At 46.9% G+C, this 143,120-nt stretch overlaps 2 protein-coding genes, 2 long non-coding RNA genes and 1 other non-coding gene across 13 annotated transcripts; 4 read left to right on the forward strand and 1 right to left on the reverse strand.

Moving 5' to 3' along the window:
* The first annotated feature begins 5,519 nt into the window (after positions 1-5,519).
* SNX31 (sorting nexin 31) lies at positions 5,520-46,225 on the forward strand. Of its 8 annotated transcripts, none has more exons than XM_059672085.1 (14): positions 5,523-5,919; positions 6,012-6,086; positions 10,168-10,282; positions 11,973-12,037; positions 16,967-17,077; positions 21,273-21,363; positions 22,309-22,396; positions 25,635-25,704; positions 26,436-26,528; positions 27,453-27,656; positions 33,152-33,265; positions 35,177-35,254; positions 42,138-42,191; positions 45,209-46,225. In XM_059672085.1, the coding sequence occupies exons 1-14, from the start codon at positions 5,854-5,856 to the stop codon at positions 45,299-45,301; spliced, it is 1,317 nt and encodes a 438-aa protein (XP_059528068.1). In that variant the 5' UTR covers positions 5,523-5,853; the 3' UTR covers positions 45,302-46,225. The 8 variants fall into 8 exon arrangements, with proteins under 8 accessions (XP_059528072.1, XP_059528068.1, XP_059528070.1 ...); XM_059672087.1 differs by having other exon boundaries at positions 5,524-5,919; positions 42,135-42,195; positions 45,206-46,225; XM_059672084.1 differs by having other exon boundaries at positions 5,524-5,919; positions 45,206-46,225.
* Positions 46,226-55,040: 8,815 nt separating this feature from the next.
* Positions 55,041-73,004, forward strand: ANKRD46 (ankyrin repeat domain 46). 2 transcript variants are annotated; one of them, XM_059672092.1, is made up of 5 exons: positions 55,077-55,193; positions 61,424-61,486; positions 64,334-64,664; positions 66,084-66,242; positions 71,001-73,004. In XM_059672092.1, the coding sequence occupies exons 3-5, from the start codon at positions 64,354-64,356 to the stop codon at positions 71,215-71,217; spliced, it is 687 nt and encodes a 228-aa protein (XP_059528075.1). In that variant the 5' UTR covers positions 55,077-55,193; positions 61,424-61,486; positions 64,334-64,353; the 3' UTR covers positions 71,218-73,004. The 2 variants fall into 2 exon arrangements, with proteins under 2 accessions (XP_059528074.1, XP_059528075.1); XM_059672091.1 differs by lacking the exon at positions 61,424-61,486 and having other exon boundaries at positions 55,041-55,193.
* A 1,938-nt stretch (positions 73,005-74,942) lies between these two features.
* On the forward strand, positions 74,943-80,536 carry LOC132219666 (uncharacterized). The gene is made up of 3 exons (XR_009449560.1): positions 74,943-78,380; positions 79,323-79,564; positions 80,141-80,536. It is a non-coding gene; the product is annotated as an uncharacterized LOC132219666 (long non-coding RNA).
* A 528-nt stretch (positions 80,537-81,064) lies between these two features.
* Positions 81,065-89,297, reverse strand: LOC132219667 (uncharacterized). The gene is made up of 3 exons (XR_009449561.1): positions 89,178-89,297; positions 81,775-81,904; positions 81,065-81,550 (listed from the first exon to the last, which is right to left on the reverse strand). It is a non-coding gene; the product is annotated as an uncharacterized LOC132219667 (long non-coding RNA).
* A 45,458-nt stretch (positions 89,298-134,755) lies between these two features.
* Positions 134,756-134,962, forward strand: LOC132220215 (small nucleolar RNA U3). The gene has a single exon (XR_009449721.1). It is a non-coding gene; the product is annotated as a small nucleolar RNA U3 (small nucleolar RNA).
* Positions 134,963-143,120: the final 8,158 nt, after the last annotated feature.

Below are 143,120 nucleotides of genomic sequence, written 5' to 3' on the forward strand. Positions count from 1 at the left end.
CCTGTTGACACCCTTCAGCCTGCCCCCACCCCTGGCCTTCACCACCCTATTGTCTGTGTCCATGGGTTATGCATATATGGGTACAAAGTCTTTGGTTGATTACCTCCCACCCACCCTCTCCTGCCTTCCCTCTGAGATTCCACACTCTGTTCCATGCTTCCATGGATCCACTCCGTTCATCAGTTTATTTTGTTAATTATATTTGTGGTAGGACAGTTTAGATGTCAAATGATGACAGTTAAGAGCTTGGGTACAGCAACCCGATGTGGGTCAGTGGTTAGAGCATCAGCCCTCGCACCAAAGGGTCGCAGGTTCAATTCTTGGTCAAGGGCATGTACCTGGGTTGCAAGTCCCTTCCCAGCACAGTTGGGGCATGTTGTGGAAGGCAATCAATCAATGTGTCTCTCATCAATGTTTCTCTCCTTCTCTTCACTCTTCTCCTCTCTCCTTCCCTTCCACTCTATCTAAAAATAACAAAAACAAAAAAGCAATGGAAAAATATCCTCAGGTGAGGATTGAAAGAAAAAAAAAAAGAGCTTGGGTACTGCAAACACATGGTACAACTGTCATCTTCCCAGCCCCGCCCATGATAGGCATTGCTAAACAGCAGTTTAGCAGGACAGGTGAGAATGGGGACTCTGAAATCACACGCCTGGGTTTGAATCCTGGCTCTGCCATTTAACAGCTGCACGGCCTTGGGTAGTTTACTCAGCCGTGCAGTGCTTCAGTTAGCTCATTAATAAAGAAGCAGAAGAGTAACTAAATGATTTCATATATAAAGCACTTAGCGGTGTGTTGGCCCAAAGTAAGTACAAGAAATAGTAAACTCTTAAGCCAAAAACTAGATACAAACCAAGTGCCCATCAATAAGAAAATAGATAAGTTGTGGTATATCCATACAATGGAATACTACTCAGCAATGAAAAGGAAAAAAAACCTGTTAACATACACAACAACCTCAAAATAAATAAGTGGAGTGGGAAAAAAAAAGCTAGACCAAAAGAGTACATAGGGCATGATTCCATTTCCATACAACTCTGGAAAGTGCAAACTAACTCATAGTGACAGAAGGCACATCATGATTGGGAGGCAGGGAGCGGCCGGAGGGAAGGGTTATGAAGGGGCAGGAGGAAACTTTTGTGGGTGATGATATGTTTACTATCTTGGTTGTGGTGATGGTTTTATGAGTGTGCACATATGTCAAACTTATCAAACTGTACACTTTAAATATGGGTGAATTATATGTATGTCAATTATGTCTCAATAAAACTGTTGAGGATAAAAAGCAATATTAGCCATTACTATTACCCCATCCATGTTAACACACTGCCCCAGGCGATCAGAGTCAACACAATTCTAGGCCTATTGGTGTTCCTGGTTGATTCTCTCCCACGTATGAAAACTTATGATCCTATAACTGACTAGTCTTCTGACCTTAGGCAAGTCACTGAAACTCTCTGAGCCTCAATGTTTTTCATCAGTAACATAGAAATTATAGTATCAACCTGCATTTCTAGAGTGTTGTGAAGGTGGAATGCGAGACTGTTCATCCAAGCGCTTTAAAACGCTGTCTGGTGTTGGGCTAATAACTGAAGGGGATGATACATGATGTAGGAGTTCAAATATTCCATGTGTGTTCCAGGACTTAGTCTGCCAGCTGAACTTGATACTAAGTACCTCTTAACGCAGCACCTTTATAAATCTGATTCGGATTTATGATTTTTGTATGAACACCATTGTTAGCTCATTTTTGCGATTTATCATCCAGGCCTGCGGAGGGAAGGGATTTAGGGTTATGTAGTCTGAGGGATGCAGACCAGGGCACTTGGGGAGGCCAGCCAGGGTGAGCAGGGGATGCTGTGTAAAGGCACTTCCCAGGCAGAAAGCCTGCCACCTGTGGATGCCTCTTCCTTCTGACCATGAGTGAAAGCCCGGTGCTGGGTGGCTGGCTGGGACTGGCTTAACCTCTTGAGTGACAATGATGTAGTCTCATTGGAGAGAGCCTGCAAGGGCGGTTGTAGGAAACAACGTAATAGACCTTATTTGGGGGGGTTGGAGGGAGTTCATAAACCCAGAGTGAAAAAGACTAGAAAGATACAAACTAAAATTGTTTCAAATGTACAAGGGTACAAACCAAATCACTAGCCATGGTTATTTTTAGACCTGGAGTTGGGGAAGCTTTTCACTTTCTTCTCTTGGCTTGTCTGTATTTTCTACTATTTCTACAGTGAGTGGCTATCGTTTTTTTGCAATAAGAAAACAAAACAACAACAACTAAAAACCAAAACCAAAGTGTTTCTGGTTTGGAATTGCTACCTTTGTTCCAAAAAGTAAGAAACATTCATGCTACCTCTAACCAAGAATGATAATCATCAGCTGCAAACAAACAGAGAAATGAAATGCCTCAAGCCCCCGCGTGACCTGCCAGCGCAGACATCTGTCTGGGAGAGCTGTGCCGTGCACTGGGTGGCTTCAGGATGGCCCTGCTGTGCCCCTTGACACACAATGAGAGGGCAGCGAGGTCCCCAGGCCTCTTTATGCCCTTTACCGCCAGATCTTGCTCTGTAATCCGTACATGAATATAAATTGTTAAATCGACATGTTTCTGCCTGAACCGCTTGGCTCGGAAGCAATTGTGTTGTATCCTGCACCCCCCAAACCTACCAGCCAGTGGGGCCAGAGCAGCCCCACCAAGGGTGATGATGCCCCCAGAGGCTCCCACGTGTGCTCACACAAAGTCCACTCGGCCGTGCCCCACTGTCCTGCTTCATGGCTTCTGCCGTGTCCTCTGCAGAACCCAGAGAGTCAAATGGCAAATCCCGGCAGCGGGGTGTAGCCTGTGTAACCTCGGGCGAGATACTTTGTGCCCCAAGAAATAAAAATAAAATACAGAGCCACCATATGATCTGGCAATTCCACCTCTGGATGTTTACTCAAAGGAGATAGCACTAACTCTAAAAGACACATGCAGCCCCGTGTTCATTGCAGCGCTGTTTACAGTAGCCAGGACAGGGACGCACTTGGCTGAACAGTCTCCCATTGAACCTTCACAACGCTCTAGAAATGCAGGTGGATATGTACTGGCTACTGTACAATTTTAGTTTGTATCTTTCTAGTCTTTTTCACTCTGGGTTTATGAACTCCCTCCAACTCCCAAAATAAGGCCTATTATGTTGTTTCCTACCACCGCCCTTGCAGGCTCTCTCCAATGAGTCCACACATACATGCAATGGGATATTATTCAGCCGCAAAGAGAAGAAAATCTTGCCATTTTCAACAACATGGATGGATTTTGAGGGCATTATGCTAAGTGAAATAAGTCAGACTGAGAAAGATGAATACTCTATGATCTCACTTATATGTGGAATCTTAAAAAAAAACACCCTCAAAGAAACAGAGTAGGAGGTGGCTCTTTCTGCCTCTCCCTTCCTCTCTTTCTAAAAGAGAGAGAGAGAGAGAGAGAGAGAGAGAGAGAGAGAGAGAGAGAGAGAGAGAGAATCAATTAAAAAAATGAGAGACTGTTGAAAGAACTGGGGATGCTTAGTCCAGAGAACAAAGGGTTTTTGTGACCCCAGCTAACTGGCTGCTGACAACTATTTAAAACCAGGGCTTCTTGGGGATCAAGAGAGGCCCAAGCCTCTTCCATTAAATGAGGTTTCTGGTGTATTAATGAAAAAAGGAACATTTACGCAATGGAATACTACGTGCTATAGAAAAAGAAGGGGCTCTTACTCTTTGCGACAGCATGGAGGGGGGACCTGAGAGTATTATGTGAAGCGAAATAAGCTAGTCAAAGCAAGACAAACACCATATGATCTCACTACTATGTGGAATCTAAAGAACAAAACAAACTGACGAAAAAAATGGAACCAGAAGAATGGACACATGGAACAGACTGGAGGGAGCCAGAGGGGAGGGAAGTGGGATGCCTGGTAAATGAAGGGATTAGCTAAAGAACATATGTGCAGACCCCATGGACATGGAAAATGGTGTGACAAAGGCCAAAGGAGGGAGAGGTGGGGGGAGGAGGAGGTGGGCAAAGGCAGGGGGGGGGGGATGAGGATGAGGGCAGTCTACAATAATGTCAACATTAAAGTTTTCAAATAATAATAATAATAATAATTCAAACAGAAAACACTGGTTATGTAACCAAGCAAGGCCTGGCCTGTGAGGAAAGAGATAAGAAATAAAATGGAGTCACTATAGTCAAGCTGTTAAATTAGCAAAAATATAGTAGCTTAAGGCACCAGGAAACCATCCTGACTTTAACAAGCCTGGGAACTTAAACTTTTGAACTTTCCGGTCCTGCAGCAACGCCTGGCTATACATCAAACCTCCAGATAACCCACCCGTTCCCCCTAAAGACCTAAGGAAAGAGTGTGCATGTCTCCAGACCACCTGACATTTAAGTGTTGCCATCGCAGACCAGCCCAGAGGCTACGCATGCTGGACCCGTTCTTCTCAAACACGTACGTTATAAGAACTCTCAGCGTTTCTTTTTTCTTAGGAACACCCTGGGGATTGCCTAGTTGGGCTTTCACTTTGCAAACCCTAAGACCCTTGGAAAAAAAAATCTTCATCATTAATTTCTAAAAAAGAGGTTTTGGTGTTTTTTTTTTCAAAGAAAAATATTTAGTAGTTAAAAAAATACTAGAGCAAGGTAATAACAAATACAGTTGACTCTTGACCAGCGAGCTTGGGGTGAGGGGTGCCAACCTACCCTACCTCACAGTTGAAAATCCAGGTATAAAGTGTCAGCCCTTTGAATACTTGGATTTCCAACCTCACATCCAAAATGCAGGCGACCCTTGAACAAGGCGGGTTTGAACTGCTTTGGCTCACTTATACACGGATTTTTAAAAAATCCTTGAGTTATACTTAACAAATGTTAGCATAAAAAACTGAACCTAATATAATTATGGCAGTCACAGAGTAATGGACTCGAATTATGCATTTTTTTGAGAAAACCGTAATTCAGAGTGCCCTGCAGGCAGGGTTGGCGGGCGATGGGAGAAAACTGTTTTCAAGGCCCGAACATCTGTAGTCTGAGGTTGGGTCTGACCGTCGTGACCTCTGTCTCTATCTTTCATGATGGACCCATGGTAAGGGGGGCTGGGCATTCTGCAAGTCCGAGTGAGAGTGGGCCCTGAAGGGTACACTTGGAGAAGGCGGCTTCTCTCCGGCTGTGCGCCCCAGAACCCCTAACCTCCAGCAAGAAGCCAACTCTGAGATTTGGAGGCGATGGGAAGTAGTTGGTGTTCAGGACATCTGTGCAGCTGGAGCAACGATGTCTAACTTCTCCCCCTTCTGAAAATAGGATAAAACCCTGGCCTGCTCCCCAGAGGAATTCTACCTCGCCACCCACTCATCCACGCAAATCCCCTTCCTCCCCCCCCCCCCCGCCCCCCCTCCCCCGAGCCTCCAGACTCCAGGGGGAACCGGCTCTGGCACCCTCTCACATGTCTGTCTCTCCACCCTGAATTCCGTGCCAGGCCCTGCCCGGCACCTGGGAGCCCTGCCTCCCGCGCTGGCTGCCCGCGGCAGTGGGGGGCACGGGGGCGGGGTGGTTGCGGGGCTCCGCTCAGGCCCACAGACTTGCTCCACCCTCCACAGGTCCAGGGACCTGAGCAGCGCAGCCAGGGCTGGGCGGGGACCAGGAGGAGGCGCCGCGGCCCCGGCCCCACCTGCGGACGTCGGGGACCTGGGGGCGCGGGAGCAGGGCTCCGCCCCGACGGCGTGGCCACCCGGCTGCGCCCACCGCTCGGGGCTCAGAGCCTAGGACCGCAGGCCGGGCTTCCCCGCAGCAACCCGACCCGGACCCCGGACCCCGGACCGCGGACCGCGCCGCGAGCCATGAAAATGCACTTCTGCATCCCGGTGTCCCAGCAGCGGCCCGACGCGCTGGGCGGCCGCTACACGGTGCGCAGGAGCCGGGGTCCCCTGGGCAGGGGGAGGCGGTGCCGGGCGGGGCGCGCCTGCTCCGGGCTCACCGGCCTCGTCTCTGCTTGCAGCTGTACTCCGTGTACCTGGACGGGCTCCTGTTCTGCAGGGTGCGCTACAGCCAGCTGCATCGCTGGAACGAACAGGTGAGCGCGCCCCGGGCGGCCCAGCCCGGCCCCGGACGCAGGTGAGGAACGTGCGCCCCGCGGGCTCCGGGCCCTGAAAGCAGTTCAGGCTCCGGATCCGCGGACCACGTGGTGGGAAGGATCGGCTGTGGATTCTCTGGCTCAGAACTCAGTGCGTCCACCCGCTGCTGCCCCTCACACCTTGCACTTACAGTTCCCCTTTCTTTGGAAACAACTCCATTTTAAAGAAACTACAGGCAGCCCTCGAGTGAGGTTGGACTCCATATATGTCCTTTCGTGGTTACGTCGCCATCCCCCATTTATTTATAACAAAAAATGTTCTGTCATGTCGACGTATGTACATATGTGCTTTATGTTTTTTATTATTTATTTGCCACAAGGTCAGGAATTGTTATCTTTTTTTAAATTTTTTTTTTTTACTGTTTCACTTCATTGCTGCTGAGTATATCCTCCATGTGAGTGACAGGTGGGTTCCGACTTACGGTGAAAATCGAGTTATGTCGCGTCGTAGGAAGGGATCTCCGATGTAACCCAAGGCCCTACTGTATTTAGATCTTAGGTGGCTATTGGTATTTATTATTAGTTTTTTTTAAAAAATATGTTTTTATTGATTTCAGAGAGGAAGGGAGAGGGAGAGAGATAGAAACACCAATGATGGGTGAGAATCATTGATTGGCTGCCTCCTGCATGTCCCCCACTGGGGATGGAGCCTGCAACCCTAGCCATGTGCCTTTAACCAGAATTGAACCCGGGACCTGGGACCCTTCAGTCCACAGGCCAACGCTCTCTCCACTGAGCCAAACCGGCTAGAGCTGGTATTTATTATTGATTTAAAACAATAACTAACAGGCAGTTACTGAGGCCCGCAAGCTTTGCATGGAATGGCGTGCTTATAACTTTTACAACAGTCCTATGAGCTAGGACACAGCTAGCCCCGCTTACCAGATGAGAACACGGGGAAACAACGTGCCCAAACTCATACTGCTGGTCAATGTCAGAGGCAGAATTTTATCTTTATAATTGTTCGGACCCATTCGATTTTTTTTTTTAAACCAAAGTTGACAAAATAAATTGTATCAGTAAAATGGTTGAGTCAAATGCTTGAGTTCTAAACCGCCATGCTTCTCTCTATTCTGGAATAACTCAGTGAGAACTGGAGTGTGCAGGGGGATGGATTTCGGTAAAGGTATACAATTTCCACACCATAATTAAGACAGAGAGCAGGCCCCACATTCTAAAAGTTCTTTGTCTCCTTCACCCTCCATCCCTTCCCTCCACCTCTGGCCCCAGGCAACCAGGCTCTGCTTTCTGTCACAGGGGTCCAGGCCAGGATTTCACTCCAGCTGCTCAGCAAGCCCTTGTAAGGCTGGTTTTGCATCCTCCTCATCACCCCTGTCATCACCCCCCTCCCCCCCTCTTATAGATAGTAAGGCTGACAGGCATTGCAAATACAAACACAGGACGCCCAGTCCATGTCCGATACACAGCACACGCTTTTTTAGAATAAGTATGTCCCAAGCAATGTTTGGGACATGCTTCACTGGCATTTTATCTGGCAACCCTAAGCCTGACACTGAAAAAAAAGGTGATCTCTCGTAGCCACTTCTCACCTAGATTCTATTCTTCCTATTCTCTAGAAGATGTAAAATACCTCAGGGTTTTTAATCTGATTCAATACAAAGCACCATAAAGAAGGAAACAATATAAAAGCCCCATCCGCGTGCACATGCGTGTGTGCGTGTGTGTGCGTGTGTGTGTGTGTGTGTGTGTGTGTGTGGTGAGTATAAGTGTATTTTCAGTTGGCTTCCCGGGAAGTTCTGCATCCCCATAGAATAGAAACATTGTCTTAAGAATTAACTGACTTATGCATGCACTTAAGGACTGTTTACTGAGTTCTGTGGGCTGAAGGGTCTGGGGTTCGATTCCGGCCAAGGGCACATGCCCAGGTTGTGGGCTCAATCCCCAGTAGGAGGCGTGCAGGAGGCAGCCAATCAATGATTCTCTCTCATCATTGATGTTTCTATCTCTCTTCCCTCTCCCTTCCTCTCTGAAATCAGTAAAAATATATATTTTAAAGTACATATTATCTGAACATTGTCTTTTAAAAATGTCCCAAATACGCCATAATACAAGAACAGAAGACGTGTGTTTTCCTTTTGTCCTCTTGAAATAATTTTTTGAGAGAGCGGGCTAAACCCGTGGTCGGCAAACTGCGGCTCGCGAGCCACATGCGGCTCTTTGGCCCCTTGAGTGTGGCTCTTCCTAAGCCTTAGGAGTACCCTAATTAAGTTAATAACAATGTACCTGCCTATATAGTTTAAGTTTAAAAAATTTGGCTCTCAAAAGAAATGTCAATCGTTGTACTGTTGATATTTGGCTCTGTTGACTAATGAGTTTGCCGACCACTGGGCTAAACTATCATACCAGGTAATTCTTCCTCAGGGTGCTGCTGGGTTTTATACCTAAACTGTGTGCTGTCTGATGCCAGTGGGAAAGGCTCTATTTTGATAGAGTTGAAGAGCTTGTGAGTTGATCGTGACTTTTGGCAGACTTACCTACAGCTTGTTGTATGTTTATCTTCCCCCTTCCAGCAGTACTAGAGAAGGGAGGGGAAGGATTCTTTGAGAAGACAGCTCAGGCTGTGAAACCTGCTGGGAGAGTTTTTGCTCTGTGATGGGTATTGGGACCTGAATTCTTGTTGACTTTCTCCCCAGATCTTGGCCTGAAGGTGGAGGCTCTGCAGGATGCTCTCTTGGAGATGCTTAACCCAGGCAGCCTGCTGTGATCCCAACCAATTTGGGAGCAGCTGCGACATTTATGAACATGTGTCAAGGAAGACAACGGCCTTTTAAAGATCATTTAGTCAGTTAATAAAAAATAATAATTGCATGCAAAGAAGACAGGGTTCTGCTTCTATTTAATGGAATTTGCAGAGATGGGGTGCGGGGCGGGGTGTATAAATCCCAGGAAGTTTGTGTTGCCTTGTGGGGCAGGTGCCTTTGGACAGTCTCTGGCATGGCAGGAAAATGTCCTGGAATGGAAAAGAAACAGAATTTTCTGCTGCCAGATTTAGAAGAAAGTTTGCAAACTTAAATAGCTACAGGAGTCGGACTGGTAATTTAAACGAGAGGCACAGATCAGGTGAGAGGCCAGGGGGCGTGAGAACTGCCTAGTCTCTGAAGGGGGTGGTTGCTTGAGAGAATGGGAGCTCAGTGATTCCAGACCTTCTGACTTTTCAAGAGAAGCCAGAATTCAGTTTGTTCAAAATAAACTTTAATTTTGTAGACCAGTTGTGGGTTTACAGAAGAGTTGCAAGGAAAGTACAGAATTTCTAGATACCCTGCACCCGGTTTTCCCTCTTGTTTTCCGTTAGCATGGTGCGTTTTTACAGTCAATGAACCAGCGTTGCTATAATATTATTAACTGGAGTCTATCATTTATTCAGACTTCAGGGTTAACCTGGTGTCCTGTTTCTGTTCCACGACCCCATCCAGGACCGCACGTTACATTTAGTTGTCATGTCTCCTCAGGCTTCTCTTACCTGTGACAGTTTCTTAGGTTTCGTGGTTATGAATGACCTGGACTGCTCTGAGGCGTGCGGGGCAGGTATTTTGTGGACGGTCGCTCCATTGGAATCTGATGTTTTCACACGCCTAGACTGCGGTGATGTGTTTTTGGGAGGGAGACCACACAGGTCGAGGGCCCTTGTCATCACACCCTAGAAAGGGCAGCCACTATCAACGTGACCCACCCTGTTGGCGTTAACTTTGATCTCCTGGCTGAGGTAGTGATTGGCAGGTTTGGCCCCTATGAAGTGACCCTTTCATCTCCCCTCCCACAGTGTATTTTTGGAAGGAAGTCGCTGTGTGTGGCCCACACTTGGCGTTGGGAGTTATACTCCTTCTCCTTGTGGGATGGGTGTCTACATAAATCATATGAGATTCTTCTGCACAGGAGATTTGTCTGTTCTCTCCTATTTATTCATTCATTCATTCATTTATTCACTCATTGATATTTGGTATCTCACCAACTTTGAATTGGAGGCTCTTTGCCATAAATATGTGTTTTCTGGATCTTTCAGCTGAGACGGGTCTTTGGAAATTGCCTGCCTCCCTTCCCACCAAAGTACTATCTTGCGATGACCACATCTATGGCTAATGAGAGGAGGGACCAGTTGGAACATTATTTGCAAAATGGTAGGTATTTGGATTTTTTAAAAATAAATTTAATGAAATATAGGTTGCACAATACGAAATCCACTCATTTAAAGTGTACAATTCTGTGGTTATATTTACAGGATTGTGCAGCTGTCACCATGGTCAAATTTGAGAACATTTTTATCACTCCAAAAAGGAACGTATGCCTATTATAAGTCACCCCCTAGTCCTCTCCCCTACTAGCCCCTGTCACCCACTACACTCATGTCTGTCTTTATAGCTTTGCTTCTTCTGGACATTTCAGATAAATGGAATCATTAATAGGTGACCTTTGTATTTGATTTTAAAAATACTTTTCTTTTCTCTAGCTTCCTTTATAGTAAGAATATAGTACATAATACACATAACATACAAAATACATGTTAATCAACTGTTTATCTTACCAGTAAGGCTTCTGGTCAACAGTAGGGCATTAGTAGTTAAGTTCTGGGGGGGAGACAAAGTTCTACTGTGACATTCGATTGCATGGGGGTCGGCACCCCTAACCCCTGCATTGTTCAAGGGTCAACAGTATACAATGAAAGGTACATTCCCTCCCACCCCAGGCCCCCAAACTTCTAGAAGTACACACTATTACAAGTGGATTCCTCAGAAACCACCTGCGTGTATACTATCGTGTGTGTACACCCTGTTTGTCCATCACTAACTGAAACTTACTCTATACATTTGTCTATATCTGATTTTTAAAAGCTTTTTATTCTGAAAGATTCTCTGACTTACAGAAAAGTTGCAAAAAGTAATGCAAAAATGTCTGTGAACGCTTCACCTAGACTTCCCAAATGTTAACATTTTCACATGCCTTATCATTCTCTCTCGCTTTCCCCGCACGTATGTCTACATATTCATATATATTGTCTATAACTTACTGAGATACTTGTGTTGTACACACAAGCCATGTTGCCTTTACATAGTTCTGTGTGTATTTCCTAAGATCAAGGACATGCCCTTCTATAACCTCAGTATAGTTGGTTATCAAAATCAGGAACTTAACAGTGATACAATAATGTTATTTAGAGGCCTTATTCAACCCTCACCGACTATCCCACTATGTCCTTCCTAGCAAAAGAAAAAAGGTTTTTTATTCTGCATGCTGTTTCCTTATTTCTCATGGCTGCACTTTTTTTTTTTTAAAGCATAGCCAATGAAAATTCTAGAAGTCATCTATTTCCCATCTGTCTTTTGTAATGGAGAATATACCCCGCTCAGACCTGCTAAATAAGCCCTTTCAAGCTCACAATGTAATAATTTTTGAATTTTCATTCTCTCTTGGTTTGCTTCCTCACATCTTAGAGACAGACTCCTTTCACCGCTGGCCTTTTCACAGATGATCTCAGTGCTTACGGGGTCAGTCTCCAGGCCTGGCCTTTATCCGTAGCATCAGCATGACTCGCGCATCCATCCTCTTTGGCAGGTGGCTAGTGAGCAACTGGGGTTTGCATGAGCAAAGTGAGATTCCTGGACACGGTCACCTGGGATTGCTGTGATGGGTTCGTGTTGTCAGGGCTGCCTGGAGGCAGCAGGCTTTGCAGATTTTCATGTATTTGAGAGGTCAAAGCGCTACTGCCTTCGAGGAGGCAGCAAGGCCTGGAGGGTTCCCGAAGGTCGGAGCAGTTTAATAGGGAAGTTAGCCCAGCCCCATGCTAACCGGCTCCATGTCCATGTTTTTCAGTAACCGTGGACCCCAACATGTTGAGAAGTGATGTCTTCGTTGAATTTTTAAAGCGGGTGCAGCTGGTAAGCTTGCTCTTCTTTGCTGGGGTCATAGTTTTGCTGCAGAACAGGTCTCTGCGTGAACCACGCGCGTGTTTCCGGCCCCACAGAGCCTGGACTCAGGGAACACACATCACGTGGAGCACGTGGGAGGATGGTTCCTATTTTGCTCTTTTGGAGGCTTAGATTCCGGGTGGAAAACTAAGTGTGTCACTTGACTTTTCGCTCATTTAATAAAGCAGTTACCTTATTAAGTATTTGTACATCTCAAAACTGGTCCGAGAATCTTATATCATGAAGGGCCCCATGACAATGCAGCAATGCCACTTCTTTGTTTTTAATTTTTTAAATTTTTGTTCATTTCAGAAAGGAAGAGAGAGAGTGAGAGAGAGAGAAAAACATCAATGATGAGAGAGAATCATTGATCGACTGCCTCCCAGACGCCCCCTCCTGGGGATCGAGCCTGCAACCGAACATGTGCCCTGATTGGAATCAAACTGTGACCTCCTGGGTCATAGGTCAATGCTCAACCACTGAGCCTTACCAGCCGGGCGGGATGCCACTCCTGTAGCTGAAATGCCCAAATGTGCTATGGTGGAGCCAGCAGGGCAGCAGTAATGGCCATGCCACCATTACTTGGACGTTCTCTGCTCCTAATTGTGTTGTAAGTGGATCACAGAGAAAATCCATCTGAACAGAGTGACATACTAGTACAGCAGCTCACTTTCCTTTGTTGGGCTCAGCCACTGCCCAGGTGACCACATTCTATGTCAGTGCACAGAGAGAGGCTGAAACTTTCCCAAGTACGCTGTTGAGCACACCCCTCCTTCTGGTTGTACAGATGGGGACATCTTTCTGCCTGAAGGTCTGTTCTTGACTGAATGGAAAAATTTCGAAAGGCTTAGTTGTACAATGTGATGGCATTGACCTGGGTCTCTAGCTCGGGGAAGCATGATACCTTGATCCGATTTGTAAAACGTGGGAGCAAATTTTATTTATTCATTTAACTCATTTAACTGTGTTGGTATACGTACTGGTCCACTCAATGTAAGAAATGACCGTAGAGCTTCTATTGTGTAGTCACTGGAATTTACACATATACTTGATGGTTTAAGAAATACACACACAGCCCTGGCCAGGTGACTCAGTTGTTTGAATCACCGTTCCATACACCAAAAAATTGTGGGTTTGATCTCCAATTCAGGCATGTGTGGGAAACAACCGATTGATGTTTCTCTTTCCCATACTTCTCAATCTCTCTCAAGTCAATAAAAGTATCCTTGGGTGAGGATAAAAAAAATACACACACACACACACACACACACACACACTTTGAAAAGTCAGTTGTTGAGGTGATGATAGTGGTAACATTCAAACAGCACACAAGGGTCCAGGATAAAAGTAACCACCCAGACCTCAGAGACAACTGTGGTTCACAGTTTAACGTGTGCTCTTCACATTTCTGCACACACACAAACACTCGCATGTATATATGTCGTTTTTGTGTTACAAATAGTCACACACACCTACTCACTGTTTGAATCTTATATTTTAGAACTTACATCTTGCAAATCTTTCTATGTCAGTACACAGAGGGATGTTTGGTCTTGACTCTATCATCTTTTTGTGTGTGCAATATGGTTTTTAAAAATTATTTCATATCGATAATTTGAAGCTTTGTTTTGAGTGCCTCTTTTTCCAGGTAATTTGAAAGATTTCTACCTGCTCTGGCTCTCAGTATTTTACCTTTATAACTTCATGCCAAAGCCTTGTGCTCCAGCTGCGTTCAGCAGCATCTCTTCTTGCTTCTTCTGATAAGATTTTCACGATGGTTTTATTTTCCCCTTTCCTTTCTTCTGTGAACTTTGCCAGCTTGCTTTATATCCTTTCACTATCTTGCCTCTTTTCTGAGGCTTTTATCTGTTCTTTGAGATCGGAGTTCAGAGAAGCCATATTCTTATTAATACATCCATCATTTTCATCTCTTTGGTGGCATCATTTTTTGGATGCATATGTTTTACCCTTAGTTGGTCATGTTTCTTTCCTCCTTTATTTCAGGGTTTTGCTAGGTTCCCGGGCAGTCCCTCAATTTTGAAGGTTCTGTGCTTGGTGAGCCAGCTGTTCCCTGACATGTAGTGCTGGGGGGGGAGCCGAACTTCAGTCATCTGACTCTGTCTCATTTCTGCCCTCAGGGCCTAACAGTGTGTAGCAGTGAAACCATTAACTACAGTTCCTCATATCATCATCTAGCTTTTTATTTATTTTTAAAATGTTTTCACTGCTTTTTAAAAAAATATATTTTTATTTATTTCAGAGAGGAAGGGAAAGGGAGAGAGAGATAGAAACATCAACGATGAGAGAGAATCATTGCTACCTCCTGCACACCCCCTACTGGGAATGGAGCCTGCAACCCGGGCATGTGCCCTTGACCAGAATCGAACTTGGGACCTTTCAGTCCACAAGCCGATGCTCTATCCACTGAGCCAAACCAACTAGGGCATATTGCTTTTTTTGTAAGAGTGAGAGGAAGGGAGAGGGGGAGAGAAACATCGATGAGAGAGAAACATAATCGATCGGCCACCTCCTGCACGCCCCCTTCTGGGAATCAAGCCCACAAGTTTATTTTAGAGCCAAGGAGAGGGACACAGGGAAGCAACCTGCCCAGCTTTACACAGGTCGCATGCAGCGTGTGCGGGAGGTAGGCTGGCAACCCAAGCAGTCTGCTGTGCGGATGGCGCTTCTGAACCATGTGGTCTGGCCCGGGCCCTCAGTGCTGACACACGGAATACTGCAGCCCACCTCTCTGGTCTCCCCCATCCTCCAGGCTCTCTTCCAGTCCAGGCCATTCTCACCACTGCCAGCCAAACCTTTCTATAACTGCCCTTCCACCCTTCCCTTTCCCTATCCAGAACCACCAGGGCACCTTTTAAATAAAACCCTCAGTCGCCTGATTTCAGGACTACCCACAATCTGACTTGCTCTACCAATCCAAACGCTTCCTCGCTTTTCTTTTGCAGAAGAGTTGAATAAAGACGTGCATTTATATCATTTTAACTGTTCCTATAGTTTAGATGTCTTCATGGTCTGCCATCTGGCTTGCCTTGGGAGTTACCTTGAGGTAACCTAAATGAACACTAGCTTTTCTTTAGAATCTTATCAAAAAGCAGTGACATTTCCCCCATTCATTTTGTGAGTGGTTTTCCCCCGAGATAAGAGATGTTTGTGGTTATAGGCCAAGAACCTTAAGAACCCAGGTATACCTAGAAAGGGACTGTCTGCCCTGGGGAACTCCTACCCCTTTGGTTTCTCTCTCTCTCTCTCTCTCTCTCTCTCTCTCTCTCTCCCCCCATCCCCTTCCCTATCTCCTTACTCCCTTCCACTCTCTCTAAAAATCAATGGGAAAAATATCCTCGGGTGAGGATAACAAAACAAACAAAAAGATACGTTGTTTTTGCGGGGGGACCAATCCTTTGAATTTGGAAAACAGTAGATTCTCTCTTCTAAAGTACTTAGGCTCAGACTTACAGACACTTAGTAACTGCAAGTATTGGGGTGAAGGGGGAGAATTAAAATGTAAAGTCCAAGCTTGCCTTTTGATAACAAAATTAGAAACAATAAGCCTGTCACCAGTGGGATTGGACTTTGGAGGTAACTGGGCGATGTGGTGGGGTTTTGGATCCCTCCTCCATTCCCTACAAAGCCGGATGTCTCATCTGTTGTGTCTGTGAATGGGGTGGGATGGGGCCGGGTGCAGGAAAGGGGAGTTTGCCTGTTAAGGGGGAAGGGTTTCACCTGGACAGCCTGGCCCCAACTCTGTGATCTCCAAACCATCTTCAGATGGTCCTTTGGACTCCTCTCCTGTTGCCAAGAAGGAAGGTGACCTGGGCTGGGTGCACACACGTTAGTCACTGAAATGAGGTTACCCCCCGCACCCCCCCTCCGCCCCGGGGTCACTCTTACTGTGTTACTAATACTCTGGCTCAGAGAGTAGGCTCAGAACACAGAAAGAGGTTCGAGGGGCTTCCAGTTCTCCCAAGGATGCGCCATGACCACTGCCATTCTAAGGGCTTAAGAGAGCGCGGACCCACTGCATACAGTGGGTGTTAGGGATCAGGGCTTCAGCCCGTCATGGAACCGGGATGCGAGTCTGGGACCTGGTCAGCCTCCCCAGAGACGAGGCCGCTCTGTGACTGACAGGACCCCATCTGGGAGGTGCTAGAAACAGCGCCCCACCAGGTACAGCCACCCTGTGGGGCCCATCAGGGCAGCCCCTGGCCATGCCTCCTCCCTGGGTACCTCCCTCTATAGAAACTGAGCACCAATCAATCTCAGCTTTGAACTTCCCTAAACCCCGAGGGCCTCGGTGTCCCTCGTGTGTCCTGACACTTTGGAGCCTCCGTCCAGGAGCCGCACAGGCCCGGGGTGCACTCCGCCCGAGTATCCGCACCCCCTCGGGCATCGTGAACACGGCCAGAGCGGCGCTGAGCTGGGGCGCTGCCCTCAGCGGGTTCCCGTGCACAGATAGCAAGATGCTTCCACATGCAGGCCTCAGTTTACACGCACAGGTTTTTGCTGTAGCAGAATCCTACATTATTGCATTCTATGGACTTTTAGGGATGCTTGGAAATAGTAAAAACGAGAGTTAAAATCTGAGACCACCAAAGGTCTGTGGATGATTTTTCCCCCTAAAATGGATGCCTTGTTGTTTATTTGGAAATTACTCAAGTTCCATGTCATTGCATTGCCTTGGCACCTCTCCAGACCTCTCCCAACCCACGCTCTGCTCCCACCCCCCCCTCCGCCCGCCCCAAACTCCAGGCCCCAAATTTCTGCCCTGGGATTTCATGTGCCTGTGGGTACCGTGACCCTCCGGGCCAGGGAGAGGACGCTGCTGACTGTCCCCTGTGAGGGCCCCACTGGGACCCGCTTACCATGCCTTCCTTGTGCTCACAGGACACGTTCAGCATCACCGCCAAGAAAGCCGCCCTGGACATCCTGCTGCCCGACGGAAGGAGCATGGAAGTCGAAATCCTCACATCGGACACGGCTGAAAGGGTCCTGGAGGTAAGAGTCGCCTACACTGCAGCCCCAGACGGAAGGCGGGGAGCCTTGTTTGAAGGCAGGGACTAGGACACGGTCACCTTCTGGAAGCTCCCCGCCTACCCTTCCACGCTGGGTGATCTACCGGTGGAGATGCTGGGGTTTTCGGGGAGACTGGCCGAGAAGCCGAGCTCCACCCTGTCCCCCAGGCCTCTGCTTTCCCTCTCCCCGTGGGCACCGACTTTCCAGCGTCTCCTAGGGCCTTCCCACGCCAGCGGCCAGTCCCCTGGCACTTGGCTGGGGATGTGCCCTGGAAATACGCCCAGCGCTTTGTTACGGGGTGCTCCGTGGTTGGGGACAGAAGGACAATGGGGCCCAGATGAGGCTGAAACAGGCCGCACCCAGGTGGGCTGCTGCTGTTGCTGCGACAGGTTCTGGGAGAGAGTGACGCGGGTTTCTCAAAGGCAAAACCAGTCGTCCCTCCTCCCTCACAGCGAGAACCCTGAAGCCAGCAGCCCAGCGGGTCTGATCCTGAGCCAGACCTGAGTGTGAGTTCGTTGAGGACTTCAGGGTGAGGCCCAGGGAGCACTGGTCCCTCCTCCAGACATGGCCGTGCTCAGCTCTGCCCTGGGCCTGCCCTCCCTCCGAACTGGGCTGGAGAGGGGACACCATTGCCCCACACCCACGCAGGCCCAGGCCCCTTCTCTTCGGAGGGTTTCCGTTCTAACCCCGCAGGGAGACAGGCACACAGAATGTGAAGTTATACGCAGGGGGACGTGGAAGTTTCTAGGGCCAACCAGCCAAAGGCAGGGTAGGATATGCTTGTGCTGGGGTCACGGCATCTGATGCCTCCTGAGCTGAAATGGGCAGAAGTGCTCCCTGCTGGCCTCCCAGCTCTCAGGTGGCCTTTACCTAAGACCTGGGGCACGTGTGTGCGTGTGAGTGCGTGTGCGTGCGTGCATGTGTGTGCGCATGTGTGTGTGCATGCATGTGTGCGTGTGCGTGTGCGTGTGCGTGTGTGTGTGTGTGTGTGTGTGTGTGTGTGAAGTTCTCCACATCGTGACTCTTTCTAGCCCAGAGATTCAAGCCTGCTCGTGTCCTCCTGGCCTCAGAAGCTCTTGGCTCTGCCTGGGCACCATCATTTCGGACATTTCTTCCTGCTAAAGTCACTGCACACACCCCACCCCAGCTTTTTCATGGCACCCACCCAGTGGCTGAGGCCATCCATTGAGAAGTGACCCTCGGCTCCTCCTCCTTCGGCCCTGAACCCTCCTGCACTGTATCCCACATCTCTCTCCTAGTCAGCCCCCTCTCCTGTCTTCTCCTCTCTATCCCCACAGCCCTAGCTCAAGTCCTCATCATTCTCATCATTCTACAGCACCTCCCCCCCCCCCAAATAGTCTCCCTGCTCATCTTCTGCACAGATTTCCAGAATGATCTTCCTTAAAAGCATCAAAGAATTTGATACTTAATGCTGGAGAGAATTTATACCAACCCCAAAACACAGTTCCCTCCAGTGCTCTCCCAGGACCTACAAAATGGGAGACAGATAGATCCATAAATGAAGGAGGGTAATGGTGAGGGCGGGGACCGTAAACGCAGATACCTCTGGGGCTGGGCAGGTAACTCAGGCCCAGCCTCAGGTGTAAGATAATTTGGAAATGGTTGGGCCTTTGGAGGACAGGGAGCACCTGCCCTGCCTGCTAGCATCATTATGGACATGTTTTCACACACTGGGCTCACGGGCCACGCTAGACACACCTGCCACTGAAGCTGGCTGCCAGGTCTCCTAGGTGCTGGGTGAGGACACGTCCTAGATTCAAATGGCCGTGGTGCACGTCAGAGCTGTGTGAGTTTGGGGAAGTCACTGAACCTTTCACGACTATGTCTGAGTAATTCTAGAAATAGCTCATGTTCCATCAGCAGTGGTGGTTTTGGCTATGGATCATTGGTGTTGTTATTGGTATTAGAGGTAGTGTGAGTAAGCATTGAATTGGGCAGTAAGACTAGGATTCCACAGTATCCTCTGTTTCGTCCGGTTCCCCTGGTAGCTAATAGCTTACGTGTAACCAGATACATTTGTGATCTCAGAAAAACGTGCTTTCTCTCCGATCACATGGGCTAGTGAGGAAGTCCAGCCCATGGCACTGACATCATCAGCCTCAGGTACGTCCCCCAGGAGGTCCCACCCTCACGATGGCGGAGCTCCCACCACAGGTGAAGCGAGCGCTCGGCCAGGCAGAAACGTGTCTTCTCCTCCCGGGGCTGGGCACTCTGGCTGGAATGAGAGTAATTCAAATGTTATAATTAACACTCAGTCTGTGTCTTCTTGAGAGCACTTGCCGCCACTCTCGCTCTGCGGTTCCTGACCACCTTGCCCCCGTCCTGCTGGCCCTTTAAGGACCAGCAATAAGCTACGCATCTTTTTGTTGTTGTTTATGCACCTGTGCTGATGTCACTTTATAGCTGGTGTTTGTGTTCTGGAGCATCGTTACCATTTGCCGAGGTGGAAATATTACTGTCTTTTTTTTTCCCTAGATGCTTGCTCCGCTCAAAAAGATGCTTGTACTTAGGTCTTCGTAAGTTGTAAGCTGCCCCTTTCTCCCTCTGCACTCCTCTGCGTTGACATGTAAGCTTGTGTTGTCACCGAATGAATGAGTCGGAGAAGAGAGAAATCAAATTCAAGTGGACATGGGTCGTCTTTACTTCAGGACGAGATATAATCCGTTACCAGCACACTCTCCCCTTCCCTCCCCCCCAGTAGAGGAGTCCTGTGGTTTGGTTTTGGTTTTCTGCAAGGGCGTGGGAAAGAGTGAGGGAGAAAGGAGAATGGGAGAATGGGGGTCAGTGTTGGGGAGAAGTTGTGAAAAGGGCCCAGGCTCTTTATTCGCAAGGCAACACGGAGAACACCCACTCCTGCCACATGAGGGATTTTTGGTGAGGAAAGTGCTGCTTTGAGCCTGGTGTCTACCACTTCCACCGTGAGCACCTGGAGCCGTGGTTGCAGTGTCGGCTCACGCACGGGGCTGTAAAGGCGTGTTAGAGGTGACCTAGGGAATTCAGGTGGGGTGTGCAAAGAAGTCACTCAGGAGCCCAGTCCTATAGAGCAGTGGTTCTCAACCTCCCTAACGCCGCGGACCTTTAACACACTTCCTCATGTGGTGGTGACCCCCAAGCATAAAATTATTTTCGTGCTACTTCATCACTGTAATGTTGCTACTGTTCTGAACCGTCATGTAAATATCTGATATGCAGGATGTCTTTTCATTGTTACAAATTGAACATAATGAAAGCACAGGGATTAATCACAAAAACAATATGTAATTATATATGTGTTTTCCGATGGTCTTAGGCGACCCCTGTGAAAGGTTGAGAACCGCTGCTATAGAGGCAGCGGAGGGCTGGTGGGTGGGGATGGACGTTCCTGCTAAGCGAACATTGCGGCCTTGTGACCCATTGGTAAAAACGCACCCATTGGTGTCGACATGAAAGCCCTTTGATGTGAAGGTCAAAAAGGAATGTGAAATGAGGGCAGCTCTTGTCTGGGCTCCAAGATTTCACTGTGCAAAACCCATGCAACTTAGACTTGAACTTCACTGGAGGCATCAGAGAGAAGCAGGCCTGGGGTGCCAAAGACTCGTAGCTCATAGACCTTTATATGGCAGCCAAGAAGTGGGGACTATCCCTTTCCCCGATATCTGGTAATTCAGCCCACAGGAAGGTAAATGTCCCAGGACAGATCTTCGTGGAGAGTGAGTGCTGCCCTCCAGTGGACAATAAAGTCCAAAAAATGACCCGGGAGGCACGCCCACACCTGACATGGGACACCAGCCTCAGCTCTGTCCATTGTGGTGGGAGGTGGGACAGATTTATTTTTTCTTCTTCACTCTATGTATTTTTTTTTAATTTCTAGATTTTCTAAAACAAGTACATACCATTTTAGATACTTATGATTTAGATTCTTTAGATGCTGGTATTTTATGAAAATAAAATGTTGTTTTTTGAATTAACTTTAGAAAGCTAAAAATCACATACAAATGCAAGAGAATATTATTATTATGATCCTTTACTCTTTCCAATAGGAAACATTTCTTTTAAGGTCTGCTAGCCCATTAAAGAGCTTTTTATTGTGTTTGCAGGCAATTTCAAATTCTGCGCATCACAGGAAACGTGGTGGACACTTCTAACTTTTACCCCTTTTTCTTGTCTTTGGTTAAAGGTGGTGTCACACAAAATTGGACTGTGTCGGGAGCTCCTGGGCTACTTCGGCCTCTTTCTCATTCGGTTTTGCAAGGAGGGCAAGCTCTCTGGTAAGGGCAGAGGGAATACCACGCAGGCAGGTGCTCAGCCCAGAGATGCAGGAGCACAGCTGAGGGGCGGGCACCCCTCAGGGGACGTCCCAGTGTGTGGGCCTACCGCTGTTCTCCACTCCTGGATGGGAGGTTTGGGGGTGAGAGGTTGTGTCTGTGCTCAGGGTGAGCTGGAGTCAGGTAGCCCTGAGAGGTGGCATGGACAGGAGCAGGAAGTCGGGTCTTTCCAGTGACTGTACTTCCTCTTGTGCCTGCCCCAGTCCCAAGCCCATGTCTGTCTCACCTTTACCCACGCGCCCTGTGCTGACCTCAAGACACCCCAGAACCCCCTTCTGAATGGAGCGCAGGGCTCCAGGCATTGGGACGTCTCATCCCACCATCATTTCTCCTTGTCAAGGAATATTTGCTAACAAGTCCAGCTGACACAACTAAGTTCTTAGATTTAAAAAAAAGATATAACAAGAGTAAAAGACGACAGTCCCATTCACATAGCCTTTGCTTTCTCTACAGTGCATTTCTAGGTACTGCAAGTTTTTTAGTTGTGAAATGCTATAGATTCTCTCAGAGTGTTTTACATTTGTCCTCGAGAGGCCGCGGGGAGGTGGCTCGCAGGTGAAGTTAAGGGCTTTGTGAGCGGGCTTGGCCGCTAGGATTGTGGTGTGCCGGCAAGGGCACCAGGCCTCTCTGGACCGCAGTCTCTCCATCTGCATCCCAGGGTAACATAGAGCTCACGCAAGATGCTGGTATTTTATGAAAATAAAATGTTGTTTTTTTGAATCAACTTTAGAAAGCTAAAAATTACATACAAATGCAAGAGAATATTATTATTATGATACTTTACTCTTTCCAATAGTAATGCTTTATGTTCTCATGTTAAAGCCCTGGATGTAAAATAAACTACCTGTGCTCTCTTAACCAGTTAGATGCCCCTTCCCCTCTCTCTAGTCATGAAAAAATTAGCGGACTTTGAACTCCCTTATGTGAGTCTCCGAAGTTCTGAACTGGAAAACTGCAAGGTCGGACTCCGGAAGTGGTGAGTAGGCGTTGCGACGGTGGGCATTCGAGGCTGTTCTGCCGCGGCTGATGAGAACTGGCCATCCTCACCTGTCGGCTCACAGCCCCGCCGCTGGCCAGAGACCAGGGGAGCTTGGGGAAGGCAAGGAGGAAAGCAGTGAAGAAGACAGAGAGGGGGATGACGAGAGGGTTTGTCCTCAAGGAAGGGTGTGGAGGATGATTTTCACTGGTTTCAAGTAAATACTGGAGGGGTATTATCATGCAGATGGTGGCCATGAAGGTCAAGCTTGAACAAGAAGGGCCGCTGGGGTTGGGATTGAAGCAGGTAATGGTGAGAAATTACTGACTGTATTGACTGAAGGAACTGGTTGAGGATTGCAAGCAGATCACTTCATCTGTTGAACTGTGGTATTCCCTGAAGGCCAAGGGTGGACTCAGCCAACTTGCAGTGCATCTGAACTCTAAGTGGTTGGCTTACATTCCTAAAGGATTTCAACAATAAACGCTTATATACCAGGATCAGCTGTGTTCCTAGATCAATAGGGCACCTGACAGAAAATACTACCATTTCCCCCAGAAACAGAGGGCCCAATAGAGAGTGAACAAACAGAAAAAAAAAAAAAAAAAAAAAGAAGAAGCAGGACACTCCCCTAACCCACCCCCACACATAACCTATAACCTGTAGTCACTACCAAGGCCGTATTGGATTGCATCTTTGATTCACTCTCTCCCAGCTCAGTTATTCTGTAATCTGAGCACAGAAGCTTGAAAGAAAGGCATTTTGAAATCTAGGAATAGTCGTTATCTTGACCTGGTGTTGCCCTGTGAGAACTCTGGTCTGCGGTTTTGAATTTTGGAAACATATTCCCAGCAAGGCTAGAAGTTCATGTACGGTTATTCAGAAGTATTCTGAGAAACGGTCAAAATCTGGAATGCTGAGAAGGGAGAAGGAAAAACCCTTAGCAGTTCCATCTAAGGGTTTATCGAGTAGCTGTTCTGCTGGAAGCTGCGTAGTATAACGAGTGGCTGAGCACAGTTACTCCTGGGGTCACAGGATGGGAATCTAAGTCTCAACCCGGCTCAGGATTTAGCCAAATAACCTTAGCCAAATCATTTAAGCTCTCTAAGACTCCGTTTCTCTATCTGTAAAATGGGAATAATAGTAATAGAGTCTACCTCATAGTATTATTGTGAGGGTTAAATAAAATGATCCCATATGCTCAATACATTTTGGCCTTGCTTATTATTGTTATCTTGAGGATAATAATAATGACAGCAACAACAATGCCTGGGGCTTAGTCTTGTTGCTCATGAGCTCTTCAGAGAGCCTGAGATCAAAGGAGAGATGAGGATTCTGTTCCTCACCTTGAAGCTTGAATAGAACATTGGGCTTTGCCTACGTCTTCATTCAACAGGCAAATTCTAGATCCTAAGCGCAAGATAAAATGTCTGCCTACAAGCCAGCATCTCATATCCGGGCAGATTGCCTTTGCTCTTGGGAACTGGGAGGAAAGGAGGTCTCACTTCAGTTGTTAGAGGCGAGAATCAGGTCACCAGACGGGGAGAGCCTGGTGCAGGATCCTGCAGGTGCCTGTTCCTCTTCCGGGGTGAAGTCTTGCAGGATGGGGGCAGGGAGCTGTGGGATTCCCAGCAGGCGAGCCTGGCGGTGAGGCCTCATCGGAGTCTTAGGGATTCTCCTCTGCCCATGAATTCCCTGGTGCACCTCTCCAAGGAGGATATGGTCACTTCCAGACCAGAGGATGCCCGCCCTGGCCTCTCTGAGCCCCAGTGTGGGATGGGTCGGGGGCTCTCTAACTCTCTGATGTAACAGTTGCCCCCGGAATGCATGAGCGAAATAGTAGCTTATGAGTGGGAATGCTTCAGCTGCTTGGCCCATGCCCCAGAATGTAGTTGACCTTCAACGAGGATTGCCATCCTTTTCCTAGTCTAAGCCAATCCCATCGCCTGTTCACCCTGCACATCTGAGTGCTGTGGCTCCGCTCACCTCTGCAGTCACCCTCTTCTGACTTTCTGTTGATTCTTAGCCTGCGACTGTGCTTAGACAGTGACTGTCATTTCCGTTCATCCTGCTGACTCTGGATCCGTTAGTCGGACATGGAGCCCTGCTATTTGCAAGTCACTTTGCCCAGGCCCAGAGGGGCAACTCTGAAGAGGACCCAGGTCCTGGGCTCAAGGGTCCTCACACTTGGTATCAAGATCAGCTTGAGCCCTAACTGGTTTGGCTCAGCGGATAGAGCATCGGCCTGCAGACTCAAAGGTCCCAGGTTTGATTCTGGTCAGGGGCATGTACCTTGGTTGCGGGCACATCGCCAGTGGGGAGCGTGCAGGAGGCAGCTGATCGATGTTTCTCATCGATGTTTCTATCTATCCCTCTCCCTTCCTCTCTTCAAAAAAAAATCAATAAAACATATTAAAAAAAAGGATCAGCTTGATCAGAGCAGTGATCAGGATGAACTCGCGGTGCGGAGAAAGCACAGAGGGGACGTGAGGGCGATCGGGGTGCGGAGAAAGCACAGAGGAGGGGACGTGAGGGTGAGGCTCGCCCGGAGGAGCAGACAGGTCAGGGGTGGAGGTTGGTGAGGCCAGTGGTCTTCCAGGCAGAGGGAGAGGAGAGAAAAGGTGGTTGGGCTGGAGAGGGTCGGGGAGGGGAGGGGGTAAGAGCTGGAGCTGGAAATGAAAGCTGGGGTCCTATGGAGGGCCTCGGAGGGGAGGAGGACAGATGACCTGACTTCTGGCTAGGAGGGTCTCAAAGGTTACCCAGGAGAGACCACTCCTGTTAGAATGTGGAGCGTGAAATGAGGGAACACGGCTGAGGCAGAAGGTCTGGGGAGGAGGTTACCAGAGCAGCTCAGGCAAGAGAGGAGGGTGGGTGGCCTGGGCACCGGGGGGTCATACGGGTGTGGGTCCGGGCAAGTGAGAGCGCCGGGTATTGAGGGGTGGGGACCACTCAGGCAGGACTTGGCGACCCGCAGTGGGGCTGCGTGTGAACAGGGACGTGGGCCATTCCCCTGAAGTTTTATATTTTTGTACCTTCGCTCTCAGTGCCCACCAGGCAAGAGCTTACAGGATAAAGAAAATAGGGAACAGAAGAGGTGGAGGGACAAACGAAAGGCTAGGCAAGTCAGGAAAGGGGTCTTGGTTCAGAAGGAAGAGGGCATCGCTCTGGAGAGCACGCAGGCACCCAGGGGAGCCTGTGAACCAAGTCCTGTGAATTAACTTAATGCTGAATCGTGCAGGTACTTGGACCCATCCCTCGACTCCATGCTGATGGACTGCAGAGCAGCTGTGAATCTGATCTACATGCAGGTGAGGATAACCAGGAACCATCAGAACACCACGTATTATAGGCCACTTGGGTTTAAACCATTAGAAAAAAAAATTGTAGATAAGAATTCTACCTCCATCAGACCTACACTGCCATCTCCTCCCTAGAGGAAAAAAAAATTATATATATATATCTTTGTCATTTGTAATTCCTTTCTGTCAATTGCTATATCTTCTGTCCATTTCCCTACTAAGGAGGTTTACATTGTTCTATAGCTTTCTATAAATAATACTAACTCTTTGCCTCATATAGTTCACTCACTTTCCCTGGGTTGACATTTACTTGTTGGTTTTGTTTTAGGTGGTTTTTATAGGCAGAAGTTTTATATTTTTACATATGATATATTCCTTCATTATGACATTTTGTCTTTGTATCTTAAAAAGCTACCCCTACCTCAAGATCAGATAGAAAATATTCACCTTTATTTTTTTTTCTGGTTCTTTTGTGGTTTTTACACTTAGATCTTTAATGTATCTGGATTTATTTGAATGGGGGGTGTGGGGCAAGAGCTAACTTTACTTTCTTTTCCAAGTGTTGCCAGTTGTCCCCAAACCACTGAACAATCTCTTTCTACTAATTTAAAAAATAACCTTTTAAAACATACTGGGTATAGTTGGGTCTGTTTTTCTAGCCTTTCATACATGAGTATGTTTTTGCCAGATGAATTCATTTCTTCTAAGTTTGCTAATTTTGCAATTTGTGTTGTTTTAAGGCCATCCAGGACATTCAGGGAGGATGGGCCGAACCCACACGGGCACAGAGGCAGAAACTAGAGGCTCTCCAGGAAGAAGGCAACCAAACAAAGGTGAACCAAATGTCGCACCAAAAGAAATCCCCTTGGAGGGACTTAAAGAAACCTAGCGGACTGGGGCTGTTTCTAGAATTTATAAACCCACCAAGCACTGAAGACAGCCTTACAAAATAAGAACACTTTATTGATTTTTCTGATTATAAAATTAGGAAAGGCTTTTTGTTTAAAGATTTTGAAAAATACAGACAATATACTGTGAGTCCTTTATCAAGTTAACTTATACAGACCCTCAACATTAAAAAAAATATTTTTTTTATTGATTTTAGTGAGAGGGATGGAGAGGGCCAGAGAGAAACATTGATGAGAGAGAAACATCGATCAGCTGCCTCCTGCACGCCCCCTACTGGGGATTGAACCGGAAACCCAGGCATGTGGCCTGACTGGGAATCAAACCAGTGACCTCCTGGTTCCTGGATTGATGCTCAACCGCTGAGCCACACCAGTGGGGCTAAGTCTTTATTGTTGAAAGTATTACATGTATCCCTTTCTCTGCCCGCCCCCCCTTGACCCCTTCTAGCCCTCCCTCAAAAAGACATTTTAAATGTAAACTTTTTGCTTATCTTGCTGAGATAGAATTATGTCTTCTCAGCCGAGTCGCTCTTCCTCATTCACCATTCAGGCATCGAATATTTTCATTCCCACCATTCCTGAGCACTGTAACGGGAACAGGGACATATGGTGGATGAGGCAGAAGTGGTCCCTGGCCTGGCAGGACGTACCATGACCTTCCCTGGCCTGGCTGCCAGCGATCACACGAGGCATTGTCCTCCTTCCCATCGTCCAAAAGAAAAAGGCACCCTCACACCCCTCACTTGCATGTGTCCTGCTAGGATGGCCATTGCTTCTCACATGAGGTTTGCCTCTGTTTCAAGTGGCCTTTTGCTTCCTCCTCCCTCCCCACACCTCCCTTTGGAGCAGTTTCTGGAGCTGTCCCGGGAGGTGCGGCACTATGGCTGCGTGCAGCTGGACCCTTGTACCTGTGACTACCCGGAGCCGGGCTGCGGGGCTGTGCTTTCCGTCGGCAATAACGAGATCAGCTGCTGCGTCACCCTGCCTGGCAACCAGACCCAGCATGTCGTCTTCCCGATGAGCAGAGTGAAGTGCTGGCAGGTCACCTTCCTGGTGAGTATCTGGCACTGCCTCACCCAGGGCTTCACGTTTCCACTCATGACTGAAGACCCTATTGTTTCTGATATTTTGTTGTTGTCGTTAATCCTCACCAGAGGACATTTTTCCATTGATTTTTAGAGAGAGAGAGTGGAAGGGAGGGGGAGAACAGAGAGAGAGAAGCATTGATGTGAGAGAGACACATTGATTGGTTGCCTCCCGCACTGGGAGACACATTGATTAGTTGCCTCCATCCCTGGCTGGAGGTATGTGCCCTTGACCGGAATTGAACCCAGGACCCCTCAGTCCCCAGGCCCGCACTCTATCCACTGAGCCAAACCAGCTAGGGCAAATCCTATTGTTGCTGGATGACACAGTTGACACGGAGACAGGTCTGCCATTTGAATCAGTACCTCAAGTGACGGAGCATCTGAGCCACAGTAGGCATCCCCCGGTGGTCAGTCGTATTTATCGCCGGGTACAAGTTCCCCACCCAGAGCAGCAGACACCGGCCTCCCACCTTCCAACACCAGGCTTCCCGCTGCTTGCAGGGTGGCTGCAGTGATAACAGCAATAGAAGTAACAGCTCTCATGCATAGAGCACTGAACATGTACTTAGCCCTGACAAGACCTCTCCCGTGGAAAGTGGATGCTGAGCAGTGAGTGGTACTTAAGGATCCCTGGCATCCATCAGACCTACACTGCCATCTCCTCCCCTGAGAAACCCCTGTGATCGGATTCGGTGGGTGCCTACTTTGTACCAGGAGCTATGCGGGGCATTGCCACGTCTATTAATTAAATTCTTAGAAAAACTCAGTGAATTAAATGGAAACTGAGATTAATTAGTAGAGGACAAACTCTAGTAGAGCAGCCATGGCACCCAGTTATTAAATCCACAGAATCCAAGGGAATTTCTGACCCGGCATAATATTTGACATCTCCCTCCTCTTCCCCCCACCCCCTATTTTTGTGGGCACTTCCCCCTTTGATAATTTTTAATATATATATATATATATATATATATATATATATATATATATATATATATTATTAATTTCAGAGAGGAAGGGAGAGGGAGAGAAACATCAATGATGAGAGAGAATCATTGATTGGCTGCCTCCTGTACGTCCCCCAGTGGGGATTGAGCCTGCAACCCGGACATGTGCCCTGACCTCCTGGTTAGCCATTCACCCAATGAAAGTATTGGTTGTTTCCAGTTTTTAGCTGCAATGATAAAGCTCCTATAAATATTCCTATATAGGTTATTGTCTCATCACAAGTCATTATTTCTCTGGTATAAATGCCCAGGAGTGCAATTGCTGCGTCATATGGAAGTTGCATGTTTAGTTTCTTTAAGAAAGTGCCAAATTGTTTTCAAGAGTGGCTGCTTATACCAATTTACATCCCTACCAGCAATGTGTAAGTAATGTAGTTTATCTGCATCCTCATCAACATTTGGCACTGTCACTATTTTTTATTTTAATTATTCTGATAAGTGTGTAATGGTGTTTCACTGTGGTTTCAATTTGCATTTCTCTCAAGGCTAGTGATGTTGAGCATCTCTTCATGTGGTTATTTGCCATCTGTGTATCTTGTTTTCATATCTTTTTCCCATTTTCTAATTGGACTAGAGCCTCAGTGCATAAATTCGTGCACCAGTGTGGTCCCTTGGCCTGGCCTGCAGTATCGGGCCAAAACCAGCTCTCCGACATCCCTTGAAGGGTCCCAGATTGAAAGAGGGTGCAGGCCAGACCAAGGGACCCCACCGGTGCATGATCGGGGCCAGGGAGGGACACGGGAGGGTGGCCAGCTGGGGAGGGACCTTGGGAGGCCTCCAGGGCATGTCCAACCCATCTTGCTCAGTCCTGATCAGCCGGACCCCAGCAGCAAGCTAACCTACCGGTTGGAGCGTCTGCCCCCTGGTGGTCAGTGCACATCATAGCAAGCGGTTGAGCGGCCTTAGCATATCATTAGCATATTATGCTTTGATTGGTTGAACGACCGACTGGATGACCTGACACTTAGCATGTTAGGCTTTTATTATATAGGATTGTTTTACTGTTGAATTTTGAGAGCACTTAATAAATTCTAACTATTATTCCTTTGTTGGATATATGTGGTTTACAAATACTTTCTCTGTAGTTCTTTTCTGTCCTCTTAATAACAGGTCTTTGGCGGAACAAAAGTTTTTAATTTTGATGGAGTCTAATTCATCAGTTTTTCCTTTTATAGATTGTGTTTTTGGTGTCAAGTCTAAGAACTCTTCGCCAAACTCTAGATCCTGAAGGTTTCTTTTTCCCTAGACTTTATTCCTGAAAGTTTTGTAATTATAGGTTATACATTTTAGTCTGTGATCCATTTTGAATTAATTTTTGTACAGGGTGTTGATCATAGAACAAGGTTCCTTTTCTTGCCGCTGGGAGTCCAGTTGCTCCAGGACCATTTGTTGGAAAGGCTATCTTTCCTCAATTGAATTACTTTTATATCTTTGTCAAAAAACAGTTGGGCAGCCCTAACTGGTTTGGCTCAGTGGATAGAGCGTCAGCCTGCGGACTGAAAGGTCCCAGGTTTGATTCCGGTCAAGGGCATGTACCTTGGTTGCAGCCACATCCCCAGTAGGAGGTGTGTAGGAGGCAGCTGATCGATGATTCTCTCTCATTGATGTTTCTAACTCTCTATTCCTCTCCCTTCTTCTCTGTAAAAAACCCAATAAAATATATTTTTTAAAAAACAAACAGTTGGGCATATTTGTGTGGGTCTATTTCTGGGTTCTCTATTCTGTTCCCCTGACCTATGTCTCTGTCCCTTCATCAATACCCCACAGTCATTCTCTCCCTTTGTAATAACTTTATTGAGATGTAAGTCACATACTATAGAGTTCACATAAAATGTACAATTTAATGGCATTTCTTATATTCACAGACTTGTACCACCATCACCACAATCGATTTTAGACACTTCATCCCCTCAAGAAGAAACCCCACACCCTTTGCCTGTTACCTCTCTATCCCGCCCATCCCCACCATCCCTGAGAGACCGTTAATGTACTTTCTGCATCTATAGATTTGCTTGTTCTGAACATTCCACGTTAATGGAATCATATGTGGTCTTTTGTGTCTGGATCCTTTCACTTAACATGTTTCCAAGGTTCATCCTTGTTGTAGTGTGCATCAGCACTCTATTCCTTTTAATGGTCAAATAGTATTTCATTGTATAAATATAACAAATGTGGTTTATCCACTCATCCATTGAGGAACATCTGGGCTGTTTCTACCTTGTGGTTGTTATGAATTATGCTCCTATGAGCATGTGTGCACAACTCTTAATGTGGACATATGTTTCCATCTCTCTTGGGCTTATGCCTAGGAGTGGAATTTCTGGTATCTTTGCCCTAGTGGTAACTCTATGGTTAGGTTTTGAGGAAATTCCAAAACATTTGCTCCATTTTATATCCCCACCAGCAGTGAGGGTTCTGGTTTCTCCACACCCTTGACAATACTTGTTATTGTCTGATTTTTAAAATCATAATCAGCCTAATGTATGTAAAGTAGTATCCCATTGTGGTTTTAGTTCAATCTTTGTTCTTCCTGTGCTTCATTTTCAGTAGTTTCTGTTGCTATGGCTTTAAGGTTATTGATCTTTTATTTCTATTATTGTATTTTTCATCTCCAAAAGTTCCATATAGGTCATTTTCACATCTCCATTTTTTCCTTGTCATTCTATGTTTTTCTCTAAATTCTTGAGTGTGTGGAATATATTTAAAGTAATTGTTTTAATATTGTTGTCTACTAATTCCATTATTTCTGTAATTTCTGAGTCTGTTTCTACTGATTGATTTTTCTCCTGTTTGCACAGCATACTTTTCTCCTATTTTGTAAGCCAGGTAATTTTTTATGGTGTGCTGAACATTGTGAATTTGCATTGTTGAATGCTGGATTTTATGGTATTCCTTTAAAGAGTAATTAGACTTTGTTCTGGCATGCAATTAAGTTCCTTGGGATTGGTTTTTAAATTAATTCATTATAAGCTTGCTTTTAAGCTCTCTTAAGGTAGTTCAAGAACAGTCGTGAGGGCTAATTTAATCTTTTACTCATTAGCTGTCATTCATTAGCTGTCATTCTTCAGACTCTCCCAATATTTTGTTTATTATGATCTCTCTACTCTGGTTGATAGAAACACAAACCCATTTCCAGCCCAATTTGTGAGCTCCTAGATTTGTTCAACCTACAGCTTTTCAGTGGCTCTTTCCGCAGCCTGTCATGCACAGATGTGCATGAACATCTGTACACCCCATACATGCACATTATCATTATTCAGCCAAAGGTTTGAAATGAGCTCTCTGGAGCTTTTTCTCTGTATAAAGCCCTTGTCTTTGGTCGTCTGCACCACAAGTGCTAACCTGGACTTCTTCAATTGTCTCTCTCTTCTCCTCAACTCAGCATGACCTCTGGACTCTGTTTGAGTTCCCCCTCCTTACGCCCATCCTGGAAAGTCCTCCAGGTCATAGGCTGGGTAATTGTAGAGCTCACCTCACTGGTTATTATTCTCCCTCACTTAGCAGTTCTGTGTCATCTGTCATTCAACGTCAGAAAACAGCTGTTTCCCAGTTCAGTTTTTACATCGATGCTGTCAGACCAATATTTCTAAAATATAGAGATAATTGTGTTATTAAGTAGCTTTTAAAATCTTTTAATAAATGCCTGTTGCCCTGATGATCAAGTCCAGACTCCTTAAGTTAGCTTATAAAACCTGTAACATTAGGGTTGTTGGGTGGCAAGCAATAGAAAACAACACTGTGGCTCTAGTGAAAAAGGGAGTTATTGGAGGGATACGGGGAACCCACTGATTTAAAGGAAAGGATGAAACGGATGATTAGGAAAGTCAGGAGCCACAGGAGCTTAGGGTTTCTAGGGATTCTTTTTTTAAAAAATAAATATTTTATTGATTTTTTACAGAGGAAAAGGGAGAGGGATAGAGAAGTTAGAAACATTGATGAGAGAGAAGCATCGATCAGCTGCCTCCTGCACACCCCCTACTGGGGATGTGCCGGCAACCAAGGTACATGCCCTTGACCGGAATCGAACCCGGGACCCTTGAGTCCGCAGGCCGACGCTCTATCCACTGAGCCAAACTGGTCAGGGCTCTAGGGATTCTTTATCAGGACCTCCTCCTTGGTCTCTCTGCTGTGGAACTAAATGAGGGGCACAGACAGTATTTGTTCAAGTGGTCTGAGTTTGGGTCATGTGACACCCTACAGGGAAGCAGCGTTCCCTGATAGTCCCATCTGCATAGCCACCGTGGGTGAGAGATGGCTTTCCCAAGGGAATATGAGACTCCATCACTAGGAGAAAGAAGGATGGGTGCTGTAGAGCAAAAATCAGGGAGAATAATAACAAATGAGGATCTGCCCCTGCCTACTCTCTAAGCCTCTTCTCTCACCCCCCGCATGCCTTGCAGCCTGTGCCACTTAAACTTCTATCAAATATCAAATCATGTCGTTTCCTCCGTAGGGGACTCTGCTGGACATGGACGGGCCCCAGCGAACCCTCAACCAGAACCTGGAGCTCCGATTCCAGTACAGCGAGGAGAGTCACTGGCAGTGGTTCGTCCTTTACACCAAACAGGTGAGTTCTCGGGGAGGAGCATGAAACCTGTGCTGAGATGCCCTCTTGCTCACGGGGGTGGACACAGCACATCACCCTAACCCTTGCTAATTACCAGAGTATGCTACGCACTCTCTTTTAGTGCTGTAACACTCTTTTTTAAATTTTGTTTTCTTTTGCTAGTCACCACAGCCTTCACGTCTATACTAATAAAAGGATAATATGTTAATTAGACTGGGTCAACCAGACATCTTCCTGACGTCCGACTTCCTTCCAGACAAAGCCACAGTGGCAGGGCCAAGGCATAAGTGGTTAGGGGCAATCAGGCTGGCAGGGGAGCAAGCAGTTAGGGGCGAGATCAGGCTGGCGTGGGGGAGCAAGCAGTTAGGGGGCGATCAGGCTGGCAGGGGAGAGCAGTTAGGGTGCAATCAGGCTGGCACAGGAGGGCAGTTAGAGTGCAATCAGGCCAGTAGGGGAGGGCAGTTGGGGGCGATCAGGCCGGCAGGCAGAGGTGGTTAGGGGCGATCAGGCTGTCAGGCAGAGGCAGTTAGGGATAATAAGGCCGGCAGGCAGGTGAGCGGTTAGGAACCAGGGGTCCTAGATTGTGAGAGGAATGTCCAACTGCCGGTTTAGGCCCGATCCTGCAGGATCCGGCAGTCGGACATCCCCTGAGGGGTCCCAGATTGGAGAGGGTGCAGGCCAGGCTGAAGGACACCCTCGCCCCCCACCCCAAGCATGAATTTCGTGCCCCCGGCCTCTAGTCAATTATAAACGAATTTAGTTACCATTCAGGGGTGGGGAACCTTTTTTCCTGCCAAGGGCCATTTGGATATTTAGAACGTTATTCATGGGCCATACAAAATTATCAACTTAAAAATTATCCTGCTCTATTTGGTTAAACATCTCATTAACTCACCTCTGATGCCTTGGCAGGGCCAGACGGCCTGCAGACCAGACCTGCCTGACCCCTGACTCACAGTGGCTTAAAGCAGGGGTCAGTGAGCTTTTCTCAAAGGGCCAGATGGTAAATATTTTAGGTTTTGAGGTTCATTTGGTCTCTGTTGCAACTACTAAATAGTATGAGACATTCTTAGGGGAAAGATAGGATGTTTGCTGAGGCAAGATTTGCAGTCACTTGGAGAGACAGAGAGTGATTTTGGTAGGGAAACCACGCTTCCTCCCCTAGAATGCTAAGTGCAATAGTTAAATATTTTTATGGTCTTTTAATCTAGGCTGTAGCAAATGAGCTTAAACCGCTATAGAGAGGGGTAATAAACATTTAAGGGACTCCTAGCGAGGTCTTATTTCCTTCGGAGTGTGGGTTTATTGATGTGCACTCAGGGACTGCTCTTGCAAAAGGCAGAAATGTGGCTCGTGTGCCTTACCTGTAACTAACTACAAATGAGGGTTTCGGTTCAAATCTCCTTGAAGTCCTTAAACAAAAGCTCAGTCTCTTTATATGCAATAAACCTTACCTGGTGTACAGCAGAGTCCTAACCTACACATCGATGTACATTGTATAGTAGTATAGAATCAGTCCGGACCTGGGGGACTCCATTAAGCATCCTTCCTGGCTGCATCGGCTCAGGGGGTGTTGCTGAGCCACTCCACGCCCTGATTTTGTGTAGGTTACACATGTGCACAGATAAACAGGGTTAGTCCTTATCAAACCCAGGGAAAATGATTAGTAATGAGATCCTGGCCATTTTTTCGTCGGCCTTTTAAAAAATGTACTCTAAATAGATCCACATACTGAGAAAATGTTTTGTTACATGTTAATTACATCTTATGCAAATTCATGGAAGTTAAGAAAGAAACAAACTCGCACTATTGAAGGGCAGAGCTCAAAAATCTGCCGGGTGGTGTGAGGAGGGAAGCAAGAGGAGAAAGATCTCTTACACTGAGAGACTCCTTTCTTTCTGGGTTTCTTAGGCTTTTTTGCTGAGCAGCTGCCTGAAAAAAATGATCTCAGAAAAGATGGCAAAGCGAGCTGCGGAGAACCCCGAAATGGTAAGTGCTCTTCTCTGTGTGCATTTTTCCCTTTAAGTTCCAACCATCTGCTGACACTAAACAAGGCTGATCCCTGGGCCTGGAGAGAGGACTTGAGCAGTGAGCTCCTCTGCCTTCTGATCGGCTCATTCTTTAGCATTCAAGCCGTTTTTCCAACAAGAATCATCCTTGGGTTGCTGAGAGCTCTCTAACCCTCTACACCAGGGGTGGGGAACCTTTTTTTTTCAGCCAAAGGCCATTTGGATATTTATAACATCATTCACAGGCCATACAAAATTATCCACTTAAAAAATGAGCCTGCTATATTTGGTCAAACATTTAATGAACTCACCCCGAATGCCTTGGCAGGGCCAGACCAAATGATTTGATGGCCCCTTATTATTGCAGGCCGGACATTCCCCATCCCTGTTCTACGCTGAATCCTGTTTTCCTGCCTTTTCCATAAAAGCTACATGATAAAGTCAGGGTCTTGAGCGGCCGGCCTATAACTCAGCAGCAATGACCCTATAGGAGCTCTGCAGTTTTGTCCCTAGAAAGAACCGCAGCCTCCTGACACTTCCCCTGCACCAAGTTAAAATGCCTGTAGCAGTTGGGAGAAGACATCAAGTAGGCAAGCTCTCGAGCCTATAATATTTCTCAATGTGAAATTAAATTTTGTTTTGCAAGTTTACTAAAGGCCTCACATCTCATCGAAAGGGCTGGCTGTAAAAAGGCTTCCTGAGATAGAGTTACTTTTCTACTTGCTTTGTCACGGCATGAGATAAGGATGCCCTAATAAGACAGGATAGTTTGATTTTTTTTAAGTGTTCACAAATACCAGTGCCTGGTTGACATTTATAAACAAAAGGCAATTCTTTTGCAGGATATCACCCCGACCTTTAAAAAGACAACAGAGAGCATTCGGAAATGTTTTCTAATGTTTTCATTTCAATGTAGTCTTTCATAAGAGGATGGGTGACACCTTCAGTTTAATCTTGCTCTTTCTTGACTGAAGATTTTTTTCTAAGAAAATAGTTTCATTTTACCTTTATTTCTCTTTCGAAGCTGAAAATGTTTTCCCAGGGAAAATAAAATGTACTTGCCTATTGGTGTTGAAACAATTCAAAATGTACTGGAGCAGCAAAGCAAAGCAATAAAAGAATCAAGGATGCTCTTTTGAGAAGAGTAAGAAAATCGAACCCTTTAGGCTCCAGTTATTATGTATGTAAAAAGGAGAAGAAGAAAAAGAAAATTAACTGAAGTAGTCCTATGAAAAGGGACAAGTACCCTCAAGTGTAGTTGAATAAAACGTAAGCTACTGGATGCCAAGGAAATAGTTGTACAATGACCAGCTAAAGAGTTTGCTCAATAATAGGAGAAGGTAGTCATCTATTTAAAGTTTTCAAAAAAAAGCAACCACACTAACTACATTCCTTAGAGCTGCACACAAATGGAAATGTACAGTTTATATGGCTGATCACAAAATCAGCATTTTAGCCAGTATTTATATTGCTTTATCCAAATACTCAAGTTTTATTGCCATAGACTTTTTTATTTTATTTTTTTTATGTTTGTTCTTAAAAAGACAGGTTAAGACCCTTCCTCTTGAAAATTGGGTTTTGTTTTTTTTTAAAATATATTTTATTGATTTTTTTACAGAGAGGAAGGGAGAGAGATAGAGAGTTAGAAACATCCATGAGAGAGAAACATCGATCAGCTGCCTCCTGCACATCTCCTACTGGGGATGTGCCCACAACCCAGGTACATGCCCTTGACCGGAATCGAACCTGGGACCCTTCAGTCAGCAAGCCAACGCTCTATCCACTGAGCCAAACCAGTTTTGGCAGAAAATTGGGTTTTCAAGAGGATGTTGTAGGGATAGTCCACATTTCAATCTGGAATGTCAGCTACAAATCCCTGGGAAGAGTGGGACCCTGGTGGGGAAAAATCAGATTAGCTGTTTGAACTTCAGCTGACTCTGGGCCTCTTCTCAAAGTACCATTGGTGAGAACAAGTCATGTTGTGGCTTAAAGGAGCCATATAAATGTATGACTGCTGGGGTGGCCTGTGGACATGATAGAGGGGGGCAAACTAAGGGGGGGGAGTGAGGGACATCTATAATATTGTCAGCAGTGAAAAATAAATAAAAAACGATAAATGTATGACTGTGAAATTCACTGCCACATAAAGTTTAAACTGATGCATATTGCCTAAAGAAGGATACAGAGGTCTCTATTTTGCAAGGCAGAATAGAGTCCAAGATTTTTTAAAAATCCTCACCCCAGGATATGTTTTTATTGATTGGAGAGAGAGAGAGGGAGGGGAGGGGAAGAAAGATAGAGAGACATTGATGTGAGAAAGAAACATCGGTCGGTTGCTACCCATACATGCCCCAACGGGGGATCAAACCAGAAACCTAAGTATGTGCCCTGCAGGGGAATGGAACCAAAACCTTTCTGGGGCAAATAAACGAGGCATGCGGTCGGCTGGCCGGGCAAGTTTGACATGCTTGGGACGCTCCAACCAACTGAGCCGCCTGCTCGGGTGATTCCAAGATTTTGATAATCATGAAGAATCTGGGGAGGGAGAGATAAACTGAGGAAACTGTAACCAAATGAGCCCATGAATAAAGCAGATGGTCCCTGGATGCATATTAAACAACACTGCTGTGTCCCAGTAAGAAGAAAGGAGAAAAGAGAAAATGTAGTGCCAATGTAAAGTTAATTGGCTTAGTTAGCTTTAGGCAGTGCTTTCAAAGGTAGATTTGAAACATTTATGAAGAGACCATTAAAATTTTAAGTCAAACAAATGTGCTAAAGAAAAATGTAAACAGTCAATAATATAAAAGTCATGTTAAACTCTTAAAGGCAGTATTAACTGCAAACAGAAGGAATTAAAAAATGCAATTACACTAATGCCTAAAGAAATTTTGTTAATATTTGCTACTTTTAGCTAGGACAGAATTATAAGGATTATTTTATTTGAAAATAGAGTATATTAGGAATAGGTTTGGCTACGTATCACAAAAAAAACCCAAACAAGTATCATTAGCAAAAGAAAAGTTTGTTTCTCTCTCATCCAAATGAGACTCAGAAGTAGGCAGTCGAGACTGATACGGTGGCTCCATGATTTCACCAGAGACCTTTCTGCTCTGCCGTCTTCAGTGGCTTTCACCTCATGCTCAAGACGGCTGCTTGAGCGCCGGTCATCACCTCCACATTCTAGGCAACAAGTCTGAGGAACGTGTGAAAAAGGACCCATCTCTTCTCTTTAAGACTTCATCTTAGAAGTCCCCCACAGAATTCTGCTTACAGCTCATTGGCCAAGAGTTAGTCACACCTCAGGCCCACACCTAGGTGCAAGGGAGCTGGGTTATTTAGTCGTTTTGTAGGGTATGTTTCTCAAAATAAATTCAGCTGTTATTGCTGTCAACACAAGGTCCCTGCCACCAAATCAAATGCTAACAGGACTCTCCAATCTGGGGTGCAGAAAGAGGAGAAACTTTATTTAGATGAACAGTTTGCAAACTAAGGAAATGCAGGTTCCAGTGGAAACTGAAAGTGCTCTCCACCAAAGCAAAGGGGAGGCCAGTCCTGGTCCCTGTTGGTTCATTTTTATGCAAATGAGGGATCTAAATGTGCACAGTTTGATTGGTCCAAATAGCACTGTTCTGATTGGCCAGAACTGTACATACAGATTGGTTATTATGGAGCCTCTCTGATCGGTTGTTAAAGATGCAAATGAGGATATAGCTGCACAGCTCCAATTGGACAGGGCAGGTCAAAATATGATTCCAGGAATTCCTTCGTAAGTGTAGGCTCAGACTGCAGAAAATGCAGCGCAGGAGACTTGGTGGCTCAGTCTGGGGCTTTTCCCTAATGTGCAGTATGTGTATTAGCTTCTGTAAACAATGACTCCTAGACTCTGATTATGACTGTGAGCCAAATTAATCGAAAGGAGTCCTTCTCAGCAGATATATTCCTTCTCACATCCCGCATTACTAAGAAAGAAGGACAGAATGGATAATGGAGTAAGCTACCAGCAAATATAAAATGTATGAAAGACACCAAGAAAAGGAAACATGTGTTTTATGCAGTAGAGGTATTCCTAAGGAGTTTCTCAATTTTGTGTATTGAACCATAATCTGAATACATGAGCGGTATCAGGAATACGCTGACGAATAATTTTCTGAATTAAAAAACAGGCCCGGCTGGCATTGCTCAGTGGTTGGTTGAGCATCAACCTAAGAACCAGGAGGTCCCAGTTCAATTCCCGACCAGGGCACATGCTCGGGTGTGGGCTCGATCCCTAGTGTGGGATGTGCAGGAGGCAGCCAATCAATGATTCTCTCTCATCATTGATGTTTCTATCTCTTTCCCTCTCACTTCCTCTCTGAAATCAATAAAAATATATTTAAAAAAAAAAGAAATAAAAAACATTGCCCTGGCCAATGTGGCCCCGTTGTTTGGAGCGTCATCCTATATACCCACGAAAGGTAGCTGGTTTGATTCCTGGTCAGACACATACCTGGGTTACGGGTTAAATCCCCAGTCATGGAACGGGTGGGCAGGCAGCTGATAGATGTTTCTCTCACATGGATGTTTCTCTCTATCTCTCCCTTTCTCTCTCTAAAATCAACTCTTTAAAGTATCCTGAAGAACAGTTCATATTTGTAATAATCCATACTTAGATGGTCTTATTAGTTTGTTCGCTTTAAAGTGCGTCCGACTCCCTAAATTGGTTTTCTGAGAAATGGCAGAGAATAAGATGGCCTTCTGCTTCCTGCTTGCCTCATACTTCTCACCCCTCCCAAGCTCCCATCACATAGACACTATTTTTCTCTCCACTTCGCTTTCATCCTGGGTAAGATCAGACCATGTAAAAGGCTGCCGGGCTCCCAGATGGGTGCTTTGAAGTGTGTTCCTGGCAGGCAGTGAGGAGGGAATGCACTAGGGGCAGCGCTATCTGATGTCGCAGCAATGCCAGCCTTTGAATTGCTCATCCAGTTCAGAAGACAGAAGTACAGATGTGTTGCAGTGGCAATGAGAAGGGCCTGAACATACAGGGGACAAAGTTTTAGAGAGCCAGGGGGAAGAATGATGCGGGAGTAAGTGGTTAGAATAGATTGTTAATAGAAATTACTCTGTTGATGAAGGAGAAAGTGCAGGAATACTGCCTTATGAAAAAGAATTAGCTTCCCCCCCAACTTTATTCCTTCTAGGATGTTAAATATTTAAAGCCTTATTGAAACAAGGAAATAGATTATGTCAGAAATCGCTTCACATCTGTAGTGGGTTCTCTTTTAGTTATTGTTACCTAGGGAGGGGGAGGGGAATGAGACTAGAGAGAGAGCAATTCTGAGCTCCCCCCAACTCTGTAGTTCTTTGCCCAAGATTATTTACAAGCTATGGTGTAATGTTGCAAAAGAATAATAATCATAATAGTAAGACACATAAAACATCAGAGCATTAATTTCTCATTTCTGAAACTTGATAACTGATTTTTTTTTAAATTGCTGAAATAGGCCTCAAATATATGAACTTTCTATTAACAATACTAACCTAAGTCCTATGCATATTTCAAAGCAATATATTTTACAACAAAATTAAGCTAACCATAGTTAACAAATAATGTTCTTTTGTGGTGTCCATGTTATTTATCCCACTTAATTGGAAATGTCTTGCTCTATACTCTCATGAATAACAAACAATAACAAACAACTTAATTAAATCACCCCTCATTCTATCCTTTCTGAATGCCCGTGTTTGCCATGCAGTGGTTAGAAACTGAGGACTTAGCATCAAGGAGTTTATTTGTTGGAGGAGAAAGGCAATTAGTAAAGAGACAATTACAGTTACAGAGTGATGAGCTGAGACATGCACATCATTGTTTCATAGTAATCCTCCTCTTTTCCTATGAGCCTAAGAACTCTTTCTCTCAAACCCTGGCTAGGTCGAGTGTACTGGCTATGCCACACAGTCCCTTTACCCTCCCAGGTTCATTCTTTGCTCTCTTCCAACCTCTCCGTGCCCTGGAAACTGACCTTTGTGTACTGTGACCTTGCCCTCTGATCTCTGACCTTGGATCATGCTCACCATTGGGGAAACCCAGGGAGAGTGGAGGGTAGGAGAAAAGTGAGATTGGGGATTTATTTCTCCACTCTGTCCCTCCTGAATCTCCGCCATTGGCACAGCCCTGTACAAGGGTCACGCTTCTGTGGGGGGCCTCTCCTCCCTGCTACGCCCCTTCCAGTACCACCTGCTCTCATTGTCCCTTCAGGGCTAGAGGGGGGAAGAATCACCCCCACACCCTAGTCCCTGGGGACTCCAGCATCCCTCCATTGATTCACTTTAATCCTGCCCACACCTCCATTAAATAGTTCCTCTTGAAAACTGTCCTCAGTCACCCCAAGAGGGTGCCATCTGTATTCTGCTCGGACCCTGACTGCTACATTGAGTTTACCTTATGAACTTGAGGTAGATTCAAGTGTCTTGAACTTCAGTCTGATTCTTCCCTTGACTAATGGTGCCTTTTGATTAATCAGAGCCCCCTTTGGCTTTGATTCAACATATGGATTGGAGCTCCGTGAATTATTTCAGGATTAGAAGTTCATTTTATTTTGGGTGAAGACCCTTTAGAATCTGTGTTAAATCACAATATCCATAGGCAACTACCAATGTTAAACATCAAGCTTCACTTAACTTTTGGCAACTCAATTACTGTATCACGTAGACACTTGCAAATAAAGAGGGGATTTGCAGATAACAAGTAGGTGTGCCTGCCAGCCTTCGGGGCCTTTAAGAGGATTATGGTGGAAGGGGAATGTGCTGGTTAAATAGGTTATGTGAGTGCTTGCTTCTCCAGGCTGCACTGACCACGGACATTTTCCTAATCTCTTTAGCAGATTGAAGTTCTGGATCAAGGCAAACGTAAAAAATACCACATTCAACAAAGCCAGGTCTGTGAGTAAAATTATGTAATGATACATTATAATTTTGATAAAGCTGCCATTTTCTCCCTTTAAATAACCAAAGTCATTCTACTTTTAATAATAAGCCAGAATTCTCCTTTTCAGAAGTTCTTCCATGTAGGTTAGGCCAAGAAGTATAGCCTGTTTATTGTTGGCGTCCGCTGCTCCAAAGGTTTCCTTAAACCAGCGGTCGCCAACCTTTCGGACCTCATGGACCACCAGTGGTCCATGGACCACCGGTTGGTGACCGCTGGATGAACACATTCATCCTCACCACCATCTTGTAAATCAGAGAGATTAAATGACTTGCCCCAGATTGCACAGTAATCAGTGGTGGAAAGAAGAAGGCATCTGACTCCAGAGCTGTGCCTGTAACTACTTTTGCTAACTCTTTCTTTCTAAGTTCAAATCCTAGAGTAGATGAATGAAATAAAGGTGACCTCTTAGTAGCATTTGAATGGAATTTATTATTGGTCCAACTCCTGTCGCAGGGTCTGCTATGTATATAAAAAATATTTAGTATAGCTTGGCCAGCTTGGCTCAGTGGTTGAGTGTCAACCTATGGACCAGGAGGTCACAGTTGGATTCCCATGCCTGATTGAGGGCTCGATCTCCAGTGGGGGGCATGTAGGAGGCAGCCAATCAATTACTCTTTCTCATCATTGATGTTTCTATCTCTCCCTCTCCCTTCCTCACTGAAATCAATAAAAACATACTTTAAAAAATACTTTGTATATAGGGATGGTATTCATAAGTATATAAGGTCCTTTCTTGAGTGAATAAGCCCAGAAAATTTAAAACAGATCCAATGTAAACTTCCTCTCTTTTATAATAACTAGAGGCTTGGTGCACGAATTCGTGCACAGGTGGGGTCCCTTGGCCTGGCCAGTGATTGGGGCTGATCAGTGCTTCTCACCCAGTCCCAATCAGGGCTGGCTGGTGGGGGGTCGGAGGCATGTAGGAGTCACAGATGTTGGCCAGCTGCCAGGGGTGGGGGAGTGGGGCCATGGGAGGTTGGCTGTGGGAGCACATTGACCACCAGGGGGCAGCTCCTGTGTTGACTGTCTGCCCTGTGGTGGTCAGTGCACGTCATAGCGACCGGTCTTTCAGGTCGTTCCATTCGTTTGGTCATAACGGTCGCTTAGGCTTATATATATAGATTTCTGGCTGCTTAGACCAGAGACATGAGATGAGAACTCCACCACTTACTGTGTGTCTCCATGCCAAAAAAAAAAAAAAAAAAAAAGTGTACAGGGGCTCCAGAGGCACTTACTAAAGTGAAGACTCCTGGGCCTCACCCCAAAAGATTGATGCAATAGACCTGGGGTAGGGGCCCTGCATCAGAGTGAATAACAAGCACTTCAGTGGGAAACGCTGCACCAAGCTTCAGTTCCTTTAACTGTAGAATGTACGGGGTAATCCATTTCAGCACCATAGTAACAGTGTAGAGCCGTGGTTCTCAGCCTTGGCTGCACATCAGCATCACCAGGGGATATGTGAAAACCAGTGATGGCTGGCTGGGGCCTGGCAACAGAATTTTAAAAAGTTCGCAGATGGTCTAATGTACAGCCAGGACGGAACCATCGCTCTAGGATAGTGGTTCTCAAAGTGTGGTCCCTGGACCAGGGGCATCAGCATCCCTTGGGTATTTACTAGAAATTCCAATTCTCAGGCCCCACACCTGCTGGATCTGAAACCCTGGGCCTGGGGACCAGCAACCTGAGTTTAGCAAACCCTGCAATTCGGTCTGATGCATGTTCAGATCTGAGAGCCACTGTCCTAGAACAACAGGCAACACCACACACAGCACGACTGCGATCAACATTGATGCTAATTCAGTTATCCTCTCAGATGAACAGCAGTGCCAGCAGGCAAACCAAACCTCCTTCAGGCTCTGGGCAGGGCCAGCATGGGGAAGGGGGCCTGGTGTCCCACCATACTGAATTCCAACCTATTTCAGCAAACCTTCCTCTTTTCTTCTTCATTGTTATTGTTTAGTTATTTATAAATTTTTATTAAAGTATAGCTGGAATACAATAGTATTCTACTCTCAGGACTATAGCATAATGATTAGACATTTATATGCCTTATAGCAAACCTTTCTATAGAGCTGATTCTGACCCAGGAACTGTTATAATTACTTTCCATATATAATCTATTTAGTCATCATAACAGTCCAGGTACTCTTATTATTATCCTTAGTTTTTTAAAATTGATTGATTGATTTTAGAGAGAGGGGGAGGAGAGAGAAAGAAAGATTTGTTGTTCCACTTTTTTATGCATTCATTGGTTGATTCTTGTATGTGCTCTGACCAGGGATCAAACCTGCAACTTTGGCATATCAGACGATGCTCTAACCAACTGAGCACCTGGCCAGGGCTTATTATCCTTGGTTTATAGCTGAGGGAACTGAAAACACACAGAAAGGTTAAGTAACTGGCCCAAGGTCACACAGTTGGTAAATGATGGAGCCCGTGCTCAAACCCAATGTCCAAACCCAAGTTTATTCCTTTAACCACTTGGCCTCATAGAAAACATATGTCAGCTGATCTGCCATTGAGGTGCCAGTATTTATTTCACCAGGGCCAAAGCATATTCTCCATGGCCCCTGTCTTTGAGATTTCATAAATATTGAAGGCTGATTTCTCACTCACTAAAGGTTTATAGCAATCAGAACCTCTTAAAATTACATTTTAAGTAAAGATTTGGGGTGAAGTTAAAAGTTGAAAGTCACATGGCTCTAAGGGAGGGGGAAAAGACAAGAGAGGCAGATTCAAGTGTGTCCTGGAGACATCCCAGTGCTAGGGTTGATCTGAAAAGGGCTACCTTGACATACCAGCAGGGGGCGCTCTCAGCCCTAAGTGTAGCTTCTAAAACCATTGCTTAAACTGATGTAACTTTCTGTTGCCTTTTAAATATGAAAATCCTTGACTTTGTTATTGTTGTTATGGAAATTATTTCCTCCCATATATATATTTCTGACCTCTCTGTTTACTTCACAGCAGAAAGACTATTCTAGTTTTCTACCAAGAACAAGCAAGATTAAGACAGCTGAAGGTGACTGTGTTTCGGGGACCCCAGAGGAAGAAGGTCTTTGAAGAGAAAGTCTCACTTTCTAAAATGTCCTCTAAGGCTGTGCTGACCGTGCTTAAGCGTTGAAAGTGAGCTTCCTGCCATCAGTAACAGAAATTTGACCCCTTCCTATTTTTGTGACATTAAGATGGATCCTCTTCGTCAAGACTACTTCAGAACTTTGTTAAACTCAAGATGAAAAAGAAATGCTACCCAAAGCTATCCTGTTTGTTTTAATGCCTCATAAATGACAAATGGCAAATCCAAATCAATTAGTAAGAAGCTTGTTCTTTCCTCCATTCCCCTAAAAGAGACGTTTACCTGGCTCCGTGTCGTCTTTTATATGTTCCGACACGACACGAATGAAAGGCTCAGCATAAAGCACTATAAATGCATTTGGAATGAAGTTCTGAAGATGACTCATCAGCTGAGGAAAAGGTGGCTCTAAGAAATGGAATCATTGGAAAAAAAATTAGGACTTTACTGGTGTGTCCACAGCACCAGAGCAAGGAGGAGAGGAAATATTGATTTGTTTCCTTACATAATTCTGAGCCTACTACTGTGGGTGTTACTCAAAGTAATACAGAGTTCTCTATTCCTCCACTCTTGTCATTGTATTCTGCCCTTAGAATACTAAATTCGGTTCAGTGGTCATCATGCTATTTTGATTATTTTTATTTTGGAAAGCAATGGGTATCAGTATCAGATACCTTATAAGTCTCTTAGCTTTACAAATACGTATACTTAGTCACTAGATTTTTGCTTATCCAGTTTCAGTTTATGATGATAATTAATGTAAAATATATAGAATTATGACCGCAATAAGGGAGAAGGACAGAAGAATCGATGAAATGTAATTAGATGAAGTGTAATATTCTGATGTTCTTTTCTAACTAGGTTGTGTAACTAATGATGCAATAAATATGAAATATATTCCAGTGAATATAGAATTTACTGATGGAAATTATCCGAATAATAATTTTGAAATATAGATCTATTAAAGCCCATAGTATTTACAAAGCAATGCCTCTAGCCATAACTTCTAGTACCATAAAGTTTTATATTTCTGTTTTAGACTGTAGTAGGAAATTTTGGCAGGGGACATCATAAATACCCCACATCATCCGTGGTAAGTGTATTAAGGGGTTAGAATGCATTTTTAGATGAAAACGGAAACTTATCTACTATTTGGCTAATTTAAGAATAGTCGAAGCCTGTTTCTTCTTTTTTCTAAAAAAATGTATTTATTGATTTCAGAGAGGAAGAGAGAAGGAGAGAGAGATAGAAACATCAATGATAAGAGAGAATCATTGATCGGTTGCCTCCTGCACACCCCCTACTGGGGATTGAGCCTGCAACCCAGGCATGTGCCCTTGGCCGGAATCAAACCTGGGACCCTTCAGTCCGCAGGCTGACGCTCTATCCACTGAGCCAAGCTGGCTAGGGAGAAGCCTGTTTCTTTTTAATAGCAAACACCTACTCTGTGTAAGGGACTATTGTAGACACTAGGACTGTAAAGAAAAATTGTATGGGGGAGGGGGTGAGACAATGTATATATTAGGTTGAACTATATGCACTTGCTGTTGTGGAGGCCAAAAATAGTTGACTGTTGTCAATTTGTTATGTTTCAACTTGACACACAAGAGTGAGGAATCCCAGGCAGCGTGAAGTAGGGGTCCAATGTGGAGTATGGGCCTGTGTGTGAAGGGAATTTGGGGACGGTCAAGAAAGCCCAAGGGGAACAGGGACTTTGAAGAAAGAGTGGAGCCAAGCGGAGGCCGAGTTGGGGCACACACAGAAAGGGAAGAGGTGGACACCAGCGGGAGAATGCGCCGCTCCGTGCTAGCAGTTTTAGGTTCAGGGAGCAGTCCGGGGAGAATGCTCAGAGGAAGAGGGATCAGTGTGCGTGCAAAGGCAGCACCCTCATCACAGAAGTCAAGCAGTTTATCCCTTATCTGAGGGTGGCAGACACAGAAGCATGGTATTTGTTAATTCTTTTTAACACGTAGAGATGATCATCAATAATATCAGAATGTGAGAAGAAAATACAAGTAATGAAGGGTATTCACAGTATATTCTATGAAGAACAAAGGAACTGGGATAGTAGAAAACAATTCAAAATTTACTTTGCAAAATGGCATGTTCTGTTCTTAACAGTTTTGTTAGCCTCTTTTGGGATTACTGGGCCTGTTTTCACCTAGGGGGAGTTGGTGGGTTGGAATCACTACTGGGTCAACACCTATCATTATTGGGTAAAAAGTCTGAACTCCAATTGCCAGAGTGGCTTTCCCCGCTGCAGGCCCTGGGAGAAGACGCCCATCAACCCTCCCGGTGGGGACCTCAGTCTTCAGGTGGCATTGCTGGGGTGTGACCTTCCCAACAGCACAGAAGACATCAGGCAGCGCATGACCTTTATAAAGGTAGGCAACTCTGGCCCTAGCCGATTTGGCTCAGTGGGTAGAGCATCAGCCTGCAGACCAAAGAGTCCCAGGTTCGATTCTGGTCAAGGGCACATACCCTGGTTGCAGGCTCCTCCCCGGCCCGGGCCCTGGTCCGGGCGTGTGCAGGAGGCAACCCATCGATGTGTTTCTCTCACATCGATGTTTCTCTCTGTCTTTCCCTCTCTTTCCCACTCTCCCTAAAAACCAATGGAAAAATATCCTCAGTGAAAAAATAATTTAACAACTAAAAATTAAAATAACAATAATAAAAAGGTAGGCAACTCTTGAAATCCTTCAAGTCACTTCTAAGGGGTGTGGCACGGCTTGGGAAATTACCAGTATAGTCTTCAGTCTATAGATTCGCTCCTCATTACCCCTGCAAAACGGTCCCCAGTCAGCCAGATTTTCTCCGGATACATTTGCATGCACCAGTATCACTTCTCCCACATCTTCCAGACATGCATCTTTGTTTCTACTGCTGCTCATGCTCCTAAAATAAACTGGCATAAGCTCTCGGCCCATAGACAAACACACTTGAGTTTGAAAATCTCACCAGAATCACAACGAGAATGAAGGGCAGAGCTGAGTAAACGGTGGTGAGGCCCAAGGCCTGAACTCTCCGGGTCCTGTGGCAGGAAGCACATGCAGGCTTTGTGTGAGGACCTGACATGCTCGCCAAAGCCAGGTCTCGGTCTAGGCCAGTATGCGCTAAGCTTATGGCTTGCACACGTCCCCCCACGGAGGATGGGGAAGCAAATTTTATGTTCAATATCTAAGTTAGAAATCACCTTGATTTCACCCTCAAAGTAAATTTGAGAAGAGCTAAGGGATCTTAATTTGTGGAAAACCAAACAGGTGCCAAGCCTTGGTGAGAAAATCGTGGCCAAATTGATCCTACAATACAAAGCAAAACAAGACTCAGCAAAGGAGACCACTCTACTTTTCTGGATGCTTCTCGGTCATCCCTCCTCCTGCAGTGTGTGGTCAGTGGTCCCCCGGGCTGCTGAGGACTTGGGATGGTGGGAAATGGAAGGAAAAGAACTTCTCTCCTTTATTACACTGGTCTCAATCCTATCATCAGTGATCCCAGGGGAAAAAATGTTAAGAAATTTGGTGTAATTTTTAAAATATGTTTTTATTGATTTCAGAGAGAGGGAAAGAGATAGAAACATCAATGATGAGAGAGAATCATTAATTGGCTACCTCCTGAATGCCCCCTACTGGAGATCGAGCCAACAACCTGGGCATGTGCCCTGGCTGGGAATCGAACCAGTAACCTCCTGGTTCATAGGTTTGACACTTAACCACTGAGCCACACCAGTGGGGCAGAAGTTAGGTGTATTTTGATGGCTCTCATCACCCCAAAATCAGATGTGCTGAGTTAACTTACAAAAAGTATGGGATGGGTAACTGATAATCCCTTATAAAATGGCTTTTAATCCTTATGTTTGTAGTCCCCTCCCCACCCCACACACTTTATTTTTTTTCTGTGTTAATCTTTTATTTATTTATTTATTTATTTATTTATTATTTTTTAAAATATTTATTGTTAAAGTATTGCATATCACACACATTACTGAGGTATAATTGCACTCGGCATATAAATTACTTTCTAATAGCTATTTGTTGTATTCTTTGTTATTGTTGTTGTATTCTTAAGAAGTAAGTCATTTGTATAATGATTTTCCAGGCAAGAAAAATTAGAGCTTTAGGAAAAGTACATGGTGAACTTGGGTCTTTGGTGTAGACCTCCCTAGCCCAGGTCCTTTCTGTAGGGCAAAGTCTGTAGCTCACCATAGGAGCTTTGCTTGTGTAACATCTTGGAAAAGGCTAGGCATTCAGTTGATTTAAAGGCACTGACACTAGGGCTTTTGCACTGTTTTGCGCTGAATGTGGTTTCTCTCCTGGAAAATGGGAACACAGAGTTGGCTGTGTTTCCTAACAGGATTTCCATCTGTCCCCATGAGCACATACTGCGATGCAGCAGTTGTCTGGGGTGGAGACGCCGGAGCAGCAGGCTGAAAATGGTACGTGTGAGTTGGCTTGGCTGTGCACATACGCGCTCTGATTCTCACTGGGAACTGGGCCCTGCAGAATCTCTGGGGCACCCCAAGCCTTTGGAACAGGGTCCCGTGTGCAGAGGAAGAGGTGATGCAAATCTGCTGTTTCTGGATCCCCGTCAAGGGAAGTGCAGAAATTGATTTGCAGCAGAACAAGAATGACGAGTAAAGCGAGTGAAATGGCAGTTATGCAACATGCACGTTGCAAAAGGCAACCACTTGGAGACGAGTTCTAATCAAAACTCAGTTAACTGTAGAGCTGATTTTCAGACTTTGCTCCGCAATAGCTGGTGGAGCATCACGCTTTCAGGAGGCACGAGGCCAGCAAGTCCACCTCCTGTGCAGAAGGAAAGCAGATCCACGGCCCAGCCCCTGGAGAGCACCAGGTTAAGGGAGAAAATAAGAAGATTGTATTTCAGAGTTTATTTTCTCGTCTCAACTGAATACCGCAGGATAGCGGTTACACCTAAGATTCTTGCAGGTAACTGGATTTCCATCAATTATGTCTGTAAGCATTGCTAGTCTTTTGCAATGAACTGTGGGTTGCTTCCCCTTTTTCTTGCCCCATCTCCTCTTTTCCCTTCATCAAAATTAAAGCTGGTGACATGTAGTCTGGGGATCACAATGAAGATAGGCTGAGACCTTAGACAGAGAATTATCTGTAGAAAAGTCCTAAAACCTTACAGCCCTATTGCAAACTCCCTTACCTTGGACTTGAAAAATAAAATCCTCCTCAATTATTGACAAAACAGACAAAAAAAACTAAAAGCAACTAACTCCATTTTTTTAAATGTGCCTTGTAAGCTTGAAAGATAGACTGTAAAATACATTCTCAGGTTTTTCAAAAAACATGATCATTTGTAAGTCTGTTCTCATTCTGTTTGCCTTAAAACAAATGCATAGACTAAGAGCTATTTGCATTACTTACTCACTCCCCCACCCCCATAAAAATGTAAAAAAAAGTCTGTACTTGTTGGTCGGGAGTGTTAGGTTCAAAAGTTGGATTAGTCCAGTGTATTTGCAGACAATAGTCTCAGAGTGGCATAGCCGTGGCCTTTATCTTGACTTAGGCATCACAGTTTTGCAAAGGCTTCCCTGCCTGAATCCAGCCTCTCACTGGTCACCTTTAAAGGCTTTGCAAAAGGTAACCCCTTACTAATGATCAGTTACTTAACTTTTAGAATGGAAGGTTAATCAGGGCTAGTCCCTATATGCAATATTTTGTCTAATATACATGTGAAAATCTGTATGGGTTCTGGCATCCTATCTAATAAAGACAGAATATGCAAATTGACTGTCACACCTTCACAAAGATGGTGACGCCCAGTCCCCTCAGCCCCGCTGGAGTCCCACAGTCCTTTCAGCCCAGCTGGGGGAGGGGGGTGGGGGGGAGGCGGTAGGCGCGCGGTGCGGCCAGACCCGCCCTCAGCTCCCCAGCCACCCAGGGCCGCCCGAGGCTCAGGTAACCAGGGCCGGCCGAGGCTTGCGCTGTGGGCAGTGGCAGCAGCAGAGGTGTGATGGGGGTTTCGCCTTCCCCTGATGGCCAGGTCGCCTCCAGCCCCTGAGGACTCCCAGACTGTGAGAGGTGGCAGGCACGGCTGAGGGACCCCCTTCCCGTGCATGAATTTTCATGCACCGGGCCTGTAGTAAGTGGATAAGTGCGAAGAAAAACAACAAATGGGTGTTGCAGTGAGGATCCAAGCTCTTCTTTCCAGGGATCCAGCTGTGATCTTGGTAACTCTGGAAACACAAGGCGATCTAAGATGCTTATTTTGCAATTAACAAAGGGAGAGGGGTTTTGCTTGAATACTTAATTCCTAGTTGTGCTGGTTGCTGAAGGAAAGTATGATTCTCTAAGTCTAAGTCTTCAAAGTTTCCCCTTAGTTTTGCAAATACAATGCTGGCACACATACACACTTCATCTTCCCCCGCAACCCTTACCTCCTGCCCTCAGTGGTTTAATCATTTAAACGGTTGGAGAACTGAAATGAATCTAACTCTGGTGCAGATAAATATATGCCACTTGTCTCATACCCTAAGACTTACTCATTTAATGGTTCCGCCTTGAGATCCCACCGCGTTAAGAAACAGCTGATTCACACTAGTTCTGTGTGAGATGGGGCACCTGTGCAAAAACACTTTTCAGAGCATGTCTCCCTCTGATGGTCATTCATTAGTACTACCAAAAAGCCAAATGCCTTCTGGGATAAAACCAGAGCTTAACAACAACCACAACAAGTGCCCCTTCCTTTGCATGTACGTTATGCTTTTTTAAAAAACACCTCCCCATTCCAACACAGGCCTTTTATACAGCGACAACTGGTTACACTGAGATGATTGCTAGATCATTTTGAGTCTCTTCTGATGAGCATTTAATTATGTTTTTGAAAGTCTTTTCTGCATTTTTGGAATATATAATCCAATATAGCCAAAATCCTTCTTTTCCTTACCCACAAGAAAACCTCCTAAAAGAAAATCCTACCCCAAGCAAATGCTTTCTGTCATCCATCCATCCATCCATCCATCCATCCATCCATCCATCCATCCGCTCATTTAGTTGTATCTAATAGGGTGATCCTGAACCCTGGCTGTGCACCAGAATTCCCTGAGAAGCTTTGAAAAATACACATACTGGGCTATATTGTACTTTCAAACAATTCTGACTTGGTCTTGACTAGGGCCTGGGTGTTGGTATTTTTAAGTCCTGTGTTGCCTGGAATGTGCTGCCAGCGTTGAGAACTACTGATCACCTACTATGTGCCGTTCATGGTGGTAAGTGCTAAGGATTTAATGGCAGGGATCCAGCTTGGCTGCACTGACCTCCTGACATGGCCATTTCCCAGGCCACACAGATTGCCCCCTCGGTCTGGAACATCACCCTTGTCCATGGCATAATTCACTCCTCATCCTTTGCCATCTCAGATGTACTGGTATTCCTCACTCAAAGACATTGCTGCCCTTCCATTTAGACGAAGTCCCCTATTTTGGAATATTCTTTTCCTTCATAGCATCTCTTCTCTTTTCCTCCGTAGCACTCGTCTCAGTTGTAATCACAGGTATTCCCTCCCACTGGAACCCTCACAATCAGAACTCAGCACCAACTCGATTTCGGTAAGGAGGAGGAAGGGGCAGATTTACTGCAGGGAACGGAGTTTAAGCTTCAGGGTCCTTGTGGTGGGCTGAGTAACGTCCCCTCCAAGATGTCCATGCCCTGATCCCCCAGAGCCAGTGACTGTGTGATCTTGCACAATAAAAAGGACCTTGCAGATGTGATGAAGTTAAAGACCTTGAGATGGAGATAATAGTCTGGATTATCCAGGTGTGTCCGATATAATCCAAGGGTACTTATAAGGAAGCAGGAGGGTCCAAAGGAGAGAAGATGCGAGGACAGAAGCAGAGGTCAGAAAGTGCTATGCTGCTGGTTTTGAAGACGGAGGAAGGCGTCTTGTGCCAAGGGGTGTGGGCAGCCTCTGTGGTTCTCAACCTTCTGGCCCTTTAAATACAGTTCCTCATGTGGTGACCCAACCATAAAATTATTTTCGTGGCTACTTCATAACTGTCATGTTGCTACTGTGATGAATCGTCATGTAAATATCTGATCTGCAGGATGGTCTCAGGCGACCCCTGTGAAAGGGTCCTTCGACCGCCAAAGGGGTCGCGACCCACAGGTTGAGAACCGCTGCAGCTGGAGGAGGCAAGGCAATGGATTCCCCTTAGAGCTTCCAGGTTCCACCCCCGTGAGACTCCGTTGGACTTCTGACCTCCTGAACCGTAAGAGAATTAATTGGTGGTGTTTCAGTCTTTAAGGTTGTGGTCGTTTGTTACAGTGACAGGAGGGAACTGAGACAGCCTTCCTTAGGCAAGTCCCTTCCAAGAGCCTGGAAGGGACTCTGGGAGTTTGTTCACAGGGTCCAATGAAATTGCAAAATTAAAATGTTTTTACTGCAATTGGTGAAGGTGGCTGTCTCTTCTCTCAGGCATCTCAAAGACTCTCTCTCCTTTGGTTGAGCAGCGTGGAGGACCTGCGGACATTCTGGGGCTCTGGCTAAGCATACGTGCAGCTGGGGATACTTTGGTTTGCGGTTAGTGGGATAAGATTCTGTGGTTCACGGTCACTTCCACGAGGTGCTAACTTATTGCTGGGGTGTGGGAGTGGCTTCCGTAAATACTCCTCACGCCCATCGCGCTCACGTCCCCAGGTGTGGTGATATGAGGGAGTCACAAAATATGTGTAGCGTGCAATTCATTCCCTTCATCTCATCAAAGAAAAGAGCTGCCTGCATAGTCCCTACATTTTTCAGATCAAACAAAAACAGTACTTCATGAAGGACAGGAGAGATACATTTAAACAGAAGCAGTGAATAGACTCTCAGATTGTTTAATAGACCAATTAATGAAGAAGAGTGAATTGTTTGAACGCTTTGGGAAAAGGTTGAAATTCTTAGCTGATCTGACATAATGAACAGGCATCAATGAAAATATAAACTTAACACACCACCGCAAGGATGTCCATGACAAGTTGATTTAAACATGTCATCAACTAAAAGAAGAATATTTGTGATTAGTCGCTCACTCCACAAGAAGATGTGGAATGCCCTGAAATCTTATAATTCTTACATGAAAGAAATTTGATAGAGGTTTTCTCAAATTTGACAATAATCCTAAAGAGTTACATGACATTTTCAAGAACACACTGTGAGACTGAATAACAGCCCTTGAATGGGTGGGCATGAGGGTGGCATGGGTGGGCAAGTATGCCAGAATTCAGGGGAGGGATGGCCACTGTGCATTTATTTTCAGTAAATGAACTCCCACCCCCCAGGACCCCCACTTTTAGTTTTGGCCGTACACCTGTATGTTGCACTGAGTCTGGAAATCCTAAAAAAAATGGGATGTAAATATTTAAACCGTTTTTGAAAAAAATAAAAACTCAAGGTCCTATTTTAGAGTTAGAGCACTCCGCCATTCGTTGCTATTACTAATATACCTATTTGGGTTATAGGGAAGGCTTACCTAGCGGCCAGCGATTGTTAATTGACGCCTATAGATCTTCATACAACTGTCCTTGCCTGGGAAGCCTTCATTCAGCTGAGCCGGTGGGATGTATATTTAGAAAAGCGCGTGAAAGTTGCAAAATGCTCCCGGGCTCAGATCGGAGCAAACATTTTGTAGGTTGCCTTCCCCTTCTCCCAGGCCGCAGTTGAGGTACTTTGCTTAATATTCAGAGGAGACTGAGTTTCCGATTGAGGGCCGCCGTGCGCGCCGTCCGCCGCCAGGGGGCGCGCGGCCGCCGCCGCGTGAGGCCGCTCTGCCCCGACGGGCTCCGCTGGTCTCGGTGGCCGCCTCTCACCTCCGCCCGCCGTCACCCTCGCCGCCGGGAGGTGCCGCCGCTGTCACCTCTGCTCGCCGATCCCAAGGTACCGGGGAGGGGGCCCTGGGTCGCCCAGGGCGGAGGCCACTGACACCTGCCCTGCCGGCCCCGAAGCACCGGAGAGAGGCGGCGCTGGGCCTGGCCGCGGGGCCCGAGGGGCGAGGCCGCCCGGGCTTCGCGCACCTACGCGGCGGCCGCAGGGAATCGGACCGGTCCTCGCGGGCGGGCGGGCGGAGGGGGGCTGGGGGGACCGAGCGGCTGTCAGGGCCGGGGAGGCCGCGGGGACCGTGCGTCCTGGTTGCGTTTGCGGGGAGGCTGTGGCGGTCCGGAGGGAGCCGGCCTGCGTTCGCGGCCGCGGAGGCGCGGGGTCCGGGAGGGAGCCGGCCTGGGCCTGGGCCCCGGCCCCGCGAGCGCGTTAGCCGCGTCAGCGCCGGCGGGACCCGGGCGGCCGGTCGCGAGGAGCCCGAAGTCAGAAGCCGCTGGGATGGGGGTGGATGCCCGGCATGGCCCCCGCCCCGGTGCCGGGTTAGAAAAAACAAAACAAAACAGCGTGTGCCCCGTAATTGACATCGATGCCGAGAAAGAGGTTGCTTACCCCCCAGATTCTCCAACACAGTGCTCTGCCTCCGACAAGTTATATCTATTCTCTCTCTCTCTCTCTCTCTCTCTCTCTCTCTCTCTCTCTCCATACACACACACACACACATATATATATACTGTATGCGCTGAGTGGCCAGATTATTATGACCACCCGACCTTTGTAGGCAAATTAGCTATAATTTCGCGCTGAAGTTGCCAGAGGGCCAGATCATTACAAACGTCTGAATTGCACGACATACCTAAGTATCGTTGCTGATCAGGTTCATCCTGTCATGCTGATGGCGTATCCCAATGGAGATGGCTTCTTCCGACAAGACAATGCGGTGCTCGTATTGTGCAGGAGTGGCTTCAAGAACATGAGGGAGGCCAGGGGATTGTCAAGGGCGGGGAAAAAAAAGGAGACATATGTAATACTCTTTGTAATACTTTAAGCAATTAAAAAAAAAGAAGAAGAACATGAGGGAGACTTTACCTTGCTTAGGTGGCCCCCACAATCACCGGATCTCAGTCCAATTGAGCATTTGTGGGAGGAAGTTAAAAGAGCCATCAGGCAGCGGGTTCCACAACCATCAAATCTCACAGAACTGGACAGTGCTGTTCATCAGGCATGGTGTCAGAGTCCTCACATCACCTTTCAACATCTCGTGGAGTCAGTGCCAAGAAGAGTCGCTGCAGTATTGATGGCAAAAGGTGGCCCACGAAGTACTGATGGGGTGGTCATAATAATTTGGCCACTCGGTGTGCGTATATATATATATATATACACACATACACACATGCACACTGGTACATATATACATATACATACACATACACATACACATACACATATACATATACATATACATATACATATACAATGTGTATATTGATTTCAGAGAGGAAGGGAGAAGGAGAGAGATAGAAACATCAATGATGAGAGTGAATCATTGATTGCCTGCCTCCTGCATGCCCCGCACTGGGGCTCGAGCCCACAACCCGGGCACGTGCCCTGACGGAATGGAACTGTGACCTCCTGGTTCATAGGTCGACACTCAGCCATGGAGCCACAGCAGCCAGGGCCAGGGGCGATTACTTTTGGAGTATACAGGTGTTAAATTAAGAATGTTGTACACCTGGAACCTATATAATATTTTAAGTCCTGAGCGTGACATTGTTAGAACACGTCATCTAGGCATTTTAACTTTGGTGGCATTTTTAGTCCTAATCTCAGCCAGCCTTTCCTATCGCCAAATGGTACTGCCTCTTTCATGGAAATGTCTCTCTGCACCCTGGCTGGTGTGGCTCAGTGATTGGAGCACTGGCCATGTGCTGAAGGGTCTCAGTCAGGTTTCATTCCCCCTCAGGGGCACATACATGGGTTGCAGGTTCAATCCCCAGCCAGGTTGGTGTCGTTTGCCCGAGGCAACCAACCAATGTGTCTCTCACATCATGTTTCTCCCTACCCTCCTACCCCCCCTGCCCCCTTCCTCTCTCTCTAAAGATCAATAAACATATTCTCCAGCGAGGATAAAAAAAAAAAAATTACAGCCTTTCTGGTTCTTGGTATTCTTATCTGCAAAATAAGGAGATTGGTTTAGAAGATCCTAAATGACCATTCCCCTCTGAATTTTCATGGAAATATTTAAGTTTCTCCTAAGAGCACAATCCTGTGTGCCTTCAAATTATTTTAGGTGAAGCATGGTTTAAATTTTGTGGACTGTTTAGAAAATAAGGAATTATTTGCAAAAGTTGTAATTCCTATATTTTTAAATAACACCAAATAAACAAATCAAGAATGCCATTTTTGTAGTCAGTGAGGTTTAGGTTTCGGAATAGGCCTGGAATCATATTTATGGCATTAATTTGTTTGGTAAACTTTTTTAAAGGAAGATTTAACTTCATCCCAACTCTAAATTTTCACAAATTCAGAATTAGTGAGGATTATAATGATAAGTAACTAAAATTAAAGAGAAACTTTAGTGGCATTCTTCTTGCTTTATACCTATACTAGATGCTCAAGCTGCACTTGAAGTCCAGGTAGACCACAAGGTGGCACCATTAGGCCATGTAAATAAAGTGTTGCTGTAGGGAAAAAAATGTATTTTCTTAAAAAAAAATCAAGTAAGTTTTTACAGAAGCACTATATGTGCATAAAAGGCTGCAGATTGACCTCCCATTGCTTAATTTAATGTCTTTATTATATAACTAGAGGCCCAGTGCACTAAAATTTGTGCACTCCGGGGGGGGTCCCTCAACCCAGCCTGCGCTCTCTCACAGTCCAGGACCTCTTGGGGGATGTCCACCTACTGGCTTAGGCCCGATCTCCTGGGGATCGGGCCTAAGCTGGCAGTCAGACATCCCTCTGGCAGCCAGGGGGCCCTCAGGGGATGTCTGCCTAAGCCACAGTCGGACATCCCACCACCGCCACTGCACTCACAGCCATCAGCCTGGCTTGTGGCTGAGTGGAGCTCCCGCTGTGGGAGCACACTGACCACCAGGGGGCAGCTCCTGCATTGATCGTCTGCCCCCTGATGGTCAGTGCACATAATAGCAATCTGTCGTTCCCGGTCATTCTGCTGTTAGGGTCAATTTGCATATTACCCTTTTATTATATAGGATTACAAGTTATAAACCGGAAACTTTCAATGGGAGAAGTCTCTTCCTAAGAATTTTAAACATGGTAAAATTACACAGTAAGGATTTTGGAAAATACTGAAAGGTATTAGAGTGAAATAAAATATCCAAGATGACCAATATCCCCTTTGTGAAAATTTAATTTTGATTTATTTTAAGCCAATATCTTTCTAAAATTTGGATTGTAACTAAATTTTAATAATGCAAACAAATAAAGTAATACAAATATTGCAGGAAATGCATATCAGAAATCCTTTTTTGATTTTTTTAAATTTCCTGATGGAGAAAGAAAATTTTAGGTGTTTTCACACTACTTCATTGAACAAGAAAGACTTGAAAATAATGAGTCCAGGAATTTAGTCACTTCTTGTAAAGTAGGAAACATTTCCAAATATTTTATTGTTGTTTTTTCATACTTTTAAATTTTATTTATGTGAGATGATTGCAAGGAGTTGATTCAGAATATATGAGCTGAACTGATGTTTCCTGTAAAATAAGAAACATTTCCCGATATTGTTTTCCACAGTTTAAAAAGAAGTTTATTTTCAATAAAATAATTGTAAGGAGTTAATTCAGAATTTGTGGACTAGAACTAATGTTTCCCTTTATGTAATCTTTGATAGAAAGGTTTGTTAAAATGATTTATTATATTAAAAAATCTTATAAAAAACAAACTTAGTGACTTAATTTTTTTACTCATAAAATGAGGATAATGATAGTACTTACAGAATTTTTATGAGGATTATACCAGTGATTACAAGAAAAAACACTTAAATAGTGCCTGGAGTATAGTAATTTAATAAATGTTAAATATTATGTATCTCAGATGTTGCTAAATAGTTGTTTGCATAGTAATAGCAGATATACAAACAATCCTTTTTTCCCTTTTTATTAAGCTTCGATTTCTAAGAACCTCTACTAAGTAATATGTGATTAGCCTACTTCTAATTATTATATGAACTTAAAAATAATGAACTGGCCTTCCTTAAAGTAGCATTCTGTAATTCACACATTTCACATTAACCTCACCTTTACTGCATAAAGTTAAGAATTCTAGACCCAGTTAAGTTAGATTAAACTATTGGAACTAAGACAAAATGTGAATTCTCCACAAATGTAGAAATAAGGTAAACATGTATCTGTCATGGTGGATCCAGCTCTATCTAAAAATTACTCCTATTGAACAGCTAGTAATTCTTTTTGAGCCTTGGAAGTAAAATTTAGAAGATTCTACTTATACACTTCCTTCTTCAAATGTTCTTCATAGTACTGGCATATCCTGAAAGGACAGATTCTCAATTCCTTTTTAAATTTACTTAGAACCATGCTTTCAGAAAGAAGCCTACCTTTTTCTTTTTTTTTACATTAAGAATTTAAAATAAATACTCACATATTGTGTCTTTATTTTGGTTAGATAACTCAAAGGTTAAAAATTGGAATTCTAGCCATATGATCTATGATAATTTAGTATTTCCTTGGCCCTTCTAAGACAATCTTCCTGATTTTATCCACTTCCATAACTTCTTGAGGAACCTCTGAATAGATTTCTAGTGGTTAAGATCTAATTGGGGTCATAGACATTTTCTTGGCAGGTTTCTAGGAATTAGATCTAATGTATTTGTATAATATTGTTTGACATACATAAATCTGTAATTTGCTCAAGTTTATTTTCTTATGGGGCCGTGTCAGATCAAAAGAAAATGGCAGTAAAGTAATGTCTTCCTGTGGATTTAAGGGAACATTGAGATCATGGGCAGGGATGACTTTATAATCTATAATTCTATCTCCAGACAAGAAGCAAAACTTGTTCTTTTCATAATGTGACACCCTGCTATCTTCAGTGTAACCCACCCTGCACCATTTTAACATGGAAAATTACAGCCAGATTATGTGTTAGCGAGAGGCTTCAGTCATAGAGACTTCGCTCCCGGGCTCAGGACAAGGAAGGAAAATACCAGGCTTTGTGAATCAGAGTATTTGTTTAAGGAAATCGATGAAGTGGCTCTGTGATAGGAAGCTTGTCTAAGCTGTACTATAGAATCGCAGAGAACTAGGAAACAGTTGAGGAGGGCAGATGTTGTGTGTCTTCTCAGTCGTCATGTTATTTGTTGACACTATTGTGGGACTGGTCCTCACCTATAGTTTGTCAGCCCTGGTCTTCACTTCCAACCTAGCACTCATGGCCCTTAAGATACAACCTGACTTACATATTGTACATGGAGCTTCATAAAGTACCACTAATTATTTCTCTGTACACGTTTATTTAAAAGGATTTGATAACCGCCAACATGAATGACCAGTGAAAGGTTAACCTGGATTTCAGCCAGAGCTGTGCATTTGGGATTTGGACTTCAAACCCCACCACTCAGCATGGCACTGGCACATTTCAGGCACACAGTAAATGTTTGCTTAACAAATTTATGTTGATTTTTTTTTTATGGGCCACACTGCCTGTCCATAGCCCCCTCAGCCACAGTCCCTCAAGAATAAGAGCACAGTGGGACAGACGGTTCTCTCGAAGTATCTCTCAGTGTGACTGGTGCCAGCGAAAGCGTGAAGGTGGAGCAGCACCGCACGCAGTTCAGGAGCCGGGTCAGCCGCGTGGGAAAGGCCGCAGATAGACTTGAGCCAGGTTTTCTTTCGCACTGAAAAGAAGAGGGAAGACAATCGGAGGAGATCTAGCCATCATTAATAAAGTGGCTCTGTTGCCCACAAATAAGAAAAAAATGTCAGAAAGATAAAACAAAAAGAATCAAATTATGTGTCATCCGCAGAGAAAAAACTGCGCTCCCAGAATTTACTCTAAGTCACCAGAATTCAGAACGCCTGACATTTTTTCTTATTTGTGGGCAACGAAGCCCTTTATTCAGCCCGTTTGTTCTTCCTTTTCACTACTTTATTACTCGTCAGTTACTTTACTAGCCTCCTAAGTTGATGCCTCACCCATAGATTTTCTGGGGCCACACCTACAGGCCGCACTAGCTGGTCTGTGTTTAAGAGAACAGCAAGGTCTTTTTCACACTATACCTTTGTTATAACTGGATTTTCTATTTACTGTAGATCCTCGCCAGTACACTTCTGGATATCCTGTTGAACCTTCTTAGGAATTCAGAGAACTGCCAGGTGGCCACTGAAGAAGATCTCATCGTAAGGCTTACATGAGTATTTTCTGTGGTGGCCTCGCTTTAAGACAGAGTCAGTTCTGTGATCAAAATGAGAAATGTTATCTATCGCTGAGCTTATTAAACTTGGGGTAAGGCTAGCAGTTTCTCAAGGGCACAAAGGAACTCACAAGATACATCGCTCTTATTCTTTCTTAAAAAAATAAACCAGAAAGGCTTTTCTTTCTTTTATTAACTGAGCCAACACTCAAAAGAATCCCAGTCTGCAAACCACAAGAATTCTAACAAAAAACACTGAGTGAATTGTTTTTCAGCATCTATTCATACATAATTTAACCAAAACACATTACATCTTGAAAAGCACTTAGGTTGTATTTTATTTTTTTAAAAGTTTGTGATGGATTTGTCTTTTTTAATGATCCAATCCAATGAATGCTACAGGGGAAATAGGGAGATTATCCTCAAAAGAAGATTCTTGACAATTTTATTGAGTAATTTCTTCTCATTGGGTTAGTTCTTTTAAAAGCATTATATAATGTCATAATATGAAGTTTACTTTATCTTGATCTCTATAATTCTTAATCATAAGCAGGTTTCCCCCTTATTTAGAATTATCTTTAACAACTTCTCACTTTTTATATCCAATGGGTCATTAAATTGTGCTAATTTTATCTTACATATTCCTCTCCAGTATTCCCCCTTCTCTCGGCCACTCCTTTAGATCAGGTTCTCATCATTTCTCGCCTGGATTTCTGCAACGATCTATTGATTGATTTCCCTGTCTCCAATTTGACCCACTCCAATCTAAGCTTTCCATATTGCCAACTAAGTAATCTTTCTGAAAGACTAATATAATGACCATGCCATTTTCTTGGCTTAACATCCTTCAATGAGTCTTTACTAAAATTTAGGTACAATAAACCTTCATGGAGCTGTTGGAACATTAAATAAAATTCAGTAAGAAGCTCTAGGGCAGTGCCTGGCTCAGCACAGGCCGTGAGTATCTGTTAATGTTTTCCCTTTGCAGCAGCAGAGCTCCCGTGTAAGGAAGCCCAGGACTAGAGGGACAGTGCTCTGCTGGGAGCCCCGGCTAAAAGGTGTAGGAGCCAAGAATCTCATCACACCACAGCCATGCTCTCCTGAGGCCTGCAGGTTGGAGGTTAGGCACAAGAATAGATTGGTCTTGCATCCAGCTCCATCCGTGTTCCAGAAGGAAAGACTTTGGCTGATAAGTCACAAGCCAAGCTCATCTCTGACTAAGCGTCAGTCATCTGAGAGTGGGAGGCATCTCTTTGGTTTTCCTGTTTTGGTTTGTTTTCTTGTTTTGGTTTGTTTTCTCTTCAGTTTCTTAGTAAAGATTAGTCAGGCTTTAACTTATTCTTACATGAACCAAGAGGGGGCTAAGAGAGACACTGAAAAAGAGAGAGAGAGAGAGAGAGAGAGAGAGAGAGAGAGAGAGAGAGAGAGAGAGAGAGAGAGAGAGACCACTGAGGGAGGGAAGTATTAATGAAAGAGATGTGGACAAACTGACTGGTGAAGCTGCACTACTCAGGTGGATGAAATATTAGAGAGGACACAGGTGGGATTGCTGCCTTTTCCCACCTCTCTATTCCTGGACAGACCTGGTTTTCCTCATCTCTCAGTCTTCAGACAATGGGAGTTTGGTAAAGTCAAATATTAATTAATTAATTAATTAATTAAATCTTTTCTTAAATTTTTATTTTTTATATATATATATATTTATTGATTTTAGAGAGGGAGAGAGATAGAAACATCAGTGTTGAGAGAGAATCACTGATTGGCTGCCTCCTGCATGCCCCCTGTTGGGGATGGAGCCTGCAATCCAGAGATATATCCTTGACTGGAATTGAACCCAGGACCCTTCAGTCACTGGCTGATGCTCTATCCACTGAGCCATACCAGCTAGGGTTTTTAAAAAAAATTTAGAGAGAAAGGGGGAGAGAAAGAAACATCGATGTGAGAGCAAAACATTGACCAGCTGCTTACTGCACACCCCTTACTGGGGATTGAGCCCCAAACCTGGGCAAATTCCCTGACCAGGAATGGAGCCAGCAACCTTTCAGTGCATAGGACAGCGCCCAACCAACTGAACCACACCGGCCAGGGATAAAATCAGATATTTAGATAACCATAGAACAGAGGAGAAAAGGTTGAAAACTGTAAAAAAGATGGACAATCTGAAATAATTTATGATATTTCCAATTTTTAAGTTGAGTTTGTTGCTTTCTTTAGCTTTTCTCTTTCTATTAAAATTTGAAGTTTGTACTATAAACAACAATTAGCAGGAACTTATTGGGTATTGATTTTGCTGTTTGTTTGTTTTTTAATGCTGATTAACTTTTGAGCAGGTAGTTCTGTTTACCATATAGAATATCTCAAATACAATAAGAAGCAAATATATGGAATTACTTTGTTTTAAGTAAGAATATGAGGAGCGAGTACATGCATATGTGTGTGTGTGAAGTCTAAGGATGTGTATCTTTATTTTCTAAATGCATCTTCCTACATGTATCTTTGTTTTTTAAACTTAAATCTAAGCAGTTATATCTTGCTTAACTTTAAAAATAGCTTAATCTTTTTTACATGGTGAAAAGCAAAATAAAGCATTATAGTAATTTAATTGCAAATTTGACCCAACAGATATGAAGGAAATAAGACATTTTAATGGAAAATAAAAGGTAATTGATAACTTGGTTGCAGTTTCTGTTTGGAGAGGTAATTCATTGAAGGCAGGAGGCTAAGAAGGATAACAAAACGCGCTTTTCTAAATGACTTCATTGTCTTGATTTAGTTTGGCTTCACTGAGTCTTACCATATTTCATTACAGGCATCCACCACATCAGAACGATGTCCTACGTTTTTGTAAATGATTCTTCTCAGACTAACGTGCCCTTGCTGCAAGCCTGCATCGACGGGGACTTTAACTATTCCAAGCGGCTTCTGGAAAGTGGCTTTGACCCCAACATCCGTGACAGCAGGGGCAGAACAGGCCTTCACCTTGCTGCAGCCCGCGGGAACGTAGACATCTGCCAGTTGTTGCATAAATTTGGTGCTGATCTTCTGGCCACAGATTATCAAGGGAACACAGCTCTTCATCTCTGTGGTCATGTGGATACTATTCAATTCTTAGTTTCCAATGGACTCAAAATTGATATTTGGTAAGTTCTCTGTGGTTTTTGAAGTCAAGTCATTTCTTCCCATTAATCTCCTCCCAGTGGGCTAATCTCGGAGTCTGTTGATTTTGTTTCCTCATTGATCAACTGTAGGGATACATTCAGAAGGGCATTGAGAACAATGGAGTCTTGTTAGGGGAATGAGAGAACAAGGGGTTGGCTTTTATATTTATGCTGAAGCAGTATGCGTTCTTCTAGGAAAATAGTGGCTAGGTTCTGCTATTAATTGTCTATTGTAAGATGAGAAGAAGAAGAACTAAAATTTGTTGAAAATCTTATGGGCTGGGCACTCTGTTTACTTATATTAGCTCAAAATGAATAGCTCTTGTAGTAGGTATTATCTTCATTTGACAGATAAAATAGTTGTGACAAGAAAGGTTAAATGACTTGACAAAGGTCACATAGCTAGAATTTGAACCTAGTTCCACCTGATTCCAAAACTTGTTTGCCTTCTATCCTATAATATTCTATGCCAGCTTCATAATCTCTGTGAGGCTCAGAGTCCTTTTTATACGGAACCATTTGAAGAAGTGGTTCTCTTTATTTGTTTTAGAGATATTTTCTTTCATGGGAAAGATGTCAGGCCACCTTTAAAGCTGAGCTTGGCCTTTAAACCACAGTTACATGTTGCCCTAATTTATTGGTGCTTTAATGTCCCTAAATATGAATAAGACAGTAAGTGGTTCTGCTTCTATGAAGACAGTATGTGGTGGGAATTGACTACAGGATTCAGTTATTCAGGCTCTTCCTGTTGTTAGTGTTAAATAGCTTGGTAAACCAAAGAAGTTTATTTTGGTTGCTTTTGGGATTTTTTTTTTAATTCTTAGACTTAAATATCTATATCTATATCTATATATCTATCTATCTATCTATCTATCTATCTATCTATCTATCTATCTATCTATATATATATATATATATATTGATTTCAGAGAGGAAGAGAGAGGGGGAGAGAGATAAAAACATCAATGATGACAGAGAATCATTGATCCTGCATGCCCCACAGTGGGGATTGAGCCCTCGACCTGGGCATAGGTCGACGCTCAACCACTGAGCCATGCCTGCCAGGCTAATTTTTAGACTTTAAAAAATATAAACATCCTTCCCATAAAATGTAAATGTCAAATGAAAATGAACCTAGAATTAGATTTTCCAATCAATTTCTGGGAGGATGCCCTCTTTTTCTTTTATTTATTCTCATTTATTCATTCTTTTGCCTATACTTCCTTTTTCCTTTTTCCCTAACTCAAAATTCAGGTTTCAGCTTGATCATTGGTTCTGCTCTGGGTTTTAATTTTGACTTAATTGGGCTTGTTCTTTCTTCACTACCTACACAAATAGGTACTAGCAATGTGATACAATTACTGTAATGACCTCTTTATTTTTTTTTCCACCTTTTTTTAGCAATCATCAAGGTGCTACACCCTTAGTTCTGGCAAAGCGCAGGGGAGTGAATAAAGATGTTATCCGATTGCTGGAATCTTTGGAAGAACAGGAGGTAAAAGGATTTAACAGAGGAACCCACTCAAAACTGGAGACCATGCAGACAGCTGAGAGTGAAAGGTACTTAAGACACAATTTTTTAATGGACAAGTCATTTTAAGTCCCTGGGTCTTTTATGATAACTTTGGAGCTTTCTGTTTATTTGCTTTCAAGTACAGGCTTTGATACTTCCTTTGAATTCTATGTGGGTCCTTGTGGCTCCCGATTCAGTTGAGAAGCTGTTAACAGGAAGCGCCATGTGCCCATGCTCACACTGTTCAGTGCAGGGGAACCGCTGCGGCAGCAGTGCCAGGGAGCAGAGGTGGTTAGAGCCGAAGGTGAGGGAAGCCACTGGAGTTTCAGGGTTTTAGCACAGTCACAAAAGGAGTGGAATGTCAGAAAGGGAGAGAAGGGTAAGTAAGGCTAAGAACTTGGACAATTAGAAAAGACCAAAGGTAGTTCAAGGGTAGGGAAGTGGAGTGTTGAGGAAAAGTAAAACAAGAGGAGAGAAAGGAGACAAAATTTAACATGTACACAATTCAGTAATGTGATTGTGAAAGTGAAAGTGACTTTTCCATGAGTTGGAACAAATAAAATTTGGGCTCCTGTGAGTAATGGAAGCTAAGACAGTGACTGACTGGGTCGTAAGTCTCTCTTAATTTCTCATCTATAAGCAGTTCAGAGCACAGTTCAGGGGGTGCTGAAAGGTGACAAACCATTTTCTCTCCTGGCCTCACTGGCTCAACAGATAATCAGTGAGCCAGACGTTGTGCTAGCATGTAGTTTCATTGGCCACCGTGGACTGTAAGCCTTCTAGATTTTACCAGGTAAGAAGGACCACGGGCTTATAATAGTCTCCCCCCACAATGCTCAGTGGAATATATTTCAAGGGCTCTCATCAGGTGTTGACCCAGTAGCTGAGTGATCAGATGTGGATTTAGGATTATATATACCACCCTAGACCATCAGGGCCATTGTTTCTTTGAGTTCTACATGAAATCCTCTCTATTTTTCATAGTTCACCCTGCAATTCCTTTGTCCACATGATAGCTTTCCTCCCTCTTCGGGTGAGGCTGGTATTATATTCATTTGGACCATTAATTCCACTCTGAAGCTTAGGACTGTGTTGTTCACATACTTTCAAATATTTATTACTGTCAAAAGGATGAAAGAGTTTTACTTCTAGAATAGTGCATGTTTCTCATGAGTTATCATTGGAAGCTGACAAGTAGATAAAATAAGCAGGAAGTCAGAGGTGCATTTACAAGGCCTTTTTCTCTCACCTGTGTACTTTGGATCTGTCAGAATGCCATAAGCAATTTAATAACATTGTTATCTATTACTTGTGACAGATTATGTTCTTCCAGAATAACTTGGAAGTTATTTTCATCTTTCTATAAAATAGTAGTAAATTACTTCAAGCTTTCTTCCCATGAGAAATTTCCAAGAATGTGCTTTTGTTTTTGCTAGGTATATTTTTGAGATCTTGCTTGGTGTATTTCGTTAATAGCTAGTTTCTTGGTATCTCTTTATCAGAAATTGATTTTTAACTCATTTTGCCTCAGTTGTGATTACTTAAGAAGTAATTAGTCTTTTGAGCAGCTCAGTATTCCCGCTTCTTTCACATATCCATTTCACTTCAGTACGAGAATTTATATTATTTGCATCATGTGTAAAGCCAGTTCTTCAGAAATTGAATTTTAATATTTGTTCTACCTGGTTGTCCTGTCTTACTTCTGCCCCTCAACATCATGATAAAAATGCAGTGGTTTAAGCTTCAATTAAAAAGCTTAAAGGCAACATCATTAGTCATTAGGGAAATGCAAATCAAACCACCGTGAAATACCACTTCATACCCAGCAGGATGGCTCTACTCTAAAAGATGGGCAATAACAAGTGTTGGTGAGGATGTGGAGAAATTGGAACCCTCAGACATTGCTGGGAGGAAGGTAAAACAGTTTAGCAGTTCATTAAAAAGTTACACAGTGTTACCACATGAACCAGCAATTTCACTTCTAGGTGTATACTGAAGAAAATTGAAGACATGTTCACACAAAAACTTGTATACTAATGTTCATAGCAGCATTATTCAAATAGCTAAAAGATGGAAATCACCCAAAAGTTCCATCAACTGATAGATAAAGTGTCTTCTTATCCATCCAGTGGAATATTATTCCACCATAAAAAGTAATGAAATACTGATATAAACTACGACATGGGAAAACTTTGAAAACATGCTACATGAAAAAAAGTCAGTCACAAAATGCCATGTATTTTATGATTCCATTTATATGAAATGTCCGGAATTGATGAAAAGAAAGTAGATTAGTGGTTGCCAGGAGCTGCAGGAAGGGGGTAGTAATGACTGCAAATGGGTATGGAGTTTCTTGCAGAAATGATAAAAATGTTTTGGAATTAGATGGAGATTGTTGTACAACTTTGTGAATATACTAAAAACCACTGAATTGTGCACATTAAAAAGATAAATTTTGTGGTATCAGAATTGTATATTAATTAAAAAGTGAGAAAAAGCTTAAAGGAATTGGCTTGCACATGGCATTATAGCAGAGCTGTGTAACAATTTACCTTTTCTAGAGCAGAAAATAAACCAAGAGTTTGAATGCATTTACGATAGTATTTTCCATTTCCCTCAGGCTTTGAGACATAGAGTAATTTCTTTCTTTAAAAAGACATATTTTTATTGAGTTTAGAGAGGAAGGGAGAGGGAGAGAGAGATAGAAATATCAGTGATGAGAGAGAATCATTAATTAGCTACCTCCTGAATGGAGCCCACAACCCGGGCATGTGCCCTGACTGGGAATCGAACGGGGACCTCCTGGTTCATAGGTCAGTGCTCAGCCACTGAGCCACACTGGCCAGGAAGCATAATTTCTTAAGGGCCTATATAAATCGAGTTGGTGAGAAATATTTCCCTATTCCCCCTATATCCTAAGTTTAATTTAGTTTCTTTTTTTGTTGGTACAGGATGACTAAGACAGTGTAGATGACAAATGTACCCCAAAATTCACATGCACACACACCGTCATGCTAGAAGTGGGTATTCCAAAGACAGTAGAAACATTTCGTTGAATAGAGTCACTGTAGAAAATTCTGATGGGCAGAGCATGAGAGCTCCTGGAGAAGGCTCAGTGAATTCCCATTTGACATCTAACACCTTTGAGGATGAGAGCATGTCAGCTCAGGTATAGTCAGTAAATTTTATGTCAGAATTAACTTCTGACCTTCTTTATCTGTTTATGGTTTTACATGTTTAAACCTTAACGTTCTAATCTTATTTTTAACTTGCTTCAGTTTTCCTAAATTTTTGTATTGTAAATTCCCACTGAAAATGTCTTCTTGTATTCAGAGAATAAACATCTTTTAATATGAGAAATTGTGGATTTCTCAGTAGGAAGTCAGCTTCCCGTGATGAGAGAAGGCCTCTCATAGGAAAGGCTGAAGGACTGGTTGACAGTGTCAAGAAGTAAAATGAAGCTGTACATTTTAAAAAAACTGCTAATTTTACATAGTGAACCAGACTCTAAGACATCGTTTTATGCTGTTTGCATTGTTTTGTACTCAGGTGGTTGGAAGAATATGAAAGGGTTTAGGGAGGGTAGTAATGATTTTTTCTAAGCAATAGATAGTTGAAACATATGATTATGGTCATTGTGGCTTTAATCTAAATGATAGCCTGCTGCTGGGCCTTCGTGTTGTGATGTAATTGCGGGTGCTAATCCCTTCGAGCTTTGAACTCATCATAGTGCGGGCTTTCAGATACGGAAGTCAGATATACTGTTTTCTGTTTATAGCAGTCATATTTCTCCTTGATAGAGTTCTGAAAGCCAGAGTCAATGCTTTTATGGTGTTTGTTTTACCTTATTTCAGCTAGGTTCAGCCATTATGCAGAAGAGAAATAATCTTATTCTGTACTAGAGGCCCGGTGCATGAAATTCGACCGATGGCCGTCAGTCGGACATCCTTAGCGCTGCCACAGAGGTGGGAGAGGGTCCTGCCACCGCCGCTGCACTCTCCCAGCCGTGAGCCCGGCTCAGGGCTTCTGGCTGAGTGGCGTTCCCCCTGTGAGAGCGCACTGACCACCAGGGGGCAGCTCCTGCATTGAGTGTTTGCCCCCTGGTGGTCAGTGTGTGTTATAGCGACTGGTCATTCTGCCGTTTGGTCGATTTGCATATTAGCCTTTTATTATATAGGATTATTGTACAAACTAAAACGAAAACCAGTGGGAGGAAACTATTGAAAAGAATTCCTAATGAGTAGACTTGTTCAAATGTACAACAGATTGAGAAGTAAGCTTCCATTATTAGAGAATTACAGATAAAAGAAGAAATTCCTTCATTGATCAGCTTATTAAACTAAATAATCCTCTTTTAACTTTAAGTTTTACATACTTTATTAAGTGATTTTTTAGATTTGCCCATCTTTGCTTATTTTCATTAACACAAATTCTCAAATTATGAATCTTTGTTTTGAATTCTTCTAAATTTAAAATAAATGTGATTTAGTATATGATGGAAACAACTCATTTGATCTACTTCAAGACTCCTGCTTGGGACTTTTTGTTAGAAAAGGACTTTTAACTTTGACTCTGCTAGATACAAATCCAGGAAGCATAATATTGTAGTTCAAGGTAGCTTGTCCAGATACATAAATCAGAACATGAGTGTGTGAGATATAAATGTATATACGTCAGTTTTCTTCTTGTAGAATTGTGTTGTAAAGTTGCTCTTTTCTAAATAATGGTTTCTGTTGTTTATGTTTTTGAAATGGGTGAAATGTGTTGTTTCATGCCTATTTCTTTTCTCTTTGCGTCTTTCACAGCGCCATGGAAAGCCATTCCCTCCTCAACCCCAACCTACAGCAAGGTGAAGGCGTCCTGTCCAGCTTCCACACCACATGGCAGGAGTTTGTAGAGGATCTGGGCTTCTGGAGGGTTTTGCTCTTGATCTTTGTCATTGCTCTGCTGTCTCTTGGTATTGCCTACTATGTGAGTGGGGTGCTGCCCTTCGTGGAAAACCAGCCAGAACTGGTGCATTAAAGGAGCTCATGGAAGATGGGGCACACGCCTGTTTCCCAGCGTCAGTGTTTCTCAGTTTCTCAAAGTTGTTCTCTTAGTGCAAGGCAGTGAGAGGTCTGTACATTATTTTCTTTTTGCATTTTTACATATTGTAATCCTTTTAGAATGACATGTTCATTTGAACTATCTACATACTGTAGTCAGTATACTGCATCCTAAAGCTACCTGTGACTCAACCTGACTTCTTAGGAACACACAGCCTTGTGTGATAAAAACATGGAAATGACTAAAGAAAGAAAGATAAGGGAAGTCCTTGCTATAGAAACCTAACTCTAATATAGGACCAACTGAAATGACGTGTTCAAAAAGAAAAAAGGTTTCCTTGCATGGTTAGTTTTGGTTGGTGGTTTTATTTTGTTTTTTTGTTTATTTTTTCTCTCTTATAGTCTTGGAATAGAGGAGAGAATGAAATATTCAGCTTAAAACTTGAAGTGCTTTTTTCAAATCCCACATAGTAAATCAGTATTGTTGAACCTGTTTGGTTTATTTTAGTACTTTCAAGTTGAGTCACACACCAAATAGAACTTTTGAAAGTGAGCTATATTTTCTTCAAAAATTATTGATTTGATCTTATATTTATTTGTTTTTAGGATAATTTTGTGTTTTTATATGTTTGTTTGTTTGTTTTTGTAAACTGCTTTGCTTGTTGTAATATGTGTGACAAGTGAACTTGTTTACTTTTCAATTTCCCCTAGATTTTATTTCAAGGACAGTGTTCATCAAAAATATAGTAAGAAAACTTTTTCTGTTCAGTAGTTAGCAGGGGAAAGTAACTGATATTTAATGGTCACTGTAATTTTGTAGTGCTATTATGATAGTGGAAAATTCAGTTCCATAAGCTTGCCATGTTGTCACAATTGTATTGTAGTTCATATTTATTTCATTTTATGGGCAGCCCTTATAGAGGCCCTGTAGGATTGTCATAACAATTTTCAGCCATGTCAGTAATTCTCCGAAGGCAAGAACGGATGGAGTATGTCTGAGTTAACAGCTCAACGCGATTGTACTGGGTGTCATAAATGTTTTATGAATGGTAATATTATGTAAATTGAAATTTGGCTCCTAAACTATATTGAAGCATTCTGCAGTATGATTGAAGGCCTCTTTTGTTAATGATTCTGTTATGTATAAAAAATGTTCTTGGGCTATTAAAAAAGAATATGAAGACTTGATAATTGTTCATTGGGTATAGTCAGAAAACTATAATGAAAGAACTAATGGTTCTACTTTTTAGAACAAAGACTTCTAAGCTACTGCTAATTGAATTGTTGCTAGAATTCGAACTTTTAGTTTAGAATAGAATTAGCATTTCTGTGATTCTTGTTGCTTGTTGTTATTAGCTTTTTTGTATTTACATATCTAAGATTGAGGAGGCTTTATCCTCCCTTTCTTGTGTCTCTTTCCTCTCTTTAAGAGCTGTTTTAAAATTCCTGATTTATCTGGCTGCTTCAGAGTCTTGCTTTTAAGTTAGGTAACAAAATAAACCTTACTTGATGTAAATACAATAAAAACGATTTTAGAACAGAGAACACTAGACATCAAAGTATACTCATAATGAAAGCTGTGAAACTAGCTTTACATTTGTTTGTAAATCTAAACAGATATGCAAATTGGCTAAATATATATGTACATATGTTGCACTTTTATGTTTCCTTTTAAGTACTGATTTCTTTGTATTTTATTCTCTGCATTCAGAATTTAGTGACACTACCAATAAATGTAAATATAATCTCTTAATCACAATCCAATTTTTAGTGTATCATAGCTTTTCTTTTAATTTAAGGTGTGCTTTTTTGTTTGTTCTGTTTTAAGGTTTTTTAAAAAATGGGTTGTAATTTGTTTAGAAAACAAAGAGGTTTTTTTCAGATGTGGTTTAATAGTTATATCAAGTTTATATGTTTGCCTTATAATGGCTCTGAAACTAATTTGGGTGAATTGCTTGTGGACTTAAAGTGATAATAACTTTGGTGCTTAACTCCCTCCCAGTTATACAAGTCACATTACATGTCTCATTTCATTTCATCCTTATGTTCCCCCAGCCCCACTGCATCTCCCCTTTTTATACGATGAGGGGACTGACACAGGGAGGAATAAGCAGCTTGTCCAAGGTCAAAGCTAGGGTGTATAGAGAAACAGGTTTTCCAGATTGAGGCTCTATCCCCAACGGTAAGTTTTCTTTTTCTGTCACGAATCTGGCGATGGAGCCATCCAGAACCTCGCCTGCTGCCATCTCAGCAGCATGTTACTAAAATTTCCACTCCTGTTCCTAAATACTTACCTTTTCCTCTTTCTATAATGTACCATTTCCCCACATCCTCCTAATATTACTAATCTTTAAAATTCAAGCTCGAACCCCTGGCATGATCAGAAAAGCTCCCGTAGTTAACCCTATCTGACCGCCCACTCCTGCCCCATTTCCTTATTGTCTACCATAATCATAAGCAGGTATCCTGTTTTTCATTTGTCTCTTTAATTGTAAGTTCACGAGAGCAGGATCTTGGTCAAGTTTTACTAACTTATCTGCCCACAGTGCCTCCTATAGAACTCTTTGTACACAAGTACTAATAGCATTACGTTGTCACCTGTAGCTACATATGTTCTTTTCAGATTAAACAGCTTGTATCGTTCCCATGTTTCCTTCGACATGCTGCAGGTGGGAACTGTGCTGGTCCTCCTCCCCCAGTATGCCCGCCACTTGTCCTGTGGAGCCCCTTTACCTGAGAGCCTGAGGCTGTGGGCCCGCATACTGCTTTCTCCACCACTTCGCATGGACACGTCCCGGAGCAGGGCCCCCTGGTGGTGGTGTTTTAGCCAGGCCTCGGTCTTTGCCTTGTGAAACTCTGTTGGGCGTCAGGATCTGGCCCTGGGATCTTCTACGCACCCTATTGTCAATGCCTCTGGGTTTCTGCCAGTTCCGCGTAATTTTGACATATTGGTCTGACTGATGAGGATGAACTTCTTGGTCCTCTTTTCGACAATCTTGGGTTTCATGAGGGGTCTGAGGGCATCCATGGTGCCAAGTAGGTGATGGCTGCCACCTCCGTAGGCAGCGCCGAGGAAGAGGACATAGTGCAAATTTAGCTCAGTTCCCCTGTGCTTTTGGCTCTTCCCTCCTGTTTGTTGGCTTCATCCGTCGGCTGGTTTTGAGATGAGGCCAGGATTTTCAGGCCTCACTGCCATTTGTAACCATGGAGAGAAGAAGAAGAGACCGTCTTTTCTGTGGTTCTCGCCCAGGAAACTTCCCTTCGAAGCCCCCACATTTCTCGCGTTCAGGAGCCGCCAGGGGCTGTTGTATGGGCAGGACAGCCCGGACATAGGACATTTTCATTTCTGCAGAAGGTGCTTTTGGACAGCAGCGTTCTCAAATCTACCTTGGGCTTTGGGCTCAGGTCAGGTCAGTATGGAGCTAGATACTGAACTGTATTACAGCAGTGCCTGTCCCAATTACTTCTACTGAGTTCTTTATTAATAGGCAGTAAACCTGTGCTGGCAGGTGTCGCTCAGTGGTTATATCATTGACCTGCACACCAGAGGGTTGTGGGTTCAATTCCTGGTCAAGAGCATGTTCCTGGGTTGCAGGTTCAATCCCCGACCCAAGTCTGGGTGCGTGCAGGAGGCAACCAATCAATGTGTCTCTCTCACATGGATGTTTCTCTCCCTCCCTCCCTCCCTCCCTCCCTCCCCACTCCCTTCCATTCTCTCTAGAAATCAATCGAAAAATATCCTCACTCCTCGTGTGAGGATAAAAATAAAACAAGTGGCAACACTGTACAGTGCTTATTAACTCATTCGATCTTTGCAAATTGCATTGTTATCCACGCCTCACAGGGAAACTAAGGCACCGGAGGTGGTTGGAATGACATGCCCAAGGTCACATAGCTGTAAGTGGCAGAGCTGGGACTTGAACTCAGGCAGTACAAGAACGGAAGGCTCTTCCTCTCCCCATCATGCTATGATGCCTGCCTCTGCTTAGTTGTGATGCAGTTGGCTTGAAGTAAGGACTAGCACTCTGTGCCTAACCACTGCGTCTATTGGAAGGAAAGTTCCTGGGGCTGCTGCTGACACAGTTATCCTTTATGAAGACCCCTGAGGAGGAACTTTTGCTCCTTGCAACCACAAACTGCATTTCTGCTGAGCTTTGCTTTCATCTTACGTGCTGTCTGAATTATGTCAGTGACCGGGTAGGGTTCCTCTTTCACATTCGGTGGTGAAAAGCTTCATGCCAAATTTGGGTTCTACCAGAAGCAGCTGTAGCGTAGGTCATCATGGTGATTTATGAGAACCTCATTCCTCGTTTATTTTATATCGTCATCTTTCGTTTTGTTTTCTTATTCTAAATGTTCACTTTCATTTATGCTGTTCTGTATTTCTTCAGCCCCCTTAGATTAGACAGTTATTAGTACGAATTGCTGGGATGACCACAACGATACCTATCAAGGTCTGGGCGCTGGCAGCAGGAGATACATTGACCTTTTGCAATTGGAAATGGTACCTTATTGCCTTCCATTCAAAATGCAATTATGGTTTCTGGCATACCTGCCATTGTCAGTTTACCTTATTTATGTCTCTCTTTGTTCCAGACAGGATTAAGTTCAGCTGAATCAGCAGGTATTACTCTAAACTCTGGAAATCAAATGTCTTGGGTTTTTCTGACATTCTGATGAGTCACTTGAGTGAAGCCTGATCTATGAACATAAACAAGTTCCTATAATAGAATTGTGGAGATGGAGGGGCATTAGAACTTACCGAGGGAGGGGGAAAGGCGGCCTCACTATTAAGAAAAGGGCAGAACAGCTATGTGAACCCAGACATGGTCTGTCACCTCACCTCTGCTGCACTGCCCACTACTCACAGGTCTCCCCGCCCACCCAGGGGTTATGCTAAATGTCATTTTAAAGTACAAATGGCTTGTGTTAGAGACATGAAAATATACTTTCTTGCCATTGTGTTCTGTGGACTTTAATGGTTAACCAAAGCACTGACCTGTTCCTTAAGCTGATACTGTCCTAAACCACAATGCCTCTTTCTAAGTCTAATCTCCATTTGTTTGTGAACAGGAAGATCACTACAAACCTATCATCTTCCCTTGATAAACATTAAAAAACATTTTTTTGTTTTTAATCCTCACCCGAGGATATTTCCCCCCATTGATTTTTAGAGAGAGGGGAAGGGACGGGGAGAGACAGAGAAACATCGATGTGAGAGAGACATATCGATTGGTTTCTCCTGCACCTGCCCCACTGGGGCCAGGGATCGAGCCTGCAACCAGGTAAGTGCCCTTGAGCAGAATCAAACCTGTGACCCTTCAGTCCAAGAGCCGACACCCTAACTACTGACCCAAACCGGCGAGGGTGACAAACATTTTAAGTGAGAAATCTTTTCACTTCTCAAAAAAAAAAAAAAAATCCACATTGAATAACACACTTCCCCGAGAAAGCACCCGACACTGGGAATGCTGAGAGGGAGCTAAGCAGAAGGTGCGCGAGTTCCCCTAGCAGGTGAGGTGTGACCACCTCTTCACCGCTCAGGCACTACCTTTCTGATTAGAACGAGGATTTCTTCAATCCCAGTGTCTGCTGCAGACCTCTAATTCACGTTAGGACCCTAGGTCCCGTCTATAGGGCCCTTGGTGAACGTAAGCCCTGGGTTAGGACATGCCTGGTGCTCGGGTGTGTCAGAGGTGTCTGTGGTGTTCATTGAGTTTCTCAGTATTCCCTGGGGGTCCTTTTTCACATCTTGGGAAGCGTTTGTGAAAGGAAATGAGAAATGTGGAGTATCGGAGAATGACCCACACTCAGGGCGACGCTGTCACTGTATCCGCTTAGGAATCTCTCACTGAGGAGCATTCAATAGGTTGTTCTCCCCTAGTACCCCCTCAATTTTGATTTGTTTATTATTTTTTCATGTCCAAATTAGTCTAAGGATCAATTTAATAATAAACTCTGACCCAGAGTACTTTCAACTGGAAATACGCAACTGTAAATCTCCTGAGATTTATTTTTAAATGGGTAATTTTATTTGCTGGAACCATTTCAAATAAATGTGTGTATATATTATCTTATGATTATATTTCAGAAAATTCAAATTATTTTACAGTGTCCATTTATGTTCTTTTAAAATTGTATGATATGCCTTCTGCACACATACCGAGTGCTTATGTGTTTTTGTATGTGTCATTAAACGAAATGCCTTCTGGAGGTTCAAGAAGAGTCACTAACCTAATTCTCTTGAATCCTCATGCTGTAAGTTGCAAGTACGTAGAAGGGAGGCATTGTAGAGTTAGTTATTTCTTCCTATAATGGGCTATGAGGTTATTTTCTGTCGCAATAAAATTAATATTCCCTCTCTTTGGGGATTAATTTCCAAATTCGAAGACTCTGGGTCAGAGTTAGCTGGACTGTTTCACTGAAATTTCAGCCCCTAAGAAACAAAAATAGGGTTTGAAGTAGTTTCTAGGTCACTGGCACAGAAATCTGGCAAAATGCTGTCGCTGCCTTTGGATAGTCCTAGTCAGTACAATTCCATCAGCACAGGCTGTTCTTTTGGCCTGTGATTCAAACGTAGGAGAAAATATAATATGGGGGTCCCCAAATTTGCTCTATAGTTTTCAGGTGTGGGTGATTCTTATTTTAGTAAATCCCCTGACTTCAGGGAGGGAAGACACATGTAATCAGATATAAGTTCTATATTTCACCTCCCTGAGCTGTTGACAGTTTTTGTTATTTTCATTTAAATTTCATTTTTGGGTCAGAATACTGAAAAGTGTGCAGACTTGGAGTGAATAGATCCGTGCTCTACTTAACGTGGACCGACCGTGGTAAAGTAATTTAAGCTTTCAGAACCTCTGTTTTGAAATAAGTACCCACCTCCTAGACTTATAAGGAATAAAACTAACTTACCTGAGTGCTGTGTGCATCGTGTGCCTGGCCCTGTACGGGCTGATGCTGTCATTATCCCCATAAAGAAAACAAGGCTTGAACAGTAAGTCCGCTTCCCGAGGGTGGGGAGTAGACCAGACCAAGAGCCAGCCCGGCTGTGGCGATGCTGTGGGCAGCCCGAGACACCCTGCCTCCCCCGCTGAGTCACCGCCTCTGAAAGTGCCTGGTACCTTACAGTGGCTCCGTGTAAGTTCTCCCTCTTGTTTCTTGGCAGAATACATGATGTGATTTATTGACATACTCTAGCTTTTTATGTGCGAATGGTTTAAACAGTATCACACAATTTCTGATTTGCTGAGGAAGCTTTAATAACTGCTTTATGAATTAGAACCCCTGTCCATGCGTCTTCCTTTTTTTTAAAAAAATATATTTTATTGATTTTTTTACAGAGCGGAGGGGAGAGGGATAGAGAGTTAGAAACATCAATGAGAGAGAAACATCAATCAGCTGCCTCTTGCACGCCCCCTACTGGGGATGTGCCCGCAACCAAGGTACATGCCCTTGACTGGAATTGAACCTGGGACCCTTGAGTCCGCAGGCCGACGCTCTATCTGCTGAGCCAAACCGGTCAGGGCTCCGTGCGTCTTCTTAGCAGTGGCCAGAGAGGGGCCCATAGGACCTCCCAGGCATCATCTCATCAGCTCTGAGGGCCCCTCCTCAGTAAAAGAACCCCTCAAGCCCAGAGCCCCCACAGTGCCAGGGAGAAGGAAAATGCTCAGGTCCATGACTGTGAGCTGCCCAACCTCACGCCACACTGAGAAGGGGAGGGTGCCTTTCTTAACCAGTGAAGCTTTAAAATGTCAAACACACACCCTGTACGACTCAAGAGGATGATTTCCATCGAGATCCCAGAGGAAAGACCCAGGTGTTGGTGGCCACAGTTACTAAGTTCTGTCAAAGGGGATTCCTCGAATGGAACTCCTCTGGAAGATAACAGAGCAAATGAGAATCATGGAAGCTTATATTTTCTTTCTAGTCAGGCTTTTCTGTTTAGGAAGCATGACACTTCTCTCTGGTGAGTTTTGCATCTGTGATTATGGTGGTGCTGTTAGATCCCCAGAGATAGAGTGACATCATCTTGCTTAATTACAGAATTTTTAAAAAATATATATTTTCTATTGATTTCAGAGAGGAAGGGAGAGGCAGAGAGAGATAGAAACATCAATGATGAGAATCACTGATTGGCTGCCTTCTGCACACCCTACACTGGGGATCAAGCCTGCAACCCGGGTATGTGGCCCGACTGGGAATCGAACCATGACCTCCTGGTTCATAGGTCGATGTTCAACCACTGAGCCATGCTGGCTGGGCCAGAAGTGTTTTCATGCCTGCGCTTAGAAATCCACTGTGCTTCCCATGATCTTTAACAGGTATGTGTTCATCATGTGGAATGGGAATACACCGGATCCTCCGTGACCAAACCTCCAGCCAGTCTGCAGTCCTCATTCTGGAAAGTGGCAGCCCCCGTCCCCAGCACCAAGGAGCTCTGCACTGTCTTCCGTTCCCTTTGACAAGCCCGCCCCTCCCAAGGCCTGCCCTGCCCTAGGCTTGAGCTGCAGTTGGAAGAGAGAGAGGCTTGGAAAGCAGGCAGTGACCTTGTTCTCTAGCCCTGCCTCTGAGAATCTATAAATAAAAGGGACCCGGAGCTCCCCCCCCCAAAATTATGATTCTTTTTGTACAACTTCTATTAAAAAGAAAGTCTTATTAGAGAGAAATCATTCCAGTTCCAGAGTTATATGGCCAAGCCCCCTTCTGCTGATCGGAATTCGGCATGTGGTTAATGGAGTCCTAATTACTCAGACTGTGGCGGGACTTGGGTTCCCTGGCTTTCCACTGCTCAAATAGCACTCCTCGCTGTAGAATAAATATAGCTGGTCAGTTTATTTCCCATGTCAGCCTTTTAAAATAGTTACGGGTATCTGTTGTTTCTGGATCATTTGATTTAGGAAAAAAACAAGTTGTAACAGAATCGACACCGTGCTTCCGAGGGATGCGATTAGATGACCCACCTCCAGCCCCTGAGGGGAAGTACTTGGCCTTCCTACCTCACCACGTACCAGGTTCACAAGAAAACAAAATGAACAAGGCACACCGCTCACAGACCCCTCTGTTTGTGAGTGGGAGCAGAATGGCTCGGTGGCTAAACACACGGGCCTGGGCATCAGACAGACCTGGCTTTGGAACTCAAGCCTACAATCATCGTGAAGCGGCCTGGGTACCCACCACCGGCCCTGGCCTCAGCGCAGGGCCTGGTAACTCTCAATTATTAGCATAATGATATGATTACTTCCCCTGTGGGCCAACCACCGTCTTGAATGGTGACAGCCTTCCCACCCCCCCACTCCCCCACCCCTGCTCCCCCAAAGACAGGACAGCTCCGGTTCTCCTGTAATCAGTCAGGCCTCGGGCACTGGCTGATTGGGTTCCCGGATGACTGGATGGCTTCCGCTCTTGTTGGAGCTTTCATTAAATAATACCTTAATTATTAGCTAAGAGGACATTGACCACAGTCCCTGCCAATCCCCCCCCCCGTCCCCCCTCCCAGCAGGAACCCGAGAACACTGGAGGCTACAGGACCCTTTAAGGCAGCGGTTCTCAACCTGTGGGTCGCGACCCCTTTGGGGGTCGAACGACCCTTTCACAGGGGTCACCTAAGACCATCGGAAAACACATACATAATTACATATTGTTTTTGTGATGAATCACTATGCTTTAATTATGTTCAGTTTGTAACAATGAAATTGGGGGTCACACACCATGAGGAACTGTATTAAAGGGTCGCGGCGTGAGGAAGGTTGAGAACCACCGCTTTAAGGACAGGCATTCCTTTCCCGGCCCGCACACTCTGGTTTGCCCCAGGGCATCGCTACAGGGTCACAGAGCTGGGAGTTTGTTCGCCCTCCCCACGTTTACAGAGGAGGAAACAGGCTCCGGAGCTTTGCACGCCCGACAGGCTGAATCCAGGCCATCTGCCCTGCGGGGCAGTGCTCTCCGCCGTCTCTGAGCATCAGAGGCCCAAAGGGAAGGGACACAGAAGGCAGTGTCCCTGACAGGTGGGCTGTCCCGGTCACAGCTGTGTCACGGAGCCGCACCGCCGGCTCCGCAGTTGGAGAGGAAGCACAGCGACCTCCTACCACGGCCTGCTGTCCAGTCCCCCTGCCGCCACCCAGCAGGCCGGCCCTCCCCAGCCCCTCCTCTGCGGGCAGGACGACCTCCACAGGCGAGTCACAGCCCTTAGCTCTAGAACAAAAGGCCGCGAAGGTGTCTGAAATGACTACTCCCTGCGGGTGACGTCATGCTGTTTTGTGAGTCTCCATGGACTGTGCGGATCCAGTTTCCGTTGTGAAGAACATGGGCTGGGGAGAAAGTTACTTCATTCGGAAAATTCCGAGAAGCCATAAATACAGTCTGCAGCTGATGCAGGCAGACAATGGCTTGGGGTGGGGTGGGGGGGAGAAGCCCCCCCAAGAGGAGGGAGGCCACCCCTTCACCCACCCACGCCGGGCAGCCCGCTCTCCCAGGCAGACGCGTGCTCCCAGGCAGCCACCCCCAGAGGCCACTCCGCGCAGAGACTCCATACCCCAGCGGCCAGTTGGCTGGGGACGTGTTTTCCCTGGTTCTCATCCTAAATTGCCTCCTGCACAGCCGGTCCCTGGTGCACCCGGCACCTGCCCCTCCTCAGTGGTTTGTTGACTGGTGTTTCTGAGTTGCTGTTAAAGAAAATTAAAAATAACATTTTGTTTTGTTTTCATTTCTCACTCACTTTCTAGCTTGCAATCTCTTGTAAATCCTTTCTGTTTTGTGTTCTTTTCGTTTTTCCCTACAGTCTGCACAGTGAGGAATGAGGGTGAAATTTCATTTTGCTTTTCATGAGAAGCTTAAGAGTGTAATTCCCAGTCCAGATCTTCAGCGAGTCAGGAAGGCGTAACCGCTGCCAGGAAAGAGGAGCACAGAGCTTAGATGTGGGGGCAAATTTTCAAGAGATGTTGCATCTCTCTGTCCACCTCTCTCTCTCTCTCTCTCTCTCTCTCTCTCTCTCTCTCTCTCTCTCTCTCTTATAATAAGAAAACAATATGGCAAGATTACGGACTTTTGGAAGACAGGAGAGAGTCTCCCTAACCCAGCCCCTCATTCCATTCTTATATCTTCCTAGAACCAGGTCCCTCAGACACAGCCCTCATTCTGTCTTCCCTGTACTCCCTGGCCTCCAGCTTTGCTGGGGAACTGCCGCCCCCCCATGTCCCTCCACAAGTCTGACCTCACAGCTCCACTGTGTCCCCAGGCTCTGTGAGCGGGCCCCTAGGAAGTCAACTGTCTCCTGCCAGCCCGGGTGGGGTCCCCGGGTGGTGCCCCCGGGCCCACTGACTGCCATGGGGCAGGAGAGAGCAAGTCTGAGCATCCCCAGGCAGGGAGGCGAGATATGAGAGACAGAGGTCCAGGTTAGAAACTCAGTGGGAAGAGACAGCCCAGGAGAGAGGCCCAGGACAGGCTCTGGAAGGGACTTAGGCCACTGCCACCCCCACTTCTGCCCGCTCCTCACCCCCCAATCCCTACACACAGAAACCTGTCGTCTGGCCTCCGGCCGGGGAACTCCAGGCCCACACTCCTGGGCCCGCAGGGCGTGGGGGTGGTGGAGAGAGCGGCTGTGACAAAGGTGACATATCCTGGGTGGCAGAAATGATCTCCAGGCATGTGTTTTGCAGAGGCCAGCAGCACGGTGTCTGCACGGATGTATGTATCTGCAGATGAATCAATCACACCCTGCCGTGCCCCCAGAAGCACTGTCACCATTGAAAGGAAGGTGGTAAGTTCCCTCTCATTCAGAGAATACCTCCCTCTTCTCAACAAGCTGCCCACGGGTTTCTCACCAAGACAGTCATTCATTGCACCGGGAAGGGAACTTGCCCTGTGGAAATTCCCACTTCCTCCTGAGAAGAGCCAGCGCTGTGTTGCCCTTGGTGAGTGAGAATTCCCCCTGGTCTCCCCGCCTCCAAGGGCAGCTTTTCCCTCTGGAAGCCTGCGTGGGTCTTATCCAGACGCTCTGTGCAAGTCTGCAAAATGCCCAGGGCAGACCTAGGGGCGAGGGGCGCACGCACAGTGACGGATGGATTGGAGCAGGTAGCACTGCGTCTCCCAGCCCAGCATCGCCTTCTGGTGGCACCATCTTGGTTTTCCTTTGGGCAGCAGCTCTTTCCCCCCTCTCTGTTCCTGTGCTTGCCCAGGGGCAGGGGCAGGGGCCCAGGCCTGGCTGAGCACAGCACACCTCTCTGGCCGCAGGGACGGACACACACAGCCCAAGCCGGGCCAGTCAGAGTCAAGTTTGGCGGGCACTGCCAGACTCGAGCCTAGGGCACAGCCTACCTGGGAATGGAGCTGATGCCGAGAAGAGGAGAGCTAAGAGATGGACAGAGTCCTGAAAGCGTCCTTGTTGCTTCTGGCCCCAGCTGCTCTTTTCAGTTACAGAACCAAGCTAACTTCCCAACTTCCTTCCTTCCTGTGGCTCTTCGGAAGCCTGTATTTTACTTGGGGGGCAAGTTTCCAAGGGAGGTATGACCTACAGCTTCGTGCCCAAAGCCCGTGGAACCCCCAATTTCACATAACCCAGAAAGGGGAAACATTACTGGGAGGTTTCTTTCACTATTCTTACAACCCTCATTCATTTGGTTAGAGGCTAAGGGGCAGGCTTGGGTGGAATCGGAGCCTTTAGTTAGACTTCTTGGTCATTGAGTGTTGAGGACTATGTCAGAGGATGATGCTACGATGAGTAAACCCTGGTTCCTGCCCTCCAGTCTGACACCCAATAAAAAGATGAGCACAGGATAAATAAATGCAACACAACCTGGGAAAGAGTGAGGGTAGAGGAAGCCGGGAGAAGGGGTACTTGGGGCGTGGAGAAGGGACGGTTGGCTGGCCCTAAAGATCGGGGAGGCTGAGCGGAGTAGGAGTCAGCGGTCGGCTGGGTGAAAGAAGGTGGAAGGGCACCCGTGGCCCACAGAACAGCAAAGGTGGAGGCAGAGAGCTGTGAACCGTCCTGGGGCTGTTAGGGGTCCGGTGGTGAGAAACGGAGCTGGAGGGCGAGGTGGGCAGGTGCAGGGACAGTTTGGAAACTCTCATCTCTGGCCCCTGAGCCCAACGTGGAGCCAGTGTGGGACCCTCTGAGGATTTTCAAGCAGGCCGCTAGGTGAAACGACACGCTTCCTCCGCCTGCTCACCATTTCACCTCAAAGGCAATAGTTCCCCAAACCTGGTCTGGGCCTGCACACTCCAGGCCACCACACGGCCCCAGCAGCAGCTCCTGCAGCTGAGACCAGCGGTCTGTCTGAGGACAATGGATGGCATTGGGCGCTAGTAATAGAAGCCCAGATAGCAGGGATTAAATGAAAAGCATGTGTATTCCCTCTGGACAGCAGCCCAGGGTTCACCTGGGGCCCCGGGGTCAAACGCCTGCACTCCTGGCATCTGAATCACACCCTAGACTGCAGGGCCCGCGGCACTGGCACCCCTGGGAACTTGTTAGAAACACAGGGTGGGGCCCACTCCAGACCTGCACCACAGTCCACATGATCACAGACCCCCAGGGGACTTACGTGAATACCTGTAGCTGAACGTGTTGCCTTATCATTCATCGCAGCAAAGGCCACTGAGCACCCTGAGGAACTGCGGGCCATCTCAGAAGAAGCTGTCTGAGCGGACCTGTAGGACTTGGGCTTTGGTTGGGTGCATTTGGGAAGAGTCCAGGAGAGGAGTTTGCTCTGGGTTGGGTCTGTCAGGAGAAGGGACAGTTCTATTGAGGCGGGACAGTAAGAGGCCGGGGAAATTCCCTGGCAGGTAGAACAGGGAAACGGAGACACAGCTCAACAAACTGGCCGAGCAACTTACAGCAGATGCAGAAGGTCAGCTCCCAGAGACAACATGAGGCCTCAGTCGTAGTCCAGCTCCAGGTTCAGAAACGCAGCAAAACCAGGTGGTGACGCCAGGACCAGCTGCAATGACTCACGACCCCCTGCCCTGGCGCTAACCAATCAGTGGAGACCAGGACCCTGAAAGGGCGCACCTGGAAAACCGAGGGATATTCTGCTGAAACTGTCCCCCGAGACCCCTCCCCTCACACTCTCTGCCTGCAAGAGAGAGAGAAAACCCTGCAGATGAATGACCCAGCACATGGTCTCCCTATGCGGGGACAGCCCCATTCCCTCCCTCCTCTTCTTCCTCCACAGGTACCCATCTCCTAAACTCCAAGGCCGTGGTTCTCAACCTTCTGGCCCTTTAAATACAGTTCCTCATGTTGTGACCCAACCATAAAATCATTTTCGTTGCTACTTCATAACTGTACTGTTGCTACTGTGATGAATCGTCATGTAAATATCTGATATGCAGGATGGTCTTAGGCGACCCCTGAGAAAGGGTCGTTCGACCGCCAAAGGGGTCGCGACCCACAGGTTGAGAACCGCTGCTCTAAGGGTTCCCACAAGACTTGCAACCAGGGGAGCAATGGGCAGTGGCAGCTCATCCTGGGCTAACCCTCGAACCTGTCTCCACGGCCTCCTTTAATCTGACTTCCCCGTGAGCCACAGCAGCCCAGACTGGGCTCTCCTGTGGTTTCCTCTATGCCCTTCCTTGCGTCACTGTCCCCAGCTCTAATAACCGTGCCTTCATGGTCACCGGCACTCGTGTGTGAAATCTTTCCTGCACGAAGTCAAGGACCCACACGCTACAGGCTGGCCCTTGGCAGACCCGCTCAGGGCCCGGTCCCCTGACAGGTGACACTGTGCCTGGATATCTTAGTAAATGTTATCCGTAGGGAGGGCAGCCCAGAGGGAGGCAAATGCTGCCATTGGTAGAGAAGCAGCTGTCACTCATACGAACCAGGAGAGGGAGGTGTTTTAGTGTTTTGGTTGTTTTGTCTTCCCTTGGACAACATGATGAAGTGGCCTGTTCCGACTCACTTCATCGCGTTGCAGAGTGGCCTTGTGGGATGTTAGTTGTTCTTCGAGATTGTTTATGTCCAAGGAGAGACCGTCCAGGCCAGCTTCTAGCAGGACCAAGGCCTCGCCGAGTGGCAGGCCAGGTGCCAGATGTCAGGGCTGCTTTTCCTCTCTCTCCATTAAAGACTGAGCGTTTTCATTGCGGTCCGTTCTTTAAGGTCGCCTCATGGTCCCATCCGTGTTCCGGGGCAGGACGGGGAGCAGGATGGAGAGCACGGGCCCCAGCTCTCTCTAAGTTTTTAGGAAGCCCCACCCAACTCCTTGCGTTTCTACCTCATCGGCTGTCCCTCGTTTCCAGAGAATTGGGAAATCTAGTCGTGGCTGGGCATGCTGCTGCCCTTCCCAAACTCAGGCACCTCCGGAAGGCAGGAGGAAAAACAGCCTGTCTCCAGAATGCCTGGGCTCTGGCTGGGGAAATTCCAGGCCCCGAAGGGTGTGGCAATCCTACCTTCTCCTCCTTATCAGCGTTTCATATTCCTGAGCCAGCGCTGGCCAGAACCTTTACAGTAAAGATTATGGGAGCCCGTCCTCAGGGTTGTTCTTGGGAGGTAGGAGTTGCTTCTCGTGTTTCCCATTCCTCTGGCTCAGGGAGCTGAGTGGTATAAACATACCAGGCAGCACTGCCCAGGCCACGGGCAGGAAAGGTGCTGGAGCAGGAAAGGAGGTGTCTCCGGGAAGAGTGGGTCTGTCTGTGAGAAGGTGCAGCCCCTCCTCAGGGAGGAGAAGCAGTAGGAAGGGGGACTGCTTAAAACCAGGCATCAGAGCTCCTAGGAAGCAAGCACGCCTTCCCTTTTATTCCTGGAACCAGCACCACAGGTGGGAACCCCAGAGGTCAGCAGCCTGTGCACACAGTAGGTCACGCTCATGCCCAATTCACAGGGACTCCCCTCCACCCTCACCTCCCACGAAACTACCATCTCAAGTAGAACTTCTCTCCCTTCGGAGTGTCACCCCCAAAGGGACCCCTGACCAGGGAAAGCGTGCGACCCTGCGAGGTTGGGCCTGGAGACTGGGAGGCGGCCATGCTTGAGGAGCCGGGCAAGGCTGGGTCCCGTCAGAGGCGGGGGATGGGGCCATCCCTATCTCGGGGCCAGTCTTTGCCCAGCCTGTCTAACCCTCTCCTCTCTGAGGTCCCGGCCTCAACCTAGTCCGCAGGGGTGGGAGGGAGCAGAAGGGGCAGTGCCTGCACTATCCCTGCCTCTCCGCAGCGTCCCCTACCTGGCTCAACCGATGAAAAAGCCATTGCCGTGTCCCTGGGGTGAGGTGCACATGGCTAACGAGCACGGCAAGGGCACTGCCAGCTTGGACTGTCAGCCCCCTCCCCGCAACCAGCTGGGAGGAGCAGGGAGACCCTGCTGAGGCACCAACGCCTCCCCAGGCCTGGACCCCATCATGGGACAGACACCCCAGTTCCAGGGGGACCAAAAGAGGCCCCCGTGGAGCCCCAGGTGCTGCAAAGCCGAGTCCAGTCATTGACTTTCTCCACTTTCTTTCCTGCCCCTGCCTTCTGTTCCCCAGATAAGCCCTGATCCACCCCGACTTGTCCTCCCCACCCCACCTCCTCCATGAAGTCACCCTGGACTTCTCCTCCTTGGTCTGTGGTTCTCCTCTGGGCTCTTGGGCACCTGTCTCTTCATCTCAGCACCGGGGCGGTGGTGGCAAGCAGACTTCGCAGGAGACAAAAGCATTGAGGGCCCACCTGCCCCTGTGTGACTTGGACAAGGAGCGTAACTTCTCTGTGCCGCATCCATAAGTGAGAACACTGGTGTCTGCCTGAGTGGCTCTTGGGAGGATGAACTGAAACCCTGTTTGCACTGAGCCCTGTCCAATGCTCGACAACACATCAGGCATACAGTAGGAGCTCAGTAAGTGCGCAGCGGTGAAAGGGGCTGGATCTCGTTCTTCGGTTGCCTCCCGTGGGTTATGCATCAGGGCATTTGTTCCCATTATTCTATGGATTTGTCTCACCGGCAGGACTGGAGAAGCACGAAGCTGGTCTCTCATTTCCTCCGAGCCTGAGCCGCCAAAGAGACAGCAGGCCAAGTTCACAGAACTCTTCTCACAAAAATGTTCACTTCTCATCCCCCTTCCCCTCACAGGCATCCCTAAAGCAAGAGCAGGCTGAGGCAACCCTCTGCCCCACGGACAGATTCCAGAAACACTCTCTGAAGATCTTCGAGGTCCCATGTGAACCATGGCAGTGACTGGGGCGCTATCAGAGTGGTGAGCGTCTGTAGCATGGGGTCATCGAGACCCTTCCCCATTGACCTCCAGGGCCTGGACCCGCCATTTTATGCACAAATGTCTTCCGTCATCCCCACCATGACCCCAGTCTACAGGTGAGCAAACCAAGGCTTGGCAAGGTTAAGTACCTTGTTCAAGGTCACACAGCTGGTAAATAGCCGACCCAAGAGGTCCCAGCCCAGCCCACACAAGCACTGGCCTAGCATCTGAGAACCCAGCTAGGAGCTAGGTGGGCTCTCCCCTGGGCCCTCAGCTTCTTCACTTTCTAAACGAGGAGGGGGTGGGGGAAAGGCCACCCTCCCACTGCCCCGGCAAGGGTTCTGGGTGGGGACAGGAAGGGACTAAAGAATGAAAAAAATTGTAATTGATAGCTAACCAGGGTCTCTCTTGCAGCAACATATATTTCCATTTCCCCTAAGTCGGGCAACTCCGGACATGAGAAAAGCACCCAGCTGGTTGAAGAGCGCTCTTTAACCCGTGACAAGTCTTTTGAATTTCTGAGAATTTTCTGGAAGTCACATGTCATTTTCACTTTCACCTATTAAAATCGAAGCTTGCATTCAGCAGTTAGAAAAGCTTTGGGCGCGGAGGCGGCCAGCAGCCCACACACAGGCTGGGTCTCGGGCCTGTGCCGGAGGTCATCGCTCTCGGGAAGCTGCAGGCTCAGGTTCAAACCGTGAAAGAAAGAAAGGCCGGGGGAAGGTCACACTGGACCAACCGAAAGTGCTCAACGCCTGTCACAATCTCCACTCACTGTGGGCCTGGGGGTGGGACGCAGCACATCCTGGAGGGAGATCCTGGGCTGGGTGGAGCCTGAGGCCTGGATGAGACCCCTCCACACACCTGCTTCCTCCTCCGGCGTCCCTCCCTGCCAGCTCTGCCAGGCGGAGGCCAAACCAGCCCTGGCCATGAGTCAGAGCAAGGACTCACCCGGGAGGGGCATCTGCTAAGCTCTCGGAACTCAATGCAAAAGCTGCTATTTTAATAGTCATATGTCCTTACAGGTCCCCCCAGTACCCTGGCTACCATGTCTGTGGCATCAATGTTAAGTTCACTGAATACAGAGGAGACCCTGTGCACAGGCCAGGCAGAGGGTCTGTGCTGTGTGTGTGTGTGTGTGTGTGTGCACATACATTTTTCAGGAGCGAGGATATTTGCATAAGATATCTTTGCAGATACCAGACAAACAGGAAGTTTCAGAACCTATGCTATTTCCTTTCACTGTGAATCAACAGCCTCCTTTTCTCATAGAGAAATGATGAAAATCACAAGCTAGGGCACCGGGAGGTGACGTTCAGAGAGGAGCGCCAAGGCCTCCAAAGTCACCTCCTCGGTGGGAGGCTTCCCTAGACCCACCTCTACCTGCACTCCACTCGCCACCCCGGCTTCCTGGAGCGCCTCAGGAGATGTTTGGATGCCAGCCCTAAACTCATTACCAACACGGCCTCCAGCCTCACAACAGGTTACAGTGTAACCTACACCAATGCTGAGCGAGGTCCGGCCAGGAGGCCGGGGGAGCCCGCGCCGCCAGTTCCCACGCCAGGGCTGTATCCCAGAGAGGCTGCGGAGTAGCAAGCACCCCAGACTGGGCACCAGAGGTCCTGGGGTCAGACTCCAGTGCCCGCTACAGGCACACCTGCCAACTGTCAGCGCTGCCCATGTCCACGGCAGAGGCGGCTCTGGCTCCTGGCACGTGGTGAGCACCCACCGTCACCAGGCTGAGGTTTAGCTCCTGTCACACAGTTCCTCGCACAGCCTCCAGAGGAGGGACGTGCAGAGAAGCGGTGGCTCAGGACAGACCCCGTCTCGGCCTCTCCCAGGGTGACTCGGGCCCTCTGGCCTCTCTGCTCAGCGGAAAGTCACAAAAGTGCTGGGGAAGGGATAGGACCTTGGTGTTATCTGCTTAACTCAAATCATAGTGCCTCCCACTGCTACTGCCGGGGTAGGAGCTATCTTCCCATGAACGTTCTGCACATGTTTATCACAGCAACACATTCCTGGTGGCCCTGTCCCTGAGTACATATTTACAGTACAAGCCGAGCCCGCGTGGCTAACGTGTCACACACTGGGGCCCCTGTGCTGTCTGGAAGGAACAATCCAGAGAAGTTTATTGGGCACTTACCACTGACGGGTCTGTGTCGCGGGCCAGAGGCACTGCCCCTCCTGGTACTCCTTGGACCAGTTTGTGATTTTTTAAAAAATATCTTTTTATTGATTTCAGAGAGGAAGGGAGAAGGAGATAAAAAGATCAATGATGAGAGAGAATTCTTGACCAGCTGCCTCTTGCACAACCCCACTAGGGATCGAGCCTGCCACCCGGGCACGTGGAATCAAATCGTGACCTCCTGGTTCATAGGTCGACACTCAACCACTGAGCCACACCGGCCCAGCATGCACCAGTTTTTAAAAAGGGTTCCCAAGGTGTCCGGAGCGGGAAGCAGCTCTCCACATAAGGACGCCGCCCCAGCTGCCCAGAGACCCAGGTCACCTCTGCCCCCAGGGAGGCCGGCTGGAGCCCATATCTGCTAAGAGCCAGCAGGGCCGGTCGCCCTGGAGGCCTGAGGCCTCCTGCCTGGGCGCTGACTGCCTGATGGGCCCCCAGGGGTGAGGACGCACAGCAGCCGGCTCTCCCGCAGTGGTGCTGTCCATCTGTGCACAGGCCGCGTGTGTATGAGGTCCTCGCCTGTCACCTCATAAAAGATGCTCCCGCTGGAGGAGCGTGGAAGCCGTCCAGGGAGGGCGATGGCTGCGCCCCAGATCCGGCTCTGGGAGTGTAACCTGGGCGACAGCTGCCCATCAGAGCCAAAGGACCAGTGCAGACCCAAATGCGATTTTCCGGTAACTGTTTTATCCCAGGACGTCAGTGCTGTGATCTTCCTGAGTAGAACCCAGCAGGAATTCAACCGAGGTTTTTTTTGAGTATCTGCATCTGTCCCTTGCTATGTCATGACAATTAACAATATAACATAACATTGTAGCCATAAAGCTGCCATTTCTTGTCTGTAAACTCTACTCCTGTCTCTAGTAGGTACTTATATATTCTCTCGGTTGATGTATAATTGGTCAAAACCCCCTGAGAAAGGAATTATAATAGCAATAATTACCATAATTATACTTTTAGTAATAATGGGTAATTATTAAAAATAATAAAATAACTTCTATTTTAATAAATATAACATTGATTAAATGTTTTCAACATGCCAGGCATGGTGCTCATTGTCTTATAACTAGCATCTCATTTGCTCCTTCCAAGAGTCCTGTAAAATAAATATTATTACCCCATTTTACAGATGAGTAAGGGGAGGCCTGGGACTCCAGCTCAGACCTGCTGCTCCAGAGCCTAGGAGCTCTCCCACTGCACCATCCGGCCTCCCTTCCCAGCCCTGCTTCTTCACACTGGTCTCCTGCCAGGGGCAGCAAGGGCCAGGGGGCTGAGGAACCATGGCCAGTAGGGGTGTGGGCAGCTGAATGGCCAAGGTCCAGAATGCAACGCCCCCTGGCATGCCCAACAGGCCAGAATTCTGGGGCTGGCTGGCTTCCCGCTCCTCCCTGCCAATCAGTGCAGACATGTGGTAATTTCCTCGTTGGCACAGAGAAGTACTCAGGATGACTTCTGAAGCTGCACTGACAGCTCTGGATTAGCCACTCAAACAATTAGATTTACTTTGGGGGTTGAAGTAGAGGACGTAAGACTGAAAAAGATTAGCAGAAAGTACAGAGTTCCCATATACTTCCTACCTTCCCTCCCCACTTTGCCCTTTCAGTAACACCTTAATTTGACTTTGGATGTTTTGTGTCTTCATGCCAGTGCTTAAGCTGTTCTGCGGATTTGCAGCTCTTCCAATAAGAGTGAGAGGCCTCCCAGGACACAGCTCTACCAGTCCAGCCTCCCCTCCGTCCCGCCCCTCCGCCCCTCCCTTCCCCGCGCTCCCCCAAGTGCACCTGCTCAGACCCCCCATGATGAGGTTCACACCTTCTCGGGGTAGAGAAGCGATTCCATGGCTTTTAGAACCAGTTAAACTTCAGGTCTTGCTGAGTGTACACAACGATCTTATTTATGTCAAGCTAGATAGTTTAGAACGTCAATAAAATTTGAAAGTAAAATTTTGGAATAATTCTGGAGTATAATTGAACTCATTGCCGCACACTATTAGATGCTTGAGTTTTAAAATATTTGCTTTCCCTCTCTTCCTGAATGTTGTTTTTCTTGTTGAATTGCTCCTTCCTCTTCTTGACATACATACCTCTATGTGGGAAAATCACACTATTTGATTGGTTCCACAGGGCAGGATGCAGCCTTATTTGTCTTGGTAACGCCTGAGTAAATATTTATTAAATGGATATTTTGGCGAAACTTGTCTTTTTTCCCCTCTCCAGTTTGAACATGTCTTTCCACTGAGTCAACCTTTACAGATATACCCATACCCATGCACGGCATTGGAATGTCATTAACACATGATTTAATGCATATTTAAATGTACTATTTACTTCTCTGGGTCACAGAGCCTTGGAGGAGATAATCAAGGGCATGAGTTCAAGCTCAAGGGCGTAATCCTGGGATTCCAAGCCCCCAGGTCTCCGGCCTTTCCGACGAAGTCTGCAGCCTGTTGCTGCTGCTGGGAGGGCCCTTAACACACCGCCCCTTGGGGCCTCACATAGGCCAGCCGCTTCTGATCCCACTGACAGGCTCTGCCTTCACCGTGGTGCCTTTTGGGAACCAATTCATAGAGAAGCCCCTGGGGCCTGGGGCCACTGGTGCTGCATCCCCCTGTAAGCTGACAGCTGCTCCGTGGGTTTTCATTATTATTTTTTTTTATTGATGTAACATTAGTTAATAACATATACATTTCAGGCATGCAACATTAGAATTTGGTGTCCGTATACTCTATTGCGCGCTTACCACCCAAAGTCTAAGTTTCCATCTGTTACCATCTATTTGACTCCCTTTACCCACTCTGGCCTCCCTTACCTCCCTGCTCACCTGTAGCCACCATCCGGTTGCCCATCTGTATCTACAAGTTTGTTTTTGTTTTGTTATGTTTGTTCCTTTTTCGTCTTTTATACCGCACATGAGGGAAAGCATACTGTTTCTGTCCTTTTCCGTCTGACTTGTTTCACTTACCATAGCACTCTCACGATTCACTCATATTCAGAGTGTCGCCAGTGGTAGCAGTTCATCCTGTTCATGGCTGCGTAGTATTCCGTCGCATGTATATGCCACATCTGGGTTTTCATTCTTGCCAAGCTCTCAGAGGAAGCTGTCGTGTTTGATTTGTTTCGCTGGTTTGTTTGATTAACCTCTGGTTCCTTCCACTGAAAGGTCCTAATTTCCAGAGAACATTTTGAATGACTGTCACACTCAAAGTCTCTCCTTCTGCTGTCCCAGGTGTGGCCCAAGAAGATCCCGGCTCAATGAGGGGGACAGCTCACCCCGCCCTACTTTGTTCAGGGGGCCAACATCTGGTGTCCCAGGTGGTAGCCAGCAGCTCCAGTGTCCTCTACACCTTTCTCCAGAAGCTCCAGGAGTGAGCTCTCATGAAAAAAAGCAAAGTTTCTGTGGCCCTCCCTCCGATTCCAGAATTCCCGCGAAGGGCATGCTGAATTAGCCCTGCTTTCATGAGTGTAGGCTGAACCTCCGCTAACAACTAGACCCCAAAATGCGTTGACTCAGATACAATGGAAGGGTATTTCTAGATTATATAACATTCCAGGGTGGAAGTCCCAGGTGTCTCTATGCTTCATGGTGATTCAGTGACCCAGGCTCCTTCCAGCTTTGGCTCCATCATCCCCACAGGCCTTGAGCCGGTGAAAGGGGAGCAACAACATAGAGGGAGCGGGCTGCTACCTCATAAGCTCCCCCCATGTCACTGGCTGGGAGTCAGTCTTATGGCTGCTCCTACTTGCCAGAGGGGCTTGGAAATACTGCCTGGCTCCCACCCAGCAAGAGGGGGAGATGGGTTTTGGTGGAAAGCCCACAGCTCCTACCACAGGCGCAAGTTCACCCTCCCTTACCTTCCTGCTCTCATCGCATTTGTCACCTCTGCCATGTGACAGATTGAAAATTTTATAACCCAGGAATGAATGCAATCAAGAGATAGCCACCTACTGCTTCTGAGGAGCAGATAATAGAATCTGCTCGCCGAGGACTAATCCTGGCTGTCACGGGGACACGCACCAGGTCTCGGCGCTGGTCTGCAGCAGTGTTCTCTGCGTTGCTATTTTGTTTGTTTTAAAATTGATTGTCCATGCTGTTACTCATTATCCCCAGGCCTCACCGACACAGACCAGCCCCAGAGGAAATGAGAACCGAACATTAGCAGACATCTTCCCTGAGCACAAATACATCTCAGAGCTTCCAGCTCAGTATCAGTCTTGTGATATTAATCTTTGGATAAGTTCCATTCAGACACAGTTGCCTTAGTGATATTGCTAATGGAAACCAAGACCAGACTTGGGAATATAGTTCTTGATACCAGGGTCCTGTAGCCTTTACCCCCCCACTCCAGCTGAGGCTGGCTCCGCCCATCTGTGAAGGAACCATAGACACTAAATTGACTTAGAGGAGCATTGGGTATTTATTGGTTATTTATTGGATACTAGAAGCCTGGTGCACGAATTCATGCATGGGTGGTGATCTGGCTGATTGGTGGAGCGGGGGGGACGACCAGAGGGAGGGACCGTGGAAGGTTGGCTGTGGGAGTGCACTGACCACCAGGGGGCAGCTCCTTCATTGAGCGTCTGTCCCCTGGTGGTCAGTGCGCATCATAGCAACTGGTCGACCGGTCATTCGGTCATTTGGTCGCTTAGGCTTTTATAGAGAGAGATTTATTGGAGTAATGTGAACTTTGAGCTTGGAGATGGGGGAGGGGCCTAGAAAAAAAGGGGGGATCAAATGTGGCACCTCCAAAAACTGTGCAGTGGTCCATGGGAAATTGTCCAACTGGAGGCAGGCATCTGTCTGATGGTGAGAGACTCCCTAATTTTTTGTTACCTTCTGGTTCCATTTCCTCTTCCTAATTGTTCTGACTGAGCACATCTCAGCCAGGGTCTGCCCTGTGCTGTTAATCCACCGACTTATCTCCACTCGTCCTGACACCCTCCCCTCACTGTCTTAGGGCTTAAGATCTCCCTGATATTCTTTGGTCTATGACTTTGGTAAGCCCCCCATTTCGAGGTTCAACCCTCTCCACCATGAAAGTCCCCTGCCTGTATCTCTGCCCAAAAGCCCCCGTGAGAACCTCCTGCTGTGGGCCCTCCCCTGGCTGGCCTTCCAGGGAACCAGTGTCTGGACTGCCTCCTGCTTGCTGAGACCCCAGGATCTGGACACCCCGAGGCATGGTCCTCCTTCTCCTTGGTGCCTCCCTCCATCTGCAGTCTGCAGTGGGGTTAATTCTTCTGTTTCAAGACCCTATATACTGTCTCACCGGAGGATATCTTCCCATTGATTTTTAGAGAGAGTGGAAGGGAGGGGGAGAGACACAGAGAGAGAAATATCGATGTTGAGAGAGACACATCAATTGGTTGCCTCCCGCATGCGCCCTGACAAGGGCCAGGGATTGGGCCTGCAACCAAAGTAGGTGCCCTTGACTGGAATCAAACCCAGGACCCTTCAGTCCAAGAGCCGACGCTCTATCCATTGAGCCAAACCAGCTAGGGCCACCTGGTCATTTTTTTTAACCTCATTTCTCTCTGTTCATCAGATTGGATAATTCTTGTCGATATATCATTAAGTTCACCGATGCATTCTTCTGTCATCTCCAATCTTATGTTGCACCTATCAAATACATCTTTATTTAACATTATATTTTTCAGTTTCAGAATTTCAAGTTTATTTTTTAATAGTTTCCATTTATCTATTATGGTTTTCTATCTTTGCATTCTTTGTGAACTTATTTTCTTTTCACCCTTTATCATAATTATAATAGATGCTTTAAAGACCTAGCCTGCTTATTCCAGTATCTGGGTCATCTCCATGTGTCTCCACTGATTGCCTTTTCTCTTCAATATGGGTTGCATTTTCTGTACTTGAAATATCTAATGATTTTGAATTTGACCATTGTGAGTAATACATTGGACAGACTCTAGATTCTATTACGTCCTTTGGTAAAGTGTTGGGTTTTTTTTTATTGTTGTTGTTGTTGTTGTTTTAGCAGGCAGCCAACTTGGTTGAACTCAAACTTCAAACTCTATCTCCCTTCCAGTGGGCCGCAGCTGCATTCTCTGGTCCTTTTAGCCTTAGGTTAACTGCTTGGATTTTGACCCAGACAAGTACAGCTCAGAAGTCAGCTACAGATTTGGGCAGAGTCTACGTGCAGCACTTGGGACTCCCTCTTTTGGTGTCTCTGCCTTCCAGGGTTTCTCCCTTGCTGTGTAGCTGCTGTGGCAGCCCCAAATTCAGTGCACTGATTCCTCAAGCCAATAAGATTTCCAGTTTGTTTCCAAGTTATAGGTATTCTGCACACTTGACTGGGGGTGTCTACCATTAGGTAAAAACCAATAAAAATAAAAAAAAGTTTGAAAGGGAAGCTCAGATAGGGCCATTTTCTTCTTCCATGTGTCAACTCCCCTCCAGTTTCTGCTTGATTATGGTCATGATTTAATGGCTTCACATAGTTGCTTTTTATTCTTTGTCCAGAGTTTATCATTGTCATCTGTGTGACATCTGTGTGAGCGTTAGACCAATATGAACTATTATACCATTTCTGAAAAGTAGAACTCTGTCTCAAATACTTTTACTCCTTTTAGAGACCATCGCTGGGCAAGTTTTTGGATTTTTTTTCTAGCAAGCCTACAAAATGCAGCAGTAGTTAAGAGCCTGGACTCTGTAGCTAAACTTCTTGGGTTCTTATCTGACGTGGTGTGACTTTGTGCAAAATACTTGCCTTGACTGTGCCTCATTTTCTTCACCTTTAAAAACAGGAATAAATCCAGAGTAGCTCCTGGATTTGCTGCGGCGTTTAAATAAATTAACATGTAAAGAGCTTGGAGGAATGCCTGTTCACACGATAGGTAAGCCAGCTTTGCTGGATTTATTGGCATTATTTCACTTCTCATCTCAGTAAACCTTTTGGTGCACAGGGCTTGGGGCAAAGTTAGCACCACCAAAGATATGCGGCCTGAAGATGCCAAACTATAAACAGAAGGCAAAGGTTGTGGCTCCAGGCTGCTTGTTCTTTCTAATTTAATCAGTTGTCATCTTCCCCTCACCACCCATTTCCCTTACTCTTTCAATAAGATGAACTGGCCTACAAAGTTGACCACAAGTTTCGTTCCTTGGGCTGGGAGGACCCCCATGCCTCTTGCTAATAAGACATCCTGTTCTGAAGCTTTTCTGTCCTTCGTGTTTGAAGGGCTACAGCATTTGCAGTGTCTAAATGAGAAAGCCCGTTCTCACAGATGCTTTTCTCCTTGGTCACATAACCCAGCCTTGAGTTCACATTCTGAACCAACGACTTCTTCTACCTGGTTTAGTTTATTATTAACAGTTCCCTTTAAACTTTAAACCTTAGCTGGTGCAGCTGGACGTGGCTGGTGTTGTCGATCGCTCAGCCCTGTGCTTCAGGAAGATTCTGGCACTTGCTCCACTCATATTTTCTCTCTCCGGCTCCCCCATCCCACAAATCAACGTTTTAAAAAGCCACAGTGGTTGGTTTCCCTTTTTAAAATGTTATCGCCTGATGAGGCTGTGAGAGAAGGCTGATTTCGAAAAGGGTTTAGTTCCATCAGGAGTACAAAGTTGGCCTGAAGTCCGCAGGAGGTGTATTTTTTTAAACATTTGAATTCAAATACTTGTAAGCAGGACAGATACCACCAATCTCTATTATGTTTTTTTAAAAAATATTTTTATTGATTTTAGAGAGGAAGGGAGAGGGAGAGAGAGAAACATCAGTGATGAGAGAGAATCATTGATTGGCTGCCTCCTGTCCGCCCCCACTGGGGATCGAGTCCGGAACCCATGCCTTGACAGGGAATCAAAACATGACCTCCTGGTTCATAAGTCAACACTCAACTATTGAGTCACACTGGCCGGGTTCTATTATGTTTTGACTGGCTCCTGCAGCATTTGGGTTTGTAACTCTTGTGGCACGTTCTATCTCGGGGCATCTAGAAAAGTACAAGAAACCCAGGGCTTTGGCTCAGTCATTGGCATCTGAGTCAAGGGTGCAGAGACCAGAAAGCATCAGTAGCAGCAGATTCCTATCTGAATATAATCACCAGAGATATAGAAACACACTTCGTATGCCCCAAGTCCCAGCCCCTCAGTTCTAGGTCCAGCTGCTATCACATGTTATGTAGGTTTCTCTTTATGGATGCACAAGATATAGTTGAAAGTCCACATGCACAGCCCCATTTTATATCTCAAATACAGTGTCGTTTGTAGGCAATCATCATACAGAACAAACGTGAATGCTCCTATATAAGTCAGGAATGATTCAGTGTTTAACTGAATGAAACGAGGTTGACCCAGGTCCTTGAAACTTCAGAGGAGAGCTTGGAAGTCCAATGGGAGCCGCTGGGGCCCCAAACCCAGGCTGAATGTTGCCCACAGTCACCCCTACTGCCTCCCAGCCTCAGGTCTCACTCCACTCCCTTCTCCTCAACCGGGACTCTAATCACTAGCCAAAGGGATCTTCCTCAGTCACCACTTAATCTTCCTTTCCTGCTCAGAATGCTTTCAATAACTCCCAGGGCCCTCAAAGGAAATCCCAATTCAGTAGTCGACTTACAGGATCAGCATCTTGACCTGAAGTACCTCCTCAGCCTGGACTCTCACCACACCGCTCTCTCCACTCCCTGACTTCAACCCAATGCTCCAGACACGGTCATAGATGAGCGATGTCCAGTCTTTGCCATGCTGTTTCCTCTGCCTGGGCCACGACTTGTCCTTAAACCCCGCACCCGCTCTTTTAGCTTCCTATTGCTGCTGAAACCAATTGCCACAAACCCGGCGGCTTCAAATAAAACAAGTTTAAACTCTTAAGACTCCTGGAAGTCAAAAGTCTGAAATCAGTTTAACTGGGCTGAAGTCCAGGTCTTGGCTGGGCAGGTCCTTGCGGGGGCTCTGAGGAGAGACCATCCGCTGGCCTTTCTCAGCGTCTAGGGGCAGCTGGCATTCCATGGCTTTGCCCCTCCTCCATCTTCACAGCACATCACTCCAAGCTCTGCCTGTGGTCAACTTGCTTTCTCCTCTGCTGAAGTCAAGTCTCCCTCTGTCTCTCTTATGAGGACACTTGTGCTTACCTTTAGGGCCACCCAGATGAGCCAGGAGAACCTCCCAGGTCCAGATCCTTAATTTGATCACGTTTGCACAGTCCCCTTTGCCGCATAAGGTAACATCCACAGGTTCTGGTGATGGAGATGGGACATCTTTGAGGACTCAACAACCGGGCAAACCCCCACCTGCCCTCTGGGTTCTGCTCAGACTTTATTTTTCTCCTCCGAGAGGCCTCCCTGGTCCCCAAGGCTGGGTTCAGGGGCTACTCCTTGGAGTAGCATGCTGCACACCAGATTTTAAGTGCCTTTTTGTCTCCCTTCTCTCAACTATTAGCTGCTTGAAGGCCCACCTTCTTTCTCTCAGTATCCCCCCAGGTCTGGTACATAATTATCTGCTCAGTCAATATATGTTTACATGGCCCAGCTGGTGTGGCTCAGGGGTTGAGCGTCAACTCAGGAACCAAGAGGTCACGGGTTCTATTCCCTGTTAGCGCACAAGCCCGGTTTGATCCCCAGTAGGGGACGCGCAGGAGGCAGCTGATTGATGATGTTACTCTCTCATCGATGTTTCTATCTCTCTATTCCTTTCCCTTACTCTCTAAAATGTGTGTGTGTGTGTGTGTGTGTATTTTTTTTTTTTTACAGGGATGAAGTGCCCTTCTGGCTGACAACTTCAAGATGAAAAGCCAGTGAAGTCAGCACAGAGGTCCCTGGTCAAGGTGATGGAGGAGCCTGAAGAAAGCAAGGCCATCGGTAGGCGTGCTGGCTGGCCTGGTCACATGAAGTCCCAGAGGTGTGTCCCTGTGTTTGGACTCTAGAGCTGTGCATTAGGCGCACCACCGCCCACCAGCAACAGAGCCCGGGCTCCTCAGCTCACGTGCACTGCGCGCTGCACCTGTCCTGTGGCTCTGACCCCAGAGACGTGCCCTTGGGAACAAGCACTCAGAGTCCAACTGCGCCGCTCCGCCACGTTTAGACACTGATTAACGTTTCAGAGAAACACAATCATTAGGCAAATTCCACCCACCCATCAGGGGAGATAGCAACACAAGCAAACATTAACCTAGATACACAGGCTTATACCCCACAGCAGCCCTAGGACACAGGCGGTGCCAGCTTGCCCCTGGGTCCAGGTAATTGCATGGCATGGTTGAAGGGAGTGAAGCTGACAGCAATGTGCTTTCAGTTTATGTCAACAGACATTGGCACATGCCCCCTGAATGTGGACTTATACCTCCCCAAAGTTCACGTACAGACAAGAAACATAAACACCAGGACCTTCCAAAGCTATATTGTATTACGTCGCAGCGGCACATGGCTATTTTTGACAAGGCTAGTCTAGTTTTAATTATTTATGCCAAAACACATAAGCCACTAAAAATGTCCTGCAGAATGGGGATACAATGGGAAAGAGGCCTTGGTAACCTGAGAGCTGGCTGCAGCAGGCCTCCTGCCCTTGACTCCTGCAGACAGCAAAGCTGGGCTGGTCACTGCTGCATTCTTTTGCTGTGTGTTGGAGGGAGGGCCAGTAGGAGAGGCTGTGTGTGTGTGTGTGTGTGTGTGTGTGTGTGTTTTTGTTGTTGTTGTTGTTTAATATATTTTTATTGATTTCAGAGAGGAGGGGAGAGGAAGAGAGAGCTAGAAACATCAATGATGAGAGAGAATCATGGATTGGCTGCCTTCTGCACGTCCCCTACTGGGGATTGAGCCTGCAACCCGGGCATGTGCCCTTCACCGGAATAGAACCTGGGACCCTTCAGTCCGCAGGCCGACGCTCCATCCACCGAGCCAAGCCGGCTAGGGTGGAGAGGCTTCTTTTGGATGATTAAGGGTGGAAACCAGGCTGGGGAGTCAAAAGAGCTCACCTCTTTGAGACGGAAAATGCCAGGCTAGTGTAGGACTGACCAGCCCTGTCCAAGGCATCCACCTGGTCTCTTCTGCCATCCCCGCCCCTTTGGTGCCTGGAGCTGGTGCTGGGCCTCCTGGAACTCACAGTCAGAACGCTGGTCCTGTCGGAAGCGTAACATCCCTCGGCTGACAGGCCCTATGTGCAGCGGCGTTGACCCTTTCCAGACAGTTCCGAGGACACACTCTCTCCTTATTTCGCCAAGAAACTCCTTCCCAGCCTCCACTCTCCTCCTTCTCTTCTGTTAATGCCTGCATCTGTAAACGCCTCCTTCACCCTGAGATCTCCTCCATTGGAGTCCTGTGAGCCAGCGTCCTGGGCACGGGAGGAAGAGGGCCACAGAGAGGGACCTCGGAATAAATCAGAAATGTGAGTTTGATTCTGACATGTCACATAACTAGTGTTAATTATAAAACTGGAATTTCTTTTCTCTATCACCAACCCTGACTTGACATCCAGTTTAGGGTCATGGTTCAGAGCATGAGTTTTGGTCAGACAGACCTGGCTTAGCGGTGGTTCTGTCATTTATGAGCTGTACGCCCTTGAGCAAACTAGTCTACCGATTGCTCCTTAGTTTCCCCCATCTGTAAAATACAGTATCAGTGGTACCTACCTCACAGGGGTGTTATAAGAACCTAATAAAATTGTACATGTAAAAGCCTTAACAGATCCTTATATATATAGCAACTGAGCAACATTAGCTATTGACAGTGATGGGATTGTGGGTAAATATAAGAGCAACAGACAGAAACTGTCTAGACGAGAATGTTGGTGAATCCGCCACACTGTCATCCCTAGCTCATGCTCAGGGTAGATGAAGATACGTATGGCAGGTGGAGACCTTTCCCAAGAGCACATGGCAGGCCAGGTCAGGTAGGATGGAATTCTGGAAGCCCACCCACATACCTCCTGGATCTCTCAGTGAGGCGGAGAGTCTTATCTTGATTCTGCGTTGGTTTGGTTTTCTGGTTTATTTTTTTTAGAATTGGCCCAAAGAAGAGTATTTCAACAGTAACTGTCACAAGTGGGTTACATGCCAAAGGGAGAATGCTGAGCCACCGCTTGTGATGGGCTGGGCCTTTCGGCTTCATATTATAGGTCTGAGGCAGAAAAGGAAATGATTCAGGGATAGCTTTAACTCACAGAGCCAGCAGCCCCCTGGGGTCAAAAGCTATTTCCCATGGGTACCAGGTCAGAACCTTTAAAGAAGGAGCTACCGGGGCTGAAGTAATCACAGACAGACCCAACTGGTTTTTGTGGCCGATAATGTTGTGGGTTTTTTTTTTTTATTATTTATTTGTTTGTTTTTTAACATAATCCAGATCTCTAGATTGTAAGACTCATATGTTGGCCTCAGAAAGTGTTTATAAAATTCTTAGTTGAACTCCATCCTGGAGATAAATCAAACTGAAACTAAATTGCAGGCACCACCCTTGTATAGAAAGGCTGGAATTGGTCCCAGGTTTCCAAAAAGTGGACCGAAAAAACAAAAGAAGGGAATCATATGATCAAGAAGGCCTTGCCCCACACTCTCAGCTGTTTTCCAATTCCAGGAAAAATGCTGCCGTGGACATGGCAAAGGAACCGGGGGCTTTGTTAAGATCTGGTGTCCTGGGTGAGCCAGGACGGTGGGAAAGCCCCCTCTGCCTCCTTCCCATTGCTGGGGATTTAAAGAGAGACTCTGCTTAGCAACCCCCTGGGAGTGTGGGAAGTGAATGTTTCACCAAAAAAATCTGGCCCAGCTGTACTGGGTTACTCTTTCTTGGCCTTCCTACCAAACTGAAGCATTCGTATTCTCTATTTGGCCATGACTTCCTGTCCTGGTAAAGTAGAAATGATTTTAATGTGTTGTTTTGTTTGTTTTACCCCAGTGTTGGCTATACACTCAGGTGTGTATCTTTAAGTTTGACTTGGTAGCAGGATAGACCGACACCATCAAGACCAGGCCAAGAACTCCATCCAGGAGAGAATTGGCTTCACTTCCAGGGGATGTCCTCAGCGCACTGTCCTCTGAGGGAAAGGCGCAGAAGGTCATTTCCGTGGAAAAAGAAGGAGATCTAGATAAGAGGCTTTCAGATCGTGGGCCTCCATCAGCTAACGTAGTTTCAACCAAGTCCAGTTTACATATGGGCCTCAGAACATGGACAGAAAGTTTCTCCACAAACTTACTAACCTGTCTGAAGCTTCTGAAAAATCATTTCTTCACGGCTTATGAGAGCTCTATGACTGCGAGGCTGTTATCTTTTTAAAAGTCCATACATTTCATTCTTCCTTTGATGGGTATGAGGTGAAGGGGTTGGAAAATAGAGCAAGCCACCTCTCTCCACACCACTCCTCTTTGGGCAGGGGCTGCCTAAACAAAAATATTTCAAGTGTCAACAAATTTTCCTTAGTGGGTGATACCAAAAATATCAGAGAGAAGTAATCTATTCTTCTCCACTGTGGCCTCTGGGCTTCTAGGATAGACGGGTAGAAATATTTCTGTGTGTGTGTGAAACTCAGAACATACCAAATTTCATAAGTCACATTGTTTATTCCTACCACAGTGCATTTAGAGCATTATCTGACAGGAAGTTTACTGTGTAAAGAAACTCATTCATGCCTGGCCAGCATGGCTCAGTGGGTGAGCATCGACCTATGGACCAGGAGGTCACAGTTCCATTCCCAGTCAGGGCATATGCCCTGGTTGTGGGCTTGATCCCCAGTGTGGGGCTTGCAGTGTGATTCTCTCTCATCATTGATGTTTCAATCTCTCTCTCTCCCTTCCTCTATGAAATTAATACACACACACACACACACACACACACACACACACATATATGAAAAAGAAATTCATTCATTTATTCGTGATTATCGAGCACCCTACTATGAATAGTTTCTAAGCACTGGGGTTACTCCATTGATGAACACACACATCCCTGACCTCATGGAGTTTATGTTCTGTAAATACTTCTAATTGGAGACAAGCAGAAATTACCTAACTGATTGGGCATTTCTTTGGATTCTATCATGGGCTACTGATGAAATAGTTAAGCAAGGAGACCTCAAAGGCTCTACAAATGAAATGGTGGACAGGCATTTGGGACTGAATGGAAATCTCTAAAGTGGCTTCCTTGAGGGCAGCCACCATGGACGAGCACCCAACCTTTCTCATGATGGGTGGGGCCTTTGAAATCAGGCTGAGGGTGACTCGCATGGTCACATGGGCGTGGCCACATGGGCGTGGCCACATGGGGGTTCACAGACCACTTCTTCACTGATCCATTTCCTGAGCAGTGGCTGTTAGCTTGGCAATGTGAGAGGAGAGGAGCAAGAGGAAAGTATGGGAGACCTGGGTCTGATGGGAAGGAAGGAAATTTGGGAGGAACGGGGCTTGAGAAGGGGGGCTCCTGAAGGTCTGGCCGAGATGGCTGTGCGGTCCATCTTGGGCTCGGTGTGCCTGTGAGGCTGCTGAAGCCTTCGGAGCCTTCCCCTGTATTCGGAGCAGAAAGGAGTTCACGGCAAGGACACTGGCTAACTCACAGAGTCAGCAGGAGCCTGGAGAACCAGTCTCATAGATCAGCGCCGGAATCCATGCCACAGAACCGCCCTGATGGAGACACTGTGCCCCGTGGCTGCCTCGCCAGGAAAAAAGGGCCACCAGCCCCCCACTCCACGCCCACCGGTCCCATGTCTTCCAGAAGAAACCTCTGCTGCTCCCCTTGCCAGCAGAATGGGTCCCACCACGAGCCTTGTCCTTCAAGTCCTCACTGGCACGGCCGCTGTAACGGACTGTGGGCACCCAGACCATATGCATCTAATTGCAGACGAATCTGGGACTGGCTTTCTGGATTCTTCCCGGTGAACGTAGGGCTCATAAAGCTGGAATTTCCCAACTCGATCAAAGATCGGTTCAAAAGCTGCTGGACAGCCTGAGAACGTGGCGATTGCTTCACTCAACCCTAAGTTAACCCAGGGCCAGCGTACGCCACCCACCAATGTTAAGTGCAATGTCAACGACAACAAAATTCTCTGCATAGCACAGTTCAGCTCTCCCATGCAAGCTAAAATGACGCCTCTGCCTGAAATGGGGATAACTCTGACTCAAGCTCTAGTGGCTGGGTTTGAGCAAAACCTCAGAAATAAATAAATAAATAAATAAATAAATAAATAAATAAATAATAGTTGAAGTCATCTTATCTTTTTGGAGAAAACTGGCAAGCAGTGTTTATGACAAGAAAACTTCCAGGGGGCATTTATTTGGTGATTAAGGAATTATCTTTTCTGCACCCCTTAGTCTCACGCAGGGGAGAGAAGCCATTCAGCTCAGCCAAGCGTGTCTTAGAGGAGGCGAGTCGGCGGGATTTGCAGCTTCGTCCTGTCTATGTGATACGCAGCCCCTCCAGGAGGGGTTCTGTAGCCCCGTGAGAGGCTGGTAGAGGAGGGGTCACCCAGCTGGAGCCACGTCTGAACAGGCTGGAAGAAGGGTGCAGGCAGGGCTCAGCGGCCTGCAGGCTGTGAGAGAAGCTGAATTCTAATCAGAACCTGAAAATGGGCCCTAACCGGTTTGGCTCAGTGGATAGAGCGTCGGCCTGCGGACTCAAGGGTCCCAGGTTCGATTCCGGTCAAGGGCATGTACCTTGGTTGAGGGCACATACCCAGTGGGGGGTGTGCAGGAGGCAGCTGATCGATGTTTCTCTCTCATCGATGTTTCTAACTCTCTATCCCTCTCTCTTCCTCTCTGTAAAAAATCAATAAAATATATTTTAAAAAAAAGAACCTGAAATGGGACCAGCACTCCAGGCTCCGATGCCAACAGCTGAGATGTTCAGACCACAGCGATGGTTTATTCATCACAAAAGAAGGACTTCCCAGGCTCTTTGGGTTAAGGACGTCTGTCTGTCTTCCTGCCGCCTGCACCATCTTTGCTCGCTCAGTATTTAGAGAGCAAAGAACAAAGCCCGCTTCGCCGTGGGGGTCCTCCAGCCTTTCTCGCTGCGTTTCTACACCTGTTGCCCCAGATGCATAGCCCAGCCAAAGGCGCAAATGTTAACTGAAGTTCTCAGATAAATCCTGAATCTGGTTATAAGGCTAATGTCGATCTATGCAAAGACGTATTATGGCCCTATGTAAGCCATGGCCTACACAGTCCCGTCTCAGCGCAAGACCACAATACGTGGAAGACAGTCCAGCCACCGGAAAGCACTGCTGTTTAACTAAGTTCTTTCTCGGTGCTTCTTGGCCAGCATAAGGAGATAGACGTCCGGGCAGTACTGCTCGGCCTTTCTTTGCTCTTCCGTCAGTTTCCTTCTCACACCACACATGCTCTGGCTCCTCTTTCCTCTGAGATCTTGGGAGAGACCCTCTTCAGTGTTTGTCTGGGTGCTTCTCACCCTTCCATCCTTCTCGCTTTCTGCATCACAAAAGCTCCTAGGACCTGGTCTTGCAACACAGGGGCCTGGGGAGGCGACGGGGAGCAGCGCGGGTACGTTAGGACAGTAGTTTTTGAACAGGATCAAATCTCTGCCAAAGCAGATGAATGTTCATTCAACACACAGCTGAGCCCGCTTCCTTTGGCTCCACCTACTTTCTCATTTCACAAAGTGCCTGTGAACGCCTACATGTGCCGCAGCACCTCGGGTAGAGACTGGGAGGTAGGGTGACATCTGTGGGGCGGAGGCAGAAGGGATGCAAACAGCTATGGAAGAACATGTGAGTTCCTGGTAGAAGTCATAGGGGTGAGGAGTCAAGAGGAGGGGAGAAAAGACAGCACTGGTGCCGACCGGTTCAGTCCGCCTGCATTTCTGTTCCCCGGGAGCGGGCTCAGTGCATAATAACGACAAAAGTGCCGTGTTTGCTGAGTTGATTATGTGCCAGGTACTTTACACAGAGCATTCCATGGATTCCACATGGCGACTCTGCAAGGTACCATCCCTCCGTTTCAGAGAGAGACTTGCAGACGCAGAAAGGGGAAACCACTTGCTGAAGGCTTCACCTGTTAGCAAGCGGTGGCGCTGGGATTTGAACCTGAGCAGTCTGACGGAGAGACCAGGCCATTAACGTCCACTCACGCTTTACTGTTTCCTCACAGAGAGAGGCTCCGCTTGGGAGGGTGGAGGGACAGACACACACGGAGGCTCCAACCAGGCCACGGGCAGGTGGGCAGGCCTGCTGTGTGCCGCACAGAGAGGAAGAGAGGAACTGGGGGAAATCCATTTATCAGGAGACACGTTGCTTTAGGGAATGCTGCTCGGGCACTAGCTCAGCATTGGCTAAATTAAACAATCCCCACGCACGAGCAGCGGGACACACAGAGTTTATGTCCTGCTCACAGAAACGCCAGTCAGACAGTCCGGGTCAGGCAGAGCTCCTGGGCCTCTCCTCCACACAGTGACTCGGGACCCAGGCCCTTGCCTCTCAGTGACACACGGTGGGGAGAGGATGAGGGAAGACACCCGGCTACTTAGCCACCTCAGCCAGACAGTGTCCCATCATTCAGGCTCATATTTCACGGGACAGAACTAGTCACCCAGGGTGGGTTGGCGGGGGGTGGGGGGACAGGGGGGAGCACAGACATTAGTCCCTGGCTGGTCAGCTGTTTCTCCACAGTGACTCTAGACCAGCCGTGGGCAAACTACGGCCGTGGGCCGGATCCGGCCCGTTTGAAATGAATAAAACTAAAAAAAAAAAAAGACCGTACCCTTTTATGTAATGATGTTTACTTTGAATTAATATGAGTTCACACAAACACTCCATCCATGCTTTTGTTCTGGCCCTCCGGTCCAGTTTAAGAGCCCATTGTGGCCCTCGAGTCAAAAAGTTTGCCCTCCCCTGCTCTAGACTCTGGATGAAGACTGTGGCTCTTCAGGGATCAGCCAGCATTTCTATCGCCAGCACACTGGAGAGCAGGGATAGTGAATGATAGCCCGGCAAACGCTGGTGAATGGCACCTGAACGTTGGCCTTGTGTGGGCTGCACTGGACGTGGGACAATCCAGAGACCTAGAATGGGTGTTTCTCTTAAGGAGTGGACCAAGGAGGTCCAGCCCCTCCCCCAGGCATGAGTGGCTTTGTGAATCTTGGCCTTGCCACCTAGATTGGGGTCTGCCTTCGTGTGCAGTCCAAAGTCACTGTATCTGCCCCAAAGGCAGCCCTGCCAGAGAACTGATTTTGAGAGCAAGACCATCCTTCCTATGGGTTTAGCTCGAACCAGTTACACCTGGTCACATGACTTACTGAGGTTTTTAAATAGATTTCCTATTGAAAGGCTGCGCTGGGAGTCCAGGCAAGACATTGAATCCCAGGATCTAACTCTGTGGGCTAAAGACATTACAGAAAGAATTTGAATAAATGGTGCTGTCAGAAGGGAAAGGGGCCAGAAAAAAAGGGTGGGCAGATTCCTAGCAAAAAACATGCACACGCACAGAACAAACAAACAACAACAAAATAAACCGCCAAGCTGTTCTCAGAGTCCTAATTCAAATTTTATGTCTTTTCTCCCCCAATTTTTATTACGTATGGCTCATGTGTCCCTTGGAAGTTTGCTAATATTATTAGTTTTGGAAAGGCGCGTCTTGCTTCTTTTCCATGTGCAACTATTTATTTCATCAGCTGGTTCTCATTTCTGAGAGTCGGTTCGATGGTCCAGCTAAAAGGATAACAGGCTGAAATGTCTCAAATACAGCTTAAATAAATAACTAACTTTGGTCTTTGTTTTCCAGGAGTGGACAAACGCAGTACTGAATCTGTCGGAACTAACCCGGCTCCTATTTAGGAAAATGCTCCTGGAAGGAAGTAATAGTGGATTTGAAAACTGTTGCAGATTTTCTGAAACAGCAGTGTTCTTTCTGTCCATCTGACATGTTGAACTTGGAAAATGGTCTATGACAGCTCTTCAAAATACCCTTCAGAGGAAACCTGCAAAATTTCCCTTAGTTTCCAGATGAGGAAACCGGCTCTGGCAGCACAGGCATCGGTCCCAAGGTCACAGGGTGAGCACAGAACTAGGAGATCCCAAGTCCCAGTTGCTCGCTCCTCTGGTCAAGCCCACCTTCATGAGGCCACTTTTCTTCCCTTACACAGGGCAGATTCCCACAGACCCAGTGAGTTGCTATGAGAACTTACAGAGCAAATGTAGAAATTTCTACTTAATGAGTGCTCAGTGCCTTAGTCAGTGTTGTAATCTGAGCAGTCACATGAAAAGGCCTCCACAGAGCAAAGTTTCTTCTTACTCAAACCCTCTTTTACCTACCAGCCTCCCTCCACGTTGACACCTCTCTCTCTCTCTCTCTCTCTCTCTCACCTCAGCATCCTCAGTCATCTTCCTGATGCCTCCTTTCCTCCACACTGCCTTCTCCAGGCAACCCGGTCCCCTCTCTGCACAAGCTCGGCCAGTTTGAGCGGACAGGGCTCAGGTAGAGTGGGCTTGTGCGTGCCAGGGTCCGGATGTGGGCGGTGACAGGCCGGGACAGGCTCGGCTGCTGCAGCACATCAGTGGGGAACAGCAGAGTCTAGCAAAGCAGGTCACAAACTTGGACACAGAGGCAGGTGGAACCGGACCAGAATTGGTGACAGAGGTAGCCACAGAGCAGACACAGCTGAGGCGTCAAGGAAAAGGGCTCTCTGGGCATGCAGGCAGAGATCCTGCCTTCAAATCCTGCCTCTGACAATTGCCAGCTGTGTGACTGGACAAATGCCTTAACTTCTCTGAATCTCGATGTCCTCATCTATAAAAACGGAGGCTATGCCAACACTAGCACATACGTAGCTCTTACTATATCCCAGATGCTGTTCTGAGCACGCTACATATATGAGCTCCTCCAGTCCTCACACCAGCACTCCGAGTGTGTACTGTCATTAGGCTCATTGTCCATATAGAAAGGAAGATACGGGGACGTCGACCAATTTCCCCAAAAGTGAATGGATCATGGTGGCTGAGCTGGGCCCGGACTCAGGCAGACTGACTCCATTATCTCACGGGGTTGCTATAAGCTTTATAAAGCTTCCCGTCAGGGCCTGGCACAGAGTAAACACTCAGTAAAGATTCAGAAACAAAAGAGGCTTGTGGTGGGGGCAGGCAGGGATGGGGTCCGACAAGACCAGCAAGGGGAAGAGGCTGTGTGGCACATGTGGAAAGCCGGGCTGCAAGAAGGATACGAAGTTGGCTGCTCAGACAGACCAAGAGGGGTCCAGGTTTGAACTAAGCCCCAGGTCTCAGCTTAGCTGTCACTTCTTCCAGGAAGCCTTCCCTGATCTCGCGTGACTGAACCAGGGGCCCTTCCTGGCTAGTGTGTCCTCCGGCACGGGGACCACGCTCCTGTGCCACACTGCACGGCGATCACGACAGCTTGCTTCTTCCCCCCACTGTGGGCTCAGCGGCAGCATGGCCTGCTTACCTGTGTGCCTCCGGTGCCTGGCATCCAACCTGGCACATGGCAGTCTCAAGAGCTCTACTTGGATGAACGAATGAGTCAACAAATCAGCACCAAGGGCCCCTGAGCAAGCAGATGGACAGGATTCCTGCCTCTCGTCTGGCTTTAGATCCTCAAAGCGTGAACCCCGCTGAGAAGTCTTCCCAGCGTCCTTTCCACTCCAGGTGTGTGGGTCTGGGTGGGGGCTGCATGGGCTGCAGGGGCTGTGAGGGGTGTGGCTGGGCCTGTGGCCAGGTGGCAAACAGTTTGAACAGCTGGGCTCCACCTGCGCCTGAAGGAGGACCTGTGAGCAGCCCATCTCCACTTTTGGGCTTCTCTGGCCCAGACCACAGCTGTCCTGGGAGAGTGACCAGAACAGCTGGGAATGACACATGGGGAAGTCACCCTCTGGAGCAGTCCTCACACATTTAGGACCCCAAGGCCTTCTCAAGGCAGTTCACGTAATGTGTGGAGGGGATAGGCCACAGCCACGCTCCTCTCGGCAGACTTCAGTGGCAGCTTTTCTTACCAAGTCCGTCCCCAGCAAGGCGGGCACTGGGGTCACCCTCCCAACTCCACTCAGCCCACCTGACTCCTTCCTCGTCGACACAGGCTCGTCCTGCTCCCTCCAAGCCTGGGGTGAGGGGAACAGCTCTCTCAGGTTCCCCCACGGGAACCTCTAGGGGAATTCCAAGCCCCACGGATTGCCTGCCGTCTGAACTTGGCCTCTGACAGTTGCTCAAGAGCTGGCACACAGACTGGAAGGTCAGCACAAAACGCCTTGGTTTTCCTTCCCTTAGCGCAGTCGCCCCCGCCAAGCCCCAGGACGCAGAAATGCCTTCTTGTGCAAGCAGGCCAGGATGGAATAGGTGTTGGCACAGAGTGTAAAATCAATGCACACTCCTCGAACAAGCCCAAGGTCAACTTTTAAGATTTTACCCGGCAGCTGCCATCAGGCCAAGCTATTTCTACAGAGCGAGGCAGGCAAGGTCAGTCTCGTAGGGCACAGGGCACACTTTCCAAACTTGGCCCTTCCAGTTGGGAACTATCTGGGCTTGAGACTTGGACCCCCAACCTGTGCTCTCTGCACCTCCTGTTCTGGAAGCGAATTGTAGGAGGAAACAGGCTGAGCAGCCACGGTGCTGGAAGACCCCAGTGACTCCTGCAGACACAAAGGGCCTCCTGCTCCTCTGGCCTCCGGAAAACACAGTGCAGGGAACATTCCGGCAGCCCCCAGATATCCCCAGTAATAAAATCCCTCCCTCAGTGAAACTGTTGTTGTGACATACAAGAACGATGAAGCCAGAGGCGGGCGAGGCCGATACTGCGGGCCGGCTCCGTGACAGTGCGGCGCGTCTCCACCACGCTCTCGACCGAGAGGGGCTCGGGCCAGACTGCAGACCAACTGGGTGGGCGGCTGCCTCCTGGCATGATCTGAGGATAGTGGGGCATCGTGACACTGGGGAGACTTAGGGCCCAGCCCCAGTGCCTCTCCCAAGACCTCTGCACTGAGCAAACGGAGATGGTGGCATCCGCTCTACACTCATGAGGCTTAAACCAAGGGATGAGCGTAGGTGACTGTGTTACGCTTTTGTTCCTGGCTCTGACCCTGCCTCTGCTCTGTGATGCTGGGGCTGGGATTCTGAGAACCCGATTCTCCTTTGCCAACTGAGAGTGGCTGTTGCAGGGCGACCACTAAGATGCAAAATATAAGGAAGCACTTACTCTCACCTAGGCCCTGCCCCTCACCACGCTACTGAAATGCCCACAGAGATTCAGACTCAATGCCAGCACTTACCACCTGCAACTTACACACGTACACCCCGGTCTCACTTAGGGAGAGCCACCCTCCTGAACATTCCCGGGTAGTTGTTGGAAGAATTTAGGCTTCTTTTCCCCCTCCAATGACAATAGACACGTTGCTTGTAATCAGCGAGGGAGCCTTCAGGGCTTTAGTCTGGCTGCAGAAATCCCCAGGGAGGGGGGGTGGCCGGGGGGGGGGGTCGGGGGGGGGGGCTGATGGGAGGTCCTCGCCTCCCGCCTCTGGGGAGGACCAGCTGGGTCCGGTGGCTTGGATTCGTTGCTGTCAGTGCCGTGCACAGCTCACAGCTGGCCTAACCGGGCCGTGCCAGAGGAAAGGAAGTAGAGCGAAGGACAGATGAGCAGTCAACAAGGACGGGCTTGGAAGAAGGAATACAACGGAGTCCAAATTGCTAAGAAAGAAAGAGAGGCGCCTGCAGCTTAGAGGAGTTGTCCGCCAAGAGCCATCAGCCATCCGTGGGGCCATTATTACCCCAGTTCCAAAGAAACCATGCTCCCATCTGGTTTACAGGAAACAAGCTTTGTGGTGGTTAACGATTCTGTTCCCATAATAACATTCGGTGAACAACCAACACCTTTCGCCCCACTTGGCGAAGAAAACAGGCCATGGCCATGGAGTGCGTGGAGGTGTGAGGCTCCCTCTGTGAGTCGCCTCTGCCTCCCTCCCCCACACCTGCTGCTCTAACCACTATCGACATAACAAGGGCCAAGCAGTTAAGCTGTGGATGTCATGCTCTGGGGCATCTTGGTCACAACCCCCACATGATCTCTGGGTCTATATTTCATCTGAGGCCTAACTCAGGTTAGCCAAATCCCACACCCAGCAGCTGAGGGTCAGCGGACAGAACTCCTCCCCGCTCCCCCTGCCACCCCCCTCCCACCCCCAATGCAAGAAAATGTAGAAGCAGCCCAAACACCGTAGCACAGACTGAGTGGTTTAAACAACAGACGTTTAATTTTCACAATTCTAGAGGTTAAAAGCCCAAGATCAAGGTGTCAGCAGGACTGGTTTCTCCTGAGGCCTCTCTCCTTGGCTTGCAGAAGGCCACCTTCTTTCTCCCTGTGTCTTCGCGTGGCCTTCCTTCTGGGTACCTTTATCCTAATCGCCTCTTCTTATAAGGACACCAGTGACGTTGGACTAAGGCCCACGCACATGACCTCATCTTTCCTTAATGACCTCGTCTCCAAATACACTCACATTCTCAGGTATTGGGGGTTAGCACTTCAACGTATGAACTTGGTGTGCGGTGGATGGGAACACAACTCAGCCCATAAAATACTAGTGATGGTACCTGCAATAATAGCTAACATTTCCTGGAATTGTGCCAAACACTCAACTTGAATTTAATTCTTAAAAACAGTTTCGTATGGGAGGTACCATCATTCTTCTCATTTTACGTATTAGGGAGGAAGGCTTTGGGCGGTTAACTGGCTTGTCCAAGGTGACATTACTACGAAGTATCGAGTCGAAAGTATAAGGTATTACCTGAGGTGACCCCAGGTCTGTCCAGCTTCAAAGACGCCCAAATGTCAGAGGATCCTGCAGAGGATAATTTCTCTTTCCTGCAAATTAATAAAAACCTTGAACTAACCCTTAGCACACATACACTGAAGAGAATAAGGTGAAAGATCTTTGGAAGAGAAATAATGCCTTGGGTATTTCACATATTAAAGGAAGACTGTAATATCTACCATTTCTGGATGATAGCCAGTTTCACAGTTGAGACTAAGCTAAAGAAAAAGAAAAGCAATGAATAATTAAACTTTAATTGTTGATGTTCTTGGCATTGCATCAGAAAACAAACACTGATTATCCATTTTGGAGAAAACCCCAGATCTCAAGAACACACGTTGTGCAATGAAATCTGAACCTTACACAAAGACAAGAACAAGGGCTAAATTGAGTCAGTAAGAAACATCTATGTTTATTTTTCTCTGCTTTAAATATAAAAGTATGTGATTTTATTGATAGGCCACACCTAATCTCAAGATTATCTGGTCTAACGTCTTCATTATCCTTACCCGTGAAAAGATTCCTATTTATTATAATTTATTCAAACAGTTTATCAATAATCCAACTGTATCATTTTTAACATAATATCTATTTTACCTATTCCTTCCTCTCTATCTTTGCTACCTGACCTATCCTAGCTATATACTAGCCAGCTATTACTAACAGGAATAAAATGAGTAATTGTAATCTTGAACAGAATATTTCAAACATTCCAAATAAATGTAAGTAGGGGCCCTAGCCAGTTTCCCTCAGTGGTTAGCGTGTCGGCTGTGGACTGAAGGGTCTCATGTTCCATTCCTGGTCAAGGGCACAGACTCAATCCCCCATCTGGGTCAGGGCACATTGGGGAGGCAACCAATTGATGTGTCCCTCTCACATTGATGTTTCTCTCTCTCCCTCTCTTTCTCCCTCTCCCCCCCTCTTTCCTCCCTTCCACTCTCTCTAAAAATCAATGGAAAAATATTCTCGGGTGAGGATTAAAATAAATAAATAAGTAAGTAAATAAACCTAAACTGGGCTTCCTCCAAAATATTAGAAATACTCAGCAAATGTGGCTGGTATTTGAATTAACTAGTTAATGTTAGCTATAGCTCTGTAATTAGCAACACTGAATATGCCATTATCGTTACAAAAAAGGTATACATCTACCATCTTTTGTACATGATTTATCTAAGTTACCATACAAAGCAAGATGGAAAGATTTAGTGTATGCCCTTAAAAAGGTAATAGAGGCAATATATTAATATCAATAATCTACTTTGTATATACCCAAACTGGAAAAAAATTGATATTAAACTGCTGACCTTGAATTTATCCACAAAGAGCATCTCAAGACTGAAATAGAGAAAAAATACATCATTCCCAACCCAAGCCTTCCATCTGATCTGAACATAAATCCACTTAAACGCTGAGTTCCTGAATGCATAATGCGAAGGGGCTAATAAAACATTTGATAGAAGGATTAAGTGACCAAAGTCAGTAGTGGCTACACTGAGACTTTAACTGCCACAAACATTAATCAACAAACCCTCTGAGAAAAAATAGTCCCTTTATAATAAGATCAATGCTGCTTGTAAAAATCATAAATAATGCAAAACAGGGCTGATGTCAACAGCAATATTACCACAAAGATACACAGGCTCACAATTTTACACAAAATACCATTCTGTGCCCAGTTTCTATTGGTAGGGAAGAGGGTGCATTGCACTTGTTTCTTGGAGGACCAAAAGGTATACTGCATAGCCCACCATCACCCTCCACCACGGAGAACCCTGCTCCCCACGCACACTCTCATCTCCAGGCCCTCTCTCTCTTCCTTTAATTTCTCCCTCTACACCAGGGGTTCTCAACTTTGGCTGCACATTAGAATCACCTGGGAATCTTTTTAAAATCTTGATCATCCTCCGGAGATAAGGCCCAGAAATCAGGATTTTAAAAAGATTCCCAGGTGATTCTAATGTGCAGCCAAAGTTGAGAACCACTGCTTTACACACTGCAATTCCCCAACACTCACTACATCACTCATTATCTCCCCCCTCCCCAACACACACACACACACACACACACACACACACACACACACACACACACACACATTTAAGATTACTTCATTATCTCTTCCTGGCTACACTATAAGCTCTAGAAGGCAGGTGGCAAATGTTTTGTTAACTTTTCTAGCTACAGTCTAGCATGGTTGTCACGTCATACTGTTTACTTAATGACTACATTATAAATTAGTTATTTTTTTTTATCATGTCAATGCCCTCAAATCTGTTGTTGGTAGAACATACCTTTATGCCAATATATGATGTGTTTCCCTGGTAATAACATTTTTATTGACGAAGTATATTTTAAAAATGCCTTATCTTTGTTGATAGAATGACCACTGTACACATTGCTGAATGTTAAACTGGCTTGTCAGAATAATACTCAATTAAACTAAAATTAGATATTTTCAGTGATCGAGTAACCAACTCTCTGCAGTATCCAAAGAAACATACGCAATGAACAAATACTCTTTTTTAACTTTTTCGAGGAGAGAGTTTTAGGGGGCACTGAACAATGACTCTCGAGTCTTGGTAGGTGACTCAGAATTTAGGAGCAAGATGACAGAGTGAGAACAAGACTGTCATCTGGAAATTCCCCCAAATGAGTACTTGTGGCCCAGCCCATTTTGAAACTCTGCTGATGGTGTAGACCTGTTGCTAGGTAACCTTGAGGATAGGACCGCGACTCTCTGCCTCCACAAAGCTGTTCCAGCCCAAGTAAACAACCCCGCCGCTTTAAGCAGTCAAAGGGCTGTCAGCGCAATATTTTCACTCAGCATCGAAAACCTACCACTTCCTACCATGGCTGGTACACAGCGCTCTCCTGCTTAGAGGACTCTGCTACTTAAACCAAGAGGAGACACACTTGAAAGCAAGGAAGTCACAGTCCATCTGACTCTCAGGGCCAAATGCTCCGAAGACAGAATACCCATTTTGTGCTTGAGTAGCTGTTCTTCTGCTGAAGCCAAGTGAGGAATGTGGAATGCAGGTGTCCGCATTTGCATCAGTACCTCCCACATTGCAATTCTGCTCGACAGTAGCAGTGGGTTGCCGGCTTGGTTCTGTTAAGCAAGGGAACTGTTTTCATGGACTAGATCTAACTGAGATGCTCTGCTCAAGTTGAACTTAAGAGTCTTCCCAGGCCTTGAAACCCTAACCTTATGGCAAAACCTTCTGAGGGAAAGACAGTGAAGGGAGCAATACCAGACCCCGCTCATGCCCTGCTCTCTCTCTGCCAGTGTTCTGAAAGATAGATTTTAGAAGTAGCACTTATTGAGATAGGGGTTATTATTTTGTTGCAGTTCCCTTAAGCTGTTTTTGGGTAATCCTTTAAGAAACTAGGGAGCTCCCATTTCTCTCTCTCTCTCTCTCTCTCTCTCTCTCTCTCTCTCTCTCTCCCCACATATGTATTCTTTATCTTTGACTCTGCATTTTAAATTATTTTTCATAAATTAAGTCAATCCTTTATGTTGCTAATATTGCATTAGGGTTCAGTGGGTATTCTGAAATGGGTGAGTAAACACCTGGAATAATGATTTCAAATATGTCCACAAATTCTTTGCCATGCTCCATTTAAAAGGTGAGACCTGCCTGGCCGGTGCGGCTCAGTTGGCTGGGCGTCTTTTTGTGCACTGAAAGGTTGCCAGTGGATTCCCAGTCAGGGCACATGCCCAGGTTGCGGGCTCTATCCCTGGTAAGGTTTGTGCAGGAGGCAGCCGATTAATGTTCCGCTCTCACATCAATGTTTCTCTCTCTCTCCCCCTATCCCTTCCTCTTTCTCTAAAAAAAAAAAAAAAAAAAAGTAACCTACTTCTCTTAAACATGGGCCAGATGTAGTGATTTGCTTTAAGTCATAAAAACAACAGCTTCTGCCTGGCTCACTCTTGTATTGCTTTCTTTGGTGGAAGCAGCCACCTGTCTCTAAGGACATGGAATTGGCCCTCGTGCAAATAGAGACACCGTGGGCTGCCTCTTCAGCTCCCAGATGTGCTTGCACATGCCTGCATCCTAGGGGGTGTCCTGCTTATTATTAATCATGAAGGTTCGTGTTGGCTTTCTGTGTGCGAGATACAAGAGTAAACGCTTTAGCATGCTCATCGCTGTATTTTTTAATTAAATATATCTAGTGATGTTTATGATATCCATATGTTTTGGAAAAATCTGCACTATACCAAAAATTATCTATAAGGTCATTGGCCCTTCATCTTGTTTATTTAATCCTCACAGCAATGCAGTGAGGAAGCTCGAGTTGTTCCTATTGTCCAGGCGAGGAAACCTCAGCTCAGAGAAAGGTCACGGGCCTTGCCCGAGGTCACACGTAGGCAATGGGTTTGCACTGGAGCGCCCAGCTCCTGCCCACGGACCGCACTGCCTCCTGGAGCTGAGGCCTCAGGTACATACGTTACACGGAGCCCCTTGCGTGCTCAGAGGGTGCCTCTACAGTATTCTATCCCCAGGCCTTGCCGAACTGATGATTCTGACGAGAAGGAAGGGGACTCCAATTATTGCAACTCACAGAAATGGCTGCTAACAACTGTGGGCCTCAGGCCAGATGACTTCCTAATCTTCTCTTTAATTGCAAAATGATTGCCCCATCGTGTTAGCTAACACCTCCATAATGTCATGTAATTACCATTTTTTGTTTGTTTCTTTTTTGTTTTGTTTTTTGTGGTGAGAACATTTAAGACCTACTCTCTTAGCAACTTTCAGGGATATAATACAGTGTTATTCACGAGGACTTCCTATACTTAACTGTGACGTTTGGACCAGTCCAAGGACTGGTATATGACATGTAACAGGGCCTGAAGACAGGCTTGAGACTAAGGCATTCTTGGAAGTTTTGATTGCACGAATTAATGGACATCCCTTGCTACCTTACCTTTTGGTGTTTGGATAGCAAGTATGCCTGGATCACTAATATTAGGGTGAAACTAAAGTGGAAAGCATTCCATCGACATGGTCAGACACCCTGAAAATTATAGGGGAGCACAACCCTAGGTCCACAGTGAAGGGAGGAGTGTTAACCCCCAGGAAGGGCCGTTTTCCTCCTCCGGAATTCTGCAATGGTTCCTGTTTTTGCATTTTGATGTCCATCTCATCAAAACCGGTTCTGGGTGTTTTCCAACTATACTGCACTCAGGGGGCTTGGGAGTGCGCTCCGAATCACAGGCCTCAGGATCTGCCCGGAGGTCCCTGATTTCTCTTTGTGATACATTCCTTCGCCGACCAATTTTAAATCTCCCGGCGCTGCTTAGTGGTTGGTGAACAGCCTGCAGGGCGGAGGGCTACGTTCCTCCCGCCAGTAAGACATCCTGGCTTTGGGCGCATCAGGACTTAAGTTCTCTAAGGTCCACCTCTCTCCTGCAATCCTCAAAGTCACCTGCAGGCTTTAGAGAAGATGTTTTTCCACTTAAAAGTCACCCCCAAAGTTGACTTGCCTCCCCTGATCCACAGTGAGAGAGAAAATTCAACCCTCGCAATTCCGGGTTGCATATGCACCCAGCCCACTGCTTCCGTAACAATGCAGCTAGCCTCTGACTCATCCTCACCTTGCAGATGATTCATGCATGTGAACAAGCTTAGTGCATCCCCACCACCACCGCCACCACCTCCGGAGTGCTCCCCAGCCATTCTCTGCCACAGCCAGAGCCCCCAGGCCCCAGCGTCCTGTCCCTCTTCTAGCCCCCCCACCCCACCCCATGCTTCTCAGGGCTCAGCGGGGCTTCTCAGAGCATTCCAGACAACCTCCCAGCCCCTCTCAGCAAGAGTCGGTGATGCCAACTGGCAGGAGGGGAGAGTTTTCAGAACAAGGGTTTTGCAATCAGGAAAACCGTGGATCAAGTTTAAGTTTCTTCACTTGTTGGCTGCGTGGCCTTAGATCCATTCATTTATTTCTCTAGTCCTTGGTTTCCTCGTGTTAAATGGGAAGAAACTGGCCCTGGTCAGTGTGCTAAGTGGTTAGAGTGTTGGCCTGTGCATCAAAGGGCCACGGGTTCGATTTCCAGTCCAGGGCACATACCTGGGTTGCAGGTTCTATCCTCAGCCCTGGTCCGGGCGCATGTAGGAGGCAACCAATCCATGTGTCTCTCCTTTCTCTACCCCCCCCCCCCCCGCCACTCTCTCTAAAAATCAATGGGAAAAATATCCTTGGGTGAGGGTTAACAAAACAAAATAAAAAGGGGAGAAACTGTACTTACCACGTAGAGGGGTCAGGAGGATTGAGTAACGAGGCATGGAATGCATGCAGCACAGAACCTTCTAAGAGAAAGCTATTACAGTGGGGCCTTGACTTAGGAGTTTAATTCGTTCCAAGACCGAGCTCGTTAAGGAGCTCGTTAACTCAAATTACTCTGTCAACTCAATGCAAAAAATCGGGAGAGACAGCTGGTATCTCAAAAAACTCGTTAGTCGGGACACTCTTAAATCAAGGCCCCACTGTATTATCCTTTTAATACTGAAGACTCAGCTCTCCTCAGAGGCACTGGGAGCCCTGCCCACTGTGAATAGCCCCAGACTTGCACCCAACCATCTGCTCCTGTTGTCTCACAGTGCACCGCACTTGCTCACTCTTCCCAGCAAGTTCCCAGAACATGTGATCCTCTTTCCTGCCCTGGTGACATGGCACTGGTTCTTCCTTCTGTGTAGAATACTCATGCTCTTCTATCTCCTTCTTCCTTTTTGCCTGGCTGACTTATCTGCTCAGTCTCAGCTTAGTGCCATGTCCAAGGGAAGCCGTGCTGAGTGCTCCCCTCCTCACCACCACCGCCAGGCTTGCTCAGTGCTATTAACTGCTGTACCTCTTTGGAACACTATCTGTTATGGGTTCACTCAGCGAGATAGACCACCGACTCAGAATTTAAATTTAAGAGCCTTTATTAAGCTGGCCAGCTGACTACAGTTACAGCACCCCGCCGAAGCAGAGGCTGAACTGCAGCACTGACTACAAGAGTTACATTTTATTATTAAATTTTGTGGAGGCCCAGAGAAAAATGTGTCTTTCAAATTCTGCCCCACCCCCCATATGGAGGAGACTCTCTTTATTTATACTTTTTCCAGTCCTTTGTCTCCCAAATTTGGAATGAGACTTCCGGGCCTTCTGAGAAAGAAGGCCTGCGTGCTGGGAAGAGGCCATGAGACCATATCTCAAGGCCTGGCCTGATGTCAGTACCTTCCTATCTATGTGTTTTAGGAACAGACAGCACAGCATGACCTGTCTGGCCAAAGCGCCAGATATGCAGCCCAGCACACTATCCACAATTAGACTCACTTCATTATGAACTTAACCATTGTTATGTGTCTATCCCCACCCCCAACTATAAGTTTCGTGAGGCAGAAATTGTATGCTTCATGGTGTTTTCATCACCTATAAAATGGCTTGTCACATAGAATGAGAGAAAGAGAGGAGAGGACAGAGAGGAGGAGAGGGGAGGGGAGAGGAAAGGAGAAGAGGGAGAGAGAGAGAGAGAGAGAAGGGGAGGGGAAGGGAGGGAGGGGAAGGGAGGGGGGGAGGGAAGGGGAGGATAATTTCTCATGAACTTCCCATGGAATATCTCAGAAACATGACTTTTCTATGAATTTTAAAAAGAATTCATTTGAAAAATATTAAATTTTCACAACGCTTTCTACTTGCTTAGGGTTTACCTACCACACCATGTTAAAGTAATCCATATACCACCCCCACCCCAACTCAACACACACATGTTTTAGCCTGACTACACCTATGCCAACCCCCAGGTATAACTGTTTCTGTGGGAAATGCACTCTGAGATCCAATCAAGCAACCTAACTAATAGTCCTTGGAAGCTCAGTCTCGGGGAGTGGAGGATGGCCTGTCTGTCCGCCAGACCATAAATGAAAATGGGAGAAGTTTCAGGGGGGCTGTAGTTTAAGTTCAACTTTAAAGTAGTAAGACTGGTTTAGGTATGTGCTTGGAGAAATCAACCGCTCACCCGGTGGCTCTCCTTCGTGTCTCCCACCATGCTGCACCATGCACCCCCAAGTCTGACTCACCTGAATAGGATACCTGCTCCCCTTCCCTTTACCTGATCAGACTCAGCCCATCTTTTAGGTCCATCCTTGGAGCTTCCTAAGACTTCTCCAGACTGTGCCCACGATGCCCTTCTAAGCTCTTTGGATATTCAGCACAAGTCACTATCTCAGTTTGCTCCAGGATTAGCTCATACATTCTTGATCCTTTTATGGAATTGGAACTGAAGTCCTGGCCACCTCCTGCCCCTGGCTATCTATCGCACATTCCCTACCTCCCTCACCTCACAGGAGATGGGGAGAATTAAATGGCACCAGCCAAGAAAGCCCCAGTGTCATATCTGTCAACAAAAGGTGTGGTTGTTTACATCCACCGAAGGTTTCTAGTCGTGAAGGGGAACCACATGCTTTCTAGGAAGGAAGGAGATCTTACTAGTTCAGCGAGCCCAGCTGTTGGGTTGTGCGGCGTGACAGTCAGAGAGGCCAAGAGAAGGCCAAATAAGAGAAGTTGCGGGAGATACGCGGCTGAAGGATTCTCAGACAGCAGGAAGGCTGGAACGAGGAGGTTGTTGGAAGGAGAGCATGTGAGGCTACAAGTTTGAAAAGAGAGAGGGCGAAGAGTGGGAACATGAAGATGACGGAGAGATGGAACAGCCATTGTAAGGGTTGGAACTCTGGGGTAAAGAAAGACATGTTTAAAGACGATTTTCAAGAAGATTGCCCCACGTGGCATCGTATATGACCTCTTTCTCCTCTTCCTTCGAAACCTTCAGTAAAAATCTACCCTGGTCCTTGATGTTCTCAGAATCAGATGTGTGGTGTTTTCGGTTCCTTTTTTTTTTTTTTTTTGAGAAGACAACAGGTGTGGCAGCTCCCATGGTGGGTGTGGGGCAAACACACAGCGCCCCAAGGAAGCCCAGCTTGGGGACAAACCGGGGTTTTTCCTTCCTTTCATGGAGGGTGTCGGAGTCATTCTTCATTGATGTAAAGATTAAAGAAGAAAGCCACAGCTTGGGGAAATGGAAAACAAAACACTACCCTGAGTCGCACCAGGTGAACACTGCTTTTCCTTATTTTTCTCCAATCCCCGCTGAACCTCTGAGAAATGTGTTCTTAACCCAGGACACAGAGAGATTTCTGAAACAAGGGAGAGCCCAGATCTTTGACAACCTATGTTGTACCCATGGACAGCTGGTTGCTGCCTACTTGTGGCTCAATTAATAGGAAGAGCAAATAATAATTAATAATAATAATAATAATTTAAAAAGTCCATCAATTCTGACAAATTCTTTCCTGCCCCTTCTCCCAAGTGGGTGAGAAGGTGCCCACTCTGGGAGAGCACAGGGCCCCGGCAGCCCCACCCTGCGGGCTGCACGGCAGGCTCACACTTACTTAATTTGAGAAACTGGAGCAAGCCAAGAGCAACAGCTTGTGATTTGTGGGTGTCAACCGTGCCAGAAAGCGGTCGGCCTGTAGGCGACAGATGGGAGGGGGCGGCATTCCTTAGCTGCGGTGGAGGGAAGGCCAAGGGCCTCTTCCACTGTGGAACTGGTGGCTTTTCTCTGCTGAGGAGAGCAGGCCACGCTGGGGCGGCCCTCAGGAAAGTCTGAGTCTGCCGGCCTTTGAGCCTGAAGGTCAGGTGTGGTTACTTTTAAAATAAACTCTTACGACTATAACTCAGGCTCAGCGCCCCGCTCTTGTGGCCTTGGGCTGGAGACACTGGCCACAGCTATGATTTGCAGTCACCAAAAATAGTCTTTGCAGCATCTAAAAGTGAGGTCGGGAAGCAAGAGCCACGCTCAATCTCTCACTCTCCTGCTGCTGGGTTTCTCTGTGGGACCAAACGGATCACCTCGGTCCTTGCTCCTCCCTCTGGCTTCAGTTGCACCTGCTCAGGCTGTTACCTTATTTTGGACCATTTATGCACCAGACACTGTGCTAGACACTGGGGTTCACCGGTGGACAAAATAGACATGGCTCCTGCCCTCGAGGGTCTTAGAGTCTTGTTGGGTGTGTATTCGTTCCCTATGGCGGCCATAGCAAAGTATCACCGACGAGTGGCTGACAACAACAGAGATGTGTTGTCTCACAGCTGTGGGTGCCAGAAGTCCAAATCAAGGTGTTGGTGGGGCTGTTCGCCTTCCAAAGGTTCTAGTGAAAAATCCCTCCTGCCCCTCCAGCTTCTGCTGGTTGCTGGCAGCCCTTGGCGTTCTTGACACTCCTTGACCTGTAGATGCCTCACTCCGATCTCTGCCTCGTCTTCACATGGCTTTCACCCCTGTGTGTCTGTGTCCACATTGCTTTCTCCTTATGAGGACACCAGTCACATTGGATTTAGAACTCACCCTAAATCAATCTGACCTCATCTTAACAAATTACACCTGTAAAGACAGTATTTCCAAAAAAGGGCACGATCTGAGGTTCCAGGTAGATAGAATATGGGCGGGGGGGGGGGGGAGAGCGGGGAGAGGGGGCACAGTTCAACCAGGTACGGGGTATCAAATGATAAACCAATAAACACACAAGTAAAAAGGGATGGGGCAGGATTACATGGCAAGTGTGGATCTGCCTGTTTTCTGTGTGTTTCCACTTCCATCTTCCTTCTCACTAGGGCACCTGGTCAGTACACACCAGAGCAGAAACACCAACGAAAGGAAACAGGACTGTCGGGGCCACAGGAAGATCCTCGGATGCATACAGCTTGCATCCTCTCCCAGCTAAGGTCCCAGGTAAGCCAGGCCCTAGAGGGACATTCTATGGGGAGGACCAGGGAGAGGAGCAGCTGGGCTGTCCTTGAGTGGGGACCCCTCCCACCCCCCGCCCCATAATTCTCCACCTTGTCAAGAGTCCCAGGCACTTGTAAGTCCCTCTAAACCAAGGGGACTTGGACACCTCTGTGGAGATGAGGAACAAGAGGAATGGAACAGAACCCACTGGATTTCCATCTGAGCCGAGGCCCTGGTGGCCACACCAGCACTGTCTGTGTGATTACAGACGGTGCCTTCGCACAGAATCACAGATGGGGCTGCTTTTGAATGAGGACCAGAGAGGAGTTCTCTCAGGAAGTGACTCTCAGGTGGGACATCTGGATGGGAGAACGTTCACAGGCAGAGGGACAGGGTGAGGAGCAGCTGGTGTCCTGGTCCTGGGTGGGGAGAGCTGGGTCCTCTCAGCCTCTGGACTGAGGCCCTGAGCTGAGGGAAGCGAGCACGGGAGTCACACTAGGTGGGTGGAGAGGGAGGCAGGGGCTGGAGCATCAGGCCTGGCAGGTCACGGTGAGGAATTTGGAGGTCAAGTCAATAAGACTCCATGACAGAACAATGGCAGGTGGTGGTGGTGGTGGTGGTGGGGGGGGGGGTCTGGATGAGAAAGAGAAGCATCAAGGATGACTCGGCAGATGGAAGGCGGAGGAGCAGGCTTGGGGCAGGAGGGCATCGAGCATTCATCTGGGGTCATGTGAAGTTTAAGGTCGTTCCAGCTGGTCATGTGGAAATCCCAAGTGGGTAGATGAATGGTTGAGTCTGAGCTCAGAGAGAAACTCAGGGCCAGAGACACAAATGTGGGAGTTACCTCAGGAGGGTCAACCAGGGTCAGCGCATCCAAGTCAGCTGGGTGGCACAGGGGAGAGCAATGGGTTTTATTTTTAATTAAAAAAAAATAAGCAAAACACTCTCATAAAAATGTCAAAAATTCAGACCAGCAATAAGAGGGCAAAGCTGTACTGTAAACATGTCTCCGTGTCAATATTTATCCTACAACACTGTTCCACAGCTGGCGGGTTCCCATCATAGGAGTATTTAGTTGTTCCCGATACTCCCCCTTTATAATCAACACTGAGCTGAACACATTTAAAGCTTTCGTGTATATTCTTTCATCCTTTCTTCAGGATAAATGCCTACAAAATTATAGGTTTATGCTTCCCATGGCTTTTGGTCATGGTCACGGCACTGCCCTCCAAAATGGTTGGGCCTGTTTATGAAGCTATAGGTGTGGTGTGACCACATGGAGCGCTCAGACAGGGTGGGGTTCTCCCCCGCCCGCCCCCCGCCCTGTGCCCACGGGGACAGGCAGATCCATGGGGTGGGGGTTGTAGTCTCGGGGAAACGCTCCGATGCTCATGTCTGCATGGGGAGCTTGCAGGCTGAGAATGTTCCCGAGAGGAGTGGTTCTCCTGAGAGCAGAGGGCGGTCAGGATGGGAGGCGGCACTCTCGGGGAGCTCGGGGCTCCCCGCTGCTTGGACCTTCGATGACTGCAGGTGGGTCCATGTTGCTCGTGGTGACCAGGTAGAGGCAGGTGGGTAAATATGCTGCCTTGTGCCTCTCTTCAGTCTCTCAGCCTCACCTATCTCTCATTGCAGCCTCTTCAGGAGCCAGTTACAAGTGGGGCCAACCAGCTTCACACAAGTGCAGCCTGGCATCACCCAGTGGGCTGGGACCACCAGGGGTGGAGACTGGGGAGTGGGGAGCCGGAACCTGCTTGATGCTCAGCATGTGCAACCTGGAACCTTCCCCCTTCTCACCGACAATCTGTTCCCAGGTGGTGGCCAACTGGACAACGCATCTTTGCAACTCTCCCTCACCCCCTGCTCTACCCTCCTGGTCTCTCACTCACTGGATCTCACTCCCCAATAAAGGGCTTGCCTTTGTCTTTGGTTTGGCCCTGGTTTGGGGGGAACCCAGGCTAACACAGCCACACATCTAGGTGTGAGACCTTGGGAAATGCCCTAATCTCTCTCATCTCAATGTTCTCATCTCCCAGAGGGGGAAACAAGAGTGCTTCCTGTGGCAGGCAGATCGCTGCCCCCTCTCCCCCTAAGGATGCCCACGGCCTAATCCCTGGAACCTGTGCATACGGAGATGGACTGAAGATCCTTAATGACCTGACATGGAAATAGGAAGACTATCCTGGACCATCCAGGTGGGCCCAGTGCGACCAGTGTCCTTAAAGAGAAAGAGGGAGGAAAAAAGAGATGTGGCTGCCGAGGAAAGACAGCGAGATGCCGTGCTGCTGGCTTTGAAGGTGGGGAAAGGGGCCGTGAACCCCAGAATGCGGGCGGCCTCTAGCAGCTGGGCAGAGCGAGGAAATGGATTCTCCCCTACGGCGTCCAGAAGGGAGCGCAGCCATGCGGACACTGAGTTTAGCCCAGTGATCCCGTGTCAGCCTTCTAACCTTCAAAACTGTAAGGCAATATACTTCTTAGCTTAAGCCACTAAGTTTGTATGTTGATTTGTTACGGCAGCAAATAGAAACTATGCCCTGGCTCCTGGGCTATTGTGACCGTTTGATGAGACGATATATGTAAGGCACTTAGCCCAGGCCTGGCACAGAGGAGATGGCTACTGCTGATGGTACTGGTTGGTAGCAACTAACCCAGAGTGCCTGTCTGGCTATTATGTTGAGCGAATATCTGAGTCCCACCCCTGGCGGTTCAGAGGCCTGGGAATGGGGAGGAAAACTGGAGCCTTTCGCGTGACACACGTGACCCTGATGTACAGCCAGCGCCGGGCACCTTGCCTTTGAGCCCAGGTATCGCCTGGTGCCCACCAGCACCACTCACCCCCTGCTCCCTTGGCCCCCCTGTCCTCGGCCCCTGTCGGGCCGCCCCAGCCACCTGAGGGCCTGCATTAGCTACCACATCCCTCGGCCTGAAAATGCCTTCCTGCCTCGTTGATATTTTTGTCACTGCAAGTGCCTCATATTCTGGCTCCATCAATGCACTAGGTCCGTGGTCGGCAAACTGTGGCTCGCGAGCCACATGCGGCTTCTTGGCCCCTGGAGTGTGGCTCTTCCACAAAATACCACGTGTGGGCGCGCACTTACAGCGCGATTGAAACTTTGTGGCCCATGCGCAGAAGTCGGTTTTCGGCCTGGGCGAGTCTGTTTTGAAGTACTGTTGATATTTGGCTCTGTTGACTAATGAGTTTGCCGACCACTGCACTACGTCATGTTTTTGAGGCAGGTGTCCCTCAACATCACCTGGAGCTTGTTAGAATGCAGGTTCTCCCTCCCATCCCAGACCCACTGAATCAGAAACTCGGGTGCAGCCCAGCGGTGAGTTTTCACATTGCCTCCAGGCAGTCCCGATGCACCGTGAAGTTTGCGCCACTGCCCTGGGCATTGTAACAGATGCCAAAGGCAGGGCCCCACCTGCCAGGGAGATGGCACGTCTCATTGGGGCCTCGGTTTAGTGTCCTGTCTATTCCTATCACCCTCTGGGGTCACACAGGATGTAAGGCTTATTCATTAACTCAGCAGATATGAATTGAGTGCCCACTGTATGTGGGGTCCAGTGGGGTACAATTTAGCCTAGGGCCTGACCTCACAGAGCTAACAGTGGTTCAACAAATTACCCACCCAGTCATACCTTACAAGGTACGGTTTGCAGATTTTTTTTTTTTATTTTCTAAAGTTTCACACATGTCTTCTTTTTCCCCAATTGACCCCCACCCGCAACCCCCAGCCATTTCCACCCCGGGCAAGCCCCCACTGCCCCAGTGTCTGTGTCCATCGGCTATGCTAAGAGGCATGCATACAAGTCCTTTGGTTGCTCGCTAACCCTCCCTCCCCTACCATTTGTCTCTAGATCGATATATTCTTTTCTTTTTTTAATATATATTTTATTGATTTTTTACAGAGAGGAAGGGAGAGAGATAGAGAGTTAGAAACATCGATGAGAGAGAAACATCAATTAGCTGCCTCCTGCACATCTCCTACTGGGGATGTGCCCGCAACCCAGGTACATGCCCTTGACCGGAATCAAACCTGGGACCCTTCAGTCCGCAGGCCGACGCTCTATCCACTGAGCCAAACCGGTTTCGGCCCGATCTATTCTTGTTCATCAAATTATGTTGATCATTATATCCCACATATGAGTGAGATCATGTGATATTTATCTTTCTCCGACTGGCTTATTTCACTTAGCATAATGCTCTCTAGTTCCATTCATGCTGTTGCAAATGATAAAAGTTCCTTCTTTTTTATTTTAAACCTGTGCTTCTGGGATGTTCTTAAAATGCAGATTCAGTTTCTGCAGGCCGGGGCAGGCCTGGGGCAGGCCTGGGGCAGGTCAGGGGCAGGTCAGGGGCATGTCAGGGGCAGGCCGGGGCAGGTCAGGGGCAGGCCAGGGCAGGCCTGGGGCAGGCCTGGGGCAGGCCTGAGAGTCCCCACTTCTAACAAGCTCTCCGGTGATTCTGAGGCTGCTGGTCTGAAGGCGACACCGAGTAGCAAATCTTTAAACGGCTTAAGCAGCGGTTCTCAACCTGTGGGTGGCGACCCCTTTGGCGGTCGAACGACCCTTTCACAGGGGTCGCCTAAGACCATCCTGCATATCAGATATTTACATTACGACTCATAACAGTAGCAACATGACAGTTAGGAAGTAGCAACGAAAATAAGTTTGTGGTTGGGTCACAACATGAGGAACTGTATTGAAAGGGCCAGAAGGTTGAGAACCACTGGCTTCAGGCCATGTCAGATCCATCATCCCATTGTGGCCCACAGTTTCTCTCATGGAAAAGTGGCAGGAATTACTAGCCTCGTTTTCAGGTGAGAAAATCAAGGTCCCGAGACTCTCACGTCAGAGGTTTGCGCCATGGAACCCAGGGGGCCGCTGGCCCTGTGCCGCCTTATCAAGAGGGGCTGGCAGCCGAGACGAAGGACCAAGGCCGCCCCCTGATTGATTCCTGCCGTGGGGTTTTATCACAGACGGCAGGGCCCTCCCTGCACCAGCCCTGATGTGGGGGAGACCACGGCTGCTGGGGTCTCCCTCCAGTCCAGGACGTTGATAAGAAAACAGATGTGAACTGGCAATGCCTCCCGGAGCTCTCTGGCCAGCACTGGGCGATAAGGATAAGGACGGCTCCCCAGACCCCGAAGGGAAAGAATAACACGCAGCTTAGCAGCCCCTCTCACACCGCTCCTCCGCTTTAAAAAGTAAAAGTCTCCCAACCTCCCTCCTTTGGGGAAGGGGAAATGGGGCGCAGGCTTTCCTTGGCTCGCTTCCAGCCAAGGCAGCTGGAATCTATTTGGCACATTCACAGCCACTCTTTCCTGGTATTGGCTGGACCTGGGAGAGCTGTAAGGGCCCTGTCCCCCCCCTTGGGCCCCTTCCTCCCCGGCCACCCTTCACCTCTGCATCCTGCTCGATGGCGTGGGTATCCCTGAGTCTGGGAAGGTGGCACGATTCCAAGGAATAAGGAGCCCCTTTGGGAGGCCCCACCCCACATCGTATCCAACGTATTAGAAAGCAATCCTCAGGTTAGCCAGTCAACATCTGGCCAACTTGAACCAACACTATTTGTTATTTTGGAGGTAAGATAATAGGAGTTTTACAATTCTGCTTTTGAAATGATTCGCCTCTAAGAAAGACATCCAGAGCATGATTGGCCATGATTTCTCAACAATCCTTATGCACACGAGGACAGCTTTGCAAAGTAAGAAAAACAAGCCTTATTGTGTTCAAGCACGCTGAATTTTTTATGAATTCCAAATGTATTCCTAAAGTTTAATGTGATATTTTTGTAGGCATTTAATCCAACCTTCATTCATTTCAATTTATAGTTTTCTTTTCCTACTTTGGAGCGCCTATAAATTTTTTTTTTTTTTTAAGAAGAGGTTTAAACGTTTTTGTAGACACTTAAGGGTACTTAATGGCTAAAATGGCCCTGGTGAGGGAGGGTAGGCTGGAGAAAATTCCTGCAGCTGGTGGACACCGCCTGAGGACACCACTTACCAGCCAGGGGGACCTTCACAGCTCATCCCTTAGTCCCTGCATTTCCTTATCTCCAGGGATCTAGTTTCAGCCAAGAATTTGGTTGCCATGGTGATGGGGAATCTCAAACTATGTGGAGAAAGCCAGGGAGAATCACCCGGTCCAGGGGTTTTGTTCAAATTGAGTAAATTTTATTTATTTATTTTTTAAAAAAATATATTTTATTGATTTTTTACAGAGAAGAAGGGAGAGGGACAGAGAGTTAGAAACATCAATGAGAGAGAAACATCGATCAGCTGCCTCCTGCACGCCCCCCACTGGGGATGTGCCCGCAACCAAGGTACATGCCCTTGACCGGAATCGAACCTGGGACCCTTGAGTCCGCAGGCTGACGCTCTATCCACTGAGCCAAACCGGTTCGGCAAAATTGAGTAAATTTTAATTACAGGAAGTGTGGTGAGCAGTGGGCAAGGGGAGTGCAACCTAGTCAGGACTGAAAAGGAGCCACTGCGGGGAGGGGGGACAGGGTGGCTGTGGGACAGGGGTCTGGGGCCTGGGCAGCTGTGGGAAGGCCCTGACGTAGGTTAGTCCTGTGGGCTTGGGCATTAGATGGCCTTTCAATCCTGGCTCATCTCCCTTATCGTGTGACCCTGGGCAAATGATTTCACCTTTCTGTGCCTTAGTTTCCTCTGCATGATAAGGTAATAATAATAATGCCGGTCTCCTAGGGTTGTTGTTGGAATTAAATGAGATACTGCATGTAAAGTGATTGGTATATACTACATGCTCAAATAGTATTGTATTCACATATGTATATATTCATTAAATTCTATCCAAATAATAGCTGTTTTATCTATTTATGTTATATTCATATTATTTCTTACTTTTATTATTCTGGGTGGGGCCATTCCCAGTTTCTCTGCCCTCATATAGTACCACATGCCTGCAGTCCTGAGAGAGAAGAATATGCTTTTTTCACCCTGGCCGGTGTGGCCCAGTTGGTTGAGCATCATCTGATATGGGAAGCAACCGATTGATTGATGTTTCTCTCTCCCTTCCTCCCTCTCTCTCTCTCAAATCAATAAAAACATATTTTTTTAAAAAAAGAAGAAAAGAAAATGTGTTTGTTTTTTCCTGATGGCTTCAGTGCATGTTAGGACCCTCAGACACCCACAGCTCTTATCTGCTCAGCTAAATCTAGCAGCAAAAACTGGCTGAGGGAGTGTTTGTTAAAAGAAAAGTTAAAGGATGAAAACAAAGCCCCCCGAGAAATATCAAGCCAGGTGACTTTGCTATAGCAGGAGTAATGAGACCACAATTAAGGCAAATGTGCTGGGTTAGTGATTCTCAGACCCAGGTGTAGAGTGGAATAACCCAGAGTCCCCCACTGAACCCTGGGAGACGGGAGACGTGGCCCGAGGACTTCCAGGGAGGCCTTGCTTCCACCCCCACGCTGTCAGCTACAGCTGAGTGTAAGAGGGACCAAGAAATGGGTCAGCCACATAGCCGAGACGAACACCAGCCAGCCGCTGGCACTACAGGCGATTTTAATGCACAGCTAAATTCAAAAACTGCTCTCCTGGGGCAAGGGGTAAAGAAAATGAAAGTTTCAAAAACTGAGAAAGAGCCAGAAGGAAGCTAACAAAACATCTGACGGTGGCCCGGCCGGTGTGGCTCAGTGGTTGAGCATCCACCTATGAACCAGGAGGTCACGGTTCGATTCGCGGTCAGGGCACTTGCCCGGGTTGTGAGCTTGGTCCCCAGTGGGGGAAGGCATGCAGGAGGCAACCAATCAATGATTCTCATCATTGATGTTTCTATCTCTCCCTCTCCCTTCCTCTATGAAATCAATAAAAATATATATATTTAAAAAAAAACACAACACACAAATATCTGGCAGTGGGAGAGAAACTTCCTGTTTACAGCGTGATCACACACACACCTCAGTGTCCACCTTCAGCATCTCACAGCCCCGTGCGCGGCCTCCACTGCCCCGGGCAGCACTCCAGGTTATCATGTGCCCATGTGTCTCCTCAACTAGACCGGGGGCATGGCTTTCAATATCTCCGTCCCTGAATCCCAAGTGCCAGCACAGTGCTTGGTTAAATGCAGTTGCAGAGGAGATAGGTGCCAAAGGGGGGAATGACAGGCGGAGGAGTGAACTCCCTGTCATTCAGATTTCGCCTCTCAGTAGCCGGGCGCCATGGGCAGGTCCTTCACCGCTCCGTGCCTTGGTTGCCTTGTTTGTAAAACAGGGTTCAGGATTGCAACCCCCTCCAATGCTCGGTGTGAGGGTGATGTGAGCTCATCTACCCGAATGTGCTTAGAAGGGTGTCTGACTCATAGTAAGTCCTGGGTTAGCATCGTGGCTGTTTTTGTTAGTAAAGACACTAAGAGACCCACCACTGAAAGGATGTGAGGGCAGAAATGCGCAATCACAGCAAGAAGGGCCTGCGCGCACACAGAACAGGGCGTGAGGAGGAGTGCGATGGAGACAGAAAAGTTTCCCCATAGACCGCAGCCGGGAAACTTCAAAGCAGGTAAACATCGGAGGGTGACATTTAACTTGTGACAGCGCAGGCGGGAGCATCGCTGTTGTAGGCTTGGCAGGCTCAGGCAGGAAATGGGGTCAGCCGGGGCTGAAGGGTTGGTTGACACAGGTGACTTAAGGAGTCCCACGGTGCCAGGTCGAGGCTGATGTTTTGAAGGGGACTGGAGGGTGTGGGTGGGAGAGAAAGACAGGTACACCTGGGCAATCTGAGATGCACCGGCTATTACCTGACTCCTTCTACAGGCAACTCCTTCTGACTGCTTTATTTTGCATTGAAGTTTCTGTAATTCAAAAGATATGTTATAGCAGCCACATGATAAGATTTCAAAGATATAGAGGAGATTTGAAGCTATATAGGGAAAAACCCATCCATGATAAGACTAAGAGGGAGATAATGCCATGAATTTCAGCTCAGCCATTCAAGGTTTAGGTTTATTTCTTGTGACAATGGAATCCAGACCACTCTGATGACTCCAAAACCAGGTGTCTACTTTGTGGGTTACCTGAACCCTGCTGGCTCTTTCTCCATTCACCTGCTCCTCTGAGAAGGTGATCAAGGCGCGGAAAACACGGAGAGAGGCCAATTATTCAAATCTAATAATAACAAAGGAAGCACTTTGAGCCTGCCCTCCGAGGAGCCTGGGTGATGCAGGCCATGGCTCAGGGGAACTCCAGGATCCCTGCTGTTGTTGAGACTCTAGGATTCAAATCCTGCCCTCCACCTGGGGATGGTGCTATGGGTCCCCCCTCAGGAAAGTGGGCACCAGGTGTGTGCTTGGATTCCTTTGAGACCAGTCTGATCCTTTGTGAGGTGTGTGATCAGAGTTGGAAGAACAGCCCATGATTAAAGAATGTTACATCAGTTCTCTCCTGCCCCTGGCCAATGCCTACAATTCTGTAGTCAGATCATCAGCCCTTGTCTGAAGGCCTCGACTACCATTACAGTCTTCCATTACATATGTTTATCTCGTATAATTGCAAGTTACCTTAGAAATCGAGGGATCTGAGGAGAGGGGCTCAGAATCTGGTGGGGGTGAGGCAGGGACAGGGAGCAGAGGACACCTTGCAGGGGAGTGGAAGGGAAGCCAGAGTGGCCAAAGCACCTCACCCCTCTCCTACGTTTAAATTCCTCCTAGCTCTCTACTGCCCTGAGAATGAAATCCACGGGGCCTTATTATTAAGAGTGTCATCCCCAAAGCCTATACTTTCAGGGGTCATTTCTATGGCTTGTTACTAGAGAAGTTTCTCTGAATGTGTAGAGCCCCCGAAACCACGAAGAGGAGGTGCAGCGTTCTCTCCTGAGTGTGAAGCTGGCTTTTGGTGTTCCTTTGGCAACTACCATGACCATTGATGATCCTTCTTCTCTTCCTTTGGGAGAATAAGAGGGAGAGGACGCAGTGGTTTCTGTTTCAAAAAAAAAAAGTCATCTCCAGCCATAGCTGGTTTTGCTCAATGGTTAGAGAACCGGCCCTTGGACGAAAGGGTCTCAGGTTCGATTCAGGTCAAGGGCACGTACCTCCGTCCCGGCCCTGGTCAGGAGGCCACCAATCACTGTGTCTCTCTCACATCAATGTTTCGCTTTCTGTCTCTCCCCCTCCCTTCCACCCTAAAAATCAATGAAAAAAATATCCTCCGGTGAGGATTAACAACAACAACAAAAAGAATGCCACCTCCAAATGCAAAAGATACAAGATGTGGCAGCAGCATGAGTTGCTGGGGGGCGGGGCGGGCAGAACTGTTTTTCAACCTTGAAGTCCTCTAAACTATTGATCACTTCTCATAGCTCTTATCAACTTAAATCTAAACACTTGTTACAGGCAACAGCGTGTGAGCTAAGAAAACCACCCAAGGCAGACATGCTCTGAAATGTGAGAGCAAACTTTCATTCTTGTATGATTTCAATGTGAACTTATTCAGGACAGCTGTACCTGGTTCAGGCTCATAAAAGCAGTCCGCAATTGATTTGCTGTCTGTGATGGACTCACCGGGGAAAAAGCAGGCACCAAAAGAACAAATAAACACGCTATCAGTGGAATAGTCTGACCACCCCCCCGTGCTGAAGGCATTGACCCTCCTCTAGCTTGGTGAGATGGAAGGAAATATGTGATGATTGCCAAAAGCACTGAGAGTGAGGAAAAGTAGTTCCCTTCCTTTAAAATAATAAATCTTTCTCATTTAATGAAGGAAAAAAAAAAACCAAGGACCCACCAAGAGCACTTGTCCTTATTTCAGTCATTATTACAAACTGGAGTTTCTTCATGTCATTGGTTTTACTTGCCATGTGGCCATGAGTTTCTTTTCCCCATCGCACCCCAGATATCAGCAGAGCTCACCTGTCCCCCCTCTCAGGTCTTCACCGAAGTGTCATCTTCTCCGATACCTCCTCTCTCAATCTCTATCTAAAATCCTACGAAATCTCTCTACAATCAAGACCTCTACCTAAAGTTCCCTCGCCACTACCTGTTCACCTTTCGCTTTTCAGCTTCTTAGCATTTATTGCTATTTCTCATACTGTGTGTTTTATTTATTTTGTGATTGCCTCCTCCGCTAAATTGTAAATTCCACAAGAGTAGGGATCTTTGTCTTTTATTGTTTGTTTTATCCTCTGTCCCCAAACAAGCATAGTGCCTAGCACACAGTTGGTTCTCAATGTGTGTTGGTTGCACAGATGAAAGAAGAAATGAATCCATTTCTTCAATAACTACCAAGAGGTGCGACTAGAGAGTCGTGGACAAAAGTATCACTTACTCAGCCTCTGTTTTCTACCAAGGATTGGCTAAGTGCTTTCCATATCTAAGGCAGAAAACCCCGAATGCTATTTGAAAAGATGGTTGCAAATTGTCCCCCTGGCTCTGGGAGAGGGGGCAGAATTCACCCTGGGGATCAAGCTGTCTGCTGCGGAGGAATTCAATGGCGCTTTGCAAAAATGAGGGGCCATTGGCGGAAGTCGCTCTTCATAAATGAACTAACATGAATGACCAATCAGGCATCCTTGGACAGCGTGATTGGTCATTTTTGTGAAGGGACTGCCTGTGTTCCCTCTGAATGTCTGAGCTCGGTTCAGGAAGAGTTCTGGACTTGAGAGTGAAAGCACATTTGAGAAGGAACTCCATTCGAAGGGAAGAGAACCCAGAACTGGGGCTGCCGGCTGGTGCCCACGGAGAGAGGCCACCAGGGAGGGGCTTCTAATGGGCACCCCTGACAGGCCCACAGTGATGCTTGAGACCGTTTTAAAGTTGCCCCAATAACCTTCAGCAAATCTGTTGCACGAGACTATTGGGAGAGCGCACCCTTGTACAGCTGCACTCGGTGTTAGAATATTTATTTCTGGAAAAGAGCCTCTTCCCCCATCCCTACCTCAATGGCCTGGCCCCAGCCCCCGGACCCCCAACCTCCCCAGATGCAGACACCTTTAGGACTGATTGGCCATTGCCTGGGTGCTGGGGGCTAATTCCAGCAGGTCATAAGTGCAAGAAGTTCCTCAAAAGGTTGGTGGACCTTGAGGCTTCATCAGGGCTAAAGATACATATTATTGCCTGCTGGAATAGCTGAAAGCATTTCCCCAAACCTAAAGATTTGCACATATTATTGCCTGCTGCCTGACAGCCAAAGGCAGTTCCTCCAACCTGACAATGCCTACTGTATACCAAACCTTACCTTTGCTTTGGGGCAGTGGTTCTCAACCTTCCTAATGCCAAGACCCTTTAATACAGTTCCTCATGTTGTGGTGACCCCCAACCATAAAATTATTTTCGTTGCTACTTCATAACAGTAATTTTGTTACTGTTATGAATCATAATGTAAATATCTGATATGCAGGATGTATTTTCATTGTTACAAATTGAACATAATTAAAGCATAGTGATTAATCACAAAAACAATATGTAATTATATATGTGTTTTCCGATGGCCTTAGGCGACCCCTGTGAAAGGGCCATTCGACCCCTAAAGGGGTCGCGACCCACAGGTTGAGAACCGCTGCTTTAGGACAATTTGTGTTAATAAAAAGATAGGGGTTCAGAGATTCAGGGAACTTGGTTACTGAAGCTAGGTCTCCTCTGGCTCCCAAAAATGCCTTTCAAATTTATATTTCATGCTTATCTCTTTATTAATTTACTCGCAGCCCTTCTCCAGATTCCTGAACCCTTTGAGATGCTGAAAAACACCCCGGCACCTGGGCCATTGCAGTTGTTAAATATTTTGACTCTCACCCCTGCCTCCACACATACCAGCTCAGTTAGGGAGTTAAGTGGGGAGAACAGAGGAAGGGCCAGTGTTCACACTGGGGTTGGAGCAGAGCAGAGGGAGGAGTAGAATGAGGAAGAGTGAGGAGACAGCTATAGGCAGAACCCGGGAAGGTGCCACGGGGTGGGAGGCTGGGGGTACGTGAGAAGCAACACTTAGGGCGTGTAAGTGCTTGGCAACCTCTTTAGAAATATCCGGAGGGAACTGGTTTTCTCAGTCACGCAGAGCGAGGATTCAGGCTATTACATTTGGGTATTAAAAGAAAATGAGTTGACAAAGGACCAGGAAAGTGGGGATACTGAGAATACAAACCAGGCAGCAAGAACGGCCCTTCCCATGCTAACCGCTCGTTTCCATTTGATATCAGAGCATGGTTTGTGTCAGCAGAGAACAGGCTGAAAGAAAGCAGTACAATTCCCCTTGTGTTTCATCAGATGTTCTGCTGTGTGTGTGGGGGGGGGGGGGCGGGGGGCACGCCTGGTGCTGGCTCCATGTGCCAGTTTCAAATCTGACACATTCCACAGGCGTGAGCCTGCGGGGCGAACACGGGCACCCGCTGTGTTTATTACGCTCTCTGATCAGCTCCCGCAGTCTTTTCTTTTCACTTCATATCAGGGAAGTTAATGGGAAGCTCTGAGGCGGAAATACAAGCAATCATCTTCAAGAGGCTGAGCAAACATTGGGGTGGGGGTGGGAGGTGCTGTGCTGCCGTCTCCATCACTCCACACCTCCCGGGCTTGTTGGCCGAGTTCTCTCTCCCCCGCTGTCCTTCCATTCAGACCTGTCCTTTTCTTCTCACGCTCACATCCTTACTTTATGGATAAGCTCGCATCCCACTCACGGGCCGCACAGCCGCCCACGCCAGGTACTGAGGGGGAGGCTACGGGCTCACAGAGGCTGATGAACGGTCTCCATCTCGCTGCCGAAAAGCCAGCACAGGCCTGGGAAGCAGAGACCAAAAATGGGTGATTCACCCTGACAGCTGGGACTCAAGAGAGGGAACTTCCCAACGCCTGGGAGGAAAAAGGGGGGGGGGGCTACAGGGGGTCCCTTTGGTGGTTCCCTTGCCCTACAGCAGTGGTTCTCAATCTTCCTAACGCCGTGGCCCTTTAATACAGTTCCTCATGTTGTGGTGACCCCCAATTTCATTGTTACAAATTGAACATAATTAAAGCATAGTGATTAATCACAAAAACAATATGTAATTATATATGTGTTTTCCGATGGTCTTAGGCAACCCCCGTCCGTGAAAGGGTCGTTCGACCTGCAAAGGGGTCTCGATCCACAGGTTGAGAACCGCTGCCTTACAGGATGGTGGACACTTAGAGGAAAACCTCTCATTTGAGACGGAGCAGGTGTGTCTGTGTGCCTTGCAATACTCATTCAGGACGTTCCAGAGCCCACGTCTTCTCCGCTGCTTCTTCGGCCTTCGTGCCTACAACTCTCCCCTCACCCCACTCGGCTCGCCGACCTCCCTGTGGTTCCTGGGACCCGCCTGGCCCACTCCACCTCCGAGCTCTGCACCTCAGTTCTCTGTCGGGGACACCGTAAATGTCTATGTGACACCCTCCCTCCTCTTCCTCGGGTCCCCACTCAAACGTCACCTTAGCAGCGAGCCTCCGTGATGACTGTACAAAAGATTAACATACATCTCCAGTCACTCTCTCCAGCCTTCCCCAGCCCTGTTTTTCTTTCTAGCATTTCCCCCACCAGATCCATCTGACATTTGCTTAATTTCCGTCTCTCCCCATCCGTGTGTAAGCTCTAGATATGTGTCTGTCTTGTTTGCGTCCGAGACTTCAATACCCAGAAGAGAATTGCCACAAAGCAGCGGCTCAATACATACTCTTGAATAAATGACTGAATGGCCCCCCAACTCATTCACCACCAAATATTGGGTTGTTACACATATTTCTCACAAAAATCACTGAAAACCTGTCTGAGTTCCTAAGAAGTGGAAGCTAACTGATGCACCGTCATAAATGTTGTCATATTTCCAGCCATGGGGGCGGGGGGGGGGAGGCTGTAGTAGACCTTGTTAGCTTCATCCTAGGTAAAAGTAAATCTGCATTAGCCTTTCCAGTCCCTCCCTCCCCCCAGCCCCACCCCCAGCCAGGGAACAGGAGTGCCCAGGCTGGAATCTGCTGCTCTACACCTTCAGTCAACACTTCTCACTGAAGGAAGACCCAGCCACAGGCCGTGAATACACCTGCCAACACCCCATTCAGACTGCACAAGAGCCGGACTAGAGAATATCCCGTGTGACCACTCCATAGCTAACAACTATTTCTCAGGCACCTACTAGATGCTGGCAACGCAGCAATCAGCAACAGAACGTGGAGCTCGTGCTGTAGAACGTAGGGTGAGTGCTTGTTGACTTGAATTGAAAGTGACCTTGAAACCTAGACTCTCCAAAGACATGAGTCCATGTTAACAATTTTCATTCCCAAAGTTCTGGAGATGGATATTGGTGGTGGTTGCACAATGCTGTGAATACACTCTCATGCTACTAAGCGGACACTTAAAACGGTAAATTTTATGTTATGTTTATTTTACCACGTTTTCATTCTCTTTCCAGGGATATGCCCTCCCTACTGATGCATTTTGCAGGGTACCAACCTGTACTTCTTTTACTACATTTTTTTTTGGGGGGTGGGGCTAGGTAGAAAAGGGCCTTTTGCAAAGGGTATTGGGTAGCTCACAGAATTATCAGGAGAAACAGGGTTGGGTGGTATGTTGAAGAACAGCACTCATAGCCATCCTGCAGAACTGCTCTGTCACCATGGTCACCAGGCACTGGGATGCTACAATTTGCAATGCTGCTACTTAAACCAGGAACTTACTTTACTGCAACTGCCACTACCTTCAGATGCACCAAGAACTTGACCTTTCAGTCACTGCCACTTTCCCAAATTTCCTCTCCACCTTCACTGGAAAATAGATTTTGAATGGACTAGCTCCTTACATTGACCACTTTCAGAGAGAGGGCTCATGTGGGAGTGAATGGTGTCTGCTTGGTGGAGCCCAGCTCACATGCCTGTGCTTTAGCTGCAAGAGATCCTGGGAAAATGTTTTCAGAGCTCTACCTTGGGTTCACAAGGCAGGACTTTCTCCAAAGACAGGGAGAGTTTTCAGTAGGTGCTGTGCAGCCAGGAAATGTGACAAATGAACACCCTTACACAAAGGCTCTCACCGATTTTCTTTCTACCAACATTTTTACATCTCCATAGCTTTACACGCTGCTGCTTCAGACCCCTGTAGAGCGGACACTGGAACAGCTGAGAGCCTCCCCCAAGTTTCTCTGTGTGCAGTTGCACTGGGGATTTTGAGTTCACTGACCAATTTACTGATGGACTAACCAATAGACCACCTAGCAGAGTGGTTCCCCATCTTCTTCTTACTGGTAGACATGTTACCAATGACACCCAGCATCTCCAAAGGGTGGCAATACAGGAGCGCTAATCACATGCCAGGGACTGTGCTAAGTGCTCTACACACATGAGCACATTGAATCCTCCCCACGAGCCTCTGAGATAGGGACTCTTATTATTCCCCATTCTACAGATAAGGAAACTGAGTCAAGAAGGTCGTCAGTTGCCCAAGGTCACACAGCTAGTGACACGAGGAGCCAGGAGTAAAACCCAGGCGGCGTGGCTCCAGTGCATGTGCCCATCACCACCTACGTCACAGCATAGCTGGCAAACGCCAAGGATTATGTGTAAGTCCCAGAGCGTTAGCTATAGCTGACTTCCTGTACTATTCAGAGAGCAGCTCCAAGTCCATTCTAATTTCATGTTTTCTTTAAAGACATAAATCGGTGGGAAATGTTTACTATTAGATCAGTAAAAACAAACAAACATTGATGATGACAGAGCAAAGGAGACTGATTCGCAGAAGCTGGGGAAAGATGGCTACTTCTGACAGGTTGGTGCCAGTCAACTCCAGGTGGGTTTGAGGGCACCGCCAGAGTGAATCGGAGCTTCTGATAATTGTAACTATTATTTCCATAAGGCTGGGTGCTGATCTAAGCTCTTTACATACATTAACACCCCCACCAACTTAAAGGCCCTTTTCCCCAGGAGGACCTAGTCCAAACCTATGCCCCTGAGCGTGCCTGCAGGGCAGCCTGGAGGGCCCAGGCAGGAAAGGTACTAGTATGCCTATCCCGTTTCTTGGACCTGTCAGCCCAGCCCTGCCTCCTTAGAAGTCAATTCCAGAGTGAACAGTTTCAAGTACCTGTTGGTGAGCTAAGGTGGCCGGCAAGAGGGAGAGAATGCCACTACCCCAGCCTGAAGCAATCTGCCCACTCCCCTCCCCACCCAGGAGCGCGCTCTGATGGATGCTAGGCCTCTGAACAGCCACCTGCATCTGCTCCGTCCTCTGCGGCGTTCATCAAAGGACACGACGAAGTCCCAGAGGCGAAGCTGACAGACGTGCCTTATTCTGACCTGACAGCTTTCATGTCTGTGTCAACCAGTCTCCCCCTATTCAGAGATCATCATGGCTCCTGCCTTCCTCCTAATAACACAGTAAACACCCATCGGTGACTCAAGGCAGATATTGGTTGCTGCCTAAACTGCACCTTACGCAGGTTCCCTTGTGATCCCTGAGTCACCACCCACCATCCTCACCAAGCCCTAAGCCGGCATAGCACGGGCGGGCGTGCTCCACCTGACCAGGCCTCCCCCCCCCCCCCCCGCCCCCCTCACTCCCCTCCCTGCGGCTTCTTGCCAAGGCTGCTTTTCTGGGCTAATTAGCACCCTCCGCCCCCACCCATCCTCTGCTCTGGTGCCCACTCAGGCAGGCTGGACTTGAGGGAGCTCTCAAGAGCTGTTGAGAACTGGGCAAGGCTTGGAAATCAGGAGGCACTGCAAACTGGGAGGCCTCCGCCCCCATTTTAGGGCAGCCCCTGTTATGAGAGCAATAAAGAAAGAGCAATTTATGCCGTTTAGAAGCAAATGGCCCTTTCATCTGGAGTGGCTGCTGCTGCCAAGCCCACGCCGCCAGGGAGGAGGAGGGGCCCAGCTGCAGAGCCCGCCTCCAGGCCGCGGAGAAGGCTGCCTGGCCCAGTGCTGCTGCTAACGCAGCGGGAGCTGCAATCACCGGGGAGGGGAGAAGTCTGTTTACACTTCTGTGTCCCCTGGATGCTCTTCCAGCGGTGGGTGGCAGGGGGGGGGGGGCTGCTCCGGGTCCAGGCACAGGAGGCAGGAACGGGGCCAGAGTGCTTGAGCGCCTGCCTGACTGTGATGGATAGAGAGGAAATCAGTGGCATTGACAGCAGCACCCAATCACTGGGCTCATTCATTCCCAGGAAT

The sequence above is a fragment of the Myotis daubentonii genome, chromosome 17 (genome assembly GCF_963259705.1).
Source record: "Myotis daubentonii chromosome 17, mMyoDau2.1, whole genome shotgun sequence".
Classification (NCBI taxonomy): Eukaryota; Metazoa; Chordata; class Mammalia; order Chiroptera; family Vespertilionidae; genus Myotis; species Myotis daubentonii.

What these genes read in the sequence shown, in the direction of transcription:
- SNX31 (XM_059672082.1), top strand. Translation starts at nt 5,854, where the DNA reads ATGAAAATGCACTTCTGCATCCCGGTGTCCCAGCAGCGGCCCGACGCG. An exon ending in CAAGGAGGGCAAGCTCTCTG is followed by an intron (nt 21,364 to 22,308) that starts GTAAGGGCAGAG and finishes CCCTCTCTCTAG; the next exon opens with TCATGAAAAAATTAGCGGAC. An exon ending in TCGTCCTTTACACCAAACAG is followed by an intron (nt 33,266 to 35,176) that starts GTGAGTTCTCGG and finishes TGGGTTTCTTAG; the next exon opens with GCTTTTTTGCTGAGCAGCTG.
- ANKRD46 (XM_059672091.1), top strand. Translation starts at nt 64,354, where the DNA reads ATGTCCTACGTTTTTGTAAATGATTCTTCTCAGACTAACGTGCCCTTG. An exon ending in GGACTCAAAATTGATATTTG is followed by an intron (nt 64,665 to 66,083) that starts GTAAGTTCTCTG and finishes ACCTTTTTTTAG; the next exon opens with CAATCATCAAGGTGCTACAC. An exon ending in CAGACAGCTGAGAGTGAAAG is followed by an intron (nt 66,243 to 71,000) that starts GTACTTAAGACA and finishes CGTCTTTCACAG; the next exon opens with CGCCATGGAAAGCCATTCCC.